The sequence below is a fragment of the Hemibagrus wyckioides genome, linkage group LG04 (assembly GCF_019097595.1).
Source record: "Hemibagrus wyckioides isolate EC202008001 linkage group LG04, SWU_Hwy_1.0, whole genome shotgun sequence".
Lineage (NCBI taxonomy): Eukaryota > Metazoa > Chordata > Actinopteri > Siluriformes > Bagridae > Hemibagrus > Hemibagrus wyckioides.
Window position 1 is genome coordinate 14,642,020 of NC_080713.1, and position 144,179 is coordinate 14,786,198.

At 40.0% G+C, this 144,179-nt stretch overlaps 1 protein-coding gene across 5 annotated transcripts; it reads right to left on the bottom strand.

Annotated features, from left to right (window-relative positions):
* Window positions 1–29,958: 29,958 nt before the first annotated feature.
* On the bottom strand, window positions 29,959–114,291 carry chd2 (chromodomain helicase DNA binding protein 2). 5 transcript variants are annotated; one of them, XM_058387111.1, is made up of 40 exons: window positions 113,662–114,290; window positions 113,209–113,437; window positions 105,609–105,840; window positions 103,517–103,603; window positions 78,599–78,660; window positions 71,019–71,132; window positions 66,771–66,932; window positions 66,279–66,415; window positions 65,572–65,640; window positions 60,783–61,008; window positions 60,451–60,551; window positions 60,294–60,335; window positions 60,015–60,184; window positions 59,679–59,803; window positions 59,000–59,216; window positions 58,816–58,905; window positions 58,507–58,697; window positions 56,833–57,021; window positions 56,574–56,736; window positions 56,323–56,475; window positions 55,752–55,823; window positions 55,334–55,483; window positions 55,097–55,245; window positions 54,880–54,976; window positions 49,982–50,074; window positions 49,737–49,907; window positions 40,868–41,043; window positions 40,733–40,774; window positions 40,437–40,576; window positions 39,924–40,062; window positions 39,617–39,767; window positions 39,323–39,445; window positions 35,174–35,293; window positions 34,884–35,021; window positions 34,572–34,688; window positions 34,229–34,407; window positions 33,836–33,935; window positions 33,466–33,661; window positions 32,989–33,235; window positions 29,959–32,588 (listed from the first exon to the last, which is right to left on the bottom strand). In XM_058387111.1, the coding sequence occupies exons 2-40, from the start codon at window positions 113,268–113,270 to the stop codon at window positions 32,303–32,305; spliced, it is 5,478 nt and encodes a 1,825-aa protein (XP_058243094.1). In that variant the 5' UTR covers window positions 113,271–113,437; window positions 113,662–114,290; the 3' UTR covers window positions 29,959–32,302. The 5 variants fall into 5 exon arrangements, with proteins under 5 accessions (XP_058243094.1, XP_058243095.1, XP_058243099.1 ...); XM_058387112.1 differs by having other exon boundaries at window positions 33,508–33,661; window positions 113,209–114,291; XM_058387116.1 differs by lacking the exon at window positions 35,174–35,293 and having other exon boundaries at window positions 113,209–114,291.
* Between the last annotated feature and the right edge of the window lie 29,888 nt (window positions 114,292–144,179).

A 144,179-nucleotide genomic window follows, 5' to 3' on the forward strand; every position in this document is an offset into this window, starting at 1 on the left:
TAGTGAAATGCTTACATGACTGTTTTTTGACCCTTGAAAAGGAAAAAGGAATAAGGACAGAATAAAAGAAAATAATAAAATATAAAAATTACAGTTTAAAAAATTTTTACAGTAGGTAAAATAAAATATAAATAAAATAATGTATAAGTAGAAATATGTAGAAATATGTATAAAAATGTAAAAAGTACAACTGTAATAAATAAACAAACTGTATAAAATGTGCAATGTGAAGACAGCAGCAGTACAGGGTGGTCATGGAGTGAAATTAAATGATGAGCAGCAGTGTTATTGTCCATCTTTAAAGTGCAGATGTGCACAATAGTCCTCTTTATATGTGAACAGGAGCAGAAATGTACAACATATGTTTTATATTTTGTGTACTTCAGTCCTACAATGTGCAAATGTGCAAATGTACAGAGTGTTTGGTTGTGGTGTGTTCCAGCACATGTGTGAAGGAAACATAGCAAGTCCAACCATTTGAGTCTTATGTGGAGTTCTGGTTGAGAGTCCGTATAGCCTGCGGGAAGAAGCTTCTCCTCAGTCTCTCTGATTCAAGATCAAGATTCAAGATTCAAGAAGCTTTTATTGTCATTTCAACCACATATAGCTGGCGCAGTACATAGTGAAATGAAACAACGTTTCTCCAGGACCTGGTGCTACATAAACATACAACTACTAGTACAATACAAAACAACAAACAACACCACAGAGCTAGGACAGAAGTTTGTCTTAGCCACGTAAAGTGCACAGTGTGCAGCTAGGTGCAAACAGAGCATAGACAAGACAGTGCAAAAAAGACAATAAATACAATAAAGACAACACAAAAGAACACAGGACACTTAGCGCTGAAAGGAAATAAAAGAACGTGTACTGGAATGTAAGTGAAATAAAATAGATAAAGTGAAATGATGTAGAAAAAAAAGTATTGTGCAAAAATATTGTGCAAAAATACACAGCAGCAGTTGAGGTAGTGCAAATAGAATAAACATAAGTATAACTATAGCAGCGGATGACAGGTAGAGGTAGTGCAGTAAGTAATGAACAGTATAAATTATGTGTGTGTGTGTGTTTGTGTCCACACAGTCAAGAGAGAGTGTGTGTATCTGTGTGTGAGAGACAGAGAGTTAGTATACAGCTCAGTCCTGAGTGAGAGTGTGTGTGTGTGAGAGAGTGTAGAACAGTTCAGTCCTGAGTGAGAGTGTGTGTGAGAGTGTAGAACAGTTCAGTCCCGGGTGTTGAGCGGGTCGATCCAGGTGGCGCTGGTGGAACATGATGAGTAGTGCAGGATCAAGGATGTCATCTTGGTCCACCCCTGATCTTTCCTCTGGACCATATCCTTCCCAGTTGACCAGATACTGCAGATGGCCACCTCATCGCCTGGAGTTCAATATCTCCAGGACCTGGTAGACTGTGTTGTCCGCGTCGATCTCAGGTGGCGGCGAGATCACGGGCTCTGTGGAAGGAGGGAGAACAGGGTTAGTGTATGGTTTTAACAGGGAAACATGAAAGGACAGTGAGATCTGGTAGCGCTCTGGGAGATCGAGCTCATAGGTCACTTTGTTTATTGGGCGCCGGATGGTGAAGGGACCTATGTAACAAGGGCTGAGTTTTTTACAGGGGAGTTTAAGGCAGATGTCTTGTGTAGAGAGCCAAACCCGATCACCTGGATGATGGCGCAGTGTTTCTCGTCGGCGCACGTCAGCTTGGCTCTTCTGCCGGCGAACTGCACAGTGCAGGTGGACATGCATCAATTCCCAAACCCTCTCACTCTCTCTGAACCAGGTAGGAACTAGGAAGGTATTTGCTCCACTCATGCTGGCGATCATGGCAGTATGCTCGGAGATAATGCCCAACTTCTTGAACCTTATGTTCCATCTGGCCGTTAGACTGAGGGTGATAGCTGGAGGACAGACTCACTGACATGCCCAGCTGTTTAAAGAACCCACGCCACACTCGGGAGACAAACTGGGCCCTCTGTCAGACATGATGTCTTCGGGGATGCAAAAGTGTAAAGAGGGCTTCAGCCATGGCTGTTGGCAGGCCCTTGAGGGGTAGCAGCTTGCACGCCTTGGAAAACTGATCAACCACGATGAAAATGGTGGTGAAGCCATCCAACATGGGCAGATCGGTAGCAAAGTCGATTCCCAGGTGGGTCCAGGATCGGTGGGGAATCGGGAGCAGCATGAGCTTTCCTTCCGGCAAACGGCGTGGTGTGGAAATTACGACACAGACGGGACATCCTTTCATGAACTGAAGCACCTCCTTCAACATGTTGGGCCACCAATACTTGTTTCGGATGAGTGAGTGGGTTCGTTGACTGCCCGGATGCCCGGAGCCCAGAGAGGAGTGCACGGAGTCCAGAAGGGTAAGACGTGAAGTCGGGACATAGATCTTTCCTTCTGGACCTCCCGGCGGAGCAGGCTCTTTTGTAGTGGCGGCACGGATGTCTTTGTCAAAAGCCCAGAGGAGAGGACAGACGAAGAGATTTGGAGGGAGTTGGGGATCTGGTGAGTGCATTCAGGATAGCGCATCGGCTTTAGTGTTTTTATGCCCGGGACGGCAGGTGACTGAACCAGAATCGGGTGAAGAAGAGCGCCCAGCAAGATTGTCTGGGTTCAGGCATTTTGCCTCCCTGAGGTATTGGAGGTTTTTATGATCTGTAATCACCTCGAAGGGATGGATAGCTCTCTCCAACCAATGCTGGCACTATTCCAGAGCCAGCTTGATGGCTAGTAATTCCCGGTTGCCGATGTCATAGTTTTGCTCCGCCGGGGATAGCTTTTTTGAAAAGAAGGCACACGGACGGAGGGCTTACCTCCCTGTTGGGACAGCACCGCTCCTACGCCTACAGCCAAAGCGTCTACCTCCACCACGAAAGGTCGGCTGGGATTGGGATGTAGCAGGGTAGGTGCAGAGCAGAAGGAGGCTTTCAGCTTCTGGAACGCATCGACCGTGGAAGTCGTCCAGCTCAGCGCCTTGGGCTGATTGTGCAACAGCGAGGTAAGAGGACCTGTATGCTTACTGTAGTTGGCAATGAAGTAGCGGTAAAAGTTCACAAACCCCAGGAAGTGCTGAAGGTCTTTGATGGTTTGCAGTTGCAGCCAGTTCCTCACTGCATCCACTTTGGATTGGTCCATTTGAATACCCTCTGAGGAGATTACATAGCCGAGAAACTGAATAACCAGTTGGTGGAACTCACACTTTTCGAGCTTGAGGTAAATGTGGTGACGGCGGAGATGCTCGAGTACCTGCTGGACATGGCGGATGTGCTCCAACCGGTTGGAGGAGTAGATAAAGGATGTCATTGATGTATACAATGACGAACCGGTGGAGCATTTCACAGAAGATCTCATTCATAAAGTTCTGAAACACCGATGGGGCATTGGAAAGTCCGTATGGCATGACTCGGTACTCATAGTATCCTGATGGAGTGATGAACGCCGTCTTCCACTCATCACCTCGCCGAATGCGGATTAAGTTATAGGCACTCCTTAAGTCGAGCTTAGTGAAAATGTGAGCTCCGCGTAGCTCTTCGAGCGCCGCTGGGACCAGAGGCAGGGAGTAGGCGGACTTCACAGTTTGTCTCCGGTAATCGATGCATGGTCAAAGCCCACCATCCTTTTTGGCCACGAAGAAGAAGCTGGAAGCTGTCGGGGAGTTGGATGGGCGTTTAAATCCCTGGCAAAGCACCTCCTGGATATATTCCTTCATAGCCTTTTGTTCCGAGACGGACAGAGGGTAAATGCGCCCCTTGGGCAGTTTAGCGTTGGGCAGAAGATCCACCACACAGTCCCATGATCGGTTTGGTGGCAGTTTCGTCGCTGCGGCTTTGCTGAATACGTCCCGGTAGCCCCGATACTCTCTTCGGAGGTCCACCTCGGTGCACTTTTGAGGGCTTTCGATGCTCATAGATCCCAGGCGAGCTGTTTTGGGAGCCAGGATCGGGAGTGCTCGAAGGCATGCTCGAAGGCAGTAGTCGCTCCATCGATCAACACTTCCTGTGCTCCAACAGATGTTGGGCTGGTGCAGTGCCAGCCAGGGGCGTCCCAGGATGACATAAACTCTGGACTCCTCCAGCACTAGGAGAGAGAGTGTCTCTTCATGCAGGCAGCCCATGCGGAGAGTCAATTCTGGGGTTAACCACTGCACCAATCTGCGACCCAGTGGCTTTCCTTGGATCATGGTTATCTGGTATCATGTCGGGCTCCTCTGGCGCGGGATATGGCAGGTGGATAAGAGGCAGGAGGAGATGAAGTTCCCGGACGCGCCCAGGTCGAAGAGCACATTGACTGTGTAGTGGTGAGAGCCGTAAATTTGTGGCATCATGATACCGAGGATTTGAAACGACAGAACTGAGATGGACTGGGCGGGTCTGGAGCGAGTGACCAGGCTCTCCGCAGTATAGGTACAAACCTTTGTTGGAGACGGTGCTGACGTTCGCCAGTCGACAAGCGGTATTCATCTGTGTGCATGGGCTCTTGTGCTGGGGAGTCCTCGCAGGGTGAGGTATCAGGGCTGTGTCTCTGCTCTACAAGGACCATGGCCAGGTGTTGGGAAACGCTCTGCGCTTTCAGCATAAAGGTTTCTAGGTCGGCAGAGTGGTCGTATACCGCCATCTGCCGTTGGATCGCTGGCCGTAAACCCCGTCGGTAGGCCGCGAGTAGCGCCATCTCGTTCCAGCTGCTAGAGGCCGCGAGCGTGCGGAAATGAAGCGTGTACTCTCGGGTGGTGCAGTCAGCTTGCCGTAGGCGGAACAACTCCTCATGCACTGAGAGGGCGGAAGAGCTTGTTCCAAAGACCGCCTTGAAGTGGGCTAGGAAGGTGTCCAGGGAGTCGAGTACCGGGCTCTTGGATGCCCAGAGTGATTCCGACCAGCGCCGCCGACGAAGGCAATCTTTGCACGGTTGCTGGGAAACTGGTGGGGAAGTATAACTGACACTGCATCACAAAGCCCGGACATTCCGATACCTCACCCACGTATGCCGTCGGTATGGCCATGGGGCATGCTGGAGTTACCGCAGAATGTACTGCCTTGCATAGAGAGGCCGTCGGTTCAGTCATCTGGTCCGGTGCGGGAAGCGTGCTGGCTTGCATGGTCTGTGGGTTCGGTGAGGGCGGCGTGCCGGCTTGCATCTCAGAGGTAAGTCTTCTGTTTTTTGGGGCGAGTATTCTGTAACGATACACTCGAGGAGGCAGAGAGTGAATCAAATGCCACTTTATTTTCACAAGGCAGGCAGAAGGCAAAAACATAACTCAGGCAAAAAACGTAATTCAGGCAGGGAGGCAAAAGGAACGTACTTTAGAGAACCAAGGGAAGAGACTGACTTATGGCATATACAGCTGACACTGGTGAGTGAGAGCTTTAAATAGGCGCCGGGGAGATTGGGAGCAGGTGGCGCGATCAGTAATCAGGTGATTGAGAGCAGGGAAGTGCTGCTGGGGCCAGGCTCCCTAAATTCCATCAGCATGTGGACTTTGCGATGAGAGGGGCAAACACGCTAGATGTTGTTTACACAAACATTCCCGGCACGTATCGTGCAGAGCCCCACCCCCACCTCGGCTACTCAGACCACATCTCTGTTATGTTGATTCCAGTATACAGACCATTTGTCAGACGCTCTAAACCAGTTCAGAAACAGGTTAAAACCTGGCCAGCAGGAGCGATCTCTGCTCTTCAGGACTGTTTTGAGTACACTGACGGACATGTTTAAGGAGGCGACTCTACCAACTTGGAGGAGTACACTTCATGTGACTGGCTACATCGGGAAGTGCATCGATGACGTGACCGTCTCCAAGACCATCACCACACTCTCCAACCAGAAGCCGTGGATGACTGCGAAAGTGCATGCTCTCCTGAAGTCGAGAGAGCTTTCAGAGCAGGGGACAGGGTGGCCTTAAAAACAGCAAGGGCCAAACTGTCCTGAGCCATCAGAGAGGCAAAGCGCGCACACGCCCAGAGAATCCACTTCCAGGACAGCAGACACTCCCGGCACATGTGGCAGGGCATTCAGGTGGTCACGAACTACAGGACAACTTCACCTGCCTGTGACAGTGACGCCTCCCTCCCAGATGCACTGAAAGACTTCTATGCTCGGTTTGAGGCACAGAACAACACCACAGCAAGGAAGACCATCCCTCCTCCTAATGACCAGGTGCTCTGTCTCACCACGGCTGACGTAAAGAGAACTCTATGCAGAGTTAACCCACAGAAGTCTGCTGGACCAGACAACATTCCTGGCAGAGTGCTCAGGGAGTGTGCAGAGCAGCTAGCAGATGTCTTCACTGACATCAACATCTCACTGAGCAGCTCCATCATCCCAACTTTCCTCAAGACAATGACCATCGTCCCTGTGCCTAAGAAGTCTACAGTTTCCTGCCTCAATGACTATCGTCCCGTTGCACTCACACCAATCGTGATAAAATGCTTCAAGAGGCTCGTCATGAGGCACATCAAGTCACAGCTACCACCCTCACTGGACCCATGCAGTTTGCATATCGTCCTAACCGCGGACAATGCCATCACCACAACCCTGCATCTTGCCCTCACACACCCGGACTGTAAGGACTCCTATGTTCGAATGCTGTTCATAGATTTCACTTCAGCATTCAACATGATTATTCCTGAGAAGCTGAGCCTGCTGGGCCTGAACACCTCTCTCTGCAACTGGATCCTGGATTTCCTAACTGAGAGACCCCAGTCAGTCCGGATCGGGAACAGCATTTCCAGCACCACCACACTGAGCACTGGAGCTCCTCAGGGCTGTGTGCTCAGTCCACTGCTGTGCAACAACTAACAGCCTGGTGCAGAGCCAACAACCTCTCCCTGAACGTCGACAAGACTAAAGAGATGGTCGTTGACTTCAGGAGAGCACAGAACAACCATTCTCCGCTGTTCATCATCAGATCCTCTGTGGAGATTGCCAAGAGCACCAAATTCCTTGGTGTTCATCTGGCAGAGAACTTCAATTCAATTCAATTTATTTTGTATAGCTCCTTTTACAATGAACGTTGTCTCAAAGCAGCTTTACAAAAGAAGAGAAACAGAGAAAGGAGAGGGAAAAGATGAAAATAAAAATATTTTAAAAAATAACTAAATGCCTAGAAATAAGAATAAATTATTAAATTAAATTATTAAACTATTTTATTTTATCACCTGGTCAACACCAGCTCCATCACCAAGAAAGCCCATCTCCCTCCCACCATCCTGACTGTGTTCTACAGAGGGACCATCAAGAGTGTCCTGAGCAGCTGCATCACTGCCTGGCTTGGGAACTGCACCATCTCAGATCGCATGACCCTTCAGCAGATAGTGAGGACAGCTGAAAAGATTATCGGAGTCTCTCTTCCCTCTATCACGGACATTTACACTACACGCTGCATCCACAAAGTCAACAGCATTGTGGATGACCCCACACACCCCTCACACACACTCTTCACCCTCCTGCCATCTGGAAAGAGGTACCGGAGAATTTGGGCCCTCACAACCAGACTGTGTAACAGTTTCTTTCCTCTAGCCATCAGGCTCCGCAACACCCAGGACTGAACTGTACAAAACTCTCTGTCTCTCTCACACACATACACACACACACATTTCTATTTGCACTACCTCAACTGCTGCTACTGTATTTTTGCCCAATGTTGTCAGGCTGCTATATATATATGTTGCAATTATATATGTTATTAGTTAGATGGTTTTTTCTACAGTTTCTCAAAGTTGTACATCATTTTATTTTATTTTATTTCATTTCATTGCACATGTTCTTTTTCTTTTTTCGGCGCTAAGTGTCCTGTGTTTTTGTGTTGTTTTTTGTACTTATTGTTTTTACACTGTCTTGTCTTTGCTCTGTTTGCAACTAGCTGCACATGTTGCACTTTACGTGGCTTGGACAAACTTCTGTCCTAGCTCTGTGTTGTTTTTTGCGTTTAAACTATATGTTGTATGTTTATGTAGCACCAGGTCCTGGAGAAACGTTGTTTCATTTCACTATGTACTGCGTCACCTATATGTGGTTGAAATGACAATAAAGCTTCTTGAATCTTGAATCTTGAATCTTGCTAGTTGGTCAGTGCATGCTCTGAGGACTAGACCTGAGATTCTGTCTGGTCCTGCTGCTTTCCTGGGTTCACTCTCCTGAAGGCTCTCCTCACGTCATGCTCAGAGATGATGAACGCATTTCCGGTGTTGGCATTCTCTTCCTGTCTGCAGCTATTAGCATTAGCTGTAGCATTAGCTTTAGCATTAGCATCGTTAGCTGCAGCCTCAAAGCGAGCATAGAAGGTGTTCAGCTCATCTGCCAGAGTCACGTCTGCATTCCCCATACCGGATGTTGGTGCTTTATAGTCAGTTATTTTCCTTAGTCCCTGCCACAGGCTCCTAGAGTCACTCTGTTGGAGCAGTGACTCTAGTTTCCTCCAATAGTGCTGCTTCGCCTCCATACACACACACACATTTCTATTTGCACTACCTCAACTGCTGCTACTGTATTTTTGCCCAATGTTGTCAGGCTGCTATATATATATGTTGCAATTATATATGTTATTAGTTAGATGTTTTTTTCTACAGTTTCTCAAAGTTGTACATCATTTTATTTTATTTTATTTCATTTCATTGCACGTTCTTTTTCTTTTTTCGGCGCTAAGTGTCCTGTGTTTTTGTGTTGTTTTTTGTACTTATTGTTTTTACACTGTCTTGTCTTTGCTCTGTTTGCAACTAGCTGCACATGTTGCACTTTACGTGGCTTGGACAAACTTCTGTCCTAGCTCTGTGTTGTTTTTTGCGTTTAAACTATATGTTGTATGTTTATGTAGCACCAGGTCCTGGAGAAACGTTGTTTCATTTCACTATGTACTGCGTCACCTATATGTGGTTGAAATGACAATAAAGCTTCTTGAATCTTGAATCTTGAATCTTGCTAGTTGGTCAGTGCATGCTCTGAGGACTAGACCTGAGATTCTGTCTGGTCCTGCTGCTTTCCTGGGTTCACTCTCCTGAAGGCTCTCCTCACGTCATGCTCAGAGATGATGAACGCATTTCCGGTGTTGGCATTCTCTTCCTGTATGCAGCTATTAGCATTAGCTGTAGCATTAGCTTTAGCATTAGCATCGTTAGCTGCAGCCTCAAAGCGAGCATAGAAGGTGTTCAGCTCATCTGCCAGAGTCACGTCTGCATTCCCCATACCGGATGTTGGTGCTTTATAGTCAGTTATTTTCCTTAGTCCCTGCCACAGGCTCCTAGAGTCACTCTGTTGGAGCTGTGACTCTAGTTTCCTCCAATAGTGCTGCTTCGCCTCCATTACCACTTTCTGAACATTGTATGATGCGGCCTTGTATGAGTCCATGTCACCCGACGCAAGTTCTGCATTACAGGCAGCAGTGCGAGATCTCAGAGCATCGTGGATGGTCTTATCCACCCACGGCTTCTGATTGGGAAACGTTCTGATGGTCATTTTTGCACAGTATCATCTGCTAGTTTCCCGATGAGTCCCATAACTGTCATCAGAGCTGTGCCGGAAGAGTCCCAGTCAGAAACACAAACTTAACAAAAGCTATGACAGTGTAAATAACAGATAACAATGTTCACTCAATGGCATATGAACAGACCAGTAAGAGAAAAACAGTAAGTAATTAGCACTAGTAAATAAATCAAAATCCTTGGAGGACAGGCAAAATAATCAAATGGATTATCAAGGCTTTCACTGTCTCTTTCATCTTTCTCTGAATCTCTCTCACTCTGCACATCTAGTTGGTCTGCAATATTAAATAAACACATTCAATAACCTATACTTATACTAATTGTACATTACAGTCCTACTACTGATGATCTTATAAATCATAAAAGCACATATTGGTCTAAGAGTATAACCTGTATGTTAAGTTTTGCTTATAGTTTACCTGAAGGTTCCTGCTCTGACTCAAACACTGAACTGTCCACCCCCTCTAGTTCAGCAGCAGGAGCACTTGCAGCACTACAGTAGTCCTGCTGCTGCTTCCTTGCTCACCAAAAAAATTAATTAATTAATTTAAAAAATTCTGGTCAAATTTGACACTTGAAAATACTGTATCCCCATCTCTAAAACACTGTGCTAGTTTGTCATTTTTTAAGATGTTGCAACATACTATTTTATAGTTATTTATTTTTTTTAAATATATTTTGTGATTACGTTGCACAAAGTGGATTTCTTAGGCGATAGTTAACCATGCTGTAGATGTGTGTGCAGGTAATTAATTTTTATTTAGAAAAAAAACCTTGACCCTCTATCTCTTACACTCTCTATTCTACTTCTATGATTTATTTTATATAAAAATCTTAAACCACTGACACTAGCATTCTCTATTCAATCTAATTTTTATTCTTTTTATTTATTATAAAAAAAACATGCTACATGTGCTGCGTTAGACTGTTAGACTGCGTGAGACTTGTCACAGCACAGCACTTACATATTGTTGCTTGTTTGTTGGTTTGATTTTATCTATTGTAAGTTGCTTTGCATGAAAGCGTCCATCTGCCAAATGAAGACACCAAAGTATCGTGAGTGCAATTCTAGTGCTAGAATTCTAGAATGAGCGGTCTGTAGATTCATTCCTAGCAGTGGCAGGCCAAAACAACCGTCAGGCCACCGGGAAATGTCCCGGTGGTCCTGATGGCCAGTCCACCCCTGATAATAATAGTACACTATAATGTATAATAACAGTACACTATAATATGTAATAACAGTACACTATAATGTATAATAACAGTATACTGTAACGTATAATAACAGTACACTATAATGTATAATAACAGTACACTATAATGTATAATAATAGTACACAGTAATGAATAATAACAGTACACTATAATGTATTTATAACGCAAATCAACACATGATAAACATCGAGGAATGGATTTAAACAAAAAACAGCTCTAACGTTCCAAAACCTACTAAAATAAAGGTTAATCAAAGCACACAATTATAATAGATCAAAAGTTATTAAAATACGCAGGTAAATACGTGATATAAGAAAACACACACTTAAGTTAAACGGATGAATTGGCCAATCAAATCGCGCGTGCCCAGTGTCGTGTCATTAACTTGAATGACACGACACTGGACGCATGCGATTTGATTGGCCAATTCATCCGTTTCTGTGGGCAGGCCCATCGCTGTGTTGGATTACAAATTTATAAAATGTTAAATCTAGGTTCCAACGTAATAGTATATAAATTGAAAAAGTTATGTACATTGGGTTTTACATTTTGAGGTAAAGATGATGACATTCTAAGAAGATCAAGTCTGGCAGCCCAGGTGTCTGAGACGTTAACCTTTTGTCTGTATGTACTTCCTGACCACCGGGCAGGGTCCCAGGTTAAATGTGAATGCTAATCTCAAGGCCAGGCTGTGCCTTTGTCTCTATGATAATGTGAAGGTCTGGGTGATACTGTCAGGCTGATTGGATTAGCACCTATGCATTTGAATGACACTGTTATGCTGATGAGATCAGGGCTGGGGAAATTATGTTACCGGGCTGATTCCTGTACTGCAGTTGCAGGCTTTGTTTAGATTGTCTCCGCCTCTATGTATCCCTCCCCCCTGGAAAAGTATAAATTCTACAGTGTTGAAACTATAGTCAGACTTGGATGACTACAGCGACGCACAGTGAGTTCTCAATAAAGAGTAACTTCTGCTTGAAAGATATCCCAACGTCTCCTGGTCTCTGCTTCAACAAGGAAAAAGTTTCCAACAGCTGTGAATGAATGTGATTAGTGGAGAACAACAGAAATGCGAGAGATTCAATTCAATCACTATGGGCGTGGCCATCTTAGTCTGTCAATCTTTTCAGCGCAGGGATTGGGGAAGAAGATGTAGAAAGATATAATGGGCCATTGTGATTTGCCAAGAAAGATTTACAGGGTGAGCTGTGATTGGCTGGCTCATTTAATCCTGCCTACAAAACCAAAAACCACCAAGAAATGTCCAACTTAAGCTGATCTGTCCATTGTGTGTAAATATCTGCAGGAGTATAAGGAATCTTTTCCTGAGTTAAATTAATTGTATCTAATAGCCCTGGTAATTGGTATGTCTTCAGCATCAGTGAGAGTTCCTTCTCGTTTTGGATGAATTTGTAAGGATTTTTGTCAAGGGAAACAGGAGACTAACGCTGTAGACAGATGAACAGACAAAACAACAGCTACACAGATTTAGAAAAAAAAATTAAGAAAAGAAAGAAAGAAAGAAAGAAAGAAAGAAAGAAAGAAAGAAAGAAAGAAAGAAAGAAAGAAAGAAAGAAAGTATTATAACAGTGGAAAAAATAAGAAAAAACTTTTTATATAATGTTTTTATTTTGTATAAAAGTTTGAAAAAAAGGATAATATGTTTTTGTTTTGTTCTTTACCACTTTTCAGTTTGACTTCTAGCATAATCTCAGTTAGGGTTTAGTTTTATTTGTGAACTAGGCTGATACAATGAAAGTAAAATTAATGCTTATATGAAAAGAAAATTGAGTTTACTGTTAAAATACAGCTAAAGGTTTTCAACATTGTTTTCATGGGCCCTTTTCACTTTTAGTTTGAATTACATTCTTCCAAATTTTTTAAATAATGGTCATGGGGAGGGCAGCATGGTTGCCTCACAGCAAGAAGGTCCTGGGTTTTTTATCCCAGGTTCGAACAGGCAAGGGCCTTTCGGTGTGGAGTTTGCATGTTCTCCCCGTTTACTCCAGGTACTCTGGTTTCCTCCCACAGCCCAAAAACATTGGTTAATTGGTAATTCTAAATTGCCCATAGGAGTGAGTGTGAGTGTATGTGGTTGTCTGTCTATATGTGGCCCTGTGAGGGACTGGTGACCTGTTCAGGGTGTACCCCTGCCTTTTACCCAATGTGTGCTGGGATAGGCTCCAGTCGTGACCCTAATTAGGAATAAAGCGGGTATAGATGTTGGATGGTTATGGGGAGAACTGGATAAGGTTTTAGGGCTACAACCACTGATTGCTGATTGAAACTTATTGTTTGTATCAGCCCAGCATAATAGCATAATAATTGGCTAGAACTGGCCCTGCTTGGGGGACCCTAGTGGTGGCAGCTTAGCAGTGCTGGGGCTTGAATAATGACCTTGCAATAAACTACCTAGGGTCTTAACCACTTGAACTACCACCACCCCCTTAACTCAAACATCATGTAAAACAGAAATGATTAAAATAATAATTGGAACAGCAGAGAAATACTTGGACATTAAAGAAACAACTGTAGAGTTAGTTAAAGGGCCACAGACGGTCATCAATGAACAGAGACAATCAATGAAGATATATAATGTGTTTTGAGTCTCTGCTCAAAAAAATTAAAGTAACACTTTTTAATCAGAGTAGACAATCAAGTCAGTTAAACTCCTGGGATATTGATCTGGTCAGTTAAGTAGCAGAGGGGGTTGTTAATCAGTTTCAGCTGCTTTGGTGTTTATGAAATTAAAAACATATGCACTAGATGGGCAACAATGAGACAACCCCAAAACATGAATGGTTTTACAGGTGGAGGCCACTGACATTTTTCTCTACTCATCTCTTTGGACTGTTTTTCACTAGTTTGCATTTGACTAGACTCCTCCAGGATGGCACATCAATACATGCATTGCCAGAAGGTTTGCTGTGTTTCCCAGCACAGACTCAAGAGCATGGAGGAGATTACAGGGGATAGGCAGTTACTCTAGGAGAGCTGGACAGGACCGTAGAAGGTCCTTAACCCATCAGCAGGACCGGTATCTGTTCCTTTGTGCAAGGAGGAACAGGATAAGCACTGCCAGAGCCCTACAAAATGACCTGTGTATGTGGCATCCTTTTGAAATTCCTAACACATTACCCAGTCCATATCAGTATTAGATATCCAGCATGATATTTTTCTCCAGTGAGATCTGATGTGTTTTCAAGGTGTTCTTTTACTTTTTTGAGGAGTATATATACAAGAAACATGGATAAAACAGCTTCATTTTAAAATTCAGGAATCTGAAGAAATACCGAAACACTGTAAAATAGGAATTGGATACCAAGGCAAGGCAAGGCAACAGATGAATTCAAAATCAAATTCAAATTCAAGTTTTATTCATCACATATGAAATCATACACAGTACAACATGTAGTGAAATGCTTTTTATGACTGTCCTACATTTGAAGAAAGAAAAAGAGTAAAATTAAAATTAAAGTGTGTGAACATGAAAAATATAGGCATATAGGTAAAATATATAAAGAAATATAGGAAAAATAAAAACTAATGTAGTAGAAATTAAAGACATGTTAAATTATGAAATACCAATAGTTATCGGGAATGCATATAGAAATATATGTGTATACAGTGAGGGAAAAAATTATTTGACCCCCTGCTGATTTTGTATGTTTGCCCACTGACAAAGAAATGATCAGTCTGTAATTCTAATGGTGTAGGTGTATTTGAACAGTGAGAGGCAGAATAACAACAAAAAAATCCAGAAAAACGCATTTCAGAAAAGTTAAACATTGATTTGCATTTTAATGAGTGAAATAAGTATTTGATCCCCTATCAGAAAGATTTCTGGCTCCCAGGTGTCTTTTATACAGGTAACAAGCTGAGATTACAGTAGGAGCACTCTCGGGGAGTGCTCTTAATCTCAGCTCATTAACTGTATGAAAGACACCTGTCCACAGAAGGAAGCAATCAATCAGATTCCAAACTCTCCATCATGGCCATGTAGCAAATCTAGCTCAAAATTTAAATATATAAGTGTAATTATAACTGGTTATAATTAATTATAAATATGGGGGTTTAGAACTAACTGTCAGAGAATCAATAACACAATTATTTGATTTGTTCGTCCACCGAACAGACAGTATAATTATGTATTAATTCCAGGGAAAGTTATCTTCCTGACCAAGAAAGAATAACTACTTTATAAAGTACTAGCTGTAATTTAGCACGTAGCAAGAGCAATGTTCAGGGACCCCGAAATTGTGAGCAAAGCACAGAGACAATCACTCGTGAATAAAATGCATTTAATAAAACAGAAACACACAACACATACTAACTATGACACACATACATAAAAGACAGGATAAGGATTATAGAGAGGGGATAAGTAGGCAAAGAGAGATTGAGATTAAGGAAGGGAATACGGAGGAAATCAGAACGAGAGAGAGAGTGAGAGAGAGAAAGAGATAAGGAACTAGAGAAGAGATCAAATATGGCAAGTTTCAGATCGAGTTTTGATTACCACGTGTGACAATCGTCAAGGTAATTAGGATTCGCCTTAATAAAGGGGCTTCAGCTTAGCATTGCATCTAAAATAATTAGTAACTTTTACTTGCATTGGTTCGTTGATAAGAGTAGTGGATGTAGTTGATCAAGGAGGTTCGGAGATTCGAAGTCCTCGGAGTAAGCAAGTGATTCTGCTGGAACGAAAAAGGTTTCAGTGGTGCAAACAAAATTCTTCGATTGAAGCTGCCGGCAAAGTTTCAGAAGAAAGTAAAAGTCTTGTCCCGAAGAAAGATCGGAGTCGAGTCGGGCGACGATAGAAGAGATCGTGCCGGGAAGAAAAGGTGCACGGGGGCCCCCCCGACCGCAGAGCGGAGAGATGAGCTGAGCCGGACAAAAAGCCAAAGCTGGACAAAAAGCCAAAAAGCTGAGCAAAAAGCCACGATAGATGGGTGCTTAGGGTTTTTATTGATCCCTTGGTCGCGCCCAGTTTTTCAGAGTGACCAATCCAATACCTGAAACTTTTGGAGGGAAAAGTTTCTTTGTCTCCGCTCGGTCACTCATTTGCATACTTTATGGTGAAGTCAGGAATGGATAAAGTTTCAATTAAAGTATCGTAGGCTCATATTATGTACTTGGATGACCACATGGCATACACTATTGCTTATAAAAGTAAAAGAGGATCATTTTGATAGTAGACATGAAAGAAACAGTATGAGAGGAGAGGAAACTGGGTATAGACAATTAAAACATAGAATCTTATATTATAAAACATGTTCTATTTCATGAAAACACAGAACAACAGGTCATGAGTGGTAATACAACCATAAAAATATAAAGGCAAAAAGGGAATACATATACATAGGTGTGTTAGGTATGGGTCAGGTAGGGTTTTACTATTGTTTTATTGAAACTGGAATCAAGGAACTCTCCTTATGTGTGTGCGTGTGGGGGTCAGGATGAGCGTTTCCAGATGCTTTGGGTGTGTGGGTGTGTGTGTGTGTGTATGTGTGTGTGTGTGGGTGTGTGGTTGTGGGTGTGTATGTGTGTGTTTGTGTGGTTGTGGGTGTGTATGTGTGTGTGTGTGTGTCTTCAGTCAGAACTTTGGTCATCCCCTGGTCAAGGCATTGATTCGGGTTAGATTAGGGAATTCTTGTTGACTTTTAACGGCAGTAAAACTGCTAGGCGCAGGGTGATTTGCATGTTAAGGTCACAAGTTGATGGGAAGTTCCAGGGGTGTGAGGCTGGGCTATCAGTACTGATGGTCTGCAGAACTCCAACATTCATGGAGGCAGGATTCCTCCTTCATCTCCAGTCTCGTTGGGGGGGTCATTGGTTATCCAGAGCCATCAGAAATCCCGGAGCCTGGCTCCCATGAGTTACAGCATGTCGGTTGAGTCAAAATGAAATGACTATTAGCAAAATAGGTCAGTTGTGAGCTGCGTAATGGTTAATTGAGTTTTTGAGAAGGATGCAACGGACCCCATGAGCAAGTGAGCCGACCTGGAGACACTACAGCCAAGACCAAAGAGCTGTCCATGGATGTCAGGGACAAGATTGTAGACTACACAAGGCTGGAATGAGCTACAAGACCATCGCCAAGCAGCTTGGTGAGAAGGTGACAACAGTTGGTGCGATTATTCCCAAATGGAAGAAACACAAAAGGACTGTCAATCTTCCTCGGTCTGGGCTCAATGCAAGATCTCACCTCATGGAGTTTCAATGATCATGAGAACGGTGAGGAATCAGCCCAGAATTACACTGGAGTATTTTGTCAATGATCTCAAGGCAGCTGGGACCATAGTCACCAAGAAAACAATTGGTAACACACTACGCCATGAAAGACTGAAATCCAGTAGTGCCCGCAAGGTCCCCCTGCTAAAGAAACCACATGTACAGGCTTATCTGAAGTTTGCCAGTGAACATCTGAATGATTCAGAGGAGAACTGGGTGAAAGTGTTGTGGTCAAATGAGACCAAAATCCAGCTCTTTGGCATGAACTGAACTCGCCATGTTTGGAGGATGAGGAATGCTGCCTATGACTCCAAGAAGACCATCCCCACCATCAAACATGGAGGTGGAAACATTATGCTTTGGGGGTGTTTTTCTGCTAAGGGGACAGGACAATCGCACCGCATCAAAGATACAATGGACAGAGTAATGTACCGTCAAATCTTGAGTGAGAACCTCCTTCCCTCAGCCAGGGCATTGAAAATGGGTCATGGATGGATATTCCAGCCTGACAATGACCCAAAACACACGGCCAAGTACTAAGTCATGTTTTGCAAATGGGTCAAATACTTATTTCATTCAATAAAAAGCAAATCAATGTATAACTTTTTTGAAATGTGTTTTTCTGGATTTTTTTGTTGTTATTCTGTCTCTCACTGTTCAGATAAACCTACCATTAAAATTACAGACTGATCATTGCTTTGTCAGTGGGCAAATGTACAAAATCAGCAGAGAATCAAATAATTTTTTCCCTCACTGTACACACACATATACTTGTACCCAATAACTATTTATTTCCATAAATCCTTTCCATATAATAAAAATAAATAAAAAATAAATTTCCATATATCCTTAACTTTTTGTGAGTAGTGTATATATATATATATATATATATATATATATATATATATATATATATATATATATATATATATATATATATATATATATATACATATATATATATATATATATATATATATATATATATATATATATACATATATATATATATATATATATATATATATATATATATATATATATATATATATATACACTATATTGCCAAAAGTATTCGCTCACCCATCCAAATAATCAGAATCAGGTGTTCCAATCACTTCCATGGCCACAGGTGTATAAAATCAAGCACCTAGGCATGCGGAGTGTTTTTACAAACATTTGTGAAAGAATGGGTCGCTCTCAGGAGCTCAGTGAATTCCAGCATGGAACTGTGATAGGATGCCACCTGTGCAACAAATCCAGTCGTGAAATTTCCTCGCTTCTAAATATTCCACAGTCAACTGTCAGCTGTATTATAAGAACATGGAAGTGTTTGGGAACGACAGCAACTCAGCCACGAAGTGGTAGGCCATGTAAACTGATGGAGCGGGGTCAGCGGATGCTGAGGCACATAGTGCGAAGAGGTCGCCAACTTTCTGCAGAGTCAATCGCTACAGACCTCCAAACTTCATGTGGCCTTCAGATTAGCTCAAGAACAGTGCGCAGAGAGCTTCATGGAATGGGTTTCCATGGCCAAGCAGCTGCATCCAAGCCATACATCACCAAGTGCAATGCAAAGCGTCGGATGCAGTGGTGTAAAGCACGCCGCCACTGGACTCTAGAGCAGTGGAGACGCGTTCTCTGGAGTGACGAATCGCGCTTCTCCATCTGGCAATCTGATGGACGAGTCTGGGTTTGGCAGTTGCCAGGAGAACGGTACTTGTCTGACTGCATTGTGCCAAGTGTAATGTTTGGTGGAGGGGGGATTATGGTGTGGGGTTGTTTTTCAGGAGCTGGGCTTGGCCCCTTAGTTCCAGTGAAAGGAATTCTGAATGCTTCAGCATACCAAGACATTTTGGACAATTCCATGCTCCCAACTTTGTGGGAACAATTTGGAGCTGGCCCCTTCCTCTTCCAACATGACTGTGCACCAGTGCACAAAGCAAGGTCCATAAAGACATGGATGACAGAGTCTGGTGTGGATGAACTTGACTGGCCTGCACAGAGTCCTGACCTCAACCCGATAGAACACCTTTGGGATGAATTAGAGCCAGGCCTTCTCGTCCAACATCAGTGTGTGACCTCACAAATGCGCTTCTGGAAGAATGGTCAAAAATTCCCATAAACACACTCCTAAACCTTGTGGACAGCCTTCCCAGAAGAGTTGAAGCTGTTATAGCTGTAAAGGGTGGACTGACGTCATATTGAACCCTATGGATTAGGAATGGGATGTCACTTAAGTTCATATGCGAGTCAAGGCAGGTGAGTAAATACTTTTGGCAATATAGTGTAATTATATATATATATATATATATATATATATATATATATATATATATATATATTTATATATATATATATATATATATATAGTAGTATACATATATATATATACATATATGTAGATATAAAAAAATATAAATGTTATGACAATAAATAAATACAGTATGTACAAGTAGTGCAATTATTGTGTGTGTGACAATCAGCTGAGGTAGAGTGTCATGTCATGTGTGGGGGAAGTCCAGAAAGTCCAGGTTCTAGGTGTTCTGGTTGAGGGCCCGAATGGCCTGCGGGAAGAAGCTCCTCCTCATTCTCTCTGTTTTCCTTCATGGAACGGAAACGTTTCCCTGACCGCAACAGAGAGAAGAGTCCATTGTTGGGATGGCTGAGCTGGCCTTCATTATCCTCCTGGCCTTGGTCCAGCACCGCTTGCTGTATATAGTCTCCAGGTCAGGAATCTCGATGCGGATGGTACGCTCGGCTGATCGTACCACCCTCTGGAGAGCTTGCCTGTCCTGCTTGGTGCTGTTTCCAAACCAGGCTGTGATACTTCTCATCAGGATGCTGTCAATGGTGCAGGTGTAGAATGTCTTTAGCACTTTTGAGGGCAGTTTAAAATCCTTTAGGTGTCTAAGATGATAGAGACGCTGCCGGGCCTTCTTCACCAAGATGTTGCCGTGACAGGACCATGTCAGGTCCTGCATGATGTAAACACCAAGGTACCGGAAACTGTCTACTCTCTCCACTGGGGTCCCATTGATAATCAGGGGCTGGTAAATCCTCTCTTGCTTTGTGTTAAAGTCCACTATCAGCTCCTTAGTCTTGCTGACGTTCAGGAGGAGATTGTTGACCTGGCACCATAACGCCAGGTTTCTAATCTCCTCTAGGTAACCCATCTCGTCATTGTTGGAGATTAGGCCCACCACCACAGTATCGTCCACAAACGTAATGATGTTGGTGGAGCTGGAAGTGGCCACACAGTCGTAGGTGTACAGTGAGTACAGCAGAGGGCTCAGAACACAGCCTTGGGGGGCTCCAGTACTGAGGGTGAGTGAGGGTGAGACATGGTTGCCTACCCTACCCGTCCTGCCTGTAGTCTGTCCATCAGGAAGTTGGAGATCCATCGACACAGGGATGGGCTGAGGCCCAGGATCTCCAACTTAGTGGTGAGTATGGAGGGAATTATGATGTTAAATGCTGAACTGTAGTCAACAAACAACATTTTAACATAATTCCCCTTTCTGCAGTCCAGGTGGCTCAGGGCTGTGTGATGGAGGTGTGTGATGGCGTCCTCAGTAGAACGGTTGGGACAGTATGCGAACTGTAACGGTTGATGAAGTCTCTGATTAGTACTTCGAAGCACTTCATCACTACTGAGGTCAGGGCTACTTGAAGAACGTCGGGATTATAGACTGTTCCAGGCAGAGGTTGAATATTTCAGCGAATACTGGAGCAAGCTGGTCGGCACAGGCCTTCAGGACCCGACCCGTGATGCAATCTGGTCCTGCTGCTTTCCTGGTATTCACTCTCTTAAATGCCTTTCTCACGTCATGCTCCGAGATGATGAACGCGCTTTTCTCTCCGGCATGCACCATGTGCGTGCTGCCTATAGCGCTGTTAGCACGGCTAACTCAGTTGGCGCTGTGAGCTGCAGCCTCAAAGCGAGCATAAAAGGTGTTTAGCTCGTCTGCCAGTGAAAAGTCCGCATTCACCAATCTGGAAGATGGTGTTCTGTCATAGTTCTTAGCCCCTGCCACAGACTCCTAGAGCCACTTTGGTGAAATTGTGACTATGGTTTCTGTTCATAGTGCTGCTTCGCCTCCTTCACCACTCTGCGCAGCTCTCTGCAGCTCGCATAAAGCAGTGTCCATGTCCACCTGAGGCGGAATATAAACGGCGCTGACTATGGCTGATGTAAACTCCCGAGAAAGATAAAAAGGACGACATATGATGGTCAATATTTCCAGGTTGGGTATGCAGGAGCGTATAAGAGGACCAGCTACTGTTCACCATTAAACACATGCCACCTCCCCTTGACTTCCCTATTCCAGTGTTCTGTCCATGTGGTGAACTAAGAAGAACTTGGCCGGCTGGATGGCGTGGTCCAGTACCACTGGGTTCAGCCCTGTCTCGGTGAAGCAGAGGAGGTTGCAGTCCCAAATGTCTCTCTGGAACATTACCTTGGCCCTGAGGTCATCAAGCTTGTTTTCCAGTGACTGGACGTTGGCGAGCAGGATGCTAGGCAGAGGTGTGCAGTGTGCACAGGCTCTCAGCCTGTTCCTGATGCTGACTCGTTTCCCCCAGGGCCGCCATTGCGGGTCACGTCCTTTGTTCTCCCTCAGGATCTCACTCGGCCAGCTGGGATCCGGGGTGAAAACGTCAAATTGTGAGTACATTGTATACCAAAAGAAATAAGAGTATCTCTATTGTACCTAATGCACTCCATTTTGAAGAATTTGCCGGTTTTACTGTATTGTAACTTAAAAAACAAAAACAAAGAAAAATGGGTAGGAGCAGTCGTGACGGCAGCCGACCTCTCCGGCGCCATCTTGGAACCAAAAACAATTCACTATGAAGTTATACCTCCTACATGTGCAAATTAGAATTTGGTTGGGTTAGTGCATGTTGATGGGTTAGAAAAAGGCTTACCCATCTCTGAATGCAAGTATACAAACATCTCATGTTTAGAGGCTAAGAGTTCTACTATGACATTTGCAGTAAGAGCCAAGGACCACTCAGAAAGATCTCCAGAAAGACTTGGATGCAGAAGATACAGTTGCCACAGAGAATACAATAGGCGGTGCACTCCCTTCTCCAAGCAGGCTCCATTCTCCCAGTAATTTACAGTCTTTTCCAAATTTATGTAGAAAACATCAAACAAGCTAGGAAAATTATTTTTATACGACCAGCAAATGTATGCAGCAAAAGTATGGCAAGACTATAGTGGAAAAAATTGAGGTGGTGCAGGGTCATTTAGAAATTTCCCTAAAGCTGCCTAGCAAGTAGAAATGGGAGAAATGCCATTTAAGGAAAGACATAAGCAGCTAAAAATGGTATATTGAATGTCTCTGAAAGGGCGCAATAATGAACATTCAACTAAGGCAGTATTTACAGAATGTTGGGAACATAATATAAAAGCATATGGTTGGGTAGCATAGTAAAAGTGTCGGAAATCCCATCTTGAATGTTTGTAATGTCTATAATAGACCTTCATTTTAAATAAGTGAATAAACAGAATTGTGTCCTAATATAAATATAAATCAGTTAATCAGTTAAAGGTTAATCAATATACTGAACTGAAATACAGTGATAGGACAAAAATATAGTGAGATCAAAAAATCCAGAATCTATGAAATCAAGAATTGTAGTATTTATATCGTGACATGATATAGTTAGCAGAATTGTTAGCTACTGTCTGAGAAAGAAGAGATAAATAAAGCAGTAATATGCTCAGATTTATTGACAGTAGAAGGTCTTATTCTCAAAATAATGCATTGGGTATTTGGACATAATTTCTGATTACAAGTGTTGTAAATTCACCAAAGCAGACCAGGGGACTCTGAAGTAGTGTTCAGCAGGAATATTTTATTGGATATCAGAACACACTGTGGTGGTAATGTAGTCATTGAGTCCAGTGAAAAGGAACATGCGTTACAGTTTTACAGGCCTTGAGTGGGCAGGACTTGAAGGTGTGATAATACAAAAGCCTTGAGGTGATACTCTTGAAATCCTCATAGTCGACCCCCAACTGTGAGCTAGTTCACCGTTCCCCCATTTGCTTTGATCACCATTTGGTGGTGAGAGCTGGGATATGTAAACAATTATTCAAAGAGTAATGTATGTTACAATAGATTTTATAGTGACCTCAAAATATGTATTCCTGCAATAAATCAGGGTTCTGCTATTTCATTTATCTGGGTCTCAACAACTACATCGAATCCAAAGGGTTGTAGGATAATGAAATGATGATACTGGATTTAGAAGACGAGAAGAAATCAGTAATAACAAGAAACAAAAACATCCTCCTAGATTATGCAAGCACTGTGGAATTGCTGAACAAATTCTACTGCACTGCAGCACATATAACAGGGATCAAATACTGGTAACAAAATTACCAGAAGAAGGTTCAAAGAATAAGGGGATAAACATATTAGAATAACTTAAATAAATAAAAAAATATATAATATTATATGAGAATATAATTGTAGTTCATTTTAATTATCATCATAATTACAATTATTAGTGGGGTTCTTTCCCCCAAAGTGTTGATGTTCCACACTCCAGTTCAGTAGGTAGCAATAATGCACTGGAAACTGGTTTGCCCAACTGCAAATAAACTATACAAGAAGAATAATAAGAACACTCATGGTTGGGAGTTCAGTGGAGACAATTGTGCTAGTTGGAGTGCACTAGTGTGATCCTTGATGTAGAAGGAACACTAGCCAAATGCTGTTTAAATCTCAACATAAGCACATGGCTAATGTCCCTTAATGTTCCTACATCAAGGATCACAATAAAATTTGTGTAGTGGAAATTTATAAGTTTAATATGAATAGAAGTCTTTTACGTGTGATCAAGTGTGTTTACTCAGTAATAATCCTGTATTCAATAAGTGTGTTTCTGTGTATGTGACCTTGTGCAGGCTGAGCCTCTTTGAGATAACTCCCAGAACAGAATGTCCTGCTCTGGTACGGAACCTTGAGAGTATAAGAGAGCATAGAAGGGAGGGGGAGTTGTCTCTTCAGCAGCATAGCCTTGCAAACTGTGTTTCTGTAGACCATTGAACTGAATAAAACATTTTTTCTTTGTTTGACTCCGCTCTCTGTGGCTAACTGATTTTATATTTACCTTAGAGAACAAAATTTCTATGACAATTTGTATATCACGAACACTATAAATAAACATTATGCTATTGCAGCAGAGAGCCTTCACCAACGGCGCACACACATTCGTCACACACACATTCTTACTTCTAACTCAACACATCATATATCTGTAGCAGTTCCAAATCTGCACATAATGAATTTCACACCGGAGACAGCATGGACGGCTTCAAATCATCTATATTTATTGAATCTTGAACACATGGGACACTTGTTAAGAAAAACATTCACCACGCTATCTGTATCACACACAAATTAACTAGAGGATGAGGAGAAAAACTTTAACATCTTGCCTCGCCAGCATCCAATCACGGTCTGAGGCTGATGTTACAACAATTTTATATTTAACATTGTGTAATACATTACAATACACACACACACTATACACACTCTACCTCATATAATGTGCAATTCCACTGTGCACTTTAAACAGCTAACAGTTTTTTTGGGTTAGATTTTGTATAATTATCATTATTCCTTGTACAGTTTAACTGTTTTTTGTATTTCTTTAAATTGTTTTACTATTTATTTCTTATTTTTCTATACTATTGCTATGCTCTTCATTGTATTATATTTCAGTGCACTGTTCTTGAGAAGAGCACCCACAGTTTTGTTGTACTCCTTATGTAAAGTTTATTCTATTCTATTCTATTCTAACCCGTGAAAAATTATTTGAGTGATGAACTAAAACATACCTGGAACAGAAGGGACACTTGTTCAGAAAAACCTTCACCATGCTATCCTCTTTCTACATCACACACTGTGCACAAACCACTGATTGATTAGCTCCATGTGCATCAGATAAAATTCACATAAAACTCATAAATCTCACAACATACAAAAATACATATGTATAATCGATTCAGAGCACATTCAATTTCAAGATTCAAGATTCAAGAAGCTTTATTGTCATTTCAACCACATATAGCTGACGCAGTACATAGTGAAATGAAACAACGTTTCTCCATGGACCTGGTGCTACATAAACATACAACACAAGAGTTCAACACAAAAAAACACCACAGAGCTAGGACAGAAGTTTGTCTTAGCCACGTAAAGTGCACAGTGTGCAGCTAGGTGCAAACAGAGCATAGACAAGACAGTGCAAAAGACAATAAATACAAGAAAGACAACACAAAAGAACACAGGACACTTAGCACCGAAAAAGAAAGAAAAGAACGTGTGATGGAATGTAAGTGAAATAAAATAAGATAAAATGAAATGATGTAAAAAAGTATTGTGCAAAAATATTGTGCAAAAATACACAGCAGCGGTTGAGGTAGTGCAAATAGAAATAAACATAAATATGACTATAGCAGCAGATGACAGGTAGAGGTAGTGCAATAAGTAATGAACAATATAAATTATGTGTGTGTGTGTGTCAAGAGAGAGAGTGTGTGTGTGTGTGTGTGTGTGTGTATCTGTGTGTGAGAGAGACAGAGTTGTATACAGTTCAGTCCTGAGTGTGTGTGTGTATGTGTGTGTGTGAGAGAGTGTAGAACAGTTCAGTCCTGGGTGTTGAGGAGCCTGATGGCTTGAGGAAAGAAACTGTTACACAGTCTGGTTGTGAGGGCCCGAATGCTCCGGTACCTCTTTCCAGATGGCAGGAGGGTGAAGAGTGTGTGTGAGGGGTGTGTGGGGTCAGCCACAATGCTGTTAGCTTTGCAGATGCAGCGTGAGGTGTTCAGCTGTCCTCACTATCCGCTGAAGGGTCTTGCAATCCGAGACGGTGCAGTTCCCAAACCAGGCAGTGACGCAGCTGCTCAGGATGCTCTCGATGGTCCTTCTGTAGAACACAGTCAGGATGGGGGAAGGGAGATGGGCTTTCCTCAGCCTCCTGAGGAAGTAGAGGCGCTGCTGGGCTTTCTTGGTGATGGAGCTGGTGTTGAGTGACCAGGTGAAGTTCCCCGCTAGATGGACACCAAGGAATTTGGTGCTCTTGACGATCTCCATCGAGGATCCGTCGATGAACAGAGGAGAATGGTCACTCTGTGCTCTCCTGAAGTCAACAACCATCTCTTTGGTCTTGTCGACGTTCAGGGTGAGGTTGTTGGCTCTGCACCAGGCTGTTAGATATTGCACCTCCTCTCTGTATGCTGACTTGTCGTTCTTGCTGATGAGACCCACCACGGTCATGTCATTGGCGAACTTGACGATGTGGTTGGAGCTGTGCATTGCTGCACAGTCGTGAGTCAGCAGAGTGAACAGCAATGGACTGAGCACACAGCCCTGAGGAGCTCCAGTGCTCAGTGAGGTGGTGCTGGAGATACTGTTCCCGATCTGGACTGACTGAGGTCCCCCAGTCAGGAAATCCAGGATCCAGTTGCAGAGAGAGGTGTTCAGGCCCAGCAGACTCAGCTTCTCAATCAGCTGCTGAGGGATGATTGTGTTGAATGCTGAACTGAAATCTATGAACAGCATTCGAACATAGGAGTCCTTACAGTCCAGGTGTGTGAGGGCCAGATGGAGGGTTGTGGTGATGGCGTCGTCCATGGAGCGGTTAGGACGATACGCAAACTGCAAGGGGTCCAGCAAGGGTGGTAGCTGTGACTTGATGTGCCTCATGACAAGCCTCTCAAACCATTTCATTACGATTGGTGTGAGTGCGACGGGACGATAGACATTGAGGCAGGAAACTGTAGACTTCTTTGGCACAGGGACGATGGTCGTTGTCTTGAGGCACGTTGGGATGAAGGAGCTGCTCAGCGAGATTTTGAAGATGTCAGTGAAGACATCTGCTAGCTGCTCTGCACACTCCCTGAGAACTCTGCCAGGAATGTTGTCCAGCAGACTTCTGTGGGTTAACTCTGCAGAGAATTCTCCTCACGTCAGCCATGGTGAGACAGAGCACTGGGTCATTAGGAGGAGGGATGGTCTTCCTTGCTGTTGTGTTGTTCTGTGCCTCAAACCGAGCGTAGAAGTCGTTCAGCGCGTCTGGAAGGGAGGCATCACTATCACAGGTAGGTGAAGTTGTCCTGTAGTTGGTGATCGCCTGGATGCCCTGCCACATGCGCCGGCAGTCTCTGCTGTTCTGGAAGTGGCCGTGGATTCTCTGGGCGTGCGCGCGCTTCGCCTCACTGATGGCTCAGGACAGTTTGGCCCTTGCAATTTTTAAGGCCGCCCTGTCCCCTGATCTGAAGGCAGAGTCTCTCGACTTCAGGAGAGCACGCACTTTCGCAGTCATCCATGGCTTCTGGTTGGAGCGTGTTGCGATGGTCTTGGAGACGGTCACGTCATCGATGCACTTCCCGATGTAGCCGGTCACTGATGCCGTGTACTCCTCCAAGTCAATAGAGTCGCCGTTGGTTGCAGCCTCCATAAACATGTCCCAGTCAGTGCACTCGAAACAGTCCTGAAGCGTAGAGATGGCTCCTGCTGGCCAGGTTTTAACCTGTTTCAGAACCGGTTTAGAGCGTCTGACGAGTGGTCTGTATGCTGGAATCAACATAGAGATGTGGTCTGAGTAGCCGAGGTGGGGGCGGGGCTCCGCACGATACGCGCCGGGAATGTTTGTGTAAACAACATCCAGCGTGTTCGCCCCTCTCGTAGCAAAGTCCACATACTGATGGAATTTAGGGAGCACAGTTCTGAGATTTGCATGATTGAAATCTCCGGCGATGATAAACAGTCCGTCGGGGTGAGCATTCTGCAGCTCGCTAATAGCTCCGTACAGCTCACACAGAGCCTCCTTAGCATTAGCGCTGGGTGGAATGTACACTCCGATAATGAAAGTAGTGGTGAATTCCCGGGGTGAATAAAAAGGTCTGCATCTAACAGTCACAAACTCCACTAGCGATGAGCAATAATTAGACACAAGCACAGAGTCCTTACAGCATTACGTGTCGATGTAAACACACACGCCACCACCGCGAGTCTTACCGCACAGAGCTGCATTCCTGTCGGCACGAAACACGGTTAGCCCGGCTAGCTGAATGGCGGCGTCCGGAACTCTGTCGCTGAGCCACGTCTCCGTGAAAACAAAGACGCAGCAGTCTCTGAACTCACGCCGTGTAGTTCGCTGGAGTCGGATGTAGTCCAGTTTATTATCCAGTGAGCAGACGTTGGACAAGATGATGGAAGGGAGTGCCGGCCGGCTAAGGTTGGTTGTTAGCCTAGCACGGACACCCGCCCGTTTACCGCGCTTCCGCGTCCTCTCTCCCGGCCACCGGCAACAGGCGACGCCGAGGACTGAAGGCCTGGACTTCGCAGCAAGCCGAGTTCGCGAAGTTTGCAGAGCACTTCATCATGCAAGTTAATAACTGCATGATTTCTGTACTGTAATATCGTCTGGCGGTCGTATACATGAACACCACTGTCTTTGGCGTCCATGCACTTTTAATTTCGCGCTAAAACAAAAAGAAAGCACCATTTTGGTTCCGGAGTGGCCACTGCGTGCTACTGCCGCGCCGCCATCTTGGTGATTTAACATTTAATGAACTTTAGTCAAATGAACACTGTTAATCGTACCAGATTAACTGGAGGATGAGGAGAAAACTTTAACATCTTGCCTCGCCAGCATCCAATCGCGGTCTGAGGCTGACACGACTCCTGCACTCCCCAAAGGTATAGCGCACGACAATGCTAAGAGTCCCACTTAAACAATACACCATAATTTTCCAATAAACCATAAAGTTCCTATACACAATAATATTGAAAGATCTGTGTAGGTATTTAATACATAACAATTGCCTTCAAACCCCACAGAAAATAGTTTTGGGAAGTTCATCGCAAAAAAATATAATAAAATTAATATTTCTCTTCCCAACTAGTTACACATCCACAGTCCAAATATCACAGCCACACTAATAATCCTAAAGAAAGCAGCACTAAAGTAGAGCCAGAATCATGAGCAGGCCTCCCAAATTACCCCTGGTACATGCTGGAATCTTGGTTCTGATGCGAATCTACTTACCTGTAGCTGAATCTGCAAGTGGTGTCTCAGTGTCATAAATGGCTCACCTTTGGGTCTGCACACTGAAGCCTAGGTTCGAGCACAAAGCTTCTGCACATCCTTTTTATAGTGTAATGTGCTAGTGGTGTGTATGTATTTGTGAACATGCACAAGTGTAGGAGTTGTACAAGAAAAGTTTCAGAAAGTTGTAATGTAGGTCTGGCATGGTGGTCTCTGGATCAAACAAGAGAATTTTTTTCCTGCCAATAGTTTATTCTAGTATGACTAGAATAATTCTAGTATGACTAGAATAAGTCAATAAAAAATGTACCAGCTTCACTGCTTCTGCTTGTCAGATTAGTGCGGCTATTACTATTTAATACTACTAATAACTATTTTATATCCACACTGCTTAAGTGCTGGGAAAATATGTCTCTTCTCACCTGGTGTTCTATTTGCTGTCCAAGTTTGACTATTATGTAGCTGTGATAGGCAATATTAACATGAGGACATGTGAAGAATGGATACCCTGGCTAAGTAACAAATAAACCAATTTTAACATTTCCTCATTTGCCAACATTCAAAGCCAGAAAAGCCACTTTTGGTGAATAAAATATGGTCGATGGCCCTAGTCTATTCATCCATCATCCTGACTGCTAGAGCTTCTGTGCTCCAACACAGTAGTCAGAGTGTGTTGCCAGGGCTGGATTTTAGGGCCTGTTTCTTTCACAACTATTCACAACTATAAAGCTGAGAGTTTATAGCAGAGATTTTTGTTTTGCCAAAAAAGTAAAAATATTTTTGACAGTAATCTCCTCAAACAATCTAATTTTACACAAAAAACGCTAATCTGCTGGCTGTTTATATGACTGGAAACTTCTGCTGAAATAGAATGGACTTTTCTAAATGCAGCGAGGCAAAAATTCACTAGGTTCAGGTTTTTTTCCCATTACAAATACATACACAAAAACAGCAAGTGATCTTTGATATGACACATTTTTATTGTTTGTTCCAGATGCCATCGACAGACTTCTGACATTCATTTATTACATGATTAAAACGTGAAACTATCACTAGATCACTTGATGGGTGAAGGTTATTTATGATTAAAGGCTCAAGGTTACTCTTATGGTAGGTACCATAGTGAGTTACTTATGTCTGAATGTTTAATTTCAGAGTCGGTTTGTTCTAAATCTTGCAATTATTTGGAGGTTGAGTGGAGTTAGTGAATGTTTCCTTTTCAAGATATACTATATGCTATATTGTGTATGTGAATACTACAGACACCACAAATCGCTAATTAGTAGATCTTTAAAGATTTTTCCACACATAAGAACAAATGTAATTTTAGCTAATGTCAAATACAATTTATTAAGAGTTCATTCTCTAGCTCTTTTTTGGTTGAACTTGATTATGAGGCCAAGATGTGATAATATTACAATGGTAGAAACATTTAAGATGTATTTCTGAATGGGAGAAGCCAGACAGATTAAACTTTTGTATGTATAATTAAAATAGGTCACAGTCCACCTGCGTGTTTGTGTGTAGTGAATATCATTTACTAAATTATGTATTGAATAAAACAAAGTGTCTTGTGGAGTATTGGAAATATGGTGTTATTTGTTTGCTATCACAAGCGGTAAACATATACTGCCATCCTCTGGTCATATAATGTCACTACAGTCTTTTTTTTTTTTTACTTTTATATTAATTATTCTGATTATTTAAATATTACATACTTACATAATATGCACGTACATTTACACTCTGCATTCTGCATAAGGAGTCATTAGACACTAAAATCATTAAAATGCACAGCAACATGAAACTGCATGGTGTAGCAAAGTTTAATACATACAGGTGTATAAACAATATGTACAGTGCAGTTCATGTGAACAGTGGCTGTTTTCACAAATATAAATTACTTTAATTAGTACTCCTTAAAGAATAAAGTCTCTTGGAGGAAAGAGAAAGATGAGTTCCAACTCCTTGTAACACACATGCCTCTGTTCCTCCACGAGAAAGTGTTTTCCCACTTTCTCTTAAAGTCTCCACAGTCCATAACAGGCACCAACAATACTCAGAATTGTTCCACTGAAAGATCTTGTTTAAAAATTGTCAAAATCCCAAAGGCCTCCTTTCTTTCTTGTTATGTGCACTACAAAGAGTAATTAAAATATATGACTTCTACACCCTAGGTAGTGCACAACATGCCCTATTCAGGATAATGCCATAATTCTTCTTAATGCACCATACTAAAAGCCTGGCATTTAGACACAAAAATAAGGCACAGATGGAGGGAAAACAAACAAACAAAACAGACAAATAAAAAAACTTTAAAGAAGAACTTTACCAACACACCAGTCTAATTTTGGCTTTACAACTGGTGAAACAAAAGCTCAATGCTTCCTGCTTCATTCACAAGTTTTTGCTCAAATACAGACATCTTCCACTTAACATCATGTCAACATTCGTATGGTTTATTACTGAAGATTTGTAGAGTATGATACTTTTAGTGCAATGTAAAGATCAAACAGTACCTATGATTAGGCATACGCATAGCCATAGTATAAAACAGCTTTATGTTTAGTTATTTAGTGTTCTAACAACAAGGCCTGTATTGTTGGAGATTTCTGTCACTGTGGTTGATTAGAGAAAATATAACCTATATAATTTGCCATTAGTGGAGATGTGGGGTTGTTTTTCTGAGCATAATGTTCTGATGGTTTAATTGGGGCAGAAAAATTATAAGACTATTTCAACACATTCCCTACCCTGCCCTGTACATTTTAGTTTTTTCCCTGCCCTTCAACTTAAAATGGACTGACAATTAGCAAATTAGTTGAATCGGGTGTGTTGAAAGCAAAACACTAAAATGTATAGGACAAGGAGTTCTCCTACATAATACAGGATCAAAACAACTCATGTTAATTAACATCTAATGATGTGTTTGAAGATAAATTTTTCTTTAAAAAAAAAAATAAAATAAAATAATAATAATATTTTTTTGGAATAAACCTCCGCACAAAGCAAGGAATACAGGGAATACTCCCATTTCTGCTAATGGCTGAAGAAAAGACAAACGAGCGAGGCACTTCCAAGCTTCCAAATCACATCATAATTCACTGTTCATTTAGTAGTCCACAGGACCTACAGGGCTTCATTCCTTTAACTCATTTTAGCCCCACAAGACCCAGAAAGCTCAATAACATAGAAGTTTGAGCTCCACCTATAGGATCATGAGTTCAGAAAAGTAGGAGGAGACTGGTGTCCCCACCTCAGCCTGGTGCCTCCCTATATTTTCCACAAGCATTATGGACTGAATCACGTCTTTCTGTTCCAGTTAAGATCTGGGCTGGGTTTGGTGGGTTCAGTGGTTCTGTCCAGGGGTGAGAGGGACTCAAGCGGAGATTTCTGTGCCTGAGGAGAGCGCGGGTCCATCAGAGGAGGGGGTTTGTCTGGGTGAAACGGCCGGTAGTGATCAGGCCCCGGGACACCTCGGTGATCAGGCATCCTCCGGAAGTCCTGATTGTAAGATCCTCCACCACCTCCCTGGTGGTAGTTCGCAGAGCGGTAGTCATCTGAACGTCTTCTCTTTGGGTCTGGATGCCTGACAATGAGATATTGGGTTTGGGGATTAAAACATTACAATACCTTAAAAGTTATACACAAGGCAGCATCTTATTACAGACTAGGTTTATGCTAGGCAAACAAGGCAAATAACTGCCAAACAACCTGACCAAAGATCAATATACTTTTAGTTGAATGAATCAATAAATGCATAATGCAAAATGCACCTTACTAACAGGATTTATGCTGTCTTTCTTTTTGAATTTGTAAGCCTTTTGTATATAATGATTTTATATTACGTCTAGTTTTTTATTTATTTTAGCTTAGCTTAATTCGCTTATTTTATAATGCTAATTAGCAAAGTCACTATGTTTAATGTTGCTTAAAATGGAATTGTTAATAAATTCTTTTTATAAGAGTATATAACAAATGTTTCTTACCTGTCATAATAGTCACGATGAACACGGTGGTCTCGATCATTGCTGTACTGATCATACACCCGTTTACGGGCTGAGCCTGGGTTCCGGAAGCCACAGCTGTGGTACAAGTCTGTGTGTGCCCGCCGGTTGCTGTAGTGATGCTCCTTATACCTATGTTGGTCATAAGGGTAATGGCGGTCACCTTGCCATGGCTGGTTACTGTTTCCTGGGTAGGTATATTTACGTTCCCTTTGCCAATCTCCCCGATCTGTGAAAGAAACATAAGTCATACCATAGTACTCGGAGGATATGCAGGCAAATGATGTAGATTATAACATCTATACATGAGCAGATCCACAAAAACTCTAATGCAAACTCTTGCTTTTTATTATCTGTCATTTATTTAGACAGAAACTCAGCTAATGTTTAGTTTCTGTCTATCTAATCAGATAGAATATTTAATTTTGCTCCAAAACCCATGTGTTCATTAGTTCTCACAATCTTTAGGGAACTGGCTCTTGTGCTGGTTGTAGGGCTCACGGTGGTGTGAGTGAGAAGGGGGTCCTGTTGGGTGATTTTGTGGAGGGTGTGGTTTCGATGAAGGTTGTGTGCCAGTGGAGTCCCGACTCGATCCAGAAGGTTCTGGACGAAACAGCTTCTTTTTGGCTGGGTCATCTTTCTTCTTGTGCTCTCTCTGAACGTGAAGCACAAAGAATACGAGTAGTGGACAAGTAAGGGGGATTAAAAAAAACTAATATAAAGTTACTTTTTAAATAGTTCATAATTTGTAAATTCATTAAGGCCTTGCTACACTGATTATTACAGTAAATGGTTGCATATTTGCCCCACAGGATAAAAGCAGACTTACCACCTCCTCTTGGGAGCGCTTCTTTTGAGCCATTTTGTATAGCCTGTGCAGTTTTTTAGCTCCAAACTCTGTGAATTTGGACACGAAGATCCAGAGATTTCTAGATGGAAATGAGCAAATTCAGAATAACATCTTTCATGAAACAAGGTGTTCGGCAAGTCATATGAATCACTAGCTGGCACAAAAATTATTATTATTTATTTTGTTATCCATAAATCTGTTTGGGGTTTGTTTTTACATTATTCTTTATAATTCATAAGAAATATTATAATTATAAGTCTATCATAAGTAATTTGCTTACATAATTGATATGGAGTAATGAAGTAACAATTTATAAACAATTTTTATGCATCACTCAGAATCTATGTACTTAAAAGTAAATTTTGGTGAGACCTGCGCCAGGTTTTGACATGCTCTGGGTCGCTGTAGGCTTTAAGGCACTCTGTGATTCGGTCTCCAATCTTCAACAGGCAGGCACGTGTGTGCTGCAGCTGTTCCTGCACTGACAGGCCTTCATCAGGCTTATCCAGCTGTTTAAGAGCCTTCTTCACCGGCCTCATCCGCTCTTTACACTAAACACACAGGTTACTCACTTAATTCACTTAAATGTACTGCTTTTTTCCATTTTTTGTTCTATTGTTCTTTACCAGATTTAAGTCAATGAGAAAAATTAAATAGAACACATGGACTGGTGAAAGAAAGGTATAAAAACAGACAGAGACAGGGAAGGACTCACAATACTGAAGGTTTCCTGGTCCAGCTCATCATCCTCCTCTCCAATAGGAACTGGCTCACTGCCTGCTGTAATGTGCACAGGGCCCTGAGCTTTCTTGCCTTTCCCTCCTGATTTAGTCTGCAAAAGAAATCCCCAAAGACAAGTTTTCAGAACAGAGACACAGATCAACACTGCTTGGTACATCGGTTTTATTCAATCTAGAGAACCTTCTCTCTGCAAACAGTAATCCACATGTTAAAGAAAAATACTTTTAAAAAATATGTGTAAAGATAACTTCTGCAAAAGCTTATAAAACAACATTTAAAAAAAAACCTTTTCTTTCTTGAGCTTTGCCCGTTTTTTGTCCTTTTCCCCCTCCTTGTCTTTCTTTATAGAGCCCTGTTTCTCTTTGTTCTCTTTGTTGTCCTTCTTCTGTTTTTTCTTTGTGGGTTTCTTTTCAGCCCCATCATCCTGGAATACATGCAAACAAATTTTTAATCAAATCTTTTCTTGTTTAACAGACTGGTAGACAAACTTAACAGCAACTGCTCACTAAACTGTGCACTACACACTGTTTTGTTTGCACTTTTGGTTTGATATGCTGCCTGCAAAGGGGAACATACCTTTACTTCACCTTCCTCTGAAGTATGTTCAGAAAGATGAGGAGAGGAGATTTCACTGGCCAGTTCATCTTTTCTGATCTTGTCTTTCTTTACTCTAGGTTTTCTCTTCTTCACCTGGGACTAAACATAAGCATAACAATACTGCACTGCACAAACTAAATGATGACCCTGGTAATTCTTCAGGAAGAATTTCTAAATGTTTCCATTAATATAAGTAGTAAGTTAATTAAGTTTATAAAGTAACAAATAAGTAATAAATGACACTAAAATTACATTACAGCTAATATTTTTAATCAAAACCTAACAAACTAACTGTTTTACATGACAGTCTTCCAGATCTTTTTAGATTAGTAAATACCTTTGAATATATAAAGAGTTTTAAGAGGATTTAAGACATAGCTCATGACAATAATCACATCGGTGGATGAAACTTTTAAAAAGAAACAGGGCGTGTTAGTTTTTTTTTTTTTTTTTTTTTAACACTGTTGTGTATAAACTCACTTAAAATTATCTAGCAAACATCTAGCAAATGCTGCTTTAAAATTTTTTGGGATATATACAGTGAGGGTGTGAACAACAGTGCTCACATTGAAGCCATCATGCACCAAGTCCAAATCAGATCCCCCCCGCTAACTGAACTTGGTCCTTGAAATGTAAGCTATGTTTCATTATGTTTTCGGTTTCAGTTCGATTTATTTATATAGCGGTTTTAACAATGGACATTGTCTCAAATTGTCTTCAAGCTTTACAGAAATACAGAAACATATAAAAAATTTATAAAGTTTAAAGTTAAGTTACTATTTGTCCATAATGAGCAAGCCTGAGCCGACAGTGGCAAGGAAAAACTCCCTGAGATGATATAAGGAAGAAACCTTGAGAGGAACCAGGCTCAGAAGGAAACCCATCTTCATTTGTATGACCCTGGACAGTAAATAATGTAACTGTTGATAATGTCCCTTCTACAACAGCAACCAAGAGCTCTTGAGGAACTAATAGGTCAGTGTAGTTTCTGAGTTATTAAAGACTTGGCACTAATTCTGCCGAAAGCTGACCGATGCAATGGTAGTTCAAAATCTATCCCCAGCAGCAGTGAGCACCACCAAGCAACAAGACTCCAACCAGGGGTAGAGTGTCTGAATGGATCAGACAGGTCCAGAAAGACCTGTAGTGTAGAAATGTTTTTTTTGGGGTTTTTACATGTAGTACATGAATTACTTTTTTTAAATGTAGCATGGAACCTGCATATTGGCATGCAATGCTGCATTTTTTTTATGTTATATATTATGCAATATTCTGGAAGCTGAAAAATAAACTTTCAGTTTGAAAGCGTAAGGATTTGTGCGAGTTTGATGAAGGGCCAAATTGTGATGGCTAGACGACTGGATCAGAGCATCTCCAAAACTCCAGCTCTTATGGGGTGTTCCCAGTCTGCAGTGGTCAGTATCTATCAAAAGTGGTCCAAGGAAGGAACAGTGGTGAACCAACGACAGGGTCATGGGTGACCAGGGCTCATTGATGGACATGGGGCGTGAAGACTGGCCTGTGTGGTCTGATCCAAAAGAGCTACTGTTGCTCAAATTGCTGAAGAAGTTAATGCTGGTTCTGATAGACAGAATACACAGTGCATTGCAGTTTGTTATGTATGGGGCTGCATAGCTGCAGACTAGTCATGGTGCCCATGCTGACCCCTGTGCACCACCGAAAGTGCCAACAATGGGCATGTGATCATCATAACTGGACCACGAAGCAATGAAAGAAGGTGGCCTGGTCTGATGAATCACATTTTCTTTTACATCAAGTGGATAGCCAGGTGCATGTGTGTTGTTTACCAGGGGAACACATGGCACCAGGATGCACTATGAGAAGAAGCCGGCGGAGGCAGTGTCATGGTTTGGGCAATGTTCTGCTGGAAAACCTTGGGTCCTGCCATCCATGTGGATGTTACTTTGACATGTACCACCTACCTAAGCATTGTTGCAGACCATGTACACCCCTTCATGGAAACAGTATTTCCTGATGGATGTTGCCTCTTTTAAGGAATGGTTTGATGAGCACAACAACAAGTTTGAGGTGTTGACTTGGCCTCCAAATTCCCCAGATCTCAATTGAGCATCTGTGGGATGTGCTGGGCAAACAAGTCAGATCCATGGAGGCCCCACCTTGCAACTTACAGGACTTAAAGGATCTGCTGATACCATCTTTGTGCCAGATACCACAGCACACCTTCAGGGATCTAGTGGAGTCCATGCCTCAATGGGTCAGGGCTGTTTTGGCAGCAAAAGGGGGACCAACACAACATTAGGCAAGTGGTCATAATGTTATGCCTGATTGGTGTATTTTGCACAATAAATATTGCATACCGTCTTGCACTATAATTACAAACAGCTGTGTTCAATAGTCAGACTGTTTTATCAACAATGTATATATATAAGCATTTTCATATTTTAAATTAAAAATACAATTCCTTCCCTTTCCCACCTATATATAGTTAGATCCATTTGAGTATAATTTTTTATTGAAATTCAATTCTTAATATATATATATTATATATATATACACTATATTGCCAAAAGTATTCCAAATAATCAGAATCAGGTGTTCCAATCACTTCCATGGCCACAGGTGTATAAAATCAAGCACCTAGGCATGCAGACTGTTTTTACAAACATTTGTGAAAGAATGGGTCGCTCTCAGGAGCTCAGTGAATTCCAGCGTGGAACTGTGATAGGATGCCACCTGTGCAACAAATCCAGTCGTGAAATTTCCTTGCTCCTAAATATACCACAGTCAACTGTCAGCTGTATTATAAGAACGTGGAAGTGTTTGGGAACGACAGCAACTCAGCCACGAAGTGGTAGGCCACGTAAACTGACGGAGCGGGGTCAGCGGATGCTGAGGCGCATAGTGCGAAGAGGTCGCCAACTTTCTGCAGAGTCAATCGCTACAGACCTCCAAACTTCATGTGGCCTTCAGATTAGCTCAAGAACAGTGTGCAGAGAGCTTCATGGAATGGGTTTCCATGGCCGAGCAGCTGCATCCAAGCCATACATCACCAAGTGCAATGCAAAGCGTCGGATGCAGTGGTGTAAAGCACGCCGCCACTGGACTCTAGAGCAGTGGAGACGCGTTCTCTGGAGTGACGAATCGCGCTTCTCCATCTGGCAATCTGATGGACGAGCCTGGGTTTGGCGGTTGCCAGGAGAACGGTACTTGTCTGACTGCATTGTGCCAAGTGTAAAGTTTGGTGGAGGGGGGATTATGGTGTGGGGTTGTTTTTCAGGAGCTGGGCTTGGCCCCTTAGTTCCAGTGAAAGGAACTCTGAATGCTTCAGCATACCAAGACATTTTGGACAATTCCATGCTCCCAACTTTGTGGGAACAGTTTGGAGCTGGCCCCTTCCTCTTCCAACATGACTGTGCACCAGTGCACAAAGCAAGGTCCATAAAGACATGGATGACAGAGTCTGGTGTGGAGGAACTTGACTGGCCTGCACAGAGTCCTGACCTCAACCCGATAGAACACCTTTGGGATGAATTAGAGCGGAGACTGAGAGCCAGGCCTTCTCGTCCAACATCAGTGTGTGACCTCACAAATGCGCTTCTGGAAGAATGGTCAAAAATTCCTATGAACACACTCCTAAACCTTGTGGACAGCCTTCCCAGAAGAGTTGAAGGTGTTATAGCTGCAAAGGGTGGACCGACGTCATATTGAACCCTATGGATTAGGAATGGGATGTCGCTTAAGTTCATATGCGAGTCAAGGTAGGTGAGCGAATACTTTTGGCAATATAGTGTGTATATATATATATATATATATATATTTCTAAATTTATTTTTGTGACCCAGACATTCAAAAGCATTTCACTACATGTCATACAGTGTATGTGACAAGATTTGAATAAAAAAAAAAAAAAACCCTGCAAATCCTTAAAGCCCTGAGTGGCTGGTTTAATCTCACAAACAGATGTAATGTTGAACACAAGCACCTCAAATTAGTTGGAAATTCCATTTCTTGGCCTAGTAATAACCTGCTATTAGACTTTAGAGCAGAGTAACAAAATTACTTTCTCTGCTGCCTCTTAGATTCCCTTTTCCATGCCACCTAAAAGATAAAGCCACAAATACTGTTCAAAGCCCAAATTACACTCACCTCTTCTTCTGCTTTGGATGCATCTTTACTTTCCTGTTCCTTCTTCAGGATCTTCAACAAGTAATCAGCTCTCATTTGCAGCTGCTTTGCCTGTGGCTTTTTGTCAGGGTTGTCTGGAAGAATCTACACAAAACGGCAGTTAGTGCTGGTGTGATGTAATATTGGCAGAGCATGCCTTAAGGCTGCAAAATAATTATCCTGTATTCTTATTAATATCTAGGCAGGCAGATTAGGGCAGGTTAGCTAACCATAACTTGACTGTTTCTACATGAGTAATAACCAGACTGTGTGCACCTTGTCCAAGAGTTTTAGCTCAGGATCAGTCTTGATCTGGTCCCAGTTGCCATAGCCATGCTCATAGATGCCCAACAGCAGATGCATGTCATCCTGCACATCCCATTCTACATCAAAGTGTGGCATCTTCACACGACAGCTCAGATGAAATCTAGTACACAGAAAGGAATCAGTTAATTATTGCTGCAATGTGTTAAAGTTAAACTTAAAGTTAAACTTAAATAAATACATTTTATACTTAGATTCCTCAATAGAATAAAGCAGGAAATGGTTTAGTAAGTTAAAAAGGAACTTATATTTAACTTACTTGCTCCTCTCAACAGGATTAGAAGGCATGGACTTGTGCAGAGGCTCAAAATCTTCCTCATGCTGAATGATGGATTTAGCATTTACCTGAACCCCAGAGATCTTGATGTTAATGCCACGCCTTTTTCCAGGCCCTTTAGCTACATAGTGAACAGCCCCCCCCCCCAAAAAAAAAACACCATAAATTATTTTTTATTTTTCAATATTTGCTAACCACTATTCTCAGTATGCTATTTAATCTGGGATGCCATTTATACAAAGTTAAAAATTAACACACTTTACTTTTCGATAATTCAGGTTAACCCGTAGCATGCCCTTCTGTTTGTAATACATTTTATTGATATTACATATTTATAATGTGTTTTATTTATATATTTTTCCCTAATTTATATTATTTGTCATACTTGCATTTTACACTACATATTTATTATACCATATATATTGAGTGTGTTTTTTTATCCATTAATTCCTAGGTAGAAAATAAACAAATGAATCAATGTGCACAATCACACACCTTCAGTGGGGTTCTCCTTCATTTGTTCTTCATGCTCCTGTACAGCAGCTATGCAAGTGGTATGCACCAGCTCTCCTAGTCTCTTTAAATCTGCTATGGATTTGTCTACCAGTTCAGAGTCACGTGCAATAGCCTCCAACCTGGAAACAAAACAATAAGAACCACAAACTTATAATTAAGCATTAAAATATAAGTATGTAATATTTATCATTTGGCAAACAATATTAGTTATGTATTTTGCTTCAATTTCATATTTGCAACATTTAATACAGTACTAGCAACACTAATAGCCATACCTTTCAAGTGGAGCGCCAAATTTCTTATAAGCTTTTATGAACCTGTTGAAATAAAGCTGAATATCAGTTTCGTTAGAACTAAATGACAGTTTAAAATGCCCAGTGCTTTAGTGATCAAATGCAACTGAATGTTACCTCCGAATCTCAGCATCTGTGAAGCCTTCCACATTGTTTTTACGTGCACGCGGTCGGCCTCGCCGCTTGGGTTTCTTATCGTCCTCACTGTCATCTGTCTCACTCTCTGAACCTGATGAGTGGCTCTTCAATTTGAGCTTTGAGCCAACATCACTGTCACTGTCATTTGCCTGTGCCTGAGCAGAACACAGTCCAAGTGGAAGCTTGTTTATACCAATTAGAAAATATATTTAATTTTGTACATATGCAAATGTAAAAATGGGTCATAATCCTATTTTAGGAAATATGTGTATTTAAAAAAATCCTTTTTAATAGTGAAAAGCAGGTAGGAAGAACAAGAAATGCTGTGTAAACACCAAAGTGTTTTGTCAGATCATATGGAAAAACACATGAAAAAAAACTACACATGCACCAATCAGCCACAATACCTGCCTAATACTCTGTAGACGCCCTTAGTGCCACCAAAACAGCTCTGATTATTGAGGCATGGACTCCATAAGACCTCTAAAGGTTTGCTGTGGTATCTAGCAAAAAGACATGCCAGACCTGGATCCTTTATTTCCTGTAAATTGTGAAGTGAAGCCTCCATGGATCATACTTGTTTGTCCAGCACACCCCACAGATACAGATGCTTTTTGCAGTGTGGCAGGCATAATCCTGCCAAACAATTATTATCCCACTGTTAGGGAATACAGTTGTCATTGAAGGGGTCTGCAACAACATTTAGGTGGTATCTGTCAAAGTAACATCCACATAAATGGCAGGACCTACGGTTCATCATCGGAACATTGCACAGAGCATCACATTGCCTCTTGCAGCAGCAGACACTCCGACCACTCAACACAGTCCCCATACACAGCAAGCTTGCAATGTATCATGTTCTTATTTTATTTTACTTTTATTTCTTTTTATTAAAGCAGTATACATAGAAATTATTCAGTGGAACAAACACTTTCAAAGATGTTACTTTTTTCTTTTGTTCTACCCAGTAACCCTGAAATTCCCATCCCAAAATAATACCCTTAAATAAACAAATAAGACAGTAAAAATGAGGAGTTGTGGGTTCTATTTACTTCAAAGACACAGGAGAATATTGTTTGCAAAGTAAATCTTTAAAGGGTTTCAAAATCTATAAAAAATTTCCCAGTGGTTTAGTATTCTTCCTCTGTCTATTACACTATGTAACATGATTTTTGTTCCTGGGTATTGAATGACATTTTCCAATTACTCTTGATGGAAAATGATAAAAAATAGATAAATTGATATTCCATTACTGGAAGTCAGATTTAAGTTTTTTTGAAAAAAGAAATTGCCCAGGCACATGATAATCTACAAAATTCAAACAACAAAAACTATACTACGTTCTAGATGTGTCTGTTGAACAACGACAAACCGTAGCTCCCAACCGTCACTCAACTCCCAGTGACCAAAGCCAATATCCTTACAGAAACCTGAGGTAAATGTTACAAATGGGCTAACCGTGTTTCGTGCCGACAGGAATGCAGCTCTGTGCGGTAAGACTCGCGGTGGCGGTGTGTGTGTTTACATCAACACGGAATGGTGTAAAAACTCTGTGCTTGTGTCTAACTACTGCTCATCGGTAGTGGAGTTTGTGGCTGTTAGATGCAGACCTTTTTATTTACCCCGGGAATTCACCACTACTCTCATTATCGGAGTGTACATTCCACCCAGCGCTAATACTAAGGAGGCTCTGTGTGAGCTGTACGGAGCTATTAGCGAGCTGCAGAATGCTCACCCCGACGGACTGTTTATCATCGCCGGAGATTTCAATCATCAGCAAATCTCAGAACAGTGCTCCCTAAATTCCATCAGTATGTGGACTTTGCTACGAGAGGGGCGAACACGCTGGATGTTGTTTATTCAAACATTCCCGGCGCGTATCGTGCGGCGCCGCGCCCCGCCCCCACCTCGGCTACTCAGACCACATCTCTGTTATGTTGATTCCAGCATACAGACCACTCGTCAGACGCACTAAACCGGTTCTGAAACAGGTTAAAACCTGGCCAGCAGGAGCCATCTCTGCTCTTCAGGACTGTTTTGAGTGCACTGACTGGGATATGTTTAGGGAGGCTGCAACCAACGGCGACTCTATTGACTTGGTGGAGTACACGGCATCAGTGACCGGCTACATCGGGAAATGCATCGATGACGTGACTGTCTCCAAGACCATCGCAACACGCTCCAACCAGAAGCCGTGGATGACTGCGAAAGTGCGTGCTCTCCTGAAGTCGAGAGACTCTGCCTTCAGATCAGGGGACAGGGCGGCCTCAAAAACAGCAAGGGCCAAACTGTCCCGAGCCATCAGAGAGGCGAAGCGTGCACACGCCCAGAGAATCCACGGCCACTTCCAGAACAGCAGAGACTCCCGGCGCATGTGGCAGGGCATTCAGGCGATCACCAACTACAGGACAACTTCACCTTCCTGTGAGAGTGATGCCTCCCTTCCAGATGCGCTGAACGACTTCTACGCTCGGTTTGAGGCACAGAACAACACAACAGTGAGGAAGACCATCCTTCCTCCTAATGACCCAGTGCTCTGTCTTCACTGACATCTTCAACATCTCACTGAGCAGCTCCATCATCCCTACGTACCTCAAGACAACGACCATCGTCCCTGTGCCAAAGAAGTCCACGGTTTCCTGCCTCAATGACTACCGTCCCGTTGCACTCACACCAATCATGATGAAATGCTTCGAGAGGCTCGTCATGAGGCACATCAAGTCACAGCTACCACCCTCGCTGGACCCCTTGCAGTTTGCGTATCGTCCTAACCGTTCCACGGAAGACGCCATCACCACAACCCTCCATCTGGCCCACACCTGGTCCAACACACCTGGACTGCAAAGACTCCTATGTTCGAATGCTGTTCATAGATTTCAGTTCAGCATTCAACACAATCATCCCTCAGCAGCTGATTAAGAAGCTGAGTCTCCTGTGCCTGAACACCTCTCTCTGCAACTGGATCCTGGATTTCCTGACTGGGAGACCTCAGTCAGTCCGGATCGGGAGCAGTATCTCCAGCACCACCACACTGAGCACGGGAGCGCCTCAGGGCTGTGTGCTCAGTCCATTGCTGTTCACTCTGCTGACTCACGACTGTGCAGCAATGCACAGCTCCAACCACATCGTCAAGTTCGCTGATGACACAACCGTGGTGGGTCTCATCAGCAAGAACGACGAGTCAGCATACAGAGAGGAGGTGCAACATCTAACAGCCTGGTGCAGAGCCAACAACCTCTCCCTGAACGTTGACAAGACCAAAGAGGTGGTTGTTGACTTCAGGAGAGCACAGTGTGACCATTCTCCGCTGTCCATCGATGGCTCCTCTGTGGAGATCGTCAAGAGCATAAAATTCCTTGGTGTCCATCTGGCGGAGAACTTCACCTGGTCACTCAACACCAGCTCCATCACCAAGAAAGCCCAGCAGCGCCTCTACTTCCTGAGGAGGCTGAGGAAAGCCCATTTACCTTCCCCCATCCTGACTGTGTTCTACAGAGGGACCATCGAGAGCGTCCTGAGCAGCTACATCACTGCCTGGATTGGGAACTGCACCATCTCGAGTCACAAGACCCTTCAGCGGATAGTGAGGACAGCTGAGAAGATCATCGGAGTCTCTCTCCCCTCTATCACAGACATTTAGACCGCACGCTGCATCCGCAAAGCCAACAGCATTGTGGCTGACCCCACACACCCCTCACACACACTCTTCACCCTCCTGCCATCTGGAAAGAGGTACCGAAGAATTCGGGCCCTCACAACCAGACTGTGTAACAATTCCTTTCCTCAAGCCATCAGGCTTCTCAACACCCAGGACTGGACTGTTCTACACTCTCACACACACTCACTCAGGACTGAACTGTTCTACACTCTCTCACACTCACTCACACACACACACACACTCTCACTCAGGACTGAACTGTATATTAACTCTCTGTCTCTCTCACACACAGATACACACACTCTTGACTGTGTGGACGCACACACACACACACACAATTTATACTGTTCATTACTTACTGCACTACCTCTACCTGTCATCCGCTGCTATAGTTATATTTATGTTTATTCTATTTACACTACCTCAACCGCTGCTGTGTATTTTTGCACAATATTTTTGCACAATATTTTTGCACAATCCCCCTTTTTTTTTTTTTTTTTTACATCATTTCACTTTATTTTATTTCACTTACATTCCAGTACACATTCTTTTATTTCTTTTCTGCGCTAAGTGTCCTGTGTTCTTTTGTGTTGTCTTTATTGTATTTATTGTCTTTTTGCACTGTCTTGTCTATGCTCTGTTTGCACCTAGCTGCACACTGTGCACTTTACGTGGCTAAGACAAACTTCTGTCCTAGCTCTATGGTGGTGTTTGTTGTTTTGTGTTGAACTTCTTGTTGTATGTTTATGTAGCACCAGGTCCTGGAGAAACGTTGTTTCATTTCACTATGTACTGCGCCAGCTATATGTGGTTGAAATGACAATAAAAGCTTCTTGAATCTTGAATCTTGAAATAAAGCAAAGCATTAGATACGAAATACCATTGACAGATTTAGTACTACATCAGTGAACAATTATATACAGGCAGAGCATCATTTATATACACCAATAAATGTTAAGGTTATTCATCATTGATACTACTGAATAGTTCTGCTGACAAGCACATGAAGTGTATTACATAATATAGCAGACATATTGCTCAAAGCACTTCAGCTATGACAGAGGATGAATACATGATGGATTATGAAACTGTAATAATGATAAAGATGATAATAGTGCATTGCAATTGTCAACATACAGAACAGCAAATAAACAGCCCTAAAACAAAAATGCCCTTACATTATTGCAAACTAGGTTTTTAAGTAATGTTTACACCTAGTTAGTAGTCACCATGTCTCAACATGCCATAAAACCAGCATACCATAACATTCACATGTAGCAATATGCTGATCGTAAAACTGCTGGGCTTCATTAAACTTATGGTTCCAAAGCTAAAATGTTCATCATGTTATACTTAAGTGTGCTATTACTTTTCATGTTGATAAGTACTGTAGTTTATTTTATATTAATTTTAAATGCGTTCGTTACGGACTTCACTTCCTGGTTTCCGCACGGGCATTTAAGGAGAGCGCGCACAGTTCGGTTTTTCTCGGAGATTTTCGGGAGCTGCCGTAAACAAGCATGTAAAACATTATTAGTCCTAAACGGTAATAACTAAAAACATGGTTCCAACGCTAAAATGTTCATCATGTTATGCTTATGTGTGCTATTACTTTTCATGCTGATAAGTATTGTAGTTTATTTTATATTAATTTGTACATACATTTTTCATGGACTTCACTTCCTGGTTTCCGTACAGTTCAGTCTTTCTCGGGGATTTTCAGTAGGTGCCGTAAACAAGTACATGTCGTAAACAAGCATGTAAAACATTACTAGTCCTAAACAGTAATAGCTAGAAACATGGTTCCAACGCTAAAATGCTGCTTAGGTGTGCTATTACTTTTCATGCTGATAAGTATTATAGTTTTTTTTATATGGATTTGTATTTGGACTTCAGACCGCTGCTCTGTGTGTGTGTGTGTGTGTGTGTGTGTGAGACGTCAGCTAGAGTGAGTGAAGAGGTTTATTTTTTTTTGTTTTTAAGTCGTATCGTCTTTAAACTGATATTTAAGCAGAGCGCGCACGCTGGTTCGTTTAGACTTGATATTTTAACTGTAACTTTCATTTGTGTTTATTATTCCAGAATTTTTTGCAATAGGTTAAGCACATGTGGCTTTTATATATGTAACGGAGGCTTGTGCTAGGTGCCGTGCAGCAAGTTGTATAAAGCAAAGGTCCTACAGCTTGAATTCTAACTGTACAACAGCTACATGCTATCATACATAGCTAACTTTAGCTATGCTTCACTTCCTGGGCTTCCCGGACATTTAAGCAGAGCGAGCACGCTGGTTCGTTTAGACTTCATATTTTAACTGTAACTTTAGTTTGTGTTTATTATTTGAGAATGTTTTGCAATTGTTTAAGCATGTATAACTTTTATATATGTAACGGAGGCTAGCGGTGGTGCAGGCAAAGCAGTGTTGGTAAATACTACTTACACATACTACATTAAACTTTAGCTATGCTTCACTTCCTGGGTTTCATACGGACTTGTGCTTAAATGCACAGCGCACTCGCTAATTCGTTTAGACTTCATATTTTAACTGTGACGTTAGATTGTATTTATTATTTAAAGATTTCTTGCAATAGTTTAAGTATGTATAGCTTTTATATTTGTAACGTTCATCGCTTGTGGCACTTTGTTAATGCGCCCGCCTCCCATGCTGGAGACACATGTGGGCTTTTGAGATATCAACACCAAACTTGGCCAGCTCCTTCAGAATCTTGAGTGGGATGAAGCTGTAAATTTGGATCCGATCGGAATTTTGGAATTCCGGTATAGCCCCGCCCCAAAATTCCCAAAATCACATATCTACCCCAACATACACATGACATATCAAAACATTCAGAATAATGAGGGGAACTTAATCACGTGTGTTGGGTGACGTCAGGCAACGTCATGGGCGTACCACGCCCCCAAAATACTCAGAATTGCAAAATTACTCCAACATACACGTGACGTATCAAAACGCTCAGCACATTGAGGGGACCTTCGTGTGTTCTGGACACATATCCACCCACCTCCAAAAGTATTGGCACCCTATTGATCCACTCGCCTCCAGACCAATCGGGACCCTATCTGTCTGCTCTACACCAAATATATTGCCATCCAATCTCTCCACCCATCTCCAAAAAGCATTGGACATTACGACTACTTGCTTTGTCAAGCCAACATCAAAGTTTGTCACGATGAACTTTAAAAATCTAGTTATTATTATTCTTTTTAGCAAATTAATTTCTAAAATTAATGCGGCCTAAACCGTAAGAGCGACATGAACCAAACTTGGCACATTTGTTGGGCCTGGTCGAATCGGAATTCCCGATACGGAAGCCCAAAGTGGCCTTTTTCCAGCTGCATCACTGCCTGGTTTGGGAACTGCACTGTCTCGGATCGCAAGACCCTTCAGCGGATAGTGAGGACAGCTGAAAAGATCATTGGAGTCTCTCTCCCCTCTATCACAGACATTTACACCGCACGCTGCATCCGCAAAGCTAACAGCATTGTGGCTGACCCCACACACCCCTCACACACACTCTTCACCCTCCTGCCATCTGGAAAGAGGTACCGGAGCATTCGGGCCCTCACAACCAGACTGTGTAACAGTTTCTTTCCTCAAGCCATCAGGCTCCTCAACAACCAAGACTGAACTGTTCTACACTCTCTCTCTCTCACACACACACACACTCTCACTCAGGACTGAACTGTATACAACTCTCTGTCTCTCTCACACACATATACACACACACTCTCTCTCTTGACTGTGTGGACGCACACACACACACAATTTATATTGTTCATTACTTATTGTACTACCTCTACCTGTCATCCGCTGCTATAGTTATATTTATGTTTATTTCTATTTACACTACCTCAACCGCTGCTGTTGTATTTTTGCACAATATTTTTTTACATCATTTCACTTTATATTATTTTATTTCACTTACATTCCATTACACATGTTCTTTTCTTTCTTTTTCAGCGCTAAGTGTCCTGTGTTCTTTTTGTGTTGTCTTTTGCACTGTCTTGTCTATGCTCTGTTTGCACCTAGCTGCACACTGTGCACTTTATGTGGCTAAGACAAACTTCTGTCCTAGCTCTGTGGTGGTGTTTTTTTTGTGTTGAACTCTTTGTTGTTGTATGTTTATGTAGCACCAGGTTTCATTTCACTATGTACTGCGTCAGCTATATGTGGTTGAAATGACAATAAAGCTTCTTGAATCTTGAAACCTCGTCACATATGTTCTGATGATGTCACGTGCACAGTAACTCCCAAAATTAGCGAAATTGCAAAACTACCACAACATACATATGACATGTCCAAACACTCAGCAGAGTGAGGGGAACTTCGTGACGTGTGTTGATGATGTCACGTGACATCACGTGCGTGCCACACCCCAAAATTAGCAAACTTGGAAAACTTGCGCAACATACGTATGTGACATTAAAAAGCTCAGCACATTGTGGAGATCTGTGTGACGTGTGTTCAAGTGATGTCACATGATGTCCACTTGCTTTGCTTTGTCACGACAAACTTAAAAAATCTAGTTATTATTATTCTTAGACAATTATTTGTTAATTATAACTCCTAGAGCTTTCGAGCTATCGACACCAAATTCGGCCAGCTCCTTCAGAATCTTGGGCCGGATGAAGCCGTAAATTTTAGAACCGATCAGAATTTTGGTTTCCCGCACAGGAAGATAGAAATTCCAAAAATTCCCATAGACTTGTCTTGACGGAATTTAGAATTCTGAAAAAACCTTACAGACGCAGTGTGCGCAGAGCTATCTATCTATTCATTCAATATTAAATCAAATCAAGAGTTGTTGCAATATAGACATCTGACATATTTAAACACTCAGCACAATGAGGGGAACTTCGTGATGTGTGTTCTGATGATGTCATGTGACGTCACGTGCATGCCACACCCCACAATTTGCGAAATCGCAAAACTACCGCAACATACACGTGACGTATTGAAACGCTCAGCACATTGTGGAGAACTGCGTGACGTGTGTCCAAGTGATGTCACGTGATGTTTATTTGCTTCGTCAAGCCAATATCAAAGTTTGTCGTGACAAACTTTTAAAACCTAGTTAAAAACTGTTTATAAGTAAGATAATTAATAAATAAATAAATAAATAAATAAATAAATAAATAAATAAAAAAAAAAAAAAACACTTAAGAACTTACTCTTTTATTTGAGCTTCTGCTCCGGGGCAACATGTAAATGTCCTCCATCTCCTTCTGTTTCTCCTCCTCCTCCACTCGCCGCCTTTGATCTTCTGGAATGATCTCATCCCAGTTCCGCATGGGCTTCTCTTCCAGCTCCGGTGTGCTCTCATCCATAGTGAAGTTAGCCACCTACCAGAGCAAACAATTTTTTTTTACTTTTAAAATACTTTAATTGGTCAAGACCCACAAATATGGTAATATACCTTAAATTGGGACAGGAGCTCATCTGTGGCACTGGAACCTTGATCACTTTCCCTGGTTTCAGCAAGCCTCAAGATCTCATCAATGTCCATTTCCTGGGGAAAGAGAAATATTTAACCTACAATAGTATTAGGCAATCAAGGGCATCATAGAACCTTTTTTTTTTGACAGAAAGCAGAACCCTGAGACAGGCTTTTGATGAAGTGAGAGTAACTGTTGTTTAGAAATTTCAGCCTAATTTTGTGTTCTCCCACCTCTATTTTTTTATTTTTAAGCATAGGTTATACTGAGTAATGTAAGAGCACTCAGGCCCGAAACCCTGAGGCATGCTTTTGACAAAGTAATCATTTACCTCACGGACACTACAAGAACTGTACAAATTATTGGGGATTACATCTATTTGCAGCAGTGTTTACCATCAACAAATGGACACACTGGTCAAATGGCATAATCAAACGCTTAAAAACAATTCTTAAGTTCATTCCTAATGATGCTCAGAATTGGGATATGTGGCTTGAGCCCCAGCTTGTTAACCCCCCTGCAGTATGAGAGGTCGCTCAAGCAAGGGTTTTCTCCATCAAGTTATTATACGGGTGCAAGCCTTGCAGCATTTTAGACATTATAAGGGAAAACTATGAGGAGGGACCTTCTATCAGCAAAAGTGTACTCACAAAAGCATGCATATCAAAAAGTTGTCATTTTGAAATACATGATGAGCTCTAAATTATTCACGAAATAGAAAAGTCCCTCTGAGGTCATGTGGTGAGTTTGTGATGTTGACTATGAGGTAAAGTGCCAAGTTAGAGACAAGGTACGACAGGTTTACCACATCAATTTGGTTGATTGCAAAAGTGGTTTTGCAAAAGTAGTTCTGGAACGGAGCAGCTAGGACTAGAGGTAAATCTAAAAACAGCAGCTCAATATACCATGGTCCCTTATCAAGACCACTTACCCCTGTTTCAAATCACAGAGGTGGAGTTTTCTGATGTGTTCTCAGCTCAGCTTGGTTGCACTAATCTTAAAGAGCAAACAAAACAGGTAAGAAATTTAGATTATGAATTTAAAACCTGACTATTTGATCGCCAACCCTGTGGGGTTTTAAACAAACTTAAAATCAAACTGTTAGTAATGCAGGACTGTAAATAACCATTCATCAGGTGATTATGTATTATTACTGCTAGGATAAAATATTGAAAAAGTTAACAGTTAAAGCATTCAATAAATTTACTATGAATCAGTGAATTTGAGTTCAATGTAGGTTTATTCTCAGTAATGAAGTAATGAAGGTAATTAAAAAAAACTGCTGATGAATTTGCAAATTGGGTCGATCTGGTCCAAGCTCGATTCTTTTCTTCATCTGAACGCCTTGTGAAAGGGTATTTTTGTAAAAATATAACCGAATTTTCTTTCATCTGAAGATATTTTGATTGCTTCTACATGAATCAGTACCTGCCCATTAACTAACAATCTGCTGAGCAGTAATGAGACTTGTTGAGAATGGTCCAATCACATGAGGCCAAATAATATAAAAACAATATTGATTTGCTGACAACAAAAGTTGGAGTAAAATTTGAAACAACCCAATCAGAGTCCGGTGCCCCGTGCACACAAACGAGCGAAATATAGTTTTGATTTTTTTATTTTAAGTAAATGATAATATGACTAACAGAAATAGTATGACTAAATGATTTTATTTCATTATTAAAATATATAATTATTTTTAACGTGTTAAAGTAGCATTCTTCTCTGGCTAACTTTGAGGGGGCGGTGCCCCAACGCCCATATTGACTGGCTGCCAATGCTTCCATTGCTATGCTGATGACACAGAGTTTATGCTTAATAAAGGTGATAAATCTGTCTTCATTTGAAGCATGTGGATAATATTACTAGAATAGAATTCTTTCAGGGTAGAAATATTGCTAAGAAATATAATGTCACTATGTGATGCACAAAAACATGTCACTATATGCTGTAGTTCAATACTTTTTTTACTTCTAGGCTGGATTATTGTAATGTCTTACTGTCTGGATGTTTCAGTAGGTGCAAGAAACAAGCGGTAGTTAGTCCAGAAGTAGCTAGAGTCCTATCTAGAACCAAAAGAACCAACAGCTCTCTCTTATCCATACTGCACTGACTTCCAATCAAATTTCACATTTATAAAATATTGGTACTGACCTATATACCACTAAAATCTCATACCTCAATACCTGAGAGAACATTTTTTTTTTTATGATCTGCCATGCCTACTTTGCTCAAAAAGTGCTTGGTATTTGTTGGTACCTCAAATAGTGTACGCTACAGCAGGGCAAAGAGCTTTCTCTTACAAAAGTCTTAGTGTTTACATCTATTCTGTTATTAGTTTTTGTTTGTTTAATCCCTTTGTGAATACTTTTTCTTAAATAATGGAGCAGATCTGGATGGTTCATGGGCAGAGTGCTTTGGTGAACTAAGATGTTTTGATACTAAGGGTTGAGTGGCTGGCTGCTTTATGTCTCTTGAGTGTTTTTTTTTTTTTTTTTTTTTTTTAATTATCTCACCTAAATGTTTGCTCAGTCAGTGTATTTGTTTTTACAATGGAAATTTTTTGTTGCACAATAGCTTACACACAGCACAAGAAAGTTTTCAATATAAATTTATGTAATATTTATGTAATTTACATGACTACTCGCCAAGAATTTTTAAAATTATTTTGTGTGCAGGTTTCAAGAAATTATCAGTGCATGTGGTGGTATGGCCTCAATAGCCCTGCAGTGCTGTGTGCATGTGATTGAGAAGTATACAGGGCAGAAATTCAACTGAAATTGCATTAAATATGGTTATACGATTAATATGGTATACGATTATGCTGCAAGATATTTTCAACTACATTTAAGTTCCCTGTTATCGGCTAACCTGCAATTTTGCAAATTCCTAGTTTGTTCCCATTAATTCCCATAGAAGGTTTCCAGCCTTGAAAATTCCCAGAATTTTGCAACCATACTGGTGAAGCAAAAATGTTTCCTGTCTCAATCCTCCAAAACACCCAAAAGTGTCTCAATACTATTGAAATATAAAATAAGTGCTGCTGGAGGAAAAAAAATGTTTCCTGACTCAACCCCAAAGTGGCTGAATAGTATTCAAATCTGGTGACTGTGCAGGCCATGGGAGATGTTCAACATCAATTTGATGTTCATTAAACCACTCTCTCATCAGCCTTGTTGTATGTATGGGTGCAATAGTTGAACCATTGGGTGCATATGGTCCTTCAAAATGGTTTGGTCATGATGTCGTGATTCACTCTGGGTAGGCAACAGTCTGGGTGGTAAGCTCTATTCTGGCTTCTACACATCGCAACTCTCCTGGATGTGGGAAAGACAGTGAAAGTGGAATATACATGTTTCACCTTGTACACAGCCCGAAATTTACGTTGCTGTCACCACTGAAACCAACATTTGGCATAGGCACCAATGACCAAAGGTTTGGCTATACCAGCCCAATCATAAATTTAGACCCTGTGGAGCTCCCAACAAACAGTTTTGGTGGAAAAAGGACAGTCAAGGTGCGCATATAATTCTGCAGTGAGTTAGGCAGGTGTGGTTCTAGGTTTCCAGTTTAGTATCCAGACATCCCTTTCAGACAGCTACCTCTTTGTGTCGACAGTTATTCGTGCTGGATGTGGCTTATCCTTTGTGGTGGCATGATGGCATTTCTCTGGATACTGTGGCTTTTACAAAGACTTGCTGTCCTGGTCACAGATCCGTTGAGTGAAACACGCACCAATAATTTGTCCACTTTTGAACTCTGATTTCTCCTATTATATTGTGTGGAGTGCAATATTATATGTTTAACTGTGCAATTGTTCTGCTAATTCAACCCTCTCACTCTAATCTTACTTATGGGAATTATGAAATCAGTGAAGACTGGCCACCAAGCCACACATATATGGCCGTTTAACCTTAAAACACTATAGAGAGTTTCAGTTTCATTCTCTAACCCCTGTACATAACGCATACTAAGCAACTTGAACTCAATTTCAACATGAGTTACCCATTTGTTGTTTTTAGGCTCAACAGAATCAGGAGACTTGTGACTTGACTTCAGTGACTTGGACTCAACTTGATTTGGAAAAAGTTGATACATTGTCACTTTTTTTTATCTGAGTAAAAGATTTTTTTAAAAAAGTGTACATTTAACAGTGTGCAGTGAATTAACAATGTTTTCGCAAACAAACCAGCATCTTCATGAACAAAGCTGATATACATGTCACTCTCTAACATAATAACTTTGTGGTAGATTCATTACCAAATATAATAGCCTTTCTTTACAAAGATTCAGTTGTTGGAAACATCATCAGAAACATTTAGCAACAACTTAAAACTTTTGTTCAGCATTTGAAATTGAACAGTACAAATATTACAGCAAATCCAATTTTAACTACATAGATACAAGCATACACTTACTGAGAATAGTCTACAATTCATCATGCAAAGTTAAAGTGACATTTGTTTTTAAAGCTATGCATGTTTGAAATACCCTTTGAGTTGTAAAGTTTGTCTAGAAAGTGATGAACAGCAAGTTTAAAAGACCTGCATGATTTGTGCACATTTACTACTGCGATTATTACTTTGGCCTTGTTGAAGAGCACATTAAGACATGTTCACAACACTAAACTGAAATTTACAGACTTGTGACTTGCCTGTCTTGACATGGGACCCAACTTAGGACTTGAATGGCAAGACTTGAGACTTTCTTGTGATTTGCAAAACAGCTACTTTTTTCCACCTTTGGTATCATGTGGTATCAGATCAGGGCTTTTTTTCAATAAATAAAAATAAATAAGCAAGGTATCGAAATGATAACATAAATGGTATTGATGCATTCCCTAGTTTTCACACAAAACCAATTAATAATAAATGGATACCTGTGGCTCTGATTCCTCCCCTTCAGGTTCTTTAAACAGATCCTCTGCACCAAACTTCAAGATAGCTGCCAGCTCCTCCTTGTTAAATGGATTTGAACTGGACATAGTTCAGATATAGTTCAGTACTATATAATCCAAGTTATAAAAGATGCTATTCTTAATAGTTTCAATGACACATTACATTTTACTACAGAACCGAAATAAAATAAAAGCTCACTTTGAATTCCCCGAGTTGTTATCTAGTATTGTCCTTCCAGTGGTATCCATTCTCTGTATGACGAGATGGTCTAGCACCATCTTCTTCTTTGCCCTTTCAATAATATCCTCCTCCACAGTGCCTTTTGTAACCAGACGATAAATATTTACCTAAACAGGCAAATAATATGCAAATGAATGCAAACCCCCAGTGTCTCTCTTAAAAAGATTCAAGAGTTTCAAGGCTAAGAAGTATTACTTGTTTCTTCTGGCCTATTCTATGGGCTCTGGCCTGGGCCTGCAGGTCATTTTGAGGATTCCAGTCAGAGTCAAAGATGACCACAGTATCAGCTGAGGCCAAATTAATGCCCAGACCTCCAGCACGGGTGGACAAGAGGAAACAGAAATCCTAGAGATGAGGAAAAGCAATCACTAAGAGCACAATAACAGTTTAATTATATTAAAATATTAAATTACAGGGAAATGAAATAAAGTATTTTCTTCCTATCCTTTCATTCATACATCTTCCAAGTTTAGACAATGTTTAGGCAATTCAGAAGTTTTGCTTAATCAGTACAGTTACAATAAAATATTGTATCCTGATACAAAGTTCTAAAAAAAAAAAATCACACTGCCATTCAGAACTGTGGGTGAAACAATAGCCATCCAGTACATACCTCAGAACCCTCTGCATTAAAATGGTCAAGTGCTTGTTTTCGGAGCTCTCCCTTGATGGAGCCATCCAATCTCTAAACATATGGGAAAAAGGAGCCAACACCATCTTAGGAAGCCTCAGCTAACTCCCAAATCATCCGCTTTGTCAAGTTGGAGCATTTGTTCTCCAAATGTTAAAGTCAAAAAAGAAAAATGGCAACTACAAGTGTTGCCCAGAGTGTTGTCTTACCCAAGCTAGTGCACATTAACAAAATAACCAGGAGATAAAAATAGAGCATGATCCATGATATTTTTGCAAGCCTGACATCCAATCCAATCTGAGGGCTCCAAACATACTGTCTCACAAAATTTTGAAACCATAGACAGCACAAGTAAAACCAGCGAAATTCATTCATAAAATAAAAAATAAATAAACAGGAATTTGAAATTAATACAAAGACATTGGTAATATTATGAACTGTGAGTTGCATGATAATCTTGAGTATGTCACACACAAGTTCAAATTTAATCCACAGGAGAAAAAAATGTAATGCTATCCACAATATAACACTATGACTATATTTTTATTAATACCTGGAAAGGATAACGTTTCATGGCCAGATAATCAGCTAAGATGTCCAGCATACGGACCATCTGAGAAAAGATAAGCACACGATTGCCTCGTTCTCTCAGTCTTGTTAGCAATTTATCCAAGAGCACAAGCTTCCCACTGCCACGGACCAGTGCCTGCCCCAGAACAAAACGAGTTTAAATTAGAATGAACCTGATGAAATCTAAAATAATTTATGGATTTCAAGCAGACTGCCCTCCTAAGATTGTCTTACCTGCAAGTGTTCCTGAGGGTTCTCATTTTCTCCCTCATCCAGCTGTTTGATGAGAAACCCATGATTACAGCATTTCTTCAGCTCCATGACGATGTTAAGGAAGCCTGAGGAACTGCCTTTGGTGCCTTTAGATAGGGCTTTGTAATTCCTTGTGAGAATCCACCTTCAAAAAATGTATACAAGCGAGCACAAACTAGGTTAAATAAAAATTTTGTAGTCAAAAGCAAAATTTTGACAGTGTATATAAAGCAGGACCTACTTGTAGAACTGTTTCTGCTGGGCAGACATGTCCACGCGTAGGATCTGCTCCACTTTGGCAGGCAGCGATTTCTCCACATCCTTTTTTACACGACGTAGAAGGAAGGGCTCAAGCACTTTGTGCAAGCTCTGGTAGCCATTGTCCCTGCCCTTACCATGCGCATCTTCAAAATCCTCCCACAACTCAAACCTGAAAAAAAACAAAGGTCCAGAATTAACATGATCTTTTTATCAGATTTGGTATAGAAACAATATTTTAAAAATCGAATTTCTGCAGCCTATATGAATACCAAAATCTACTTTTCTTTTATGCTTATCCAGATCTTCAAGTTAAAATACTAATGCATCATCCAACATCTAAAGCTGGAATTGACATTTAACGCTTATCGATTAATTGATACACATTTTTTCTCTATACAGACATGGACAAAATTGTTGATTTTGAATTGAAACTGACAAAAGTAATAATAAATAAAAAACTTACTGAAAACTGACTAATGAAAAACAGACATTGCTTTTGAATTGTGGTTCAACAGAAGCATTTAAAAAAACAAAAACAAATAATGAGACTGGCATGGACAAAAATGATGGTACCTTCAAATTAATATTTTGTTCTCTCAATGAGACTTCTGCACCTGTCGACAGGTATTTTGGCCCACTCCTCATGAGCAAACTGCTCCAGCTGTCTCAGATTAGAAGGGTGCCTTCTACAGACTGCATGTTTCAGCAGTTCAGATCAGGGCTCACAGAAGGTCACTTTAGAATAGTCCAATATTTTGTTCTTAGCCATTCTTGGGTGTTTTTAGCCATGTGTTTTGGGTCACTAACCTGTTTGAAGACCCATGATCTGTGACTGAGACCAAACTTTCTGACACTGGGCAGCACATTTCGCTTCATAATGCCTTGATAGTCTTGAGATTTTATTGTACCCTGCAAAGATTCAACAGCGATGGATGGTGCGATCTGATACTGATGTACCTTGATCTTGGAGTTCACCTCTAATCTCACTGAAAGTTGTTCTAGGCTCTTTGTATTATATGTCTTTAATTTTCAGCAATTTTTCTCTTGGGGCCACATCCAAGAAGGTTGACTACAGTCCTGTGGACCTTACACCTCTGAATAATGTGTGCAACTGTAGTCACAGGAACAATAACCTGCTTGCAGATGGTCCTATAGCCTTTACCTTTAACATGCTTGTCAATAATTTTCCTTCTAATCTCCTGAGACAACTCTCTCCTTAGCTTTCTGTGGTCCATGTTCAGTGTAGTGTACACCATGATACCAAACAGCACAGTGACTACTTTTCACTCTTTATATAGGCAGACTGACTAATTACAAGTTTGAGGACACCTGCAATGTTAATTACAGGACACACATTAGTTTAACGAATTATTTTCAATCTTTTCTAGGGGTACCATCATTTTTGTCCAGGCCAGTTTCATTAGTTTGTTTTTTAGATGCTTCTGTTGAACCACAATTCAAAAGCAATATCTAATTGTCATTAGTCAATTTTCAGTAAATTTTGACTTATTACTTTTTTCAGTTTCAAGTTATTTCAATGACCATTGTGGGTTTTTCTTTCTTTAATGGAAGGGCACAAACAATGTTGTCCATGTGTGTAGATGGTGAAACTCTAACCCAATTAAGAACATCACAGAAGCACACCAGGACATACTTGTCAGGCATAAGAAAGTGCAGGAGGGACCACAACTCTTTCAATGAATTCTGCAGTGGTGTTCCTGTTATGAGTAGTCTGTGGTTGGACCTGAAATCTATTAGTGTTTTATACAGCAGAGAGTCATCATTCTTCAGCCGATGAGCCTCATCCACCCCAAGAAATGCCCAGTTTATGTTTCCCAAAACACCCTGCAGTAACAAAAATAAAAACTGAGATGTTTCTAATCCAAATACATTGACAAGCTACAGCTACAAACAAAAATGTAAAGGTGTGCACTTTATAGTGCAGAGAATATATTCTCATCACCTTATCCTTCAGTAAAATTTCATATGTGGTCAAAAGTGTGTTGAACTTTATTCTTTTGGTCTGCTGGTGAATCCATTCATAATCACGAATCTATAAAATACAAAAATTGCAAAAATGAAAAAAAAAAATGAGTTTAACAAAACATAAAACAAACAGATTTATATTGACATTCAAAGTGCATTACCGTCTTTCTGCTCAAAACATCCCCCAGATAGACCACAACGTTCATGTCAGGAGCCCAAGTACTGAACTCGCGCTGCCAGGAAGTGAGTGTGGATAGAGGCACAACCAAGAGGAAGGGGCCATACAGCTGGTGTTGATGGAACAGGTAAGAAAGGAAAGAAATGGTCTGGATGGTCTTCCCTAGGCCCATCTCATCAGCTAAAATAACACTGTTACACCTAGACAACATGAGTAAACCACATTAGCAATTGACACAGAAGTACAAATCAAAGTTCAAGATTCAAGAATCTTCAAGAAGAAGTGACAGACAAATTGAGGGGCCTTGTATTTTAAAACCATGTAAATTTTTGCTATGTAAAATTTAAGATCATTCATAGATATATAAACTCTTCAAGTACATAATTTAACAGCCTTCATATAGAATATATTGTCCAATGTTATTGGACACCTGATCTTCACACCATTATGCATTTGTTGAACATCATTTATTTGTGTCCTTCCACCTTTGTGACACCACTTAAAACATTAAAAGTATACAATAGGCAAAGATTAAGCTACATATCTGAGGTGGCTTGAACATTAATGATGCTTACAATTACACAAAATTTTTGTTCAATTAATTAATTATTTAAATATAATACTGAAAATATAAAAAAGCTTAAGAATAACACTCAAGATACCTGCACCAAGAGTGTGCAAGCCAGTTTAATCCATCTAACTGGTAGTCTCTCAGCTCCAGGTTCTCATCTCCAATATAAGAGGGCTGCTTCTTCAAAGCCACAAACCTGGGCCTCTGTTTCAACACCTACAAGTTAAAGAGAGAGTTAGGAAATGACTTGATTTTAAATTGTCAGAATAAAAAGATACAAGCTTCTATTAATTAGACGCAAACTAGACAGCAAGGACCCATTTTTATAAGTAACATTAAAGTCACACATTGATAACAGAAAAGCAGTGAAAAAACTAGGGAAAAAATCTGTAATCGATTTATCAAACTGCTTAAATAAGTCTCTCACCTTACAGTCTTTGGAGGGCATAGTCTTGGAGACATTCCTGTTGTTGAAACTGTCTATGCAAGACTGGAACTTTTTTCCTATTAAGGCACCATCTTCCCAAGTGCACTCTGCATAGGGTAGACCCATCCACTTACATAAGTACTCAGGTTCGTTAGACGTGGTCTTATGAGCTGCATGGGGGGGGGGATAACAGAAATAATTTTAAATGTTAATTTTACATGCTCTTCAAACTTTAGTTATTAGATTCTAGGGAATTGAAGTGAAGTAAAAAGTACTTACAGGGAAAATCAGAGGGCACCTGTGACTTCCCAGTTTTCACTGCTGTAAAAGTGTTAAACGTATAAAATTCAAAATTAAGAAACAAAATCTCAGAAATCTTCAGAAAATTAAGCATTTCAGCAAAAGCTTTTAATCGACAAGTACCTCATTTACTTACCAATGACTCTCTCGACTATCTGAAACTGCTTGTTCAGATCAATTGTTAACTCTTGCTGGCAGTTGTAATATTCCAAATCCTCAGGAGAGGCTTTTTTCAACCTGTGAGGGGCCAAATTCTGGGAGTTAATTAAATTATTATACTTGAAAGCTATATATAAAACTACTATTAACCCAAAGAAAAGAAAGTCAATACTAACAAGTATTCATCATTCAACAGTCATTTGTAAAAATGTAAAATCTGACAGTTTTACCCATGAAGGCAGTACAAACAAAATAAATTCTTCATTTCTGACATTCAAACACAGACCATGCATGTTCAAGTCTCCTTACCAAGCACTGAGCTCCTCATTTTTCTTCCTAAAGTTTTCCAGTTTTTTCATCCCTTTGGCCTTTTGCTGAGTGAGCGAGTCCACACTTTCCCATGTATTGTGGATATAGGACCAGCCTTTCCATTTGATAAGGAACTGAGTCTCACCTTCCTCCTTGTTAGGATCAAAATCTGCCATAGGGTCTCCGTTGGCCTCTACAGCATAGAGTGTGGTGGCCGCTCCAGTAGCTGTGTACAAGGAAACAAGATTTTTATTTTATTTTGATTTTGATTTTTAGTCTGAAATTGTGGTGGTATAATATAATGCTTTTTATATGCTACATATTGCTCTGGAAAAAATTACGAGACCACTCCAAACTTATTCGTGGTTCAGCATCTCTACATGTATACTACCACTCAAAAGTTTGGGATCACTCAAAAATTTTATTGTTTTCCAAGGAAACACAAGAAATTAGACTGAATAGAAAATATAGCAAAAGAACAGGACATGCTGACATGTCAGAGTCAGAAATAATGATTTTGATGGAAATGATGAATGTTTTCTTCAAACTTTGCCTTCAAAAAAAAAAAAAACACCTTTTGCTGCAATTACAGCCTGGGCATTTTAGCTGTCAATTTTTCAAGATAATCTGATGAGATTTCATCCCATATTTCCTAGAGCATCTCCCACCAGATGGATTGGCTTGATGGAGTCTTCCTCCGTAGCTGAAATCAAGCTGAAATATGCAAGTGATCTCAGACTTTTGAGCGGTAGTGTATGGCAGCCATTCCATTCCAGCATCTGTTGAATTCCAACACAGGCACACCTCATTCTGCTTAATGAAGTACTATCCTGTTTAACAATTAAAAAAGAATAAAAAAACACTGCTCATCACTATCCTATTCCAATAGGATGAGCTGAATGGGGAAAAAAGTGCTAGTGGAGCCTCAAGAGTAATTGGAGTCAAATAATAACTACTGACCATGCCAAAAGAGTTGAAAAGAAAAGTTTGGAGTGAGGAAAAGAAGGGTTCAAATTCTGGCTCTACTGGCAGAGGGCTACAGTAGGCCTCTTCCATCATTAAAATTACAAAGACAGCAGTTAATAAGGACAATATCAAGCTGCAGACCTTGGAAACAACTGACTGGGATGACCACTGACTGGGATGACCACAAACACAATTGAATGTCACTCAACAACCATAGGTTGACATCAAGTGACCTACAAAATGAATGGAAAGCTGGGGTGAAATGCTAAGTGAGGACAATTTGAAACAAGAGGCTCCTAGAGGTAGGGCTGAAGTTATGCAAACCTAGTAACCTTCATCAATGAGAAACAAAGAAGAACCAGCCTGAGGTTTGCAAAAGACCATAAGGATTGGACCCTAGGGGCCTGGAGTAAAGTGATCATCTCTGATGAGTCCAATTTTCAGTTTTGCCTAGAACCCAGTCATCTAATGGTTAAATGGAGTCCTGGAGAGGCCTACAAGCCACAGTGTCTCGGATACAATGAAATTCGGTGCAGGACTGTTGATCTGTTGGTGCTTCAGGAAGACTGGAATTGGGCACATTCATCTTTGGGAACAGCGCATGAATCAAGCCATGTTCAAGGTTGTCCTGGAAGAAAACTTGCTTCCTTCTGCTTTGACAATGCTACCCAACTCCGTGGATTGGTTTTTCCAGCAGGACAATGCTCCATGCCACACAGCCAAGTCAAGCAAGGTGTGGATGGAGGACCACCACATCAAGACGCATGGCCAGCCCAATCTCAAGACATAACCCCACTGAAAAACTCTAGAATGTGTTCAAGAGGATGATGGGTGGTTACAAGCCATCAAACAAAGCTGAGCTGTTTGAATGTTTGTGTAAGATGTGGCATAAATTCACCTAACAGCAATGTGAATGTTTGGTGGAGAGCATGAAACATGAAAGCTGTGATTAAAATCATTTGGTTATTCAACCAAATATTGATTGTTGCACTTTTAAACAGTTAAAACATTAGTATTTTGTTGTTTAAAAATAAATATGAACTTATTTTCTTTGCATTATTTTAGGTCTGCGGACTGCATAATTCTTTTCTTCAAATAAATGCTCTAAATGACAATATGTTTAATTGGAATTTGGAATTTGAGAGAAATATTGTACTTGGAATTTGAGAGAAATATTGTCAGTATCACATGCGAGAAATGTTGTCAGTAGTGGGGATCACTCTGGGTAAGGGCATCTGCCAAATGCCAGAAATTTAAATGTTCACTTTACTCAAACAACTATAACTATAAGTGCACCAACCCCCAAAATAAGTAGAAAGTAAAAATTACCACAACATGGACATGTGACAAATCAAAATGATCAGCACAATTAGAACTGCGTGACATGTTCTGATGACGTCACATGATGTCACATGTACACCAACCCCCAAATTTGGCAGAAGTGCAAAATTACAGCAACATACACATGACATATCAAAACGATCAGCACAATGAGGGGAACTGTGTGACGTATGTTGTGGTGACATCACGTGATGACACGTGCACTCCAACCCAAAATGAGGGAATTCACAACATTACCACGTCACATATGGGCATCAGCACAATATGGGAAACCACGTGACTTGTATCCTGGTGACGTATCCACTTGCTTTCAAAAGTATTTGCACCCCATCTCTCCACTTGCCTCCAGAAGCATTGGCACTCTGTCCGATCGACACCAAAAGTACTGGCGACCTGTCTATCCACACTATCCACCAGCATCGGACGTTATGGCTACTTGCTTCATTAAGCCAACATCAAAAATCTAGTTATTATTATTATGTTGGATTGAAAAAGCCAACATCCTGTTTTGCTTAATAAGCTTATTATTATTAATATTATTATTATTATTAGACAAGCTATCCAACTTTTTTGCTCCCCAAACTCACAGCTAATGTAGTTTTTTTGACTGCAATACATTTTATTTCGGCTAGTATGTGCATTAAGAGACCAATGCAAAACTAGATTTTTTTAAATTTTTCGCAACAAACTTTGATGTTGGCTTGACAAAGCACGTAGTCATAATGTGTGATGCTTTTCAGAGGCAAGTGGATAGACAGGTTCGCCAATACTTTTAGTGGCAAGCGGACAGATAGGGTGCCGATGCGTTTGGAGTCAAGTGGACCGATAGGGTGCTAATACTTTTGGAGGTGAGTGGATATGCTACCAGAATACACATTACCCACTTCTCCTCGATGTGCCGAGCATTTTGATACATCACATGTGTATGCTGCGGTAATTGTGCAATTCCGCATAATTTCGGGGCTTGCACGCATGTGACATCACATGACCACCAGAACACATGTCACGCAGTTCCCCTCATTGTACAGTGTTTTGATATATCACAAGCATATGTTGCGGTGATTCCACTTAATACTGAATGAATTAATAGACAGACATACGTTTAAATCAATGCTTAATCCTGTGTATTCTTACATTTTGTAATAGTTGTTCATGATTCCCTTGTTCATCCAGAGCAGTCTTCCCACCATTTTTACAAAAATCCTCCAGGTACTGCACATTATTTGGTTTACCAGCATATTCTGCATATTTGACCCATATGTAAATGTTTTATTTTTGTTGTTATTTTTTCATACCACCTTTCTGAAGCTACAGAAAATATTTCCCAAAAGACAAAATAATATCAACAAGAATATCTGTATCATGTGGCAGTTGCTGGACTACCAAACTGAAGAATTTGATTTTAAATCTTCCACTGTTGGGCCCTTAACCTTCAACTGCTCAGATGTATATAAGTAATAAATGGAAGTTGCTCTTAATAAGAGCATCTGCCAAGTGCCATAAGTGTTAATGTAATGCAATTCTTCTCGTTGAGCCGAGTGGTTTGATATGGTGAGGTGATTATGGTGATATGATTGATAAGGTGATTGCAAGGATGCTCTGAATATCAGGCACAAAATCCAGACTATTCATTTAAAACCCAACAATTTGAGAGCTAATCCTGTAGATAATGTTTCACTCCCTATTGAGAAACCAATTTGGTTTCAATAATTTCCTCTTCAAAATAATCAACTTGCCTACTAGATCCCTTACCTACAACATTTATTTAAACAGATAATACTAGTGGCTACTGAACCCCTTATAAAAAAATCAGTTCTTTCCTTAGTGCTGGCTATGTGTTAAAATCTTTTAAACTAGCAGTTATCAAACCCCTGATTAAAAACCTGACTCTGTCCTGGATTGACTGTGGCCCTTGGCTGACTGTATGATACCATTTGTTTATGACCTCATCTTATGACCTTGATATCCTTTGGTTCAAATTAGAAATTCTTTCTGTTGTTTTGACAAACAAGTGCCGAACACAGACACTCTGTGACAGTTTCTTCTTCTGCAATTTAGGTAACCATATTCATAACAAACTCGCCAAACCACCACGTCTGTGTCTACTGACGTCTTTTCTTTACCTATAGATAACACTGAGTATTACACCATTCTTTTGTATAAATAATCCCTGTTCATCTCAGTAAATTTCAAAGAGTATTGCTATTTAATCCCTATCTCTGCATGGTTCTTTGTCAAAAAGCCTCCCTGATATCAGCAGCGGTAGTGACAGCGGCGCAGCTGAGGCTTCTTCTCCGATTGAACCCAAAAATTTTACTGACTCCAGTCATCCATTTAAAGCTCATATACATATTATCAATAGGGCAGCCTTCTTTCATGTCAGAAATATTGCTTAAGATAAATACAATGTCACTACATGCTGTAGTTCAATACTTGTTCAATGCTTCTGTTACCTATAGGTTGGATTATTGTAATGGCTTACTGTCTGGATGTTCCAGAAGGTGCATAAGCAAGCTCCAGTTAGTCCAGAATGTAGCAGCTAGAGTCCTATCTAGAACCAGAAGATATGAACACATCATTCCTATCTTATCCACACTGCATTGGCTCCTAGACAAATTTTGCTTTGCTCATAAAATACTACTACTGACCTATAAAGCACTGAACTGTCTCGCGCCACAGCACCTGAGCAAACCTTTGTTTTTTATTATCTGCCAGGCCTACCTCTTTCAAAATGTACAGGCTATTTTTTGGTAGCAGGGGGCAGGACTTTCTCTTTCAAAGCCATGCAGTTATGAAACAGCCTTCCAATTAGTATTTGGGACTAAGATACAGTCTCAATGTATTTTGTCCAGGTTGAAAACACATTTGTTTAGTCAGGCCTTTTGTAAATAGTTTTTCTTAGGTAAAGGAACAGATTTGGAGGGTTCCTGGATATAAAGTGTTTAGGTGAAAGGGGATGTTTGGATGTTCAAATCACAGAATGTCCAAATCACAGAATGTCCCTGTTACCGCTTACTCTTTGTTAGCTAAGGATAGCTAGATTGCTTAACTCCTTGAGCATGGGTGATGCAACAATGGGAGTCAGTCAGTCAGTCATATATCAGTGACATATGATATGGTGATATACAAGCTTCCAACCAATTTAATAACTGGGATACAATTCTGAAACAAGTAAACTAACACTCTCACCTCCTTTCTTGCCAATCCTGGTATCCAAGACTTTCTCAATGGTCTCACTGTCATCATCCTGCACATCTTCTGTTCCCTCCGCCATCTCAATCAAGTCATCAGAGTCTGTTTCAAAATCATGCTGGTCCTCCTTATAACTGCAGTAGAGAGTCATTTACGCAAAAAACATCTCTCTTGCTAAACAATCATAAGTACATGCAAAAATCTTATATAAAAAAAATGACAATTAAATAAACACAGGAGCAGATTTTCTATTTGATGTTTTTTCTATGAATATGCACAATTGTTTGTACTAATTTTTAAGATTTTTTTTTAATATTCATAAAATGTAACAGAAATTACACAGCTATAATTGTTCTAATTCCCTTCAAACTTCCTGCCTTACGAAAATAAACATTTCTACAACATGCAGGTTTAGATTTGTAGAGAAATGTAAATGTAGAGTTGACTATGAATACGGTTTACAAGGGTACAAAATCATTAAGTTCTTACCTAATTTTAGTAGCTGCTCTTCTACGTGTCTGTCTCTTGGGAGTATCCTCTTCTTCATCATCATCGTCATCATCTTCATCTTCATCTGATGTTTCCTGCTTTCTCTGTTTACGTCCCTTTTGAGACTGATGCTGCTTAATTGTAGAAGATTTGGGCTGTGGTCTGAAAGTGATGGATAAAGCAAGCACACACAGAGCTTATTTTCAGTCACTGCTCTGGGCCACTTGTAAATTTCTACTTCCCTATACCTTGTAGCATAGTGTAGCGATTCATCAAGGACCTTGCTAGCCTGACTCATGGGCCAGTGGCATTGAGACAGCTTTCATACACTGAGTCACAAGCAACCCAAAAAAAAAATTTTGCAAATCTCTAATGACAGATCTATAATGTCACAACCCATACGGAACAAGGCATGGCATTTAACCCACATGTTCTGTTTTTACTACCCAACAGTATATGCCCCACTGACCCAGACCATCTGTTTGGGTTTTGCATTTAAAAAAAATCATTTATTTAATAAAATATATACACTTAGTTACCAGTTTGTTAGGTCTGCAACTACAATTACTAACTATAGCCACACCAGTGTATAGTGTATCTATGGAACATTGTACTTTAGAATCCCATGCCATACCCATCTATAGCTTGGAGCTAAGTGAAAAAGATTTGTGGGAGTCTATGACCTCATGTATAAAAAGAGGGTGTTCAATTGTTACGCTGCCCTGTGATGCAGCTTTAGCAGCAGTTCAGAAAAAAAAAGCTAGAGTTGGCTGGCGTTACATGTCTCAGAGTCAAATTTGGAAGAAAATCTGGAAAAAAAGTGGAAAAATGTGAAAACCACTTGGTCCCCCATTAAAAAAAGTCATTTTTTTCATCCAAATCTGATTCAAACACATGAATACAATAAAATTTTTTTAAAAAGTTTGGTGATGTGATATTGTACATTATTACCACATTTATTGTACTTAGAAAAAAAGATACTCTGAAATATGTGCTACTGTTACGCAAGTGGAGTTGTCCCATTACGGTAGGCAGATGATATGCCTAATCCCTGCAAAAACCATGGTATAGACTTAAGCTGTATAGGTTATCTGAACAAAAGCAGTGACATGCAAATATAGAGAGTGTATTCACTTTGCTTGTAAATAAATAAATTTTATTAAAGTAAAGGAGAAGTATTGTAAAAGTAAAAACAGTATGCTTATTAGTATTATTTCACTGAAAATAAAAGACTTTCAAGTCACCTTTGTTTAATTTTTTTTTTTTTTAAAAAAACATCCATCTGCCAAAATTGTTCTCAAAACTATATATAGAAATTACTGCTGTTATTACTTGAAGAGGAAGGCTGTACAGAGTATTCTATCATGCTTCATGAGATTATAAAAAGCAAGGAGTCTGTAGCCACTGCTCAAACAAGTTTCTCACCAGATCCCTGAATATTTGATTTTGCATAATTCTGCATTAGAAAACTAAAAACAGTACATTTTGATTAATAATTTTCCAATCAAAACATCTTATATTTCTTACTTACCAGATAATCAAGACATTCACCCACGAAAGTCATAAGTTTCAAATTACAGCACTTTTCTTTTGAATAGCTAGCATTTTGGTGTTTTTATTACCGTTTTAAATAAATGCTTGCAACTGCACCATGTAAGGAATAACACAGGATACCTCATGCTGTTATAGATCATTTATGGAAGGTGTCAGCTGTAGGCACTTTGCAACTGTCACATATTTTAAAGTTTTTTGGGCAGTGGAGATAAAGCTGTTTTCCACTATAATGACAAGTGTAAAAAAGAAAAGAGTCCTAGAGTGAGAGAGAGAGAGGTTGGTGACACTGTGTATTGCAGCAATAACATAAGTGAGAGCAGGAACCATCTTGTCTCTTGGATGTTTCACACCAATAAATCTAACTACATAGCATTAAAGTATGCAATCAGTGTTGCAGTCGTTAATAAACATTGTAATCTTTGCAAATCACTGTGGTATAAGCAGAATAACACCCTACAGAGCTTGTGATGATATGAAAACTTCACACTTATTTAGTTGCACTAATGTTTAGATAAGAATCTAGAGTTTGTGAACCCTTTATAATTTTCAATATTTTTGTATAAATCAGATTTTCACACAAGCCCTCAAAGTGGACAAGGTGAAAGCAACCAATATTGGTTATATAACAAATATAACAAAAAAATATTATATTTCATTTAATAATTGAGAAAAATTATCCAGTATAACACATCTGTGATTTGCAAAAGTATGTGAACCTTTGCTTTCAGTATCAGGTGTCACCCTCTTGTGCAACAATAGCTGCAAGCAAACGGTTCCGGTAACTGTTGATCATTTCTGCACAATGGCTTGGAAGTATTTTTGCACATTCCTCAGTACAAAAGAGCTTCAGCTCTCGGATGTTAGTGGGGTTCATGACATGAAGTTCTTGATAAGAACTTTGACTTGGCCATTCCAAAACTTTGTTCCTCTTTATTCATTCTTTCTTAAACCAGCTTTTGGGCTTTGGGCATTTTCCTTTCTCCAGACATAAGGCTTCTCATTTAAACAAAAAGTTCTATTTTGGTTTCACCCATCCACAACTTTCAAATAGTCTTCTGGCTTGTCCACATGATCTTTAGTAAACCACAGATGGGCAGCAATGTTCTTTTTGGAGAGTACTGGCTTTCTACCTGCAAATCTGCCATGCACACCAAGGTTGTTCAGTGTTCTCCTGATGTTGGACTCATAAAAATTAACATTAGCTAATATAAGAGAGGCCTCAGAAGTTACTGTAGTTTTCTTTGTGACTATTACAAGTCTTGCATTTGGAATGATCTTTGTTGGTTGGCCTACCCTAGGGAGGGTAGCAATGGTCTTAAATTTCCTCCATTTGCACACAATCTGTCTGACTAGATTTGTGGAGTGCAAACTCTTTAGAGATGTTTTTTTAACCTTTTCCAGCTTGATGAGCAACAACTGTTTTTCTAAGGTCCTCAGAAATCTCTTCTGTTAGTGCCAAGATACAATTCCATAAACGCAGGTTGTGACGATCAGACTTTGATAGATCCATGTTCTTTAAATAAAACAAGGCACTCACCGACACCTGATTGCCATCCCACTGATGAAAACAAATGTACTCTAATTTGGCCTTCAAATTAACTGCTAATCCTAGAGGATCACATACTTTTGCCACTCACAGGTATGTAATACTGGAATATTTTTTCTGAATAAATAAATTGTCAAGTATTATATTTGTGTTTGATTTGTTTGATTAGATTCACTTTGTCTATTTTAGGACTTGTGTGAAAATCTGATGACGTTTTGGGTCATATTTATGAATAAATATAGAAAAATTCACAAAAGGTTCGCAAACTTTCAAGCACCACTGTATATACATGCTAGCTAAATCAAAGATACACAGATTTTATTTCAAGGGAGTGAATAGGACACAACTGTCCATTTGCCTAGCATGAAAGGTGCCCAAATGCTACTTCAAGCAAGAAACATGGTCTCACATCCTAACAAAGGGGTTCTGGAGGGTAAACAGCCACACATCACAGATCCACAACTGTGCTTATAAATAGACATTAGGGTATTTTCTGGATAATCACATCTAGTTACACTAAATACACCTTCAGTTTTGCATAGCAGAATTCATTGGGCTATTTATTATTCATTATATGAATTTCGACAGACATTTGTCTTATTTATTCCCCATGCTTATGAATAACTTAAATTTGGCCTCTGTGGCACCTCATATTTAGACCCCAGTGAAAGAAGCCGCCATAGATGATTACTTAAGATGAACTTAAAAGTACAATATAAATGGAAACATGCTTCTTCTACATTTTTGATAAGACTGTTTTACTTAGCAGAACTGTACTATTACAAAGATAAATTAACCACTTAAATTTATGAATTAACAACTAATATTAAATTTAGCAAGAATTATGGTGCTGACTACACAATGGTCTTCATTAACTGTCAGATTAGAATGAAATATTTTTACCCATGAGATTTCCAGTTCTGCACTCATTGGTTTAACTCATTGGTTTAACTTCAGCTGGGATTTTCTGAATTCAATTCTAATTAATGTTATTCTGCCAGAATGGAATATAAGGGATGGCCACAAAATGACAGGTTGAAACTCTTGGATGAAAATACAGTCACACAAATTTTTATTAAGGTCTGATCAAATAACTCTGTGTAATGCTACATGTGCTGTCTTAAGGCCAAATTTCGCTACACTCTTACCTTCTAACAGGAAGTCTTCTGGATCTAACTTTTTTCCCTTCCTGCTCAATCTCTGAACTGCTGGCTTCTTCCTCACCATCATCTTCGTCGTTTGAGTCATCTTTCCAGGTATTTCTTTCAAGACAGAAATACCACATATTCACCTGCTGGGTCTAGAAATAGCTTTAGCTACACTATTACGCTGTTGGTGGGCCATCATCATTCACCAGCAATACAGGAACCATCTAAGAAACAAGAAATCTCTTGTGGTCTGACAAAAGGTACTTACCACACTCAGCATATACCATTCCTTATTACACAGAATCTCTAAACATCTCTTACCACTCGTTACACATTATATATGCCCAAAAGTACCCAGACACCCTGTCTAATTATGGATGTGGCTATTTAAGCTAACTAAAACATTAGAAAAAAAATATCAGTGAACACAATGCTCTAAAAACCTCAGTGACTTTCTGAGAAAAGATCTTTCCATCAAACCTGTTCTTAAGCTTCTACAGCTCCCCTGGCCAACTGTAATCAGTCAAATAAAACTAGAAGGGAAAAAAGACAGCTGGAAAGACCATGGAAATTCACAGAGCAGAAACTGAATCCTTCAAAAAATGGTTTACGGAGTGTAGGATGGAAGAACATAAGCTTGAACAGAGCTTTTGAGTTCGTTATGAGGTGTTGTTTGTGGGCCTTCCGAGATGTACCCAACTGTTTATTAACAGCACAACTGACATCAAAGGAAACATTGGAATTATAGGAGTCTGGATACTTTTACATATACAGTGTATTGATATGTTTGCCTGGTGTCTTTATTTACAATTTCAGACCATGACTATTCCATATATAGTCCCCTCTAAAGGTACTGAAATGACAAGGCCAATTATTTTGTTTTGCTATATGCTGAAGACATTGTTGGCTTGAGTTCAAAAGATATATATAACATTATGAGAATCTATATGAATATAGATTAGGAATTCCTTAAGATGATAAACTGAACTATCCTGTGTCTTTCTGAAAATTTACATCTAGATTTGTTAACTTAGAAACATGGCATCTTTTTTTTAACTCACCCAATCAACAACACTGGAACATGTGACTGGCAGGCATTTGAACATGTTCTCCTGGCTTCGAGCCCTAAGTTTTGCCTGTGAAAACTAAATTTGTTTTTAAAAAGGATAAGCCAACATATATGCCAGAGAACTTTCTATAGGAGAAAGGCAAGCCATTTGGAAGCTGAGAAAATAAGAAATATCTTTCAGAGCCCTGGACAAGCATTGGACATAGCTGATACCAATTGGGCAATAAACCACAGGTGTAATAACATACAGATACTTCATAATGCAGCAAGTGGAAAGTTTAAGATGGTTTCACCAGACCTAATTTCAAGTCAACCACCAGACATAATTTCACCTCCTAAAAATTAAACTGAAAAAATATACCCCTAAAAAACAAGAACTGTTTCTGCACATCATAATTAAATGCTACTATGAACTGCTGATGGCGTATGTCTACATACACTATATTGCCAAAAGTATTCGCTCACCTGCCTTGACTCGCATATGAACTTAAGTGACATACCATTCCTAATCCATAGGGTTCAATATGACGTCGGTCCACCCTTTGCAGCTATAACAGCTTCAACTCTTCTGGGAAGGCTGTCCACAAGGTTTAGGAGTGTGTTTATGGGAATTTTTGACCATTCTTCCAGAAGCGCATTTGTGAGGTCACACACTGATGTTGGACGAGAAGGCCTGGCTCTCAGTCTCCGCTCTAATTCATCCCAAAGGTGTTCTATCGGGTTGAGGTCAGGACTCTGTGCAGGCCAGTCAAGTTCATCCACACCAGACTCTGTCATCCATGTCTTTATGGACCTTGCTTTGTGCACTGGTGCACAGTCATGTTGGAAGAGGAAGGGGCCAGCTCCAAACTGTTCCCACAAAGTTGGGAGCATGGAATTGTCCAAAATGTCTTGGTATGCTGAAGCATTCAGAGTTCCTTTCACTGGAACTAAGGGGCCACGCCCAGCTCCTGAAAAACAACCCCACACCATAATCCCCCCTCCACCAAACTTTACACTTGGCACAATGCAGTCAGACAAGTACCGTTCTCCTGGCAACCGCCAAACCCAGACTCGTCCATCAGATTGCCAGATGGAGAAGCGTGATTCGTCACTCCAGAGAACGCGTCTCCACTGCTCTAGAGTCCAGTGGCGGCGTGCTTTACACCACTGCATCCGACGCTTTGCATTGCACTTGGTGATGTATGGCTTGGATGCAGCTGCTCGGCCATGGAAACCCATTCCATGAAGCTCTCTGCGCACTGTTCTTGAGCTAATCTGAAGGCCACATGAAGTTTGGAGGTCTGTAGTGATTGACTCTGCAGAAAGTTGGCGACCTCTTCGCACTATGCGCCTCAGCATCCACTGACCCCGCTCCGTCAGTTTACGTGGCCTACCACTTCGTGGCTGAGTTACTGTCGTTCCCAAACACTTCCACGTTCTTATAATACAGCTGACAGTTGACTGTGGAATATTTAGGAGCGAGGAAATTTCACGACTGGATTTGTTGCACAGGTGACATCCTATCACAGTTCCATGCTGGAATTCACTGAGCTCCTGAGAGCGACCCATTCTTTCACAAATGTTTGTAAAAACAGTCTGCATGCCTAGGTGCTTGATTTTATACACCTGTGGCCATGGAAGTGATTGGAACACCTGATTCTGCTTATTTGGATGGGTGAGCAAATACTTTTGGCAATATAGTGTATGTTTACAATACAATAGCATCCTTATTTGACCTAACTCAGAACCAAACAAACTGTATACTGGTTGGTGCTATTTTATTTATCTGTCTTACATTGTATTGCCAGTTTACTCTGTCTTTTGTCTTACACTGTCTTTTGTCTTGCACTCTTTGCACAAGGTTGCACACATGTACTTTATGTGAATAAGATATTTTTACTTATAACCCTTATTGTTTTACTTATTGTCAAATCTAGCAGGGTCCAGGAGGAACGATGTTCATTTCACTATGTACTGCACCAACTATATATGATTCAAAATGACAATAAAAGCCTCTTGACTTGAAAACTGAAAGAAGCTGCTCTTGAATTGACTTGAAACCTGAAAGAAGCTGCAGTACAAGTCTAGAAAAGCAACACACAAAAGAAGAATACAACAGTTTGGTGGTGTCACTTGGTCCCCAACTTGATATACAAACAGCCAATCAGCCATAACATTTAAACCACTGACAGCTGAAGTTAATCGCATTGATTATACATTTACATTTTACATTTATGGCATTTGGCAGACAACCGTATCCAAAGCACAGTACAAAAGTGCTTTGAAATCTCGATCAATGAATGCATCAATAAAGATTCACTAGGTCACAGACTAAGAATGCCATCAGCCTAAAAGAGAAATTAAAGATCTTAAAACAACAACAACAACAACAACAACAACCAGGGAAAAAATTAACGCTTTATTTCTTTTATTATTTTTATTATTTATTTATTTTATAATCTTATAAAATAATACATAATAATATACATAATAATATAATAATTTTAGATTCAGGAAGAGGTGAGTCTTCACCTGTCGGTTTTAGCCAACCAGTGACTCAGCTGTTTGGACATCTAGGGGAAGTTCATTCCAACACCACATTGCCAGAACAGAAGAGTGTCATGATATAGATCTACCTTATACCCTGAGAGACAGTGGGACCAGTCAAGCAGTGCTAGTAGATTTGAGGGAGTATAGTGGAGTGTGAGGAGTGCTAATAACTTTAAGGTAAGAGGGTGCTGGTCCATTCTTGGCTTTGTAGGCAAGCATCAGTGTTTTGAAACTGCAGTGTACAGCTACTGGAAGTCTGGTGGCGTGTGAGAACTGGATGAAAAGAAGTCGCACAGCTGCTTTTGGATCATTTTGAGGTTGAATTGCATTCAGAGGTAGACCTGCCAGCAGAGACTTGCAATAGTCTAGTTTCGAAGCGCCAGGAGACTAAACAAGCACCTGAGTAGCCTGTGTGGTTAAATATGGCTGAATCCTTCTGATGTCGTAGAGAAGAAATAAGCATGTCAAATTAGCAAAAGGCGAGTTTTGCCAGATCAAACACAGAGATCCGAGGAGAAGCTGTGGCATCTGATCATGGAAAGGAGAAGATTAGCATGTAACTTCACCAAGAAAGTGAGTATAGCGGGAGAAAAAGAGAGGACCAAGTAACATGTTTTGTGGGGCACCTTGTTTTATCTTGTTATAATGGCACCTGTCAAGGGTAGGACATAATAGGCAGCAAGGAAACAGTCAGTTCTCAAAGTTGATTGTGGAAATATGGGCAAGCACAAGGATTTAAGTGACCCTGACAAAAATTATATTGTGATGGCTAGATGACTAGGTCAGAGAATTTCCAAAACAGCAGGTCTTGTGGGGTGTACTTGGTATGCTGTGGTCAGTACCTAGGAAAAATGCTCCAAGGAAGGACAACTGATCAACCGGAAACAAACAATTTCATGGGCACCCAAGGACAAAATGTGGCCTGGTCTGATGAATCAATTTGAATATAAAAACATCATATGGATGACCGGGTGCATAACTTATTTGTAGAAGAGCTGTCACCAGGGTACACTAAGGCAAGAAGGAAGCTGGCAAAGGCAGTGTAATCCTCTTGACAGTGTTCTGCTGGGAAAACTTTGGTCCCAGTATTCATGTGGATGTTACTTTGACACGTACCACCTACCTAATCTTTGTTGTAGACAAAGTACCATTTCATGGCAATGGTATTCTCTATTGTATAATAGGATAATGAACCCTACCACAGTGCAAAAAATGTTCAGAAGTAGTTTGAGGAACATGTGTGCGTCTTGGCTTCCAAATTCCCCAGATTGCAATGCGATCAAGCATCGGAAGAGTATGTTGAACAAACAAGTCCAATCTATAGAGGCCTCAATTCGCAACTTATATGACTTAAAGAATCTGCTGCTAGTGTTTTGGTGCCAGATACCACAGAACACCTTCAGAAATCTTGTGAAGCCCATGTCTTGATGAGTCACAGATGTTTTGGTGGCACAAGTGGGACCTACACAATATTAGACATGTGGATTTAATCTTTATGGCTGATGATATGCTTTATTTACAATCTGAAGATGACCTATTTCTATAGTTTTGCTCACATAAAAATTAGGCTGTCTGCTCCCAAACATGCCATGATTTAGATTTTTTAACACATCTAGAAGTAAATATCAGCAAATGAATGCGGATATTCTGATTTATCATCTCATGTTCACTTTTTGATCTCAAAAACAAATGTCTTCAGTTTATAGCAAAAACAATAGAACTGGTGTCAGATGAATCTGTACATGGTGTGCGAAATATACATGCATAAAGTTGGCAACAATTGGGATGGTTTGATCAAAAATAAAAAAGTGAAATTCTGAAACATTCTGAAACAAACTTTTGATTAATAAGAGTGTCATGGTTATGTCGACTACTACTTCTTTCGGCTTTTCCCTTCAGGGGTCGCCACAGCGAATCATCTCTCTCCACCTATCCCTATCTTCCGCATCCTCAACAATTGCACCCACTAGCTTCATATCCTCATTTATCCTCATTTATTATATCCATATACCTCCTCTTTGGCCTTCCTCTTTGCCTCCTGCCTGGCTGCTCCATGTCCAACATTCTCCTACCAATATCTTAATCTGGCCTCCCTAACTTTGTCCACCAAACGTGAGCTGTCCCCCTGATGTCCAAACTGCCTGCACTCGCTTTTTTACCTCTTTCCCACACTCTCCATTACTTTGGACCGTTGATCTCAAGTACTCAAACTCCTGTACCTTCTTCACCTCTTCACCCTGTAATGTTACTGTTCCACTTCCCTCCCAAACCTCCACTTCTCCAGGTTTTCCGCCACCTGCTCCCTGCTCTCACTACAGATCACAATGTCATCTGCAAACATCATTGTCCAAGGAGACTCCTGTCTGACCTCCTCCGACAACTGGTCCAGCAAACAGGAAGGGGCTCAGAGCCGATCCCTGATGCAGTCCCACCTCCACTTTGAACTCTTCTGTCTGACCCACAGCACACACACTAGCTTCCACTACTCTTTCCCATAGTTTCAATGTATGGCTCATCAACTTTATCCCTCTATAGTTGCTGCAACTGTGCACGTCACCCTTATTCTTAAAGATTGGCACTAATACACTTCTTCTCCATTCCTCAGGCATCTTCTCATTCTCTAAAACCCTGTTAAACAAACTAGTTAAAAATTCCACACCTAAACACTTCCAGACCTCCAGCGGGATGTCGTCAGGACTAACTGCCTTTCCACTTTTCATCCTCTTCAAAGCCTTCATCCTTTCTAATCTTATCTACTTTCTGTTCCACAGTGTTCACCCCTTCTATTCTTTTTTCCCTCATTTTCCTCATTCATCAGCTCTTCAAAGTACTCCTTCCATCTCCTCTGTACACTCACCTCACTTGTGAGCACCTTTCCATCTCTATCCTTAATAACTCTAACTTGCTGCACATCCTTCCCATCTCGATCCCTCTGCCTAGCTAACCTGTACAAGTCCTTCTCTCCTTCTCCAGTGCCTAACCTAGTGTACAACTCATCATATGCCTTCTGCTTGGCCTTAGACACCTCCCTCTTCACTCTGCGCTGTAACTCCTTTTATTCCCGTCTATTCTCGTCAGTCCTGTTCATGTCCCACTTCTTTCCTCCTTCCAGATGACACACCCAGCACCTTTCTTCCTGTCTCCCTGATCACTTCTGCTGTAGTTTCCCAGTCATCTGGCAGCACTACCTGACCACCAAGATCCTACCTCAACTTCTGTCTAAATTCCTCATACCATTCCTCCTTTTTCAGCTTCAACCACTTGGTTTTCTTCTCTATCTTTGACCTCTTTTCCTTACAGACCATCAAAGTCATCCTACACCATCCTATGCTGTCTGGCTACACTCTCTCCCACTAGCACTTTACAGTCACTAATCTCTTTCATATTGCCTCTTCTACATAGGATGTAGTCTACCTGATGTGCTCCTACCTTCACTCTTGTAAGTCACTCTATGCCCCTCCTGCCCTCCCTCTTCTGAAAATAAGTGTTACCCACAGCCATGTCCATCCTCTTAGCAAAGTCCACTACCATCTGTCCTTCAAGGTTCCTTTCCTTAACTCCAAACTTGCCCATAACCTCCTCATCATCTGTGTTCCCCTCACCAACATGTCCATTAAAATCTGCTCCTATCACCACTCTCTCACCCATGGGAATACTCTCTACCACCTCATCTAATTCACTCCAGAATCTCTCTTTCAGACTCATCACCCTGTCTGGTAATGTACACAATAATGCATATATAATAATGTGTGAAATATAGAAATCTATACATTACATAACAGATTATAATATTCACATGCACTCAGGCAACTTTGACAACCTAATTATGTCATATTACTAAATTATGTACTATCACTTGTGTCTTTTGTTATATAAAAAAACAGCAAATGATAAACTGTAAAAATAATAAAAAAAGGAAACAACAAAGCAAGTAATACACAGATAAAGCACAAACATGCTCCATTCTGTCTGTACTCACTCTTTCTTTTTCTGTCGTGAAACCTTTCTTTTGTGGCTTTCAGTCTCAGACTCACTGCTGCCCTGTAAAAAATTAAAAAAAAATCAAATTTATATGATTTAGTTTACCAAAACTGTACATTTAGTGTGAGATTTTGGTACTTTAACCACAATTTATTTATAAGAACAGTTTAACCTGTTGGGAACACCCAAGCAATTCTTTTTTTTATATCCATAGACAATAAAGAATATATTTTTTCCAAATAAATTTTGTAATATTGCTTCAAAATGTCAGTAAATGAAAAGAATGCTAACAGCAATTTCATACTTGTACTATAAGACTATAAATCATCATTTAACATCATAAGCTTTTTAACTTTATCTTACTAGAACTAAAATTCCCATGCTACATGCTAAATATATAGTACCAACAGGTAAAAAAAATAGTATATTTGTATATTATTTCAACCTCGTGAATGACTACTGCTGCATGAACAGTAAGTAATGAACAACAAAACATTATGACTAATGGCACTCTTAGTCAGCTTCAATTTCACTTTTTTTTTTTGAGTTTTGATTAAACTTTTCTTCACATGCCTGTTTTACCAAATCCATTTCCATTTCAACTAGTTTGTCCATTTCAACCCTTTTATATTATCCTCTTCCACCAATTTTTTCAAAAATACAGCTGCAAACAGCAACCTGTGAAAATCAAGAACAATCCAAAAATGTCCCAGTGATCAGTTCCTGCCTAGTTCTATAGAACACTAAATGCAATAAATGATTATAAATGTTTTGTGGCTGTAAAATGCATGCTAAAACCTGAGAGACTTTTTTACACCAAAAATCAGACAAAGAATTAGCGATTTGGACTTACCAGCACCACTTATAAATGATCACATTCCAACATGCCCTAACATCCTCAAAACATCCTGAAAACATGCAATCACAACTGACTTAATTTTACCATTTACAGATTTACGAATCTGCCCAGAGGCATTGCTTATATGTGGAGGCCATATTTTAAAAATATCAATTATTTACACACACTAAGCCTGTCCAAAATAAGGTCATACACACAATATTTCAATGGACCTCCTTTTGCTTTGATTAGGACGTGCATTCCCCATTTATTTCTGCCCAGAGTTTCATTAATTTTTCGTCAAGATCTTGTATTGATGATGGGAGATTCAGAGCGGTTAGTAAAGACTTCTCCAGCACATCCCAAAGATTCTCAATGAGGTTAAGGTCTGAACTAAGTGGCCAATCCACATGTAAAAATTATTTCCCGTGTTCCCTGAACTGCTCTTTCACAATTTGAGCCTGATAAAAAAAATTGAATTTGAAATGAATCCTGGCATTGTCATCCTGGAATATGATATAAACCACACTCACTAAAGTGGTAAATGACCTACTTACTGGCCTCCTATCAGGGCTGTGTATCCTTGCTGCTGTTGCTTGACCTTAGCAGAGCTTTTGACATTACTGATCATACTATTCTTGAGATGCTAGAAAATGTTGTTGGAGTAATGGGAGCAGCTCTCTCCTGGCATAGGTTGTATTTGACTGTTATCGGTGTGTAGTTTCTGTTTTAGGCAAACACCTGAAAAGCTTTACACAGACTTTCTTATACATGTTAACTCTTTGTATAATTATTTGTAAATGTGGTATAAGCTTTGACTTTTGTGTTGATGGCACGCTGTTCTCCTTACATATACATAATTTGTAAACATGGTATTAGCTTCTACAGCATAGCCATTTTTTAATGGCTATTTTGAATATTGTAATGGCTTACTGTCTGGCTGTTCCAGTAGGTGCATAAGCAAGCTCCAGTTAGTCCAGAATGCTGCAGCCAGAGTTATAACTAGAACCAGAAGATATGAGCACATCAGTTCTATCTTCTCCACACAACACTGGCTCCCAGTAACATTTTGCATTGATTATAAAATACTATAGCACAATATACCAGTACTAGAAAAGTATCGCAATACACTGCTTTTAAACACAATATGATTCCTCATTTTATTAGTACTGGTACTTTAAGAGTGACAGCTGAGTGTTCGACATTACGGGGTGTGGGCAACATGCTGCTTCCATGGCACACTGAGTGCATGCAGCGTGCCGAATTGTTTTTTTACTCACAGATGCACTCTGGCTTTCATGGTGACTGCCAACAGTTTGTAGACAAAGTAGACATGCGAAGTGAAATATGGCATTATTTCGCTTATGTTGCTGACAAAGTGAAGGGAGCCAACACGTCCAACTTTACAAAGCACCTTGCCAACAGACATCCCGACTTGTTCAAAGAATTTAAAGAGCAACAGGCAAATATAGCTGCAAGCAGCAATGACAGGCCCTCGCACTATTGGCCATCACTACATGGTGCCATCGCCACCCAGGCGCACCAGACACAGTGAGCACAGTGGGTACATGCATTAAAAGGGGAAATACCAAAAGGACAAGAGTGACAATTTGGGTGTACTGAAAGTGATCACAGCAAAGTCCACTGATGGCAATATGAAAACTATTAATTAAATTAAATTATTAATTAAAATATTAGAGATTTCTAAAAGTGACACTTCCTGCTGCCAGTTGGTGGCACTATGACCGAGACTCACAGTTGTCAAATCATTGTGATCAGCTTTCAATGCTTAACATAATCCTAAGGTTTCATGTAGATCACTTAATGTACACAGAAGTTATTAGCCACTTCCTGTTTCGTTTTATTCGCCATAAGTTTAAGGGCTCTTCATGGCTGAACCATTCGAGATATCAAAAATCCCTCAACAATTTTGCATTATCAATGTCTTGAGATCATATTAGACTGGGTTTGGTGGCGGTTGTATCAATTCCATAGGAGGAATATTTCAAATTCCATTGGGTGCGTTTTGCAAACAACTCAAAATAACTGACTTCCTGTGGATTAGACTTAATGACATGCAGTGTGAAAGTTGTTCACTTCAGTGAGATCTAAGTGTGTACCAAGTTGTACATGGATACGTGCAAGTGTGTATCAGCTATGCAGCAAGATTTTCCAGGGGGCGCTGTAACGGGTGTGTGCCACGCCCAGGGCCGAGCCACGGTGACGTCCTAATGACCGCAGATTCCAACCTGTCTGCTGATTTTCAAGAGTTTTTGAGCATGTTAAGGGGTCCAAAATGCCCCGAAAGGTTGAAAATAAATAAATAAATAAATAAATAAAAATAAATATAGCTGCAAGCAGCAATGACGGGCCCCCGCACTATGGGCCATCACTACACGGTGCCATCGCCGCCCAAGCACACCAGACACAGTGAGCACAGTGGGTACATGCATTAAAAGGGGAAATACCAAAAGGACAAGAGTGACAATTTGGGTCTAATGAAAGTGATCACAGCAAAGTCCACTGATGGCAACAAGAACACTAACTCTCCGTCTAAACTATATAAGGGCAAAAGTGACAGTTTGGGTGTAATGAAACAGATCATAGCAATGTCCAGTGATGTCAAAAGGGACAATGACTCTCCCTCTAAACTATATTTCTATATCAGTTTATATTATATATATATATATAGAGAGAGAGAGAGAGAGAGAGTCACCCAGGAAAAAAATGTCTACTTTTTCTTTTCTTGAAGTCTATATATACATTTTTTGCCTGACTCTGTATATATAAATTGTGAATATGCAGCCATATTTAAAAAAATAAAAATGAAGTGGAAAGATCCTCTAGTGGACATAGTCTAGTACTGCAGGAGTCAGGCCAAAACCATGTCCAGTCAATGGACTGATAAATGTAAAAATTTGTTTTGAGCCTTTAGAGCATCACAAAATCATGAAACTAAGCAGAATTACTCATAACCAGTTGTTCTTTCTGTGTAATTTTTTTTGAAACATTAGGGCTTTCCACTGTTAAGATATAAGAACATTAATATTCTTCTATTATGTCCTCACAATAGCAACATCATTCAAAATATCACAAATTCCTTCACAGTTACACATCAGCCATGTCCTGACATTATTCTGACTGATTTTCAACCAAATCAGGTGAAAGTAAGGGAAAACATTAGAGATTTCTAAAAGTGACACACTTCCTGCTGCCAGTTGGTGGCGCTATGACTGACACTGACAGTAGTCATGTCGGTGTGTTCAGCTTTCTTCTCTTAACATAAAACTGAGGTTTGATGTACATCACACAATATACACCGAAGTTATTAGCCACTTCCTGTTTCCTTTTATTCGCCATAAGTTTAAGGGCTCTTCACGGCTGAACCGTTTGAGATATCAAAAATCCCTTATCAATTTTAGATCCTCAATGTCTTCAGATCATATTGGGCCCTGTTTGGTCAAAATCATACAAATCCCCTAAGGAGGAGTATATCAAATTCCATTGGGTGCGTTTTTCAAACATCCCAAAATAACTGACTTCCTTTTAAGCGGATCCCATGACTGGTGGATGATCGTCATTTAGCTCAATGAGATCTAAATGTATACCGGCTCTCATGCATATACGTCCAAGTGAATATGAGCTCTGCAGCTATATTTCTGACAAAGTTACAGGGGGCACTGTGACAGCCCTGTGCCACGCCCGGGGACCAGCCACACTGGACTTTCTCATACCCATTTACACTCTCTATGTGAAATATTTTGGAACATTAGGCCTTTCCACTGGTAAGATATGAGAAGATTCATTTTCTTCTATTATGTTCTCATGTAAATCATCACCATAGTAACACAATTCAAGGTATCAAAAATTCCTTCACAGTTTCACATCAGCCATGTCTTGTCATTATCCTGACTGATTTTGAACCAAATCAGGTGAAAGTAAGAGAGAAAATATTACAGATTTCAAAAAGTGACACACTTCCTGCTGCCAGTTGGTGGCGCTATGACCGAGACTCACAGTTGTCATATCAGTGTGATCAGCTTTCAATGCTTAACATAATCCTAAGGTTTCATGTAGATCACTTAATATACACAGAAGTTATTAGCCACTTCCTGTTTCGTTTTATTCGCCATAAGTTTAAGGGCTTCTCACGGCTGAACCGTTTGAGATATCAAAAATCCCTCATCAATTTTGCATTATCAATGTCTTGAGATCATTTTAGCCTGGGTTTGGAGGCGGTTGTATCAATTCCCTAGGAGGAGTATTTCAAATTCCATTGGGTGCGTTTTGCAAACAACTCAAAATAACTGACTTCCTGTGGATTAGACTTAATGACATGCAGTGTGACAGTTGTTCAGTTCAATGAGATCTAAGTGTGTACCAAGTTGTACATGGATACGTGCAAGTTTGTATCAGCTATGCAGCAAGATTTTCCAGGGGGCGCTGTAACAGGTGTGTGCCACGCCCAGGGCCGAGCCACGGTGACGTCCTAATGGCCGCAGATTCCAACCTGTCTGCTGATTTTCAAGAGTTTTTGAGCATGTTAAGGGGTCCAAAATGCCCCGAAAGGTTGATAAAATAAATAAATATAAAATTCTTATAAAATAAAATAAAATAAATAAATATAAAATTCTAACGAAAACAATAGGGCTTCCGCACCTACGGTGCAAGGCCTCTGGCCTTGCTCCTTCGGTGCTCAGGCCCTAAATGTGGTACCAGTATTCTGCTTATGCCATCAAATATAATTTAAATGAGTGTGATAAACTGCAAAGGTGTATTGAGTCCAATACAGGTGTATTGACTGCTTAATAAGTGATATGTGGCTTAAATTACAGTTAGATTAATTAAAAAGACTTTAATCTTAGACTTTGATCTAATTATTCACAATAATCCAGTTCACACTATTATAAATCTTAAATGTGCTAACTATATGATTGTCAAATATACAGCTGTATAAATAAAAAACAAACAATAATAAACTTAACAGTAAATAAACTACAATTTTATTAATAATAAAATTAATAATAAACATAAAATGATATTAACTGTAAATCTGGAACGTCATGGTAATGATCTCCAAATACATAATTATTAGCCTGCAAAGACACTGAAGGTCTTGACTCAGTACGTATTCTTACTAGTACAGGTCTGTGCTCAGGGTCTGTTTTTCAGGTAGAAAAAATTTAAATCAAACTAAACATGTGTTATATAGAATAGAATAATTTTTATCCTTTTCCCCCACCACCCATAGACAAACAAACAGACACCAGCAGAATCTGCAACCAGGCAGATAAAGCAGCCTTCCCTTCCCACTGTGTTAGAAGTACACCGCAAATATGATGTCAAAAGATGCGAAAAGATTGAACAAATCAGTAGCTGAGTTTATCTGTCTTGATCAGGTGCCAGTATATACAGCTGAAAAAAGTGGATTCCAAAACCTTGTGCAGCAGCTGGACAGAAAATATGACATGCCTTGAAGAAATCATTTCATGTATAATGAAATCCCAAAACTGTACACTGAAACGAGAGATGTTATTCAGTCACAGCTTGCAAACCAGCCTTTCTTCGCTTGCACCACTGACATCTGGACAAGCAGGGCAACTGATGCATACATGGCTGTCACAATCCATTATATAACTGAATCCTGGGAAAAACAGTCCTGGTGTTTAGGATATTCAGCTTTATATTCAGATCATACAGCAGACAGCCTCCATGAAGTACTGAAGGAAATGGTGTCTGAGAAATGGAGACTGAAACTGTCAAAAATGGCTGCCATAACCACTGATAGTGCCTCCAACAACAAAAAGGCATTTGAGAATTATACTTGGATACCGTTTTGGTCACAATCTTCATCTGGCCATAGGCAAGGCATTAGGTCTGACCTGTGTCTTAAGTGTCTTGTTCAGGCTCCGGACATCTGTGTCTGCCTTTTCCAGGTCAAACAAGCTGATGAGGAATTTGAAAGAGAAAAAAAAAGAATTTAAACCTACCTTTACCTTTTGTTGGATCTCCACCTTAGAACATTAGAACATTAGATCGCAACATTAGAAATCATCAGAGATGTCCACTAAGCAGCTTTACAGATGCATTAATTGGAGAGAAGGACCCCACATTGTCCTCTGTGTTGTCCCTCAAATGGAAACTATTTTCCTTTCCGAATATGAAGGATGGAGAAAGCCCACTTTCATGTGAGATGAAAGAAAAGAAAAAGAAAAAAAAAAAAAAAAAAAAAAAAAAAACTTATTTCACAGCAAGATATGAAAGCAGACCTCTCGACACTGTCCTTAACACTGCAACATCCATCGATCCAAGATTTAAGGACAATTTTGTTGCAATGGAGGATGAAGTGAAAGCAATACTTCAACAAAAATCTGCTGAAGCTTCACAACAGCAAATGAGTCTGGTCCAACCAACAGAGCAACAGCAACAGGAAGATCAAGGAGGGGCAAGAAAAAGAAGAAAAACAGACTTGAAAAGCCTGCTGTCCACCATCAAGTTTGAAAAGTCAGTAGTGGAAGCAAAAGGGGCTAAGGGAGGTCATTCTACATCCCCTGCTGACAAACTTACAAGTGAACTCTTGTTGTACATACAACTGATAGAAATAAGTGCTTTTGAAGATCTCCTCACCTGGTGGAAGGACCATGAAACCACCATGCCAACTCTTGCACATTTAGCAAGGCGGTACCTGTGCATTCCAGCATCTGGCTGCACTTCAGAACATGTGTTTGGCACATCAGGCTTCATCTGCAGTCCAAGACATTTTAGACTAACTGAGGAAAACATTGAGACTCTTGTTTTTCTTGCTAAGAACCAACAAATGGCCAACAAACTTTCTAAAAAAATAAGTGCAAGTGAGAATAAGATAGGAACATGTTCCGGTTTTCATGTCAATGTTTATGGAAGAAAAATCGCAACAAAAATATTTGAAGCAAAAAAAGGTGCTGAATAGCAGTAATTGAAAACAAATCCATCATATCTTGCATAATTAAGCATGAATTCAACATGGTTGCATAATTAAGCTGTGAATTTTTCAAGTGGAGACAAAATTGCATTGTTTAAAATTTCAATATTAAATATTCAGATTTTTAAAATACAACCTTTAATAATTGACAGGACATTTCGGTGCGTATTATTTCGCTTTCACAAATTCAACGTTGCACATCCGGGTAAAATGCAAGCACTGTTAATAGAATGGATTTGTTTTCAGTTACTGCTATTCAGCACCTTTTTTTGCTTCAAATACTTTTGTCGTTATTTTACTTCCATGAATGTTCTGTTAAAAAAACTTTCTGTTGTGAACCAATGTTTAACTAGAATGTTGCATTTCCAGAAGAAAATGCGAGTGTGATTGCGAATATGTTGCTTAAACTATTGCAAGACATGCTCAATAATATTTAAAAGCTAAAGTCACAGTTTAAGGTAGTTTATGTGGCTGTAGAGTAAGAATTCAAGCTGTAGGAACAGTTTAAAGACAATGCGACCTTAAAAAACCTCTTCCCTCACTCTAGCTGACGTCACACACACACAGTAGCGGTCTGAAGTCCTTGAAAAATCCATATAACATGAGCAACCTATATATATATATATATATATATATATATATATATATATATATATATATATATATATATATATATATATATATATATATATAGAGAGAGAGAGAGAGAGAGAGAGAGAGATTAGATATATTGCTTGAACTATTGCGAGAACTTCTCAAATAATATATAAACACAATTCCGAGCGGGTCTCGTACCCGGGTCTCCAGCATGGGAGACAGACGCTCTACCAAATAAGCTAAACTGCAACTTGTAACGCCATTGAGATCAGTGGTACTTTACATGCATTAGCGCGCGCCACAGTCAAATACACAATATACACGCTAAATATGCGTAAACTATTGCAAGACATTCTCAAAAAAGTATATACAAACTAAAGTCACAGTTAAAATATGAAGTCTAAACGAACTAGTGTGCGCGCTGGGAACAGTTTAAAGACGATACGTGCAACCTGTTCCCTCACTCTAGCTGACGTCACACACACAGTAGCAGTCTGAAGTCCGTAATGCATTTAAAAATTCATATAAAATAAACTATAATACTTATCAGCATGAAACGTAATAGCACACTTAAGCACAACATGAGCAACATTTTAACATTGGAACCATGTTTCTAGCGTGTGCAGGAAGTGAAGTCCATAACAAATGCATTGAAAAAATAAAATAAACTACAATACTTATCAGCATGAAAAGTAATAGCACACTTAAGCACGGGCGCGCTAACAAATAAGCTAAAGTGCAGCTTATAATACTACTGAGATCAGTGGAGTAAAGGTAGTAAAAGCAAGGTGACTTATAAGCAAGTGGAAACAGGCTTTATACAACTCGCTGCACGGCACCTAGCGCAAGCCTCCGTTACATATATAAAAACTATACATGCTTAAACTATTGCAAAAAATTATCGAATAATAAACACAAAATAAAGTTACACTTAAAATATGAAGTCTAAACAAACCAGCGTGTGCGCTCTGCTTAAATATCAGTTTAAAGACGATATGACTTAAAAACAAAAAAAACAAACCTCTTCACTCACTCTAGCTGACGTCTCACACACACACAGCAGCAGTCTGAAGTCCAAATACAAATCCATATAATAAACTATAATACTTATCAGCATGAAAAGTAATAGCACACCTAAGCAGCATTTTAGCGTTGGAACCATGTTTCTAGCTATTACCGTTTAGGACTGGTAATGTTTTACATGCTTGTTTACGACATCTATCGAAAATCCCTGAGAAAGGCCGAACTGTACGGAAACCAGGAAGTGAAGTCCGTGAAAAATGCCTGTACAAATTAATATAAAATAAACTACAATACTTATCAGCATGAAAAGTAATAGCACACATAAGCATAACATGGGCAACATTTTAGCGTTGGAACCATGTTTCTAGCTATTACCGTTTAGGACTAGTAACGTTTTACATGCTTGTTTACGACAGCTCCCGAAAATCTCTGAGAAAAGCCGAACTGTGTGCCCAGGAAATGGAATAATAATAATAATAATAATAATAATAATAATAATAATAATAATAATAAATAGTGACGATAACAAGAGTGTGATTGCTGATGCAATCACACTAATAAATAGTGATGAGTGTGATTGCTGATGCAATCACACTAATAATAATAATAATAATAAATAGTGACGATAACAAGAGTGTAATTGCGTCAGCAATCACACTAATAATAATAAATAGTGACGATAAGAGTGTGATTGCGTAAAACAAAGCTATAAAGCTCAGCAGCTGCAACAATTTTATTTTTGTTAAAATGTATCTTTACAGCTGGCAAAGTATATTGTATATGTATATCAAAATTTTTCATACCCTTGGACAAATTTTTTTCATTTATACTTTGGGGAAACTTCCATTGTATTCAATATATATTAGCTGCTATGCACAACCCCACATATGTTTTAGCTAAACTTCATTTGTATACCAATAGATATGGCCAGGGATTCTCTTTTGAGCCTGTTCAAAATTAATCATACCCTATTCCCAATCTCAGAAAAAATTCTTTCTTTTGTGAAAGTGCATGTGGTTTCACACTCCAGTGACTATAATCAATTTACGTGTAATCTATTAAGGCCTAATAATGTAAAATGGTAACACCTGCTCTGTAAAGTATAATTAAGGGGGCAAAGCTTTCATTATTCTCCGTCATTGTCACCTTGGTCAAGAAGAAAGAACTCAGTCATGAACTTTGTACGCGTGTTGTCAAAGCCCAAAGGCTACAAGGCAATTTCAAAAGAACTGGATGTCCCTGTATCAACAGTACGCAGTATCATCAAGAAGTTCAAGATGTTCAACACTGTCAAAAACCTGGATGGGCGTGGCAGGAAGCACAAAGTATCCTCTAGAGTTGCTGGAAAGATCCACGTTGCAAACAACAACCCCCGCATCACCACCAAAGCTCTAATAGACACCCTCAACCAAGCAGAGGAGATGGTATCAAGATCCACTGTTCAGCGAAAGGCCACTGTTCAGAAAGGCACCACTCCTTATGCAGAGACAGCGGGATGCACACCTGGCCTTTGCAAGGGGTCACCTACAGTGAGGGAAAAAATTATTTGATCCCCTGCTGATTTTGGACGTTTGCCCACTGACAAAGAAATGATCAGTCTGTAATTTTAATGGTAGGTGTATTTGAACAGTGAGAGACAGAATAACAAAAAAAATCCAGAAAAATGCATTTCAGAAAAGTTATATATTGATTTGCATTTTAATGAGTGAAATAAGTATTTGATCCTCTATCAATCAAAGATTTCTGGCTCCCAGGTGTCTTTTATACAGGTAACGAGCTGAGATTACAGTAAGAGCACTCTCGGGGAATGCTCTTAATCTCAGCTCGTTAACTGTATGAAAGACACCTGTCCACAGAAGGAAGCAATCAATCAGATTCCAAACTCTCCATCATGGCCAAGACCAAAGAGCTGTCCATGGATATCAGGGACAAGATTGTAGACCCACACAAGGCTGGAATGAGCTACAAGACCATCGCCAAGCAGCTTGGTGAGAAGGTGACAACAGTTGGTGCGATTATTCCCAAATGTAAGAAATACAAAAGGACTGTAACTCTTCCTCGGTCTGGGGCTCCATGCAAGACTCACCTCATGGAGTTTCAATGATCATGAGAACGGCAAGGAATCAGCCCAGAATTACACTGGAGGATTTTGTCAATGATCTCAAGGCAGCTGGGACCATAGTCACCAAGAAAACAATTGGTAACACACTACGCCGTCAAAGACTGAAATCCAGCAGCGCCCGTAAGGTCCCCCTGCTAAAGAAAGCACATGTACAGGCTCATCTGAAGTTTGCCAGTGAACATCTGAATGATTCAAAGGAGAACTGGGTGAAAGTGTTATGGTCAAATGAGACCAAAATCCAGCTCTTTGGCATCAACTCAACTCGCCATGTTTGGAGGAGGAGGAATGCTGCCTATGACCCCAAGTACACCATCCCCAGGTGACAGGACAACTGCACCGCATCAAAGGGACGATGGACGGGGCCATGTACCGTTAAATCTTGGATGAGACCCTCCTTCCCTCAGCCAGGGCATTGAAAATGGGTCGTGGATGGATATTCCAGCCGGACAATGACCCAAAACACACAGCCAAGGCAACAAAGGAGTGGTTCAGAAAGAAGCACATTAAGGTCCTGTAGTGGCCTAGCCAGTCTCCAGACCTTAATCCCATAGAAAATCTGTGGAGGGAGCTGAAGGGCCACAAAACCTTAATGACTTGGAGAGGATCTGCAAAGAGGAGTGGGCCCAAATTCCTTGAGATGTGGGATGTGTGCAAACCTGGTGGCCAACTACAAGAAATATCTGACGTCTGTGATTGCCAACAAGGGTTTGCCACCAAGTACTAAGTCATGTTTTGCAAAGGGGTCAAATACTTATTTCACTCAATAAAATGCAAATCAATGTATAACTTTCTGAAATGTGTTTTTCTGCATTTTTTTGTTGTTATTCTGTCTCTCACTGTTCAGATAAACCTACCATTAAAATTACAGACTGATCATTTCTTTGTCAGTGGGCAAACGTACAAAATCAGCAGGGGATCAAATAATTTTTTCCCTCACTGTAGATAGAGATCTGAACTTCTGGTCATCCATCCTCTGGTCAGATGAGACTAAACTGGAGCTCTTTGGACATATGGATGTTGCATATGTTTGGCGTAAGAAAGGAGAAGCCTTTACTCCTAAGAATACCATCCCAGCGGTCAAGTATGGCGGTGGTCACATCATGCTATGGGAATGCTTCTCTGCCAGTGGTACAGGTAATCTTGTTAAGATAGATGGTATCATGAAAATGTGTCAAGATACTTGATGAAAACCTGGTGGTGTCAGCACACAAGCTCAATCTGCCAGAGAATTGGACCTACCAGCGGGATAATGACCCAAAGCATATTGCGCGAGTGGTCAAGCAATGGTTCAGGGACAACAACATAAATGTTCTGGAGTGGCCAAGTCAGAGCCCTGACCTGAACCCAAGTGAGAATTCGTGCAGAGAGTTGAAGATCTGGGTCAGGGCTAGGAAGCCTTCCAATCTCCAACAACTGGAGGCTTTTGCGAAGGAAGAGTGGGGAAACATTCCGCAGCAGAACTGTAGAAATCTTGTGGAGACCTACAAGAAGCATTTGCAGGCCATCATAACAAAGGCTTTTCTATTGATTATTGAAACATCGTAATATAAAGGGTTATAAAGGATAACACGGATTATATATACACTATATTGCCAAAAGTATTCGCTCACCTGCCTTGATGCACATATGAACTTAAGTGACATCCCATTCCTAATCCATAGGGTTCAATATGACGTCGGTCCACCCTTTGCAGCTATAACAGCTTCAACTCTTCTGGGAAGGCTGTCCACAAGGTTTAGGAGTGTGTTTATGGGAATTTTTGACCATTCTTCCAGAAGCGCATTTGTGAGGTCACACAATGATGTTGGACGAGAAGGCCTGGCTCTCAGTCTCCGCTCTAATTCATCCCAAAGGTGTTCTATCGGGTTGAGGTCAGGACTCTGTGCAGGCCAGTCAAGTTCATCCACACCAGACTCTGTCATCCATGTCTTTATGGACCTTGCTTTGTGCACTGGTGCACAGTCATGTTGGAAGAGGAAGGGGCCAGCTCCAAACTGTTCCCACAAAGTTGGGAGCATGGAATTGTCCAAAATGTCTTGGTATGCTGAAGCATTCAGAGTTCCTTTCACTGGAACTAAGGGGCCAAGCCCAGCTCCTGAAAAACAACCCCACACCATAATCCCCCCTCCACCAAACTTTACACTTGGCACAATGCAGTCAGACAAGTACCGTTCTCCTGGCAACCGCCAAACCCAGACTCGTCCATCAGATTGCCAGATGGAGAAGCGCGATTCGTCACTCCAGAGAACGCGTCTCCACTGCTCTAGAGTCCGGTGGCGGCGTGCTTTACACCACTGCATCCGACGCTCTGCATTGCACTTGGTGACGTATGGCTTGGATGCAGCTGCTCGGTCATGGAAACCCATTCCATGAAGCTCTCTGCGCACTGTTCTTGAGCTAATCTGAAGGCCACATGAAGTTTGGAGGTCTGTAGCGATTGACTCTGCAGAAAGTTGGCGACCTCTTCGCACTATGCGCCTCAGCATCCGCTGACCCCGCTCCGTCAGTTTACGTGGCCTACCACTTCGTGGCTGAGTTGCTGTCGTTCCCAAACACTTCCACGTTCTTATAATACAGCTGACAGTTGACTGTGGAATATTTAGGAGCGAGGAAATTTCACGACTGGATTTGTTGCACAGGTGGCATCCTATCACAGTTCCACGCTGGAATTCACTGAGCTCCTGAGAGCGACCCATTCTTTCACAAATGTCTGTATGCCTAGGTGCTTGATTTTATACACCTGTGGCCATGGAAGTGATTGGAACACCTGATTCTGATTATTTGGATGGGTGAGCGAATACTTTTGGCAATATAGTGTATATTATATACACAGGGGTTGGACAATGAAACTGAAACGCCTGGTTTTAGACCACAATAATTCATTAGTATGGTGTAGGGCCTCCTTTTGTGGCCAATACAGCATGAATTCGTCTTGGGAATGACAGATAAGTCCTGCCGACAGATAAGTGGCCAGAGGGATTTTGAGCCATTCTTCTTGCAGAATAGTGGCCAGGTCACTACGTGATGCTGGTGGAGGAAAACGTTTCCTGACTCACTCCTCCAAAACACCCTAAAGTGGCTCAATAATATTTAGATCTGGTAAATGTGCAGGCCATGGGAGATGTTCAACTTCACTTTCATGTTCATCAAACCACTCTGTCACCAGTCTTGCTGTGTGTATTGGTGCATTATCATCCTGATACATGGCACTGCCTTCAGGATACAATGTTTGAACCATTGGGTGCACATGGTCCTCCAGAATGGTTCGGTAGTCCTTGGCAGTGACGCGCCCATCTAGCACAAGTATTGGGCCTAGGGAATACCATGATATTGCAGCCCAAACCATCACTGATCCACCCCCATGCTTCACTCTGGGCATGCAACAGTCTGGGTGGTACGCTTCTTTGGGGCTTCTCCACACTGTAACTCTCCCGGATGTGGGAAAGAGAGTAAAGGTGGACTCATCAGAGAGCAATACATGTTTCACATTGTCCACAGCCCAAGATTTTCACTGCTGGCACCACTGAAACCGACATTTGGCATTGGCACGAGTGACCAAAGGTTTGGCTATAGCAGCCCGGCCATGTATATTGACCCTGTCGAGCTCCCGACAGACAGTTTTGGTGGAAACAGGAGAGTTGGGCAGCTGTGGTTTTATGTTTTTTGGATACAATCCGGGTTAGCACCCGGACATCCCTTTCAGACAGCTTCCTCTTGCGTCCACAGTTACTCCTGTTGGATGTGGTTCGTCCTTCTTGGTGGTATGCTGACATTACCCTGGATACCGTGGCTCTTGATACATCACAAAGACTTGCTGTCTTAGTCACAGATGCGCCAGCGAGACGTGCACCAACAATTTGTCCTCTTTTGAACTCTGATATGTCACCCATAATGTTGTGTGCATTGCAATATTTTAAGCAAAACTGTGCTATTACTCTCCTAATTAAACCTTCACACTCTGCTCTTACTGGTGGAATGTACAATCAATGAAGATTGGCCACCAGGCTGGTCAAATTTAGCCATGAAACCTCCAACACTAAATTGGCCAATGTTTCTGTTTCATTGTCCAACCCCTGTATATATATACACATACACACATACACACTGTATATATATATTCGGACATTCGGCTTTCAGTGTTTCAGTACTTTTTGCATAACTTGCTGTTCTCTAACAAGGTGCTTAACAGCAAAATTCACAATTGGTGTTTGATCCATGAATCGACCAATACATTTTCTGGTTCAATAAGAATTGGTATTTAAACAGTCCTCTTCATCATGCTGTTCACATTTTGACATCATGAGACCAAGACAACACCTAACAATTGATCAACAGTACCTCGCCATTGCGAAGCTTTAAACAGGATGTTCTCAGAGGGAAGTGGCCACTGAGCTTAGAGTGTCGCAGAGTATCATCAGCAGGTTGCGAGAGAGATACAGAGAGACTGGAAGAGTCACAGAAAGGCATAGAAGTGGATGCCCTTTGGCCAAATCCCATGTTGATGACCACTTCATTGTGAACAGTGCCCTGCGGAACAGGGTGAATGCCACTCAACTCCAGGCACATTTAAGGGAGGTGAGAGGCACCCAAGTGTCATGTCAGACCATTCGAAACTGTTTACATCAGCGTGGTCTGCATGATAGACAACCTGCAAGGGTACCTGACCACACCACCAGGCACAGGCGTCGGGCCAGAGAGCATTTGCACTGAGTGAGGGACCAGTGGGCCTCGGTGCTGTTCTCTGATGAAAGTGGATTCATGTTGAGCAGAAATGATTGCTGCCAACAGATTTTTTATATTTCTGTGAAACTGATTTAAGACCGTAAATCTAATAGCTAAAAATAATAGACTTCTTTTGTGTGTTCCCCAGGCCAAGAAAGAGTAACAACAGGATTGTTACCAGCATAGTTCAAAAGTCAGATTGGTCATAGTTTGGGGGTGTAGTAGTTCCCACACCATGAGTAACTTATCTATCTGTAACTTCTGTATAGGGCATTATAAACCCTGAGATATATACACATTTTAGAGCAACATACAAGTCATACAAGGGACAAGCTTATTTCTACATGAGACAAAGTAAGCCACATTCTGCATGTGTTACATTCTGCATGTGACTGCAGTGAGAGATGGTGGTGCTATTAGATGGGAGAACTAACATTTAATATCACTCAGCTGCTCAACAATGGATAACTACTGGGGTTGACCATTATCTATAATAATAATAATAATAATAATAATAATAATAATAATAATAACAACAACAACTACTACTACTACTACATAGGCAAAGTTTCGGCACTTTTTCACACAAGCCAAGCTTTGCTGTTGGCTTGACAAGCCAAAAAATCCTCAATTTGAAATATGAACAGAATGTAAATTTAAAGAAAAAAAATAATACAGACCGGCAGACAAATATATATTATGTAGTTTTGTGCTTCCAATTATTTTGGGGGTTACTATGCATGTGACATCCTGTGACATCACTATAATACGCATATAATACGAGTATTGTGATTTTATCATTTTAGAGGTTACTATGCATGTGACATGAGATATAAGTGATCTACACGTCACATCATTAGAATACCCATACCCCAAATTTCCTCAATGAGCCAAGCACCCTTCGATCGATCGATAGATAGATAGATAGATAGATAGATAGATAGATAGATAGATAGATAGATAGATAGATAGATAGATAGATAGATAGATAGATAGATGGATGAATGGGAGTTTCGGGGAGAACTGTTCTGTTGGTTAGAAAAAAATGCAGCTTGATCAGTCTGAACAGCCTGAAATATTCTGTTGAGTTCCATAATGGGGAAACTGTATTTCCATTCAGTTAGAACAATCAGGCCAGGTTGAATGTGTTTGGTGAGTTTGGTGCATGTAGCTTGAAAGTGCTAGGAGGAGTATTGTATAGAAACCTTTGCAAAAATTGTAGCAAGATAAATGGGCAGTGCTTTGTCAAGGACTAAGCTCATAGCTCAAGAAAGGTGGAAATATCACTTCAGAGATATAAAACTGATTCAAGTTTAAAGTCACATGAAAACTTTGACATAAAATATAGTGTGGCATTTTTGTCATCTCAAAATTATTTGTAGACATAGGATAAACCAAAGGTTTAAATCTTGGCAACTATAATGATAATCTAAAATACCCAGTACAGCAGTTGTTTTCATTCTAAATTCAGTAGGGGTTAAACAGAAGGTAATAGGACCTACTCACAATGGTGGTCACACTCTTGATCTCATAATAATATTTGGATTAAATATACTCACATTTTCATATTCTAAAGCTATTTCAGAACATTATTTTAATATTTTTTTATTTTAATTAAAATGTCTGACATAATAAATACACTTTGCAGGGTCAAAAGTACATTCACATCTGCTACTGGAGAGAGGTTTAATCAATAGTTTCAGCAAGTTACCATCCATAACTGGATCACCATCTAACCCCACAGAACCTGATCAGGCAAATCAATACTTAGAGTGAACATTTTGCTACACTCTAGATAATGTATCTCCACTAAAAAATAATTAGGAATAAAAAATAGCATATTGGTAAAACATTCATATGCACACCTTAAAATACAACACTAGAAAATTCAAACATAAATGTCATCTAAATAAATTAGTAGTATTTCAAGTATTGTGTGAGAAGTGTCTCATGAACTACCGAAAATCTTAGTCTTGTAAGATCAGCATCTCTCCATCCAAATTGAAAATAACAAAATTAATTCTAGACTGTTATTTAATACTAAAGCAAAATTAATCAGAAATATAATATTACCACAAATACACGCACACCATCAATACATTATATCAATTACTTCAATGACAAAACTGAAAATGTCAGGAAAAAAATCAGACATTTAAATGACAATATGATAAGTGACCCTGTAGATAACAGTGTTAGTATATCAAATCAGCTTTGAAAATATTTCACTACCCTTTGAAAGACTTCAAAATAACTGCAAGTTTGATCCCTTCAAACAGATAATACCAGTAGTAAGTGAACCTCTTCTAAATATAATTTATTATACTCTGATTAGGGTTATGTCTCCTTGTTGGTGTTGCTTGACCTTAGTGCAGCTTATAACACCACTGATGTAAAACTTGGTGTTCCACAATGTTGTTTTAGGACCACTGCTTTTTTCTTTGGGTAAAAAAGAGAGCATGGTATTAGGGTCTATTGTTGTGCTGATGACACACCATTGTATATTTCAGCAAAGTCAGATGAGAGGCACCAACTTAAATTCAAGGAATGTTTAATGGACATTAGACAGTGGATGCTTATTAACTTCCTGCTGCTCAATTTTGACCAGGTGCAGCCAGAAGTAAGCTTTATTGATTACAGAATAACTCTGGATGCCCTGTCTGTTTCATGAGCAGCAGTAAAAGACCATGGTGTTATTACTGATGATAGTCTCTCATTTGAAGTTGTATTACTGTAATACCACACTGTCTGGAGGTTTCAGCAGGTAAATAAGCAAGCTCCAGCTAGCCCAGAATGCAGCAGCTAAAATCCTATCTAGAACCAAAATATACACCGATCAGCTATAACATTATAACCCCTACCTAATAGTGTGTTGGACCCTTTTTTGCTGAAAAATAGCCCTGACCCATCCTGGCATGTACTCCACTAGATCCCTGAAGGTGTGCTGTGGTATCTGGCACCAAGATGTTAGCAGCAGATCCTTTAAATCCTAAAGTTGCTAGGTGGGGTCTCCATGGATGGGACTTTTTTATCCAGCAAATCCCAAAAATGCACAATTGGATTGAGATCTGGGGAATTTGGATGTCATGGCAACACCTCAAACTCGTTATTGTGCTCATCAAACCATTCCTGAACCATTTTTGCTTTGTGGCAAGGCCCACTATCCTGCTAAAAGAGGCCAGTCATGAGTGAATAACATTTCCATAAAAGGGTGTACATGGTCTGCAACAATGCTTAGGTAGGTGTGTGGCTATACAGCCCCATACGCAACAAACTGTGATCCACTGTGTATTCTGACACCTTGCTATCAGAACTAGCATTAACTTTTTCCGCAATTTGAGCAACAGTAGCTCGTCTGTTGGATCGGACCACACGGGCAAGCCTTCGCTCCACACATGCATCAATGAGCCTTGGCCACTCATGACCCTGTCGCCGATTCACCACTGTTCCTTCCTGGGACCACTTTTGATAGATACTGACTGGGAACACCCCACAAGAGCTACAATTTTTGAGATTCTCTAATCCAGTCGTCTAGCCATCACAATCTGGCCCTTTGAATCTCTCTCAAATCCTTACGCATACCCATTTGTTCTGCTTCTAACACATCAACTTTGAGGACAAAATGTTCCTTTGCTGCCTAATATATCCCACCCACTAACAGATGACATGATGAGGAGATAATTAGTGTTATGCACTTCACCTGTCAGTAATCATAATGTTATGGCTGCTCGGTGTATGAACACCTGACCCCATCTTATCCACACTACATTAGCGCCCAGTCAAATTTAGATTTAAAAATGTCTGATTATAAAATACTATTACAAACATATAAAGCATTGAATGGTCCAACACAGCACCTGAATAAAGTTTTTATTTTAATGATTCACCATGCCTACTTCATTCAAATAGTAAAGGATACAGTAGTGGGCTCAGCTTCCTTTTACAAAGCATTATGGAACAGCCTTCCAGTTAGTGTTTGGGACTCACAGTCTCAGTGTTTAAGTCTAGGATGAAAATACATTTCTTTAGTCAAGCTTTTGTGAATAGTTTTGTATTAGATAAACGCGTAGATCTGGAGGATTCATGGACATATAGTACTTGGGTGCTTTAATATTTGGAGGTTGTTTCTCCCTCACTCACACATTCACTTTGGTTTTTTATGGTGGAATGGCTGCTTCATGTCTCAGGACACGCTCATGTCTGCGTCACCTTCTGGCTGGCCTCTTTTTGGTTATTCAGTCATAACTAGTCTTGGTGAAGTCATTGCTTGTTCTTTCTTTATGTCCAGCTACATATACTTCTCCTGACATACAGTTATTTCTCTACTACTTGCAAGTTTATTCACTCAGAATAGCCTTGCATATACAATATCTCATACAGCCGACAGGCATTGTTGGACATCAGTCATAACTGGATTAATGATAATTTACCGACCTTTCAACTCCCTCCGGAAATCGATAAAACACCACGGATCGCCGCTCCAGCTCACCTGGCAGAGAGAGCGCAGTGCAGGCGCCGTGAGCATAAACAAAGACGTGGGAAGTGGCGTTAGAGCGAGGCAAAAGCTAAACCCTCATCGAACATCGCTCCCAAGCATCTTTCTTGCTAATGTACGATCTCTGGTGAATAAAATGGACGTTCTGCGACTATGGATAACAACGAAAAAATGGATCAAGGAATGAAATGTCATGATTTTTACGGAAACGTGGCTTAACAGTGCCATTGAGCTAGGGGGACATGGTGTTTTCTGGGCAGACAGGTCGGCAGTGGACTCTGGTAAGTGCAAGGAAGGAGGTCTGTGTATTTATGTTAACAAATCATGGTGCACAGACTCGACCGTAATTGAAAATCATTGCTCTGCTCATCTGGAGTATTTGATGATTAAATGCAGACCCTTTTATCTACCAAGAGTATTCTCAGCCATTGTTGTGACTGCAGCATACATCTCTCTGGAAGCTAATGCTAAGGCTGCTATGGAAGAACTGCATGAAGCTATCAGCAAGCAACAGGGCACACATCCCGGTGGAGCTATTATTGTTGCTGGGGACTTTAAACACTACAACTTAAGATCTGTACTTCCCAAATTTCATCAGCATGTTTCCTGCGCTACTAGAGGGGACAACACACTGGACCATGTTTACACCAACATTGCTGAGGCATACAGGGCCATTTCCCTCCCCCACTTGGGTCAAACTGATCACCTCTCTTTGTTCATGCTCCCCAAATACACACCACTCATCAAACATGTGAAACCATCAGTGAAGACAGTAAAGGTATGGCCAGAGAGGGGCATTTCCTCACTACACCAACAGCTACAAAACACTGACTGGAGCATGTTTGCCTCACAGGCCACCTCAGACACACAGACAGACATCAACATCTATACATCATCTGTACTGGACCATATCAACATGTGTATCGACACAGTCACCACTGTCAGACATGTGAAACACTTTCCTAATCAGAAGCCATGGATGAACTCTGAGGTATGCCTCTTGCTGAAAGCAAGAGATGCTGCTTTTAAATCTGGCAACACAGAGGTCTACAGCAGAGCCAGGGCCAACCTGAAAAGGGGCATTAGGAAAGCCAAGCATGCACATGAGCTGTGCATTGTAGAGCACTTCCACTGCAAATCCAACTCCAGACGCATGTGGAAAGGCATCCAGACCATCACTGACCACAAACCTACAATACAGTCTCTACCTAGCAGCAATGCCTTCCCCCCAGACGAGCTCAACCACTTCTTTGCTCGCTTTGACCAAGGCATCATACACACCAGGAATGATGACTCCTCTACGGCTGATCATCCAATATCACTCTCCACAACAGATGTACACTGAGCAGAGTAGATCCACGTAAGTCAGCTGGTCCTGATGGGATACCCAGACGTGTGCTCAGGACTTGTGCTGACCAACTGGTGCAAGTCTTCACTGATATTTTCAACCTGTCACTGGCCCAGGCCACTGTTCCAACATATCTGAAGACTTCAACCATCATACCAATGCCCAAGCATTCTTCTGCGAAGAGCCTGCATGATTTCTGCCCTGCTGCACTCACCCCCATTGTTATGAAGTGCTTTGAGAAGCTGGTTCTAAGTCACCTCATAACATGTCTCCCACCTACACTGAACCCACACCAGTTTGCCTACCGCCCAAATAGGTCAACAGAGGATGCTATTTCCACTGCTCTTCATCTAGCTCTCACCCACCTGGACAACAACAATACATACATTCGGATGTTGTTCATTAACTTCAGCTCTGCTTTTAATACAGTCGTCCCTAGTAAACTGATCGCTAAGCTCAGTGACCTGGGAATCTGCACATCCATTTGCATGGATTATGGACTTCTTAACAAATCGACCTCAGTCTGTAAGGTTGGGTAATCACATATCCTCAACCTTCATCCTAAACACCAGCATCCCACAAGGCTGTGTGCTGAGCCCACTGCTCTACTTCCTGTTCACCCATGACTGTGTTCCTGCAGCATAACTCCAAAATCTTCATCAAATATGCAGATAATACCACAGTTGTTGGCCGTATCAGCAATAACGATGAATTGGCCTACAGGGAGGAGATCCAAAGCCTGTCAGCATGGTGTTCCATGAACAACCTCACCCTCAACGCCACAAAGACCAAAGAGCACATCATGGACTTCCAGAAATCCAACAGCAGCAGACACTCCCCTATCTACATCAAGGGGTCTGAAGTAGAGCATGTCTCCAGCTTTAAGTTCCTGGGTATCCACATCTCTGAGGATCTGTCTTGGAATCAGAACACCTAAACTCTGGTTCAGAAGGTGTCTTTACTTGTCTTTACTTCCTGAGACAACTAAAAAATGTCACTTATCCCCCAAGATCCTGACCAACTTTTACCACTGCATTATTGAGAGCATCTTGACAAACTCCATCACAGTGTGGTATGGCAGCTCCACAGTGTGTGAAAAGAAATCACTGCAAAGGGTTGTGAAAACTGCCCAACGCATCATCGGCACCCAGCTACCTGCCATTGAGTCTCTTCACCAAGGATTCCTCCCACCTGAGTCGTAAACTGTTCAACCACCTTCCATCCAGGAGGAGATACAGGACCATCTGCACCAGAACCAGCAGGTTTAGGGCCAGTTTTATTCCTTCAAGCATAAATATTCTGAACTCTACACTACACCACTAGGTCACTCATGTCTCACTACACTTCACAACCTTGCAGTTCTGCTCCACCCTGTACATTCTGTTATAATATAAAAATTTCTCTGTGTAATATAATTATAATGTACATATTCATATTGTGCACTCCATAGATTACACCTAGTTTATCTATCTGTCTATCTATTTATGTACTTATATATACTATATTTATATATACACTATATACTATCTGTATAAACACTGTATATTATCTCTGTTACTGTTGTACATACAATGTACATAATGCACACATTTTTGCACAATTATAATTACACTGGACACTTTATCTGCAGTAACTTCTTTATGCATATTCTGACATAGCCTTATTTATTGATGTACATATTTACATATTTTTCTGCACTTGTTCATTTCTACTATTTGCACTTCTGGTAGATGCTAAACAGCATTTCGTTGCTATGTACCTGTACTTTGCAATGACAGTTCTATCTATCTATCTATCTATCTATCTATCTATCTATCTATCTATCTATCTATCTATCTATTTAATCCATGTAGATGGCTTAGGACTACAATTGCTACAACCAGTTTTGCACTCCGAGTTTCTATCGCTAAACATTTGAAAACTTCAAGGGAAGGGAAGTTGTAATGTTACAGCATACAAAGACATCTTTAACAATTGTGTGCTTCCAACAGTTTGGGAAGGCCCACGTTTGGGGGTGATGATTAGTGACACCGGACATAACTGACATGACCCTGCTAGCCCATTAATACAAACTGTATATATGGGAGGACAATCCTAATAGAGAATTATAACATAATAGTCAAGCCAAAATGTCTCCAAGGTCCTCGACTGGCTGGCTGAAATACAATATTACCCCCTCTTATTACCATGTTAGCAAATGAGACACAATCTAAATTTACATTTTAAGCTAGATCTCCACAAATTCATTCATCAGGGTTATTCACTTCACCTGTCAGTGGTTATAATGTTATGGCTTCTTGATCATTGGCTATAACAGCACTGCATAATCACAGTGTTGTTTTAAGACTGGTCTGCCTTCAGCACAGACCTGTCTCTGACTGATAACATGTGGCATTGTGAAAAGTATTAAAAAAAAATGAACATTAAGGCCCTGTACAGGTGTGCAGATGGAATATTGAATAATGAACTCTGTCTAAATTGATCAATGGGTATCTTCAATAGCCAAATCATTTAAGGGTTTTTAAAGGAAAAAAATGCTGTCCCAACATTTTTCATAAAAAGTTGCAAGCATCAAATTTGGAATAAGCATATGTTTATGGAAAACCAATAAATTCCATGAAGCAAAACATAAAATAGTGTTTTATACTGATTTTAATTTAATACAGGTACAAAGACATACAAATCATTGCTTTCTGCATTGGCATTTCACTGACTGTGCCACTGTGATTTTTTTTTTGGACTGGGTTATACTGGAAGAACCCATTAAAATAAAGCTCGTAGTGAACGAAAAAAAAGGGTGGACAGCTAACCTCTGCCCCAATGTTCAGGCGAGCAGGCTCCTGTCTGCTCCGATTGGACCGTCTGACACCATAAACGTCTGGATGTTCCTCCCACATCTGATAGATAGATAGATAGATAGATAGATAGATAGATAGATAGATAGATAGATACTTTATTCATCCCAAAGGGAAATATACAATATAATTTACAATATAAATTTATTTATTAATCTATAATTTACAATATAAAACAAAAGCACTGACTTATAGTTACAGAAACTCAGTTACAGCAGTTTTAATAGGCTATCTAAACAAAGTGAAATAAGCATCCAATGTTATGTTTCCCCAATATTATTTTGGTAAATGCTATTAAATATGAGATATTACTAAAACTGCGGCCATCAATTACTATTGCCTAGATTTTTCCATCAGCAGATTTCCACATATCCTTTACCTTAGAACCTAAAAGACTGAAATAATTTTTGCAGCATCTGTACAGTACAGTTCAATTCTTTTCATATTCCAGCTTGTTAAGATACACTATATTGCCAAAAGTATTCGCTCACCCATCCAAATAATCAGAATCAGGTGTTCCAATCACTTGCATGGCCACAGGTGTATAAAATCAAGCACCTAGGCATGCAGACTGTTTTTACAAACATTTGTGAAAGAATGGGTCGCTCTCAGGAGCTCAATGAATTCCAGCATGGAACTGTGATAGGATGCCACCTGTGCAACAAATCCAGTCGTGAAATTTCCTCGTTCCTAAATATTCCACAGTCAACTGTCAGCTGTATTATAAGAACGTGGAAGTGTTTGGGAACGACAGCAACTCAGCCACAAAGTGGTAGGCCACGTAAACTGACGGAGCGGGGTCAGCGGATGCTGAGGCGCATAGTGCGAAGAGGTCGCCAACTTTCTGCAGAGTCAATCGCTACAGACCTCCAAAGTTCATGTGGCCTTCAGATTAGCTCAAGAACAGTGCGCAGAGAGCTTCATGGAATGGGTTTCCATGGCCGAGCAGCTGCATCCAAGCCATACGTCACCAAGTGCAATGCAAAGCGTCGGATGCAGTGGTGTAAAGCACGCCTCCACTGGACTCTAGAGCAGTGGAGACGCGTTCTCTGGAGTGACGAATCGCGCTTCTCCATCTGGCAATCTGATGGACGAGTCTGGGTTTGGCGGTTGCCAGGAGAACGGTACTTGTCTGACTGCATTGTGCCAAGTGTAAAGTTTGGTGGAGGGGGGATTATGGTGTGGGGTTGTTTTTCAGGAGCTGGGCTTGGCCCCTTAGTTCCAGTGAAAGGAACTCTGAATGCTTCAGCATACCAAGACATTTTGGACAATTCCATGCTCCCAATTTGTGGGAACAGTTTGGAGCTGGCCCCTTCCTCTTCCAACATGACTGTGCACCAATGCACAAAGCAAGGTCCATAAAGACATGGATGACAGAGTCTGGTGTGGATGAACTTGACTGGCCTGCACAGAGTCCTGACCTCAACCCAATAGAACACCTTTGGGATGAATTAGAGCCAGGCCTTCTCGTCCAACATCAGTGTGTGACCTCACAAATGCGCTTCTGGAAGAATGGTCAAAAATTCCCATAAACACACTCCTAAACCTTGTGTAAGGCCTTCCCAGAAGAGTTGAAGCTGTTATAGCTGCAAAGGGTGGACCGACATCATATTGAACCCTATGGATTAGGAATGGGAAGTCACTTAAGTTCATATGCGAGTCAAGGCAGGTGAGCGAATAGTTTTGGCAATATAGTGTATGTTATTCTGGTTCAGGGAGGGTTAAGGGTCTTGTTTTATGGCTTACTTTGGCTGCTTGGCAGTGCAGAGATTGAATAATCTTCTGATCATTAGGTCAGAGCCTTAATTGTGAGCCAATACTGCTTGTCTGATTGCCATTATAGTCACTCTGGTCCAGATGATGATACTGGATCACTGCTATAGGCAGTCCATGGATTCAAAGATCCAAAAAAGAGTCAAGATTTTTATTCTGTAATACATCCACCTTTGTCTCTCTTGACATAATCTCTTGTAGCAGGGAGGGTCTCAATATTACCTCTAAGCAACACTAGTCTCAAAAAAGATTTAAGCCTGACATCTCTCCTTACCTTTTTCACATCAGCCAGATCTCTCTTTTTGGCCCGTTTCTCTTTGATCTCTGCAATGGTCTGCCGTGACTTTGACCCAGCAGATTCGCTGCCAGATTCAGAGCAGCTCTCAGAGTCGGATGTGCTGTTCGACTCGGAATGCTGGGAGCATGCAGGCTCACTTCCTGGCTCACTCTCAGACTGGCTTCCTGACTCTGAGCCTGAATGATTTGACTCCTCTGATGCAGAGTTGCTATATCAAAAAATGCCATAGTAAGGTTTCAGCATGACAGAAAAGCACTTAACATTGTCAGTGTTGAATAGATTAAATCAAAATGAGCATTAAATAGATCCGTGCTATGGATTCATGTTCATGAACACAAAGTATTGTTTAATTCTAACATTAGGTAAGTGTGTGATGCATCATTCACTAACATATAATGGCATACATTCCCAGATTCAGTACAACTATTAGGACATTACTCTATATTTAAATGATATTAACTCATAACATCAGAACACAAATATATTTATCATACAAAATTTACAGGTAAACCAAAGACTTTTTCCCCCGCTCAATGTCTTTATTTAAAGCTAAAGTACACATACTTTTACTAAAAATGGAAGAAAACAAATTATAGAATATGCGACAAATATTATGCTTCTGAGATGCCTGGTCCAGTATGGTTAACAGTTTATTCTGTAGTTTAGGTGTTGTTTATTTTACTGCAGAGTGACTTGAGACAGAAAAGACCTAAGCAGTTGAGAATCAGGGACCTTCCTCACTGTCCAGGTAAAGGCAGCTTGAACTCTCAAACTTCTAATCAATAACCCAATACCTTAACCACTGAGCAACCACTTGAGCACTGCCACATTATCAGGCAGCTAAAAAGAGCTTTGAAATCTTTGCCTGGGTGAAACCTTGCTGATGCAGTATAACTAGCTTGCGTCTTGTTGCTGTATTCAGTCTTGCTGTGGTTTATGACCTGTGACATGAAACTGTCTTTCACAACCTTAGTAGCAAAGCATGGCTGTTCCTCACCCAGTTTTTAAGCCTCCTACAGAGCTGTTTGTTTTCATTAATAATGTGTTTCAAACTGTATATAAGTGTCAAGGATCTTGTGAGTTCCCTGGAGAACACTCAATTCTTACCATATGTAACAGCACTGTACATGGAGAACCAACTCCCATTTTTCATTCAATCATATTCCTAAACTTACTTGCTCATGTAGGTTTCTCCTTTACAACATGAAAGAGGATCTGGCTATGTGCAGCCACAGCCTAAGTCTACTCAGGTGCTTGTTCAGTCACTTGTCATTCCAGACGGAATTAATTACATTGCCTTAGCATTTTGGTATTTAAAAAGTCACTGTGTTTTTATATTATACTAATCATTCCAACAGGATATTTAGAATAATGGTATTCTTAGTTTCTGACCCAGTGTTTACTGATTTGTATGGATCAAATGGAAAACAATGTGTTGATCACACAACAATTGTATCACACAGAGTCAAGAAATTTCATGCACAGAATATATTTTAGGATTTAGTAATGCGAGTTTTACCTTATGATGAACGAATAATGCAATTTGTAGAATTAATGTTTTTCAAAAAATAGTTTTCTAATTGAAGTTTGAGGTGATTCTGGACTATCACTACACTCCATTTATGCACAGCTACAAGGCACAGTCTCATCCACCATTTGGAAAATCAGACTATGCTGCTTCCTCAAGCCTAGATACAAAGCTTGAAACATGAAGATCCAGTTCAGAGGGAGGTCGCATGCTGGATGGACCAATCGGTGGTCACTCTGCATGACAAACTAGATGATGTAGACTGGGATATGTTAGCTCTGATGACCTTAACATTTTTTTCGCTGTGTGCTCTTCTTGCTGTTTTACATCCCAACAGAGTTTTAGAATGAGGGCATTCATAGTATGTGACCTAGTGATCCAGTATCGATGTATTCAATGATAAACACTTAAAGCACTTATGTACATAGCTCTGGATAAAGCTTTCTGCCAAATGCCAGTTGTGAGATTTATCTGGGAGCTGTTGGATGATACAGTCCACAAAACCATCAGCAGAGCATTTCTCAGACAGAAGCAGTAGGTTAATAATGCCTGGTCTGAACACAGTTCCAAGCATGACTGGTGGGCTCTCCAGAGGGTTGTGTGATCAGCTGAGCACACCCTCTGCACTGAGCTCCTAAACTACAGTCTATCTACAGCAAGAAGTGCTGGACCAAGGCCTGGAAGATGGTGAACAACCTCAGCTATCCGAACAACAGAAGGGCAACAGACAGAGTGAGGAGTAGCTTCATCCCACAGTGCCCCATACCAGGACAAATCCTAACACTGTTTATACACAGATGTACAAATAGAGACCTTAGATTCGTTTGCACATTGCCCATCCTGTTATTCGAGATACAGTTCAAACTTTTCGCCTATCTATCGTTTATATTTCTTTTTCTATTTATATGTAAGTAAATTCAGTTTGTTTGTTTTTTTGGAAATTCTGTTGTGAAAGCCAAAAAAAGGCATTTCACTGAATTTTAATTATATTAAACTTAACACAATAAATAATATATATTTATAATACTGTACTGTGTCTCAGCATTTATTGAAATTAGATGACCTTTTACAACTGACCATATCTTATAGCTGAAATGGTTCATCATTTTAGAGGATACATTAAATACTTTTAGACTTGTCTTCATCATCAAACATTTTTATTTACAAATTAGTAGCACAGTAAACTCTATACAGTTTACCTTTCCTGTACTTAATACATATTTATAAATGTAGGAAATCAGATGTTGGAAGAAACCAGTTGTAGTTCACTCACTACTTCACATGGTGTAGTCTGTCCATTACTCTGTTCTATATAAACTTGAGTAAAGTGGCCTTTGCTATATTTTGCAGCCTTTGCCCATAAACATCACATGATATTTCAGTCTGTTGCCTATTGCATTAGTGTGTGGTGAGGGTGTACATTAAAATGCAAACTTCAAATTGCCAACTAAAACTAAAGATCAATTAAAAATAAATATTTAAAAAAATATTTTGTGATTTGCCTGTTCATGCTCTATATTGATACAGCATACATTTTTCACAGCATTGAACAGTAATCTTTAAAACATTTTATCCATCATTGTGCATATTGTAAACCATTTACTGTGAATTTCTCACAGAAAGTTTAGGCCCTTAAAATGGGGTCAACTAAAAAAAATGTTTAAGTAACCCTGGCTCAACAGTGGCTCTCTAACAATTCTATTTTATTTCTTCAATTTTATTTCACTTCTTTTAACCCAATGCTTATTGAAATTCCAGCTGAAAATCATGCCCTGTTTCAAGACAAAACTAAATATCCTATTGCATTATGGTTGTTCAGAAGCATGTTTTACATTCTGCTATACAACTAATAAGCTATGCTATTTCTTAAGTATACTAAATAAGGGTATAATACATTCAGGTCACAATTCAATTCACAATACAATTTAAATGTATTTCAATTCTTGGAATATTTTGAACAGAATTTTAAAGATACATATTATTATAAATCATAAACATTGCAAAATGTGTATTTTTGTATTTAGAACATTAAATCAAAAATCGCTAGGGTTTCATAATGTATGTTCACCATATCCTAAAAATAAATATATTTCTAAATTTTACCAACATTTAAAATGAATAAACATCTTAGAACCAGATAAACTTCTTGCTTGAAAGATCATAAGCATAATATTTTGGAAGAATTAATCACAATATAGAAAAATTAAATAGCAGGCAAAATTGGTGTTATCAAATTTGCAAATAGCAATATTGAGATAATGATTCACAAAACACTAGGAGGCCCAAATCAATATTATTTTTACTAGCTCATAAAACACAAAAGTATTAAATATTTTTAAAAAGTCAAAGTTTTATAGTATTTGTATTATTCGTATAATGCTACATAATTTTAGAATGACATAATATTAACAAGTATTCTTATTACTTCAGTTATATGGACAAAAATGCTATTTGACACAGTGTGGATGCCCACAGCAAGCACTGCTGACAAAGCAGCTAAGACAGCCAGACTGTCCTTATATGGTGCATGATGTCACAAAGCTAGTGGTGGGGGCCTTAATCCCTCTCAATCATGAGTGGCTGCCTTGTTGCTAGCTTGGAAAGGACCAATCAAAATTCAGCTAAATGAACTTCTGCCCTACAGAGTACTTCCTAGTTTCTCTTCCTGTAGTTCCATGCACCTTTTATGTAATTCTGTGCAACTCACTTGAGCTATGCAGCACAAAGCAAGAGCCATTTTGTGGTGCCCAAGTGGACAATCAGCTATTTAATGATAGCATTTATACAGCAAGAAAATTGTAATACAATTTCTTCAGTTAACAATTCTCATACTGCAAATAAGACAAGTTAAACGGTTTTTAGACATTTTGGAACTAGGTCCTGTTCAACTTTCAATTTAGAAAAAAAAAATCCAAGTGAAAGAAAATGGCTGCCAAGAGCTTACTACCACTCAAGGTCAAGCACCCATCCAATTGATCTCTTTTTATTTAACACATAAGTCACTGTATAGAGACTGTTTTGATGTTGTAGCTGGTGTGTGTGTGTGTATATATATTTACACATTTAAAACAATTCTAAAAATTTGTGAAACAAATCTTAAACTAAGATGATGTAAATTTTAGACAACTGAATACTTTTAACTGATAAAATTGACCTGGCTTAAAAATTAAGGGAACACTTAAATCACACATTTGATCTTGATTAAGAAAATATTCAAGTTGAAAATCTTTATTTATATAAATTATGTAATTCGTTAAGAACAAAATTATGGGAGAATGGTCAATGAAAACCAAAATAAACCACCCACTCTGGGCTGGATTCAAAATCACACAGACTATTAATGTAAAAAAAAAAAAATTACATTACAGAGACTGATCCAGCTTGCATGAATTTCTCCATGGCAACCCATAATGTAATTAAGTAGTGTGTTATGACCCCCACATGCCTGTATATCCGCTCCTGACAACGTCTGGACATGTTCCTGATGACATGGTGATTGATGTCCTCTCAGACCTGGTTCAGGGCATCAGTGAGCTCCTGGACAGTCTGTGATGCTACTTGGTGGCTTCAGATGTTTTCGAATGACAATGGCTCTGACAATTTCATCCCAGTACCAGTAGTGAGGGCAGTAAGTGTACCACTAGCTAGCATGTGGAGGTCTGTGCAACCTTTCAAGGACATTCCTCCCCAGACCATTACTGACCCACCACCAAAACCGGTCATGCTGGATGATGTTGCAGGCAGCATACCATTCCCCACAGCACAGTCATGTGCTCAGTGTTAACCTGTTCTCATCAGTGAAGAGAACAGGGCACCAGTTCTGGGCATAAGACCTGCCAATTATGGTGTTTTCTCGCAAATGCCAATTTAGGTACATTGTGCTGGACTGTTGCACAGGTCCCACTAGAGGATATCAGGCCTTCAGGCCACCCTCATGGAGCTCTGGCCATGCTTGTTTTCCCCCCTCACACAAAGGAGCAGATACCAGTCTTGCTGCTGGGTTGTTCTTCCATAGCCCTTTATAGCTCCCTCAAGTAACAGCCTGTCTCCCGGTATTTACACATTGCTCTTGAAAATTACCTGAGAGCCACACCAAACCTCCTTGTGACAGCAAATACAGATGTGCCATTCTGAAGGAACTGAACTATCTGTGCAACCTGATTGGGTTGCAGGTACTGTTTCATGCTACAAATAGTGACAAGGACAAAACAAAAAACCATGAAAAAATATGTAGAGAGCAATTGTCTGTGGCCACCAGCTGCTACAAAACCAGTCCATTTCAGGGGTTGTCACATTCATTTTGTACCAAAACAGGTGAACTCATTCACAATCACTTATGCTTCCTATCAGGACAGATTAAATGTTTCCTCCTGGACCCTGATAAAAGAACAACTATTTAGCTGCCATTGTGTATATACTGTTACTATTTTATTATTTAATCACTGCACATTGCATCATATAATAATCACTGATTTGCTTAGGGAAAATCTAGAATAAACGATGGTTAGGGAATTGTGTAACTTGGACATAATTCAGAAGAAAACCAGGATTCCTTAATTATTTATAAATATCACTCCAAGAAATTCAAGTGCTTTGTTTATTCTAGTTTACAGCATTTAACTTTTCAGCAGATGCACCAGTGGTTCACATATGTATAAGACCAGCCTATATTAACTTTACACCCCCTTTATTCCCCCCTACACTGGGATTGAATATTATACTGTAACATAGATCACTGAGATTTTGCCAAACACGCTACGTTTATCATTTTAATCTACGTGTTTTTTAATCGAATTCAATAACCTAAATAATTTAAGTGAAAAGAAAGTGCATTTTACTTATCCAATTAACTGTTACAATCACTGTATCAAAAAAAATAATTACATTTACATTACATTTATGGCATTTGGCAGACACCCTTATCCAAAGCAACTTACATTTTATCTAAACTTTTTTATATACAAATGAGCAACTGAGAGTTAAAGATCTTGCTCAGGGGCCAAACAGTGGCAATACCGGAATAAATGTAAAATATAAAGTAAATATTGCAAAGTAAGCTTTATAATAATTTAATAAGGTGGATAAGTTTGTATTTCTCCACAACACATCACTCAACATGCAATGTACAGGTGAAAAAAGGTAAAAAAAAAAATACTACCAGGAGGTCTAAACAAGGACAATGTACAACTCTCTCACCTGAATTGGACATTTAAAAAACAAACTTTTTAAGAGCTAAACATACACCACTTCATCCTTATTTGTTAAATAGTTTTCAGACGTGTGTGTGTGTTTGTGTGTGTTCTTCCTAAAAATTACTGTACATGACAGAAAAACTACCAATTACCCATAAAAGTGAGCAAAAATTTAAAACATGCATTAAAGTCTGACAGAAAGATAAGATAATGACTGGGTGCAGTGAAAACTCTTAAAAGTAGAAAAACTATAAAACATTTTAACTATAAAAAATTCAAAACATTCATTTATTTCACTTTAAATGAGACACTGATGTTTGAAATTATGCATATAACAGTATTACTTGCAAAACAAATGCATGTTTGGTCAATTTTGCTCCAAGGTATGTTCAATCAAAAACAGTCACAGACTTGAGACATATCAATACACATAATGTGCAATGTCTGTAAGATAATTTTTAATAAAGCAAATGTCAATCTAAATCACTGTTTTTAAGAACAAAAACTGTTTAAATAGCACCAGTGGTGCAATGCAGTACAATGTAATGTGACAAGGTCATAGCATAAAAGAAATGAAAATGAGAAACCTTGTGATTTGACTGAATAGAAAATGCAGATATTGCATACACTGACCCTGTACACAGGCCTAAACAGATGAGATTCACTATTAGAAATGCCACTAAAAAAATCAGGGTGTGGCTTTTTAACTATGCCAAGGTCAATGCTGTGAAACCATACCATTTCATAGAAACTGTGGCTAAAATCGTTGCACAGGTGACCAACCATGCCTATCAAAGTAAACAACAAAGACAATATATGAAAAAAAAAAAAATCATGAAAACATGTAGAATCGTACCTCGAAGCATTGCTTTTAGTCGAAGCGTCGTCCCCTTCCTTCTTGTCGGTGTTCTTCAACATGATTATATTGTTTAAGTGTTAAGGATGATCTTTACTCTAGGTATTAAACTGTCAAAAGTTGAGAAGGGGTGAAACCATCATGCAAGCCCGATCAGTCCCGCTTTTGCTTTCAGGACTGCAAAAAGTCCCCCGTTGCCTCGTAAGAAAAAACGAGCAGCCTTGACACGCTTGGCGAAAAAAGAACAAATTTAATAAGAAATCATATGAGAGAAAAACTGGGAATTAAATGATACCCTTTTGGTGTCACAAGCAACGAACGAGTTCGGACTTTTAATGCAATAGATCCCACATGCATAAATTCTTACTGCGTCATCAGGACAAAGGACGACTGAAAACATCTTTAAGAATCAAAATACAACCGATCGCACGAAAACCTGCAACGTACACATACCTATTCCATAGACAGGTAGGTAATACATGAAGTGAGCAGTAACATCCACAGCCGGAATAAAAAATATCTTATTACTCCGACAATGAAAAGAAAAATACACATAAATCTCGGTAAAGCCGGATGACCGTATAATTCGAAATATTATTTATAAGGAGAAAAATCTGTTAAAAAAAAAAAGCGCAACAATGGCCTTTTGAATGGAGAGCTGAGTTTCTAAAGCGCCGCGCGCAGCGCACTAAAAATGGAGGACAGCCATGGCTGCCTGCGCGAGGCACAGAAAACAACGACTACGCTAAAGCCTTAAATTTTTTCTCGACGAAATAAAACCGCAAAAACTACACGGCGACATGTTAACATTTAGATACAACACAAATAAATTTAATGTTTTAAAATATAAGGCCGAACGCAGGCGCTAAAGTTCAAAGTTGAGCGAGAAGTGCTGTCGACAAGCTCTACGGGTTCCCCTTCCCAAGGCTCATCCGCCATCTAAAGCTCCTTCCCAGCTCGCACAGGCTTTAGCCTTTGATTGACGTTCTCTCGATTTAGCCCAGACTCAGGTGATGTACCAAAAGGCCCACCCCTTTTATTTTATATAAAAATCTGTCTTAGACGTATTCACTCTGTCAACTCAATATATATTCTCTCTCAATATATATACATACACATTTATATTTATATATATATATATATATATATATATATATATATATATATATATATATATATATATCTAAAATCTATATATAATTATTTATATATGTATATATAGGGAGAGGGAGAAAGAGAATGAACAAGTATACCATAATCTTAAAGCCTATTACTTCGTGTTTTCAGGGGATATGAAAATTTCAGGACACCATCACTTCCTGCTCAGACAGGAAATGAGACATTGGGAGCCATTTTAGAGCTTTGGACTGTGCAGGACACCATTTTAGGACATCTACACGCATAAGGTTGTTTAAAAAGACTTTAGCATTGTCAGCATACTTTTGTGCCATTAATTTTTTCATATTTGCACAACCACAATTCGATACTGTTTAAATACAGCAGCATAAATGTAAGGTACTGAAAATCTATTGAAATTGGCCATTTATTTTTGCTATAGATTGCTAAGGGGAGGGGTTTCTTAATTTTAAAGTTTAATTTTAAATTAAAGTTTTTTAATTAAATAATTTTTAGTGTAATTGTAAAACAAATATATAACAGGGTTGTGGGTATGCAAAATGGGCAACAAATTTAATTTGTGAAGCCTTGCTAAAGCATTAACCAGGTGAAAATTACTTAAAAACTTCGGAAAAAACATAAATGCATATTAATTATGGACTTAGTGTAATCATGTCCTTTTTAATAAAAAAAGCTTAACTCAGCTTTTAAGACACATTTCCCCAATTAAATGAGAGAAAATCAATCATTCAAAAACTACATTTTTATTTAAGTATTAAATAATGTATATTCAACTTAGAATAATCATACAATCATCAGCTGAAAAAAAACAACTTTTCTTTAACAAAATGTAATCAAATCAAGGGGGGTGCATTAGACACATTTACCAGCTAAATACAACTGCAATCAAATTTACAATTAAAAACAAAACAAAAAAAAGTTATCTGGCAAATCCGAAAGCAAAAACCAGAGCCGCCATCTTCCCGATAAAGCTGTAGTCTCCACTCGTTTGTCCAGTAGGGGGTCTTAATGAAATCAAAAAGGAGAAGGGAAAACATGTAAACCCCAAATGCATCAAAAATAGTATCTGAAGTTAACAATGTTAGACTTGACTGAAAGTATACTGAATTACTGTTATCAGTCAATCCATTGGAACAAGGGTGACCTGAATAAACTTTGTACAACAGTACCAGAGCTCAAAATTCCTTGAATGGAAAAGTTTAGACAGCAATATATTACATCCGGCCAATAAGTACAACTTCTGTAAGTAAAGTTACGAAGTTATGAATTTGCACAATACTTCATTCAAACAATGTAGTCTTGTTCCAATTTTACTAGCACCAACTACTTAATTCAACAAGATACAATAACAAATACAGCAAAAACCAACTTCAGTGCAAAATACACTTATATAGCTTTTCACAGCTAGCAATCACTGCAGCTTGGAATTTAGCTTTATCTAATGAATGCATTAATACTCCTACCATATTATAATACGCATCTGGTTTGCTACATGTCACATGTCTGTAACTGGAATTTTAGAAAATGTTGGGGCAGTTTATATTCTTAAGAACTATCACTACCATCATATTTAGTTATATCGTTGTTACATAAAATTTCTGGAGAAACCATGTCAAGTTTCTCATCATTTAGTATGTGAAAATGTTTCCAGTCATAAATGGCAATAAATATAATCACTAAAAACATCAGAGTATTATACTAAATGAAACCTCAGTTTTATCAAAATAAGATGAATATCCATTTAACTAATATCTATAGTAATGTATTTTTTACATTTATGGCATTTTTGGAGACGCCCTTATCCAGAGTGACTTGCATTATACCACTGAGCAATTGAGAGTTTGGGGCCTTGCTCAGGGACCTAGTGGTAGCAGTTTGGTGCTTCTGGGATTCAAACTCAACCTTCTGCTCAGTAGTCCAACATCTTAACCACTGAGCTACCACTTCCTAAATTTGTTATTTGAAGATTTTAATTTCCTTTAAAATATCAATAAAAAGTTAAGTCATTAAGACTCATTTGTTAGACTATATATTTTCTGAATACTGGTCAACAATCTTGACTGAATTTTGAACCAAATTTGAATGCAGAACCTTATTAAATAAAAAATGTGCAAAAAAAAAAAAAAAAAAAAAAGGATATAAACTAGTACAGATGAAGCCAAACACATTTAAACTAAATGTTTCACAACTACAGACATTTTATGTTTCCTATGTTAAGTCAGTTAGATTTTTCCATAAATTAAAAGTTTTACACAGTTTAAGTATTTGGTGGCATTACCTTGCGATTGCTTGGGCTTGAATCAAATGACAGGGATAGAGTTCTACTAGCATATAACGCTTTATCAGAATATTTGCCTGAAGGGACTGGTGTAACTGTCAAGTGCATGGACATCCTTGCGTGGACACACTTTCAATCTACAAATTGTTATGGATTCAAGTCAAGGCTTTGTGATGGCCACTTCAGATGCCAGACTTTCTTAGGCAAATGTACATACTTTAACCTGAAAGGTATAAGTGAACCCCAAGACAACAGCAACAAAAATTTGTGAAGGGGTTGGAAGAATCCGATACCAAAGCTTGATAATCCCAGGTTCATCCGAAGATTGTTTGGAACACAAGCAGTTTAGAAAATAAACGCTTGTGGTACCTTCTGTTGATTGGAAATTGCTCTTTAGTAGGAACAGGTTCACAGTTGTTTTTTGAGGTCTTGGCTTAGTTGTTTGGATTCTTCCATGATAATGACAAAATGGCACAGACTGTAAAGGATGGCCATTTTATAGTAACAAGTGCACTCCCATTTAATTCCAAATCACAATAAGTCAATAATAAGCTTAGAAAAGTAATTAAATCTTCTTCTGACCCATTATAATTCTGATATAGTGAATTAAAGTCTCTAAGTCATTGTTTTAAAATGAACTTTGATGTGACAATTGTAAACAATCTAATTGATTTGCCAAAAATACACATATGGTAAAATGAGATGTGGAAAAACTGAAGTTGAATATATGTAGCCTAGGTGTATATAATCTTTTGGCCTCATTTACAAGTAGTTACAAATTCAGTAATAGTGAAGCAACACTGTCCTATAATAAAAAATTAGCAGAATAATTGCATTCAGGTACATAAAAAAGAAAATTATTAGACACAGCCCCATGATTTAAGTACTTGTTAGCACAAGTATTGTGACAATAGCATATTTCTACTTTTGTGAATAATTGGGGAAGCGCCAACATTGCATAATAAGTAATTAAACATTTTGTTTGGTTGTTAAATGTTAAAAAAAAAAAAAAAAAAAAAATCAGGATGAGTAATTGTTACATTAGGCTTGGATTATTTGATTCAAGACCCAGATAACATACTTTTGTATAAGGACTGACTGGAGCATTTTAAAGCCATTGTGATTAACACTTGAGGCTCACAAACAACAGCAAATACAGTGCAAAATTCACACGATCTAGTTAGAGTCAAATTAACTTCCATTTTAAGGTGTCTCAAAGCTAAGGAACAACTCAACTTTATCTTTAGACTAATGTTATAACTGTTCAGTGTATACTTATTTAAAAAAAAAAAAATTGTGAAGGATGCCTTCACAAACCCTGGACAGACTTCATGCCAAATGATGGCAATAACCTTTTAATAGTTTTGTAAAATTATCTTAAAATTAAGATTCATTTCAAGTTAACCTAGAGCAAAACTGTTAAAAGTTCCAATTTGGTAAAAACTATTTTTAATATTTGATGTTTATATAAAATTCATACAAAACTACATTATATCCTACTTTTTTTTTTTTTTTTTTTTTTTTTTTTTTATTAGTGATGGCTGCACATGTAGTTTTGAATTCCATTAAAAGTTAGATCCCCCCCCAAGGTTTGTCATAAGAGTATATCTATGAAATTATCACAAGTTTTTGAACTCAAAGCATGTCTACTTTTTCTATTGTAAGGTGAGCACAAACCACTGCCCTTTCCAACAACAGACATATGATGCAACAAGCCGCATGGACATGAACAAGAACATGGACTTACCAAGCAGTATTCTTTTCCCAGTACTCTCATGACAACGCCCACAATATGACAGATGCTAAGAGAAATAAAAAGCAATCATTCTGTTAGGCTGCTGAGACTGCAAGGCTATATAACATCTGTTACTAGGTTGTGCATTTGCAGACATATCAGGGTGTCATGGGCTCACATGAGTGTCTACCTTAATTCTTATTTACTGAAACTGTGGTACAGCAACAACAGTGGGCAACAGTAAATAGCTCAGCAACAAGCTAGTCAGCAGATAACAGCAAGTAAACTTAGCAACATTCTAGCCAGCCAAAATGTATACTGAAGAAGTTATTCTGTGTGGAAAGAGACAGGCTTGGTTTTTATGAATTTTGATTGCATATTTGCAAACTTACACAATTTCAGCAGCTGACCAGGGTGTCTATACACCGTGGTCAGCAGGGCATGTAATTTGGACAGTGCTACATGTACTAAACCAGAATTTCCGAAAAACTGCATGTTTTGCATGATAATTGGTACTGTCAACTTTAAACATTCCTCCAACATCCTGTACTGAAACTACAGTACAGAAACAGTGGACAACAGCAAGTAGCTTAGCAACAAGCTTGCTAGCTGACAATAGTGCAATACTATGCAGTTAATTCTTCCTGAGAAGTTCATTTTTGATTTGTGAAGTCAGGTACATTCGAGTCACATTTGTTGGAGCAAGATGGAAGTGTACATTCTCTTAATTAACTACAAAAAAGTTTTTTTAATTACACATTTAAGAAGTGAACAACAGAATGCACATCAGGTGTGCTTTCTATTTTTTTTTTTTTGGATTTAAACATTTTATATCACTGAAAATGTAATCTTCATAAATGGTGTAATCAAACCATGATACGCCTGATATGACTGATACGCCCCCATCCAGGAAACTCTGTGCTCAGAGTAAATCCAATTTCTCACTCATTATTACTTATTGTGCTGGCCTTCGTGTACGTTCAACTAAATATAATTATACTTAATTATTAATAATAATTATCCTTCTGACATGACTTGAACGCATCAAGCTATCCTGTGGACAATAGCAGGTGGCAACAATGATGTGAATTTAAATGACCAATAAAACATTTGTATCGTCACACTGCTGTCTGACATCCACATATAATGCACGAGCATGTAACAAATTTATTTATACAAATCAGGCAAACAAACATTTATTGTTTATATTTGCATTTATGTCTGGTTACACAGCATTTGCTTTTGAAACTCTTAGACAAGTGTGATTTACATCAAGCCCAACATCAGTATGTTGATTTAACCTGTGTTCCAGACCATGGTCAAGCCAAACACAGTAGAAAACAGGAGTGCATGTATGTATGGTAGTTTACAGTACCTGCCCATCAGGTGGAGAGAAAAAAAAGCTGTCGCTCATCTGTTTTAGTTAAACACTCTAAGATCTCGTGCATAGTGACCACTACACCATGAATCTACTGTTAATTCAGGCCTTGTGTTAGACATACCCGCTTTTAAATTGTTTCAGAATTTATGGATTTTTTCACCCATATTGTGGGTGGCTGTTAGAAGAAAAAAATATTCATGCATGCTGCGGCAGGCTGATTGTATGGTGACAGCTATGTAAATTAATCACAGCTACAGCTGGTATAAGCCTCAGTCTTCATATTAACATATACCATAATATCATTTACAGAAATTAAATAAATACTGTCTTATTGAAATAAATCCATAATCCTTCAGCTCACCATGTGTGATACAAACATTAAATCTAGCAGGGTTTTTCCTTAAAGGTCATCATAAATGCTTTTAATACAATCTTTAAAAAATGTACACTTCATATATTTGTTTATATAGTAATTTCGGATTAAATGATTAGATACATACACCTGATTTAATAACTGTAATACCAGCTCCTCCTCCAACAAAAATAAATTATATTTCCAATTTAAGTCTTGCAGTTATCACTAATGATTCTAAAAAGGCACGCATATAGAACTTCAGAACGGTTAGTACACACTAATAAGAAAACAAGAAGCATTACTGCATCAGGCAAAATAAAACCAAAAATGTTAAAAGTTTAGCTAACTACATTTCTTTTAATTCAAAGCCAAATGTTATTTCATCATGCTGTTTAATACCTTAAAATAGGGCATTCTAGGGCATTACATTCTATAAGAACCTAAATTAAACAGTAATACTTACACCAGATTCTTCGGTTTGTTCACTTCCTTTAACTTGAACAAGTTCCTATAAGCATAAATGTATAAAACAAACATTCAGTTAACTTCTGCAGTTTGCCACAATGGTTACAAATGAATACATAACCACAATTTACATAACTTGTAGAAAAAATAAATAAATAAATAAAATGGGGACACTTACATATTTATGGAACTAAGAATTCTCCCATCATCTTTTGACCAGGGGTGTCAGCCTGTATAGAAGATTAGCAAATTAGCAGACAATAAACAGTTTTTTTAATCGTCTAACAAAGATGCCATTCGTTTGTTTACAGATTTGCATACAGGTTTGACTTAAACATTATACCACTGTTTATCAAACGCAAATAAAATGTTACAGTTGTTTTGATGACAGCCAATGCCAGTATAAAAATGTGTGAAATAGTCAATGTGTAAAATCACCCAACATAAGTTTACTTACCAAGGTTACATTTCAATATTGTAATGTGTGGCAGATTAACTAATAGAATTACACCCCCAAAACATCTGCAAGTGTTCATATACTTGTGTTCAAATAATAAAGAACATAACCCAAAGACACTTAGAGTGTTAAATACAAGGAAAGTAAAATACATATTAACATGATGTGGCGAATAATTCAAATGCCTGTATATAATTTCACAGTGTGGACAATAGAAGAACTTGACTAGTCAAGAAAAACTTTACTAGTTTAAAAAAAAAACAAAAAAAGAAACAAACATCAACTTTGTTGCTTTATTTTTTACTTTTTATATAGGCTATAGAAATTAAATTACATATAACCTTTAAGCAGACAAAACTGAGACTAAATTTGTCTGAAATTGTTGAAGAAAATGGGGATTTCTGCACCACTAAGGGTTAAAAGCCAACACCCTAGTATTTAACATTTTAGAAAATACTGAATAAACAACAAAAGAATCACATCATGTATTCTCCATAAATAACCAAACATAGAAACTGATTTAGTAAATAAACTTAGTGTTTCTTAGACAAATAATATATATATTCTCATTTTTTCATTAAATGTTTATAATGACTATTTGCATAAATAAAATACATCTAAGTAAAATAAAAAACAAACATCGCTCGCAATAATATATATATATATATATATATATATATATATATATATATATATATATATATATATATATATATATGAATGCTTTCGTCTTGAAAGGCAAATTTAAAACAATTGAAAAATGTTATCCCTAAAGTTCATACTGAAGACGCGTAGCATTTCAACATGTTTAAATATTCTTTTGCTTTTAATCCGCTGTTGTTTTCACATTAAGTCTTTGCAAGGTCGTTCGTCCTTTCAAGGACAAAGCAGTTTAAATGCGTAGTCAGTAAAAGTCGGCGTTTTCTCCGTTGATGTATGTTATACATTTTCCACTTTCTTACCAAAACTTGTTCTTGTATTTCACCACATACTTGCATAAAATATTGTACATTTAATCGACAGCAAAACATTTGCGTGACTTTGCGCTGGCCCCATCATGGCCATTTTTTACAACAGTGAACCTTCTCTATTTCCACCATATTGGAATATCTTAAAACTAGTCTAAGGACGATCATACACTTTACTCGTTAACAAATCCTTACCAAGATCCAAAAGCGATGTCCAGCTTTGTCGTATGAACAGAAAGACATCGTGTTTTTTCGCCAAAAATTTGGCATTTTATCACGGACCTGTCAGCGCAACGTCGTCTGCTCGCCATTTCCCTTCGCAGTCGTTCTGTTTCCCCGTTGTCCTTCTTCTTGCTTTCAGCCTGTGCTGTTCTCCTATTAGAGTGGGTGGAGCATCTACTGGGGCGTCAGTGCCACAATTTCCGCTTACTGGAGCATTCTGGGTAGGAGAAGCATTTGCGTAGTTGCTTTTACAACGCTAAGGAAGTCAAGATTCCCTTCCAATTTTTCTTCCATTGTAGATGAAACGCAAACGAAATTGAATTTATGGCTTTAGAGAGATTTATCTCTAAAGGACAGAATTTTGGTTCCTCCAGACTCACTTATGCAGCTCTCTCTTTATATGTTGATGACTAAAAAAATGACAAAATGTTGGATTTTGTGTGTAGGAACAAGGTATATTACATCAGAAATTTTGTATTAATGAATACAGAGAAACTTGGTGGCATTAATTTTCTTGACTTTATTACTCTGTATTATACATTTAAAATAAAATTGGCTGAATCGTTTCCTACATGATCCTAACTCTAGAACATTATCCTCTTCTATGTTTTCTCTAAAATAGGTGGTTTGCATTTTTTGCTGGTTTGTTACCATGGCATTACCACACATACTTTATCTGGAACAACAGGAACATTACTTAATTGCTTGATTAATTCTTTTTTGAAAATTGGTTTACCAATAACATTGTCTTAGTTGGTCAATTACTTTAACACAATGGTCAATTATATACTTCTATGGAATTTCTCTCTGATTGTTCCATTCCTGTATCTGCAAAGGAATTCTCCATTGTGTTTGATGCCATTCCCTCAGGTGTGTTTATGCTATTGAGAGGGTCTTTCTCAGCTCTCGTTGTTTCAGATATTCATCCCAGTAAAACAAATGTAGGTAAAATATGTTTCTCAGTCACCCGTAAAAGAGCTAGAGCATGTTTTCAACAACTCATTGTCACTGTACTTCATGTGATGTCATACTGGGTTGGCTTTGCCAATAATATACCTTGGAAAAAATGTCTGGACTTTACCTTATGAATATTTTTTAACTAACAAGATTAGAGAAATCTCATTTAAATTACTGTATAAATATTATCCTGTTAATTCATTTATTTGCTTGAGATTTAAAGAGGACATTGACACCAGCTGCTCTTTCTGTATCTTTGCCTATGAAAAAATTTGTGCATTTGTTTTGGAAATTATTGTTTTAAAAAAAAAAAAAAAAACTCAGTCAGATATTGTTGTTTTCATCCAAAGTTCCTGAGTTTTGCTTTTCACTTAAAAGACATTCTTTTTGCTTTCTTTGCCTACAGGAAGGAGGAGAAGGATAAATATTAGTTTTTACTAGATTAAATTTCTTGTATTCAAAACAGTGGAGGATATTTTTCCTGTAATTAAAAAATGACATTCAGAGTAAAATCTGAAATAAACAGAACTAAGTTATAGTAAACCAGAAGTTGTATGTATTGTTTTTGTTCTGTGATCTATAAATATGGCATCAATTTCACGCTATAAATGGTGATTGTAAAAAATAGTCTATATAATAATGCTCATAATTTAATTTTCTTTTCATATACACTTCCGTTTTCTTTGCTATCGTTTCCAGGTTGTTTGCTTGCGATTCCAAAAATCACAAGAAAAGTTTCATGCAGATTAAGGGCTGGATAAAAGATTTAAGATTCAAGAAGCTTTAATTATCATTTCAACCACAAATAGCTGATGCAGTACATAGTAAAATGAAAAAATGTTACTCCAGGACCTGGTGCTACATAAACATACAACAAAGTTAAAACACAAAAAACAACACCACAGAGCTAGGACAGAAGTTTGTCTTAGCCACCTAAAGTGGAAAGTGTGCAACTAGGTGCAAACAGAGCAGGAAACCATAGACTTCTTAGGCACTGGGACTATGTTCATTGTCTTGAGGCATGTTGGGACGATGGAGATGCTCAGAGAGATGTTGAAGATGTCAGTGAAGACATCTGCTAGCTGCTCTGCACACTCCCTGAGCACACTGCTAGGAATGTTGTCTGGTCCAGCAGACTTCTGTGGGTTGACTCTGCATAGAGTTCTCTTCACGTCAGCTGTGGTGAGACAGAGCACCTGGTCGTTAGGAGGAGGGATGGTCTTCCTCGCTGTAACGGTGTTCATAGAAGTCATTCAGCGCGTCTAGGAGGGAGGCGTCACTGTCACAGACAGGTGATGTTGTCCTGTAGTTCGTGATTGCCTGAATGCCCTGTCACATGCACCGGAAGTCACTGCTGTCCTTGAAGTGGCCATGGATTCTCTAGGCATGTGCACGCTTCGCCCCTTTGATGGCTCAGGACAGTTTGGCCCTTGCTGTTTTTAAGGCCGCCTTGTCCCCTGCACTTCAGAAGAGCATGCACTTTTGCAGTTATCCACAGCTTCTGGTTGGAGCATGTGGTGATGGTCTCGGAGACAGTCACCCCTTCGATGCACTTGCCGATGTAGCCAGTCACTGATGCCGTGTACTCCTCCAAGTCGATAGAGTCGCCATTGGTTGCAGCCTCCCTGAACATATCCCAGTCAGTGCACTCAAAACAGTCCTGAAGAGCAGAGATGGCTCCTGCTGGCCAGGTTTTAACCTGTTTCAGAACCGGTTTAGAGCGTCTGACGAGTGGTCTGTATGCTGGAATCAACATAACAGAGATGTGGTCTGAGTAGCCAAGGTGGGGGCGGGGCTCCACTCAATATGTGCCGGGAAAGTTTGTGTAAACAAGATCCAGTGTGTTCACCCCTCTCAAGTCCACATGCTGATGGAATTTTGGGAGCACTGTTTTGAGATTTGCATGATTGAAATCTCCGGCGATAATAAACAGTCTGTCGGGGTGAGCATTCTGCACCTCGCTGATAGCTCCATAGAGCTCACACAGAGCCTCCTTAGCATTAGCGCTGGGTGGAATGTACACTCCGAAAATGGAAGCCGTAGTGAATTCACGTGGTAAATAAAAAGGTCTGCATTTAACAGTCACAAACTCCACTAGCGATGAACATTAATTTTACAAAAGCACAGAGTCCTTGCACCATTCCGTGTTTATGTAAACACACACTGCCACCGTAAGTCTTACCGCACAGAGCTGCATTCCTGTTGGCACAAAACGCGGTGAGCCTGGCTAGCTGAATGGCGGTGTCCGGAACTCTGTCGCTGAGCCATGTCTCCGTAAAAACAAAGATGCAGCAGTCTCTGTACTCTCACCGTGTAGTTTGCTGGAGTCGGATGTGGTCCAAATGTATTGTCCAGTGAGCAGACGTTGGACAAAATGATGGAGTGCTGCCCGGCTAGGGTTTGTTTTTAGCCTATCACGGACACCTGTCCCTTTTCCGCGCTTCTGCTTCCTCGAGCACCTCTTGCGATGTCCTCTCTCCCGGCCACCGGCATCAGATAACACCAAGGACTGAAGGCTTGGTCTTTGTAGCAAGCCGAGGTCATGAGGTTTGCCAAGTATATCATCATGTAGGTTAGTAATTGCATGATTTCTAAGCTGTAGTATCATCTGGCAGTCGTATACATGAACACCACTGTCTTTGGTGTCTATGCACCTTGAAATTCGGGCTTAAACAAAGATATAGCACCATTTTGGTTCTGGAGTGGCCCCTGCATGCTACTGCCGCTCTGCCATCTTGGAAAATGTTTTTCCAAGATGACTCTCCATTGGTCCACTGGTTCTCGACCAACAACCCTTCTCTAGCCAATCAATTAGATGGAAGTAGATAATGTCAGAACGCACAGTTTTGTCAAGCTCTGCTAGCATGGTAATTGGTATATAAGCAGTGGCGGACTGGGACAATAATTCAGGACGGGAATTTGACCCCATCCCAGGCCACCTTTTCTGCTGCCGTCACTGCCACCCTATTCATTTAATCAAATTAAATTTTATTTGTCACATACACAATTGTACACATTATGATATGCAGTGAAATGCTTACATGACTCTTTTCTGACCCTTGAAAAGGAATAAGGACAGAATAAAAGAAAAGAATAAAATAGAAAAACTACAGTTTAGAAAATTTTTACAGTAGGTAAAATAAAATATAAATAAAATAAGGTATAAGTAGAAATCTGTTGAAATATGTATAAAAATGTAAAAAGTACAAATATGTCTATAAATAAACAAACTGTATAAAGTGTGTGAAATGTGCAATGTGCAGACAGCAGCAGTACGGGGTGGTCATGGAGTGAAATTAATTCATGCAGTGCTATTGTCCATCTTTAAAGTGCAGATGTGTACAATAGTCCTCTTTATATGTGAACAGGAGCAGAAATGTGTTTTATGTTTTGTGTACTCCAGTCCTACAATGTGCAAATATACAGAGTGTTTGGTTGTGGTGTGTTCCAGCACACGTGTGAAGGAAACATAGCAAGTCCAATCAGTTGAGTCATATGTGGAGTTCTGGTTGAGAGTCCATATAGCCTGTGGGAAGAAGCTTCTCCTCAGTCTCTCTGAGTTGGCCTTCAGGGAGCGGAAGCACTTTGCTGACTTCAAAAGTGAAAAAAGTCCATTGTTGGGTTGGCTGAGGTCCTTCACAATCTTCCTGGCCTTGGTCCAGCACTGCCTGTTATAGATTGAGTGCAGGTCAGGGAGCTTGGTACAAATAATGCACTCAGCTGATCGCACCACCCTCTGAAGAGCTTGTCTGTCCTGCATGGTGCTGTTCCCGAACCAGGTTGTGATGTTTCCTGTCAGGATGCTCTCTATGGTACAGGAGTAAAAGTTTCTAAGCACCTTAGAGGGCAGTCTAAAGTCTCTCTAGTGTCTGAGGTGGTAGAGATGCTGCCGGGCCTTTTTCACCACGGTGTTGATGTAACAGGACCATGACAGGTCCTGTGTGATGTGAACATCGAGGTATCTGAAGCTGTCCACTCTCTCCACTGGACTCTCGTTCATCACAGGGGTCTGGTAGTTCCTCTCCGGCTTTTTGCTAAAGTCCACTATCAGCTCCTTTGTCTTGCTGACATTAAAGAGGAGGTTGTTCCTCTGGCACCAGTTTTCCAGATTTCTAATCTCCTCCAGGTAGGCCATCTCATTGTTGTCAGAGATCAGTCCGACCACAACGGTGTCATCAGCAAACTTTTTGATGGTGGTGGAGTTGGTAGTGACCACAGAGTCATATGTGTACAATGAGTACAGCAGGGGGTTCAGAACACATCCCTGGGGGCTCCAGTGCTGAGGGCAAGGGAGGCTGAGACATGTCTGCCCATCCTTATGGCCTGTGGTCTGCCAGTTAGGAAATTGGAGATCCATCGACACAGAGATGGGCTGAGTCCCAGGTGCTCCAGCTTGGTGGTGAGGGTGGAGGGAATTATAGTGTTAAACACTGAACTGTAGTCAACAAACAGCAGTCTAACATAATTCCCCTTTATAGTGTCCAGGTGAGTGAGTGATGGAGGTGAAGTATGAAGGAGGTGAGAAATGGCATCATCTGTTGTGCAGTTCAGCCAGTAAGCAGATTATAGTGGATCCAATGTGTCAGGTAGTGAAGAGATGATCAAGTCTCTGGCCAGCCGCTCAAAGCCCTTCATCACTACTGAGGTGAGGGCTACAGGGTCGTTGAGGGAAGCAGGATGGGGTTTCTTTGGGACAGGAACAATGATGGACTCTTTGAAGCATGTGGGGATTACCAACCGGGTTGAGGAGAGGTTGAATATAACTATGAACATGGGTGCTAGCTGGTCAGCGCAGGCTCTGAATACTCGACCTGAGATTCCATCTGGTATATTTTGGCATGAGGAAGATGGCGGTGTGGTCGGATTTCCCAAATGGGGGGCGAGATTGTGCCTTGTAGCCATCTTTGACTGTTGTGTAACAGTGGTCTGTGTTGATCCACTATCAACAGCAGATGATGGCGGCGTGACAGTAGCACGCAGCGGCCACTCCGGAACCAAAATGGTGCTATATCTTTGTTTTAGCCCGAATTTCAAGGTGCATGGACACCAAAGACAGTGGTGTTCATGTATACGACCACAAGAAGATACTACAGCTCAGAAATCATGCAATTAATAGCCTGCATGATCATATACTTGGCAAACTTTGCGACCTCGGCTTGCTGCGAAGACCAAGCCTTCAGTCCTTCATTCAGGCAACACCGGAGAGAGGATGTTGCAATCGGTGCTCAAGGAAGCGGAAGCACGGAAAGCGGGCTGGTGTCCGTGCTAGGCTAAAACAAACCCTAGCCGGCTGGCACTCCCCTCCATCATTTTGTCCAAAGTCTGCTCACTAGACAATAAATTGGACTACATACGACTCCAGCGAACTACACGGCGAGAGTACAGAGATTGCTGCGTCTTTGTTTTTATGGAGATGTGGCTCAGCGACAGAGTTCTGGACGCCGCCATTCAGCTAGCCAGGCTCACCGCGTTTAGTGCCGACAGGAATGCAGCTCTGTGCGGTAAGACTCACGGTGGCAGTGTGTGTTTACATCAACACAGAATGGTGCAAGGACTGTGCTTGTGTCAAATTACTGTTCATCGCTAGTGGAGTTTGTGACTGTGCAGACCTTGTTATTTACCACGTGAATTCACTACGGCTTTCATTTTCAGAGTGTACATTCCACCCAGCACTAATGCTAAGGAAGCTCTGTGTGAGCTGTACGGAGCTATTAGCGAGCTGCAGAATGCTCACCCCGACAGACTGTTTATTACCGCCGGAGATTTCAACCATGCAAATCTAAAAACAGTGCTCCCAAAATTCCATCAGCATGTGGACTTTGCGACGAGAGGGGCAAACACGCTGGATCTTGTTTACACAAACATTCCTGGTGCTTATCGTGCTGAGCCCCGCCCCCACTTTGGATACTCAGACCACATCTCTGTTATGTTGATTCCAGCATACAGACCGCTTGTCAGATGCTCTAAAGCGGAAACAGGTTAAAATCTGGCCAACAGGAGCCATCTCTGCTCTTCAGGACTGTTTTGAGTGCACCGACTGGGGTATGTTCAGGGAGGCTGCAACCAATGGCGACTCTGTTGACTTGGAGGAGTACACAACATCAGTGACCAGCTACATCGGCAAGTGCATCGATGATGTGACTATCTCCAAGTCCATCACCACTCGCTCCAACCAGAAACCGTGGATGACTGCAAAAGTGCGTGCTCTCCTGACGTCGAGAGAATCCGCCTTCAGAGCAGGGGGCAAGGCGGCCTTAAAAACAGCAAGGGCCAAACTGTCCCGAGCCATCAGAGAGGCAAAGCGCGCACATGCCCAGAGAATCCACGGCCTCTTCCAGGACAGCGGTGACTCTTGGCGCATGTGGCAGGGCATTCAGGTGATCATGAACTACAGGACATCACCTGCCTGTGACAGTGACGCCTCCCTCCCAGACGTACTGAACGACCTCTACGCTCAGTTCAAGGCACAGAACAATGTTATGGCGAGGAAGACCATCCCTCCTCCTAACGATCAGGTGCTCTGTCTCACCACAGCGGACGTGAAGAGAACTCTATGCAGACTTAATCCACAGAAGTCTGCTGGACCATGCAACATTCCTGGCAGAGTGCTCAGGGAGTGTGCAGAGCAGCTAGCAGACGTCTTCACTGACATCTTCAACATCACTCTGAGCAGCTCCATCGTCCCAACATGCCTCAAGACAATGACCATCATCCCTGTGCCTAAGAAGTCTATGGTTTCCTGCCTCAATGACTATAGTCCCGTCGCACTCACACCAATCTTGATGAAATGCTTCAAGAGCCTCGTCATGAGGCACATCAAGACACAGCTACCACCCTCATTGGACCCCTTGCAGTTTGCGTATCTTCCTAACCGCTCCACGGACGATGCCATCACCACAACCCTCCATCTGGCCCTCACACACCAGGGCCCATTTTCACAAAGCTTCTTAGAATTCTCTCAGAGAGCTCCTATCTTAGCCTAAAAAGTCCTAGCTGGGAGTCCTAGACTAAATGTGATTTAGGAAACTTCTCAGAGCAACTCTGAGTAAGGAAAGTACAAAAACCTTGATCTTAGTGAGGAGGTGTGGTTGACCCCGTTGCTAGGGATGACGCAGCAATTCAAGGACTGTGACTGGTTGATAAAAAAAATCTGTAAAGGTCTTAAAATGCAAAGTTACAACCTTGCTTAAAGTTAATTAAAACATCCGAATGTTGAAAACGTGTCTACTTTTGAAGCAACCAATTTCCGGGCAGTAGTTACTGTATTTAAGTTCTTACATTTATTTATCATACTGATTTTATTACTTGTAATCCATTTCAGATTGAGGGGAGCAAAATGGCTTACCTTTTACCAATTTACATGATTGCAGGACAGTCTATTTAAGTTGCACTTTTTGGATGGTATGTAGCCAACAATTCAAGAGAGATGGAAGTAAGTAAAAGAACAAGAAAACCCAACTGGACAGAAGAGCATTGTTTACTTTTAGCTCAGTTAGTTGAAGAAAATAAAGCAATTTTAAAAGGTAAATTTGGCTCCGGCATCACAGCTCAAGGACCTGGGAGAAAATATCTCAGCAGTTATATCTCAGCAGATAAACTCCTCATTCCCTCTGGTTGTGCACACGAGTGAGGAATGTGAAAAGCGGTGGTATGTGTTGCAGTCTAAAGCCAAGAGGGAGATTGCAGCACACAAACGGGATTCTTCAAGCACAGGTGAGTGATATTGCAGTTTCTTACTATATCTGGCTTGGTTAAATATGCCTACAGAACTATACACCTAAGCTACTGTGTTTTTAGGTGGAGGACCACCCGCTAAACAACTGTCTCAGGTAGCGGAAACTGTATTTAATGTACTTGAACACTCGGAAATATGTCACTGGGCTGAAAGAAGGCACAGACAGCTCAATGATCCAGCTAATGGGAATACAACAAAGGTAGGACAATAGGCAAATAAAAAGAAATATCAAGAACAAGTGCTGTTTAATGTATAGACCATGTGCCATCTGCAGGTGCTGCAGCCACCCCAACCCCATCCCTGCTGAACAGAAAATTGAAGAACGAAATTGATACCCTCACACAGCACAAAAAAGTTCTCTGTTTACAGGAGGAGTATTATAAGCTAAAAATTGAGCTGCTAAAATATGAGAAGAATGACAAATAAAAAGTGTATCACTGTCACGTGGTCTTTATAACAGCATTTGTGTTCAACTACAGTTGTATGGAATGTTTGTTCAATAAGCTACAGACACCAGTTTGGATATTACATCAACTGTTACTTACTGTACCTAAAATGCAAATTTGTAAATTGAGCTCTGTGACGAATCCCACTCTGGGACATGTCTCTCCCCTGGGTAAACTGAATGTCTTCATCATCATCTTCATCAGCATTACCATGGCTGCTTTGTTCTGGGATTTGTCATGCTTTGCAGATGTTGTGAAGCACTGCACAGGCTGTAATGACTTTGCAGAGCTTAGCTGGTGACAGACGCACTTCTCCATGCAACACATGAAACCTCCTCTTCAGCTGGCCAATACCCTGCTCAACTACTGAGCGTGTTTTCTTGTGGGCTCTAAAAGTCAATGCAAAAGACACCACAAGTTAAGGTGGCCTAATGCACTCAACAATAATGTGAATATGTTTGATTAAATAGCCTATCTCTTGTTTGTAGTATATTCAAGCACATTTGTAACTACATTTTATTTTCATACACAATGATTAACTGTTAGTTTACTATTTAGGTACCTGATGTAGTTTAGCTGTGGTCCTGGGTCTGGGTGGAGGTAAGGTGTGAGGAGCCATGGTTTGCATGGATAGCCACTGTCCCCTAACAAATGACAGTTAACTGGCACATAATGTCCTTCAAAAAGCTGCCTCAGGCCACTCTCAGACAGTATCCTGGCATTGTGTGTTGATCCTGGCCATTTTGCAACAATGTCTAAAATCTTGTAATCTTAGATTTCAGTTCAGCATTCAACACAATTATTCCTCAGCAGCTGATTGAGAAGCTGAGTCTGCTAGGCCTGAACACCTCTCTCTGCAACTGGATCCTGTATTTCCTGACTGGGAGACCTCAGTCAGTCCGGATCGGGAACAGCATCTCCAGTACCACCACAGTGAGCACTGGAGCTCCTCAGGACTGTGTGCTCAGGCCACTGCTGTTCACTTTGCTGACTCATGACTGTGCAGCAGTGCACAGTTCCAACCATATAATCAAGTTCGCAGATGACACGGCCGTGGTGGGTCTCATCAGCAAGAACGATGAGTTAGCATACAGAGAGGAGGTGCAACAACTAACAGCCTGGTGTAGAGCCAACAACCTCTCCCTGAACGTCGACAAGACTAAAGAGATGGTTGTGGACTTCAGGAGATCACAGAGTGACCATTCCCGCTGTTCATCGACGGATCCTCTGTGAAGATCGTCAAGAGCACCAAATTCCTTGGTATTCATATGGCAGAAAACTTCACCTGATAGTGAGGGCAGCTGAAAAGATCATCGGGAGTCTCTCTCCCCTCTATCACGGACATTAAAACTACATGCTGCAACCGCAAAGCAAACAGCATTGTGGATGACCTCACACACACTCTTCACCCTCCTGCCATCTGGAAAGAGGTACTGGAGCATTCGGGCTCTCACAACCAGACTGTGTAAGAGTTTCTTCCCTCAAGCCATCAGGCACCTTAACACCCAGGACTGAACTATACAAAACTCTCTCTCTCTCTCTCTCTCTCTCTCTCTCTCTCTCTCACACACACACACACACACCACTCTCTCACCTGTGTGAACAAACTTTACTTAAGTTCAGATTACGTTGGTTGCATGACCAGAAGAGGAAGGACCTAGCAAAAGCAAGTTTGGTAGGAGAATGCCGGAAATATTCAAGATTCAAGAAGCTTTTATTGTCATTTCAACCACATATAGCTGATGCAGTACATAGTGAAATGAAACAACGTTTCTCCAGGACCTAGTGCTACATAAACATAAAGTTTCATTTCAACAACACAGAGCTAGGACAGAAGTTTGTCCTAGCCACATAAAGTGCAAAGTGTGCAACTAGGTGCAAACATAGCAAAGGCAAGACAGTGCAAAAACAATAAGTAAAAAAAGACAACACAAAAAAACAGGACACTTAGCGCCGAAAAAGAATGAAATGCAATGAAATGTAAAATGAAACTAAAGAAAATTAAATAATGTACAAAATTTGAGAAACTGTAGAAAAACCAGGTAACTAATAACATATGACTAACACATATATAGCGGCTGGACAAAACGTATTGTGCAAAAATGCAGTAGCAGTAGTTGACATAGTGCAAATAGAAATAAACATAAATATAGCAGCAGATGACATTAACAGGGTTGAGGTAGTACAAATAAGTAATGAACAATATGTGTTACAGCGGCCAGCAGAGCATCTTTATTTTCAAGAACACATGCGAATCTGGTTTGGATTGCCTGAATGCAAAAATCATTAGTGCAGTATACTCTACACTGTAAGCAAATCTGGTATAAAGATCTGTAGGTTACAGATCACTATAAAATTAAACAGTGCTGAACAGGTCTACAAATAATACATAACCTGTTGCCTATACTCTAGATACATAAATAACTTTGAGTTATTGGTTGGTTGAATAAGAGACAAATCAAAAATGGAATGGCAGCTTTTACCTGAACAACTGCATCTGGTAGGCCAACAAGAACTGCAAGATGATCCTTCAATTCCAGGGTCTTAGACAACAAGGTCTCCAGTGTGGGCAAGAGTGTCCCATAATAACAATTGTCCACTCCTTGCAGTAAGTCCAGTGCCACATGGCTTCGTTACAATACAGTACTCTTTAAGAAACAGATATTCCCTTTCACTGATGCATTTCAACTGTAGTCTGGAGGAGATTGTATTCAACTCGACCATGGGTATTTCGGAAATTCGAGCCAGGGCATCGTAAAACGAATTCCACCTGGTTGAGCAAGGTACAAGCAGTTTCTTGGCAATAACATCATTCACGATCTCTGAGCCACAGTTGACCAACTTGCATTGTTCCACAACCCTGCGCATTTTGTGGTAGCGCTACTGTAGATAATTTTTGTTTCCATTTTTGACAGAAGCCATTTATCCACATCTGTGTATGAGATGAGGTTCAGTATGTGAGATGCATATCTGTGATGTGGAGGTAAAGATACGTCTCCATTCACATCAGCAGCACTATCTAGCACATCTCCCATGTTTATAAAAGTCACCTCATCATCTACCATATCTTCCAAGTCTGACTCAGGCGGCTGGTACATCTGAAATGCTTTCACGAAATTCGAGCCGTTGTCAATTACAGTTGCTGTGATTTTGAATGATAGGCCATAGAAAGAGTGGATGCTGTCAATCTCACTTGCAATATTATCATATGTATGCCGGCCCTTGATTCTTTTGCAAGCTAGTGCTACTTTTTGACGAAGCATGTTAATTGGATTTATCCAGTGTGCAATTATGCCGAGAAAAATTTTATTATGGAAAGTCCAATTGTCTGCAGTGGTAGAGACAAATTCTCATCCCTCAAATGTTTCTTTGAGCTCGACCTCCATGTTAGCATATTCTCTGTCCAAATAGCTTGAAACAGTCTTCCTGGACGTTTGACCACTATCTCTGTCAGTCACAGGTATTTTGCTAATTAGTTGTCTGAAGGCAGCTGACTCTACAGTTGATATGGGATGCATGTCTTCGACAACATACCTAGCTATGACCTTGTTTAGTTCTGCCTGGCTAATTGACTGTACAGAAGTTCTAAGTTTAAAATCTAGCCTTGGTTGTTTGCTTGGATTGCAATGAGCTTTGTCGAAGTGTGTTGCTTTAACAAGTGCTTCTGAAGATTCAAACTGCTAGTCTTTGATGTAGATAGCGTTTTCACACAAGCACACAGTCGACAACTCACCACCATATTTTTTTTCTTTACTCTCAACCAGAGTAAAATAATGTCCATATTTCCAGCAAGCTCGCATTTCCCGAACTTTCTACCATTGTGTGAGTGTCTGAAAGTTACTGCTGATTGAGAGATTCACTGCTGAGTGCGCCACCTTAAGATCGGGCAACAGTAGATCGCAAATTAGACAACAGGAAGTATTTTTCTGCTTTTCTGTAGTTGTCCATTTCACACAAGATGAAGTAACAAGTAACGAACACATTTAAATTTCAGTAACTAATTAGGTTACTTAATTTAAAAAAATAACTCGTTACATGTTTATTACTGACTAAAGTAGTGACATTACAGTAACACACTACTTTTGTAACATGTTACTCCCAACACTGATTATTTTAGTAAGACAGTTGATTAATTCCCACGGATAGCAGCAATGTGTAAAAAATTAACTGGGTTCATTCTAGTAATTTAAACTGTAAAATGGGCATACCCCAAGGATCAATATTAGGCCCTTTACTGTTTAGTCTATTTATTTATTAGTCTATGTATTTATTTACACATGCGAGAACAGCAGTGTTAGCGGCTGAGAGGTTAAAAGTCACTATGGAAAGGATTACACAGTGCTTAGAGCAATCTTGCCTCAACTTAAACACCGGTAAAGCAAAAGGGATGTTTTTTTCTAAACGAATATTTGTTGCTCCAATGTAGATATCTCTATAAATGGTGAAAAGAGAGTGTCACAGAGTTTAATTATCTTGGTTTAACGTTGGATTCAAAGCTTAGCTTCAAAAAGCATGTAAAGAAAATGGTGAGGACTATAAAATATAAAATATATTGATTGACATATACTGAATTTCTTTCAAAAAGTCCAATTACCAGTTAAACCAAGAGAATTTGCAATTGTTCTTGATGCAATTCCAAAGAGTGTATTGTTTTTTTAAAGAACTGTATTTCAGAGGAATTCAACATGGATAATCCTTATGGAAACATTTTCATTGATAATGTTGAGAACAACAATGTAGCAATAAGGAAATAAGGAATGTTCTTTGTTCTGTGTACTTACCTGCAGCAAAAAAATTTTTCGTCTTCTTTATTTGGTAATATCTCTTGGGTTAAAGCATAGAAACTGCCAGACAAGTTCTGTATTAATAACAAAATTAAGTAAGTGTCTTACAAAGGAAAAATAAACTATTTCGCATCTGTTTTTTCAATGTACACTGAAAAAAAGATTTGTTGGCTCAACAACCCTTACGTATAAAGATAAATAGATTAAACTAAAAAAACATACAGTTCATAACATTTTTTGCTCTATTTAACATACATTAGTGCGTGCAACATAAAAATATAAATTACAAGGTGAACTTAAATGTATGCATAAATTGAATGAGAAAATGTAAGTTACAACAAACTACCATTACAATTTTGTTAAAATTAAGTAAACCTAACATAGGAGCCATTTTCTGAAGCACAACGTGAAGACGGTTAAAACTTTGTCAGGTAAGCTGTCTTTTACAATAATAAACGAAGTAAAATATTGAAATATGACTTTTTAACATTCGTTAAACATTCTATTGTGTTACTGGGGTGTATTCCTAAACTACAGCAATTTTCTCCTGCGCAGTGTGGTGAAGACTGAAAAGATACAAGCTTAGCTTTATATAAACGAAGCAAAAAGTAGAGTTTGACTTTTTACCATTCAAACTGGAGCTATTTTCTGAAGTACTGTACGACGTAAAGACAGTGAAAACTTTGTCAGGTAAGCTGTCTCTATATAAACGAAGTAAAATATTAAAGTATGGCTTTTTAATATTTGGTTAAACATTCTGTTGCGTTAGTGGGGTGTATTCCTAAACTAGAGCCATTTTCTGCTGCGCAATGTGGTGAAGACGTGAAAAAGTGTAAGCTTAACTTCTTACGAAGTTACGAAGCAAAAAGTAGATTTTTGAAATTTTAACATTCAAACTGGAGCCACTTTCTGAAATGCAACGTTGTGAAGACGGTGAAAAGAGGTCAGCATAGCTTTATATAAACAAAGCAAAATATTAAAGTTGGTGGTCAAGGGGGCATTTTTGAATTGCTACGAATGATGCTTAAACAATTAAAAACATGTTACTTATGAATAATTTGTAAATATACATTGTGTTTATTCAAATGTGTGCACATGAATCGAGAAACTAGTTTGCACGCGAGTGTATGGATGAGTGTTTATATGCATAGTGGTCAGAGTATTTATGCTTTATTTCCTAAGTACTGTATATGTTCATGCATCACTTTTGCACGTATGCATGGAGATTGCCTAAGGTAAATTTATTGAGTTGCACTAATGCATTTGCAGCATTGCTCAGATCCAAAAATAATAGACTGTATAATAAAAATTTAAAAGCTAGCCTAATAAGCTATTTTATGTTGTTTAATACTGTTGTTTTTCTCTCCATCCATATTTCTATGCAGCATTGCAAACAGTTATAGTGCAACACTCTGGATCCTGTTAAGTGGAACAAAATTATTGGAGGTAATTTATTTTTTATTTCACACTGTTAATTGTTTTTGGCAAATTGGCTTTTTGTGCATTTAGGGTGATTTATCTGCTTTAAAGACCATATTGTCAGTTTAGATATAAAAGCTTTCACTGAAAGGTCTGTGCTAAATGAGACAATTCATAAAATTCATACAAAACAATTCACAAAATTCATACAAAACTAAGAATTAATCTTTTCTTCTCCTTCTAGTGCACAATGAAATGGACATGCAAATTTTGTAGCACAGTCGTTTCTAAAAAAGCAGACTTACTTAAACATTATAGATTACAACATGACTGTCTTGGAGGACACCGATCACTTCCATGTAATTTTCCGGATTGTCCCTGTTCATTTAAAACATTGAACTCATTTCATTCTCACTTGAAAAGGCACCATGTCCCCTCTGATGTACAGACACTAGGGGAGAAGCTTTCCTTCTCATGTCTCATGTCTGAATGGACAAAAAATCCTGGAACTTTCTTCAGAATATCTTCTTTTGTGTTCTAAAGGAGAATGAAAATAATTTGAAGAGTTTGGAACGGCATTAGTAAACAATGACAGTTTTCTTTTTTGGGTGAACTATCCCTTTAATTGATTGTAATATTTTCAAACAGGACATGTGCGAACCAGCACTATTACAGGTGATTCTTGATCAACACTCCATTCACAAACTTCACCTGCCCTCTGGAATTCCAGATACCTCTGTGAAGTTGGAGTCAGTACTTAGAGAGACATTTCAGATACAAGGGAACTTTACTCTTCATTACAAAGATGCTGATTTTGGAGAGTTCTTTTCTCTGACTTCAACATCTGAACTTAAAGATAAAGACACTATCAAGGTAGTGCAAGTTGAGTGATTATAGTGATTATAAATTTAGCAACAGTAAACAGTTTAGAGAGTGCTGCCCTATCTAGCTTGGATGCCCCATCTACCTCTGATGACTCTTCAGTTGCCTCTTCAGCTCCCTTATCATTTGGCTCATCGGATGACACACTATTGCTCTCCTCTCCAGAGAGTTATGGACAAAGATCACAGCCGTGGCCATCACAGTTTGAAATTCCAGAGTTTACCTATGATACTGAGTTGATTCTGAAGTCTGCTAATGATGAATTCAAAAACAGTGGAACTCTTCTGAACAATCCATGTGTAAAGTCCGATATTCTGGAAAAATTGGCAGAAACGATTTTCCAGTATTGTGCATATCCTACCAGCCAGCAAATTTGCACAGTTGCAGAGGCATTAATCCAAAAGCATCCTTGCTTGAAGGAGCCTGGGTCATTCTCTGGATTCTATGGATGGCAAACAAGATTGAAGTACAAGATGGGAAACTATCGGTCAAAACTGAGAAGTCTAGGTTGTCCAGAAGTTGCTGTGAACTCGGGCAAAAATAAAAGACCTGCTGCTGTAAAAAAAAAAACCTCGGAAAGCCGAATTGAACTACCTCCCACCACACCCATCAGGAGTAACTGTACAAAATCTAGAACAAGAACGGGTGGAGCTCCTTGAAGAGGTCAAGATAAGGGATAACTGGAAAAATATTAATCAGAAATTGGCATGTATGGCATGCATGGCTGAACCAGGTATGTGACTAGTTTGTTGGAACATGTATGTTATTTATATACAGTGCCCTCCAAAATGTTTGGGACAAAGCCATTTCTTTCTTAATTTTCCTCTGTACTCCACAGTTTTAGATTTGTAATCAAACAATTCACAATTAAAGTGGTTAAATTCTTAGGTTTTATTAAAGGGTATTTTCATAAACTTCACTTTTAACATGTAGAAATTATAACAGTTGTTATACATACTTACATCCATTCCAGGGCATCATAATGTTCAGGACACAGCAACAGTATGTTAATTAGTCATGTTTAGTACTTTGTTGCATATCCTTTGCATGTAATGACTGCTCAAAGTCTGCAACTCATGGATATCACCAGATATCTTCTCTGGTGATGCTCTGCCAGGCCTGTGCTGCAGCTAACTTCAGCCAACTGCTTATTTTGGGGGTCAAGTCCCCTTAAAGTGATACTCCAACCTAAAAATAAAAATTCTCTCATTGTTTACTCACTCACATGCTGTCCCAGATGTATGACTTACTTTCTTCAGATGAACACAGAACAGATTTTTAGAAAAATAATCCATCTCTGTGAGTCCATATAATGCAAGTCGAGGGGACCCTCAAATTTCAAATTCAAATTTTATTTGTCACATACGAAATCATACATAGTACGACATGTAGTGAAATGCTTTTTACGACTGTCTTACATAAAAGAGGAAAGAATAGAAAGAAAATGTGTAAAAGAAAAAGTGTAACAGATATAAAAGTGTAAAAATATAAAAGTATAAAAACAAACACAAAAAAAATATATATATATATAGTACAATATAGTATATATATAGTATATGTGAAAAATAAATAAATATAAAATAAATATATGTGTAGACTCTATATGTGCAGAAGATACAGTGTATGAATATGAATATATGTAGATAAAGGTCTGCTAAAGTCAACATTGAAATGGTGATGCAAAAGAGTGTAGTATGTACAGTGTGCATATGTAAGATAAATATATAAATATATTGTAGAAGTGTATATGAGGAAAAATATAATGTCCAATTTTACAGGGAGCAAAGTGACAAAATATAATGTCCAGTTTTACAGGGAGCAAAGTGACAGTGCAGTGCACACACAAAGATGTACAGAGAAGATGTACAGTGAGTGTTATTGTGTGTACAGAGTAGTGCAATATAGCATGTGCAACAATCAGCTGAGGTAGAATGTTATGTTATGTTGTGTGGGGGTAAGAACAGAGAGTCCAGATCCTAGGTGTACTGGTTGAGGGCCCGAATGGCCTGCGGGAAGAAGCTCCTCCTCATTCTCTCTGTGTTCGCCTTCAAGGAACGGAAACGTTTCCCTGACCGTTTCTTCTCTTCAGAGAGAAGAGTCCATTGTTGGGATGGCTGAGGTCCTTCATAATCTTGCTGGCTTTGGTCCAGCACCGCTTGCTGTATATGGTGTCCAGGTCAGGAAGCTCGGTGCGGATGGCGCGCTCGGCTGATCACACCACCCTCTGGAGAGCTTGCCTGTCCTGTTTGGTGCTGTTCCCAAACCAGGCAGTGATACTTCCCGTCAGGATGCTCTCAATGGTGCAGGTGTAGAATGTCTTTAGCGCCTTTGAGAGCAGTTTAAAGTCCTTCAGGCGTCTGAGATGATAAAGACGCTGCCGGGCCTTCTTCACCAGGGTGTTAACGTGACAGGACCATGTTTGGTCCTGCGTGATGTAAACACTGTGGAATAAAAATTCTACTGTACTCACTACTAAAATCTGACTCCAGCTCCACACTGACCCGACAGCTCAGTCTAAGTGAGACTCATAGTTAGTAAGGCCTCAAAACTAAATAAGCCAATCAAGCAGACTAGATGAATGCAGATAAGAGATTTTATTTTGTAATCAGCGCTGACACAAGAATTTCATGCTCACGCATGAACGTCCCAACAACCTCTTAACGGGGAACTCCAACTACAGCCTTTATATACATTTCCCTTATCTTCCCAATGCAACGCGTCACTGGTTCTTTGCCTAGACAATCCCACCCATCTTTCTTTTTTTAGACCTTTTAGATTCTTTTTTTACACCATTATCTTTGAATTTACAACTTTTCAAATACCATTATAATTAAAACTTCCTTAAATCATTATATTAAAAATTGGGCGTTTCCGCCCCCACCAGTGGGATTGTCTTCGGCCTCACTCTCGCCAACACCTCATTCTTCTTCAGGACAGCATGGGTAAGTTCTCAGTCCTTCAGGGGCCAACACCCTTTCTTTTATTACACTCTACACTTCACGGCTTTTCTGATTTATCCACTGTCTTCTACGTATGTACTCTAGATATTTCGCCTGGTACCACCATTGCCATCCAGCACGCGCTGCGTTTACTTCATGATGAGATCACTGCCGCTCCAGGTACCAGTGGAGCGAAGATTGACCATAATAATCTAGGGTGCATCTCTGCCATTGATTGGTCCAAGTTTGGAAAGCCTGGTACCGCAGAGAAGGCCTGCCAGACTGACATCATTGATACAACTATTTGTTCTTCAAAGCCCTTGCAGCCTGTGTGCAAGGCCCGTGACAGGCCAACATGCCGTGTTAAACCTTATATTGTTCTTAAGCTCAAACGACCTAACGAATAAACCTTACCTGAGAACTCACTCCTGCTGTCCCCCGATTATTTCACACTACATCAAACACACCTCATACATATATCCTCATTTACAAAATTATCTCCCACATTCCCCCCTTTTGTGACTCGTCACAACACACTCAACTTGTTCAGACGCTATGCATACAAGCCTTATATACGTACATAAATCAGCACAAGGATTATATACTCGTATGATTCGTTTTCAGTGTTTTACTACTATCATTGTGCTAATAAACAGTTGCATTTGGATTATATACTCGTTAAGGAATGTAATAAGTACTTCAAGCTCTGTGCAGGTACCACTGCATATAGTTCTTCTCAGTCTTGCTATCACCCACCTCACTCGTTCCCTCACATTCACCAATCAATTTCATACCTACCTGGATCCCAACCCTACTCACCAGGTATTCCCCTGGTTACACGCAATCCACGTTGTTTCCGTTCCACGCCCGGTGACCAGCAGCACGACCGTGCCTGCCTTAGGTTGTCCCACCCAGTGAGATCTTACCCGTCTTTGGCTAACCGGCCTTCTTCTCTGGTCACATTGTTCACAAAGTGAGTACCACTGTCTGAGCTGATCTTATCAGGAATACCAAACCTTGGAATCACCTCGCGACACAAAAATTTAGCCACTGAATCTGCATCTGCTTTAGCTGTTGGGTGCGCCTCCACCCATCTACTAAACCTATCCTCCACCACCAAAACATACCTTTTCTTCTCCTTCACCTCAGCCATATCCATGAAGTCAATGATCAGATGCCTGAATGGTCCGTCTGGCTCTGGTATGTGACCTATTGAGGCAGTAAAACTTTTCCTGTTGTTGTATTCTGCGCATATTTCACAATGTGCTAACCTGTGATCAACCATCTGAGCTAAATACGGAGACCACCATGCTCTATGAATCCGTTTGATCACTTCCCCCCTTGCGTAATGGCTCAAGCCATGCGCATCATTAATCAACGATGTGAGAACTGAGAGAGGAGCCACAAAATGTCCCTGAGGACCACGCCATACGCCTGTTTGTGCATTCTTAACCGCCCCCCTTTTTATCCACTTAGATATCTCATACACTGAGGCCGAGTTTTGCGCTGCGGCTAAGGAGGTTAAGTCCGTTTCTGGGTAGTCATCGCCTTCAGAGTCCGTCACAAGCATAATGTTGGTATGTCCTAAAGCTGCTGATTTTGCTGCCTCATCTGCTGCAGTGTTTCCACTGGTAACAAAAGAACCATCTGTTTTATGCGCTGAACATTTGACGATGGCTAGTTTAGCTGGCAGAGTAATAGCATGCAACAAATCAGTTATAGCCATTCCATGCGTCACAGGAGAGCCATCTGCTCTCAATAACCCTCTCTGGGCCCATGTAGGGCCGAAGTAATGACACACACCATAAGCATACTGAGAATCCGTGAAAATAGTACAAGATTTCCCTGCAGCTAGCTTACAAGCTGCGGCGAGCGCTTTTAACTCAGCCAATTGTGCGGAACATGGTTGAGAAACAACCGTAGACTGAACAGTAACAAAGCTAGTCAAATCATTACTGGGCGCTACTATGGCGTAACCCGCCAAGTTCCCGTCTGGGCCTCTAAAGCACGAGCCATCAACAAAAAAGGTTACATCCGAATGTGGCAAAGGTTGATTTTCAAGGTCTTGATGCGCTTTGGAGTATGTGGCTGAGACTTGCTGACAATCGTGCGGTTCACCATCCAATGGGGTCGTCATTCTATCAGCTGGATTAACTGTCTGGCATCTTTGAATAGTCAATTCTGGTGAGGAGAGAATTACATCGTAACCCGTCTTCCGCGCATGAGTTATCACAAATGTCGGACTGGTAAGCAGGGCGTGTAACGCATGTGTAGTGTACAGTATAGTAGGATGGCCCATTGTAATGGTTGACGCCTTTTGATACGCAAAGGCTGCTGCAGCTAATCCACGATAACACGGTGGCATTCCACTCTCAATGTTGTCTAGCCTGCAGCTAAAGTAAGCAACAGGCTGCTTGCCTGGCCCCTGTTGCTGAGTTAACACGGCATTAGTGAAGCCTTGTTTTTCTGATACGTACAGGAAGAATGGCTTACCATAATCAGGACTCGCTAGCGCTGGTCCTGTACAAAGATCCTCCTTCAGCATTTCGAAAGCTGCAACGGCCTCCGTCGTCCAAACCAATGCAGCTTTCTTCTGATCAGCTGCTTTTATCAACGCACGTAGTGGAGCTACCTTCAATGCAAAATCTACTATCCACTGTCTGCTATAACCAACCAGACCCAAGAAAGACAACATCTGTCCAACCGTTTGCGGTTTCAGGGCTCTACATGCGTAGGCGACAGCTTACGACTAGTGCCATGCAAAACTCTTCCTAGATACTCTACTTCCTGTTTGCAGAACTGTAACTTTTC

Coding starts and splice junctions, on each gene's coding strand:
- chd2 (XM_058387111.1), bottom strand. CDS start 113,270: ATGTTGAAGAACACCGACAAGAAGGAAGGGGACGACGCTTCGACTAAA. Junction 49,908..49,981: donor AGCTCCTGTCCCAATTTAAG/GTATATTACCAT, acceptor TTGCTCTGGTAG/GTGGCTAACTTCACTATGGA. Junction 39,446..39,616: donor AGCTAAAACTCTTGGACAAG/GTGCACACAGTC, acceptor CGTTTTGTGTAG/ATTCTTCCAGACAACCCTGA.